Source organism: Dermochelys coriacea, chromosome 7 (genome assembly GCF_009764565.3).
Source record: "Dermochelys coriacea isolate rDerCor1 chromosome 7, rDerCor1.pri.v4, whole genome shotgun sequence".
In the NCBI taxonomy this organism is placed as follows: Eukaryota; Metazoa; Chordata; order Testudines; family Dermochelyidae; genus Dermochelys; species Dermochelys coriacea.
Window position 1 is genome coordinate 1,856,900 of NC_050074.1, and position 127,389 is coordinate 1,984,288.

At 47.6% G+C, this 127,389-nt stretch overlaps 2 protein-coding genes across 4 annotated transcripts; both read right to left on the reverse strand.

The window, feature by feature from the left end:
- Positions 1-808: 808 nt before the first annotated feature.
- On the reverse strand, positions 809-66,252 carry FAM107A (family with sequence similarity 107 member A). 2 transcript variants are annotated; one of them, XM_038409615.2, is made up of 5 exons: positions 65,331-66,252; positions 33,785-33,848; positions 11,768-11,942; positions 5,822-5,978; positions 809-4,763 (listed from the first exon to the last, which is right to left on the reverse strand). In XM_038409615.2, exons 1-5 carry the CDS (start codon positions 65,352-65,354, stop codon positions 4,656-4,658), a joined length of 528 nt encoding a protein of 175 aa, XP_038265543.1. In that variant the 5' UTR covers positions 65,355-66,252; the 3' UTR covers positions 809-4,655. The 2 variants fall into 2 exon arrangements, with proteins under 2 accessions (XP_038265543.1, XP_038265546.1); XM_038409618.2 differs by lacking the exons at positions 33,785-33,848; positions 65,331-66,252 and adding an exon at positions 31,286-31,807.
- A 5,661-nt stretch (positions 66,253-71,913) lies between these two features.
- Positions 71,914-103,165, reverse strand: FAM3D (FAM3 metabolism regulating signaling molecule D). Of its 2 annotated transcripts, none has more exons than XM_038410212.2 (11): positions 102,118-103,165; positions 101,256-101,396; positions 87,823-87,892; positions 86,376-86,483; positions 85,608-85,628; positions 84,454-84,577; positions 83,896-83,954; positions 79,282-79,332; positions 77,028-77,112; positions 76,224-76,350; positions 71,914-75,310 (listed from the first exon to the last, which is right to left on the reverse strand). In XM_038410212.2, the coding sequence occupies exons 3-11, from the start codon at positions 87,833-87,835 to the stop codon at positions 75,221-75,223; spliced, it is 678 nt and encodes a 225-aa protein (XP_038266140.1). In that variant the 5' UTR covers positions 87,836-87,892; positions 101,256-101,396; positions 102,118-103,165; the 3' UTR covers positions 71,914-75,220. The 2 variants fall into 2 exon arrangements, with proteins under 2 accessions (XP_038266140.1, XP_043373878.1); XM_043517943.1 differs by having other exon boundaries at positions 73,607-75,310; positions 87,823-87,889.
- Between the last annotated feature and the right edge of the window lie 24,224 nt (positions 103,166-127,389).

Sequence of the window (127,389 nt, forward strand, 5' to 3'; positions counted from 1 at the left end):
AGATGGGTTCATGACATTAGGTTTTAGTCTTTCTTAGAAGAGTATTTTAATTTTGTTTGTTTGTAGCCATTTATATCCCAATTCCTTCCACCTGGTGTTTCTTAAATCTCTGGTCTGTGTTAATAAACCTCATCTTGTTTTATTACGCAGCCAGCTCAGTGCAGCGTTTCAAACTGGAAAGTGCAATCCCCAGCCAAGCTCAGAGGTTGGTGCTGGCTCTTTAAAGGAGCAGCCAACTTGACAATGTTTGTGAATGCTACAGCCCTGCAGAGGAGACAGCTTTGGGGAGACTCAGGGCTAGAGGGGCTGTTGGGATCACCCTTCAAGTCGTGCACAGGCTGGTGGAAGTTACGGGGAGGGCACTGTGCTGTAAGCAAGCTGCTGGCATCAGGGCTCTGAACCAAAGCTGCACAACTTAGAAGCACCCAGGGTTACAGAGCAGGAGGGGACACCACCCCTTCCTGGTCTGGGTGAACTCCAAAGCATCACAGTTGCTCAAGACCCTTACCAGAGGGATGTGTTCAGTAGAGTCGCTTTGCTACGGTTCCTCACCTGGTTGTTTTAAAGCATTTGGGCCTCGACGTTTCAGTTTGGAAATTAAAAAAATAAAGGTTTCCGATTTTAAGAGGGTGGGTAAGCAAGGCCTTACAGATATGGGGCCTGCTCCTGCATAGTTACTTTCAGTAAATTCAGTGTGAGTTTTGGGTTATCAAGAAATACAAGACTGGGCCCATGGAGAGGAAAACATTTTCTTGTTGAGCCTGATACTGCAGGACTAATGGACCAATCAACTGCCAGACTTCAGTGATGTAATTTGAAATCATTTTATTTGGCTCTTGTCTGCCTTCATCCAGGAGCTTTTTCAGTTCCTTGTGGAAAAGAGCAAAATATACAATCATCACTTGATCTATTTGCTGATCATCTTTCTTCAGAAATGTGTGCATTAAATAATGTGAGCAACAACAGTTAATTTGAATAAAATTGCATAATATATAAGTGCATATACGTGCACACATACAGTGTGTATACTATGTGGAGCATCATATCGCATAAACAATGCAAAAGGTTGTCTTTTCAGTAATATTGGGAATATGCTTGTTTGGGTAAATCACATTTATTTGCGGAAGCATTTGAAAGGGATACTAGCAGGAAATCTAGGCCCATCATTTAGGTTTTTATTTAAAAGGCAAAAAAAAAAAGTTTTACAAAACCTAGTAATGTAATAATGATAGTACTGTTGTCACGGATCAGTTTCTTTAAAATTCCGTGACAACTGTTTTTATTTTCTTTGGATTTAAATATTCCCCGCAGTGTTTACAACCTGAACAGTCTGGCCAGACTCCAGGGTCAGGACCAGAACCTGACTAGAAACTTGTCTCCCGCATTTTTCTAGGCCGAGCAGAGTGGTGGGTGAAATACAAATGGTATCTGCAGTGAAAGGACTTTTCAAACTCTTTCAGTTTTAACACCTTCACCGGTTGCCGGGTAACACAGATGAGGATATGTGTGTTTGAAAATGATGCAGTTTTAAACTTCCTAGTAAACCCTTAAATACTCACAGCATCATTTCAAATATGCAACCCCTTAGAGCCAGAGCCTGTAGTCCTTGCTCAGGGTGAACCCTCTCTCCGACCCTGTGTTGAGGGCTGAATGCCAGGACTAGAGAGGAGGGAACCCTCTTCTACCATGTGGAACAGAGAGCAGGGAACTAGGCAACTGATTTGCGAGTATTACTCTAGTGGTTGGGCTGATTGATTATGGCAAGATTGGTGGCTTTGGGCAGCGTGTGGCCCTGCTGGCCTCCCTCCGCATGGCTCAATCTCCACCACAGAGTGTGATGCTGTGGAGCCTGGCTGTGCAGTGCCCAGGGGCACGTGGCGTCTCCCTTGTGTGGCTCTGCCCTCTGTGACTTTCGGTTCAGCTGTAGTTTGGGCCTTGTCTCTCCACGGGCAGGCACACGTCTTCTGGCGTCACTGAGGAACTTACCCTGAATCAGAATAGCATGATTTTCCCCCTCCCGTCCTTTAGAATACACCTAACCTTTTCCTGCCCTGCAGCCTCAATGAATCCCAAGCTGCATTCATGCTTTACCATCACCCATAACCTAGACACTTGGTCAAAATGTGACACAACACATGTCTCCGCCAACATGAGCCTACTCAGCCAGTCCACTGACAGGGATTTACAGACTCGCCCATATTGATCTTGGCCCTTAGCTTAATCAGGCCCTGCTGGGTAATTTTCATGCTGTGGATTAAAAAGACATGGTTGCTACCAGTACTGCAGGTTTTCCTTTATGCAAGCGCTTAGCTCTTTTTGCAGTGCAGGGAGCGGATGTACGGTCCTGTGCTCTGCTTACGGTGAGCGATTAGCCTGGAGCTTCACTGGTGCAGGCTGTCTGCACTGGGGCGAGTTTCACTTTTAGAGAAGTGATGTTCGTTTGTTTCATTTCTTGGCCATGTTTAATTAAGACACCTTAACCAGTGCTGTAACCCCTGGGAGGAAAGCCACCAGAAACCTGGCTCAGTTAGGTTTGGCTAATAACAATGTTATTTAAGTTGATGCTACTTAGTGGGTGTAACACAGTTTTCTTCACAGCCATATGTACAATGTTCCCAATTGCTCCCCTTTTGTGTCAGTGAGAAATTTCTCTTTAAAAAAAACCACAACACTGCTTTTTCCACACTGATTGCCCAACAAGCTAAGCGAAAAGCTGCATTTAGCGGAAAGGATGGAGTAGCTGATTTCAGACTGAATTGGCTCTATGCTGACCAGAGGCACTAACTTTTGGAAAGAAACACTTGTTTAGAATAAACACGTTGGGTGAGGTGGTGCTAATCTCCACAGAGACAGAACTGGGACCTGGAGCTCTCATTAACTGGATTCAGCTAAGGGCTTCCAGAGTCTGGTAAGACTGCCACAGTACCTGGAGATACCTGGGTCACTGCTCATGACTTGCTGCTGGGTTCAGATATTTCCTCAAGCTGCCAGAATAAGCAAGTCTCTTGAACTTGCAGAGCTTGGGGAGACCAGAAAATGTGTTTGTGGGGGTTGCTTTAACTTTTTAAGAAAGATGTGATGCATCCCCAGTGCTCATTGACTTTGCATGTGAATCCGCTGGGGCTCACACAGTGGATATTGTTTAATCACCTGATGCCTTTGTCACAGGCCAGGTCCACTGATGGCTGTGATCAGACAGTCAGTATCCAAAGGCAGCCAATAGCTTATTTTGCTCTCACATTTTATCGGGGACACAGTGAGTGATAAGAAGCCTAGAGCCAGAGAATTTTTCTCCAGATTGGAACTTCCCCAAAGTTCAGCCATGGGGGAGCTGAAGTTTGGGTTAGGAGTGAGGGAGTTCTGACTGCAAAGGTGCCACCTTCCAATGCAACACACACTGGGCGCTGCCACCATGAACACTAGAAGATACTCTGCATTCGTGGCAAATGAGCGTGGCCGCTCTCCCCTTAACAGGCCTCCAGGGGAGGAGGATAATAATGGAACATGACCATGTATTTTGCCGTGGTCCACATCTGCTCCTCAGTCACAAAAACTGGTGCATGTCCCAGCTATGCTGTAGCACGAAGTCGAGCCTCTGCTAGTCTGAGGGGCTTTATACTGACCCCTTCACTCCAGCTATGCGAGCTCTCAAGCAATGCACCAGGAACACGCTTTTCAGAGCTGTTAAAATAACAGGTGTCTAGCGGGTGGGAGGGGACCCAAAGCCCAACAATCTGGAGAGAAGAGTCAACGAGTCTGCTACTCTGACTCTCGGTATGAGCTGCTCTGGTCCAAGGGGACCAGCTGGCTGCGCAGGGTGCAGTTTGGTTAACACTAATGCTCAGAACTCCCAGTCTTTGCTTTAAGTGTCTAACATTAGCCTTAACCCGAGGTGGCCTCTGTGGTGCAGCCCAATGCGCTACCTGCTATGTAGCTACGTCCTAGTTTGTTAACAGATTTTCAGTGTAATTTCAGGACCAATACCAGCATCCTGTTTGGCAAGGCTGACTCAGTAACACGGAGATATGGGACTTGAGGTTCTCAAAGCAGCTAAACAGGGGAGTACTGCAAGGACACATAGCTTCTCTAAGGCTTAAATCTTACAGCCACCCTAAAGCTCTCCCATCTGGCCCCTGCGCATCACTGAGGCCATTCCCAGCAATATGCAGGATCATCCCTTTAAGGTGCCACCTGTAGGTTTCCAGGAAGCCCTCCCAAGCTACAGCTGCTGTCCTGTAGATTTCAGTACCAGCAGCCACACTGTCGGAGATCATCTGGGATGATTACTTAGGAGGGTCTCCCAAACCTGTCACTCCATAAATGCCTCTGTCTTGTGCATATGCTGTATCTCAAGGGGTTAACCAAGAGTTAATAGGGATAGATGTTAGCATGGACCCACAAACTGAGGGGAAAATGACATCATTTGCCTCCACATCTTCTCATGTGAGTACTTCTACTGGTAAATACCGCACCTTTACCATTTAAATACCCTGTCCTGGATGGGAAAGCCCTTTTATGCATTTCTACTGGAGCAAGCATTAGTAACAGTAAGTAGCCCCAAGGACATGGCTGTAAATGTCCACCACATACAAAGATGTCAGTGTGTAGGTATTAGCGCCAGCTTGATATGATCCTCCATTTAGATTTGGCAGATGCTACACTACTTTCTCTTCCCCAGTTAACGTTGATGTTCTTCTCAAGTTCTCTTTTACTTTAATAAATTCTGGTGCACGTTCTTCATGCTTCTCTTGTCCTCTCTCCAGCTAGATGAAAGAACAGTGAATGTTATTAGTATGCTAGAGAACAGAAGTGCAATCCATTCACTACATTGTTGCATGTTTCATACTTAATTACTATTGGCCGGATTCTGTTGCTCTTACTCACACTGAGTAGCATCTTGTTCTGCTATTAGTCCTGTTGGTTTCAGTGGAGCTATTTATAGAGTAAGGTACTACTTAATGTGAGTAAGGGTAGCAAATCTGTCCCTACATAAACAAACAATGGATAATTATTAAGTATTATGTTAATTTAGTTATTACATCTGGAACAGCTAAAGATTTCAATTGTATGTAGTTAGAGAAACTAGACAGTAAAATCAGAATGAATTTCATGCAGTCGCCTGGACTGGCAGCAGGTCTGAAGGGAGGACCCGGTTCCTGCCAGGCATGAGTGTAAGGAACGGTGTAGAGTAGGGCTGACTGTTTTGTGACAAATGTCAAGGTGTTGCCATTAGGTTTCGTTCTGCAGCAGAACAGACTGAGACCTTTTGAAATTTTACACCCAGAAATTGAGAGCGAGAGAGAGAGAGAGACTAGCCAATAACACAGTGGTTAGGGCGTGCACGTGGGATATGAGAGGCTGCATCAGGCAGAACAAGGACCGGAACCTGGCTTCGTATGGCCTAGGTAACAACCCTAACTGCTGGATTACTGACTATTCCCGGGTGGGTCTCCCTCTCTCTGGGTTTGACCAGAAATTCCATCCTGGACCCGAGAAACCTTCCCATCAAAAGCTTTGCCCATCCCAATACTTTCCCGGGGAAGGTTTTGGTTTGAGCGATTGGCATTTTCTGGTGAAAAAATGTTATGTCAACAATTTCCGGCAGTCTCTGGGAGAGGTTGTGCCAGAGGCTGCCCGCTGGGGGAAGAATGGCTTTGCGTGCCGCTACTCAGCCACTGTAGTTCCACAGCACCACCTCGCACTTGGGGTAGGGATAAGGCCATGGCTTATTTCTGATGGAGAGCAAACCCTTTCTTTGGACTTGGCCCTTGTGCAGGGCACTTAATATACCATTGGGAGTGAATTAAAATTCAGTTTCTACCTGATCCATCCTCTGCTGTCGCTTTAGGAGCTCTTGTTCAAATGGAGATTGCAATTTCTTTGCCTCTTCTTCTTCCTTTTTCTGCCTGAGCAGCTGATTTCGCCGTCGGTGCTCAAGCACTCGCTGGAGCTCAGGCTTGCTCTCCACACCCAAGCCTCTGTGAAGACAGCACAGAGTATCTCTGAGCTGGAGCCCTTTCTACCTTCAGCCCTGAATCTCATTGCCTTTAGAGGTGTGCGGAGCCTGGTGGTTCAGAGAGCTGGGCGCAGTCTTCAGATCCAAACAGGAACATGAAAGACCTGAGCCAAAGCCCACTGAAGTCAACAGAGAGATTCCTGACAGTATCAGTGGGCACGGAATGGGGTTCTAAATGGCCCTTCCTCACCCACTGAATAATGATGCACGGCCTGGTGCAAAAATCTAAATAAATCACAGTAAATGAGATGGAAACTCACTTATTCCTGGGGTGGAGCTTATCCACTCCCCAAAACTACATGCAAAACCCAAGCAACATTAAAATAACATAATGAAGGTTTTACATTTTAACTATAGGTTAATGAAGTTTGTTGACTGGGAACATGTAGCGATATGTATCTGCTGTTAACCCATTAATGCATTAATAGGGGATGTGTAACATGCAGCCGTACATACTGGAGTGCAGGGCATCCTGGGAAATGTGTGATGTTTACAGTGAGTGGCTGGGAATCATGGGCATAGAAAGCTAGCCAGATCTGGTGCCCCATGTCCATTGGTCCTGTGAGCTGGGGCAAGTGGGACAGTCTGGAGTGGCCTTTCTTATTGATTTGTAGCTAATTCTAAAAAGGAATCATTGGGCCATGAGTCTGTCATTTCCAGGACCTCCGTGATTTCTGCAGTGGCCAGTGCAGCTGGCTCCGGGGCATCTTGGGCAGCCCCTGGGCCAGCTGCACAGCTGCTGCTGGGGCAGTCTCAGACCACCACCCCCTCCATCACCCAGCAGCAGAAGAAGAGGTCTTGACCACTGCGCCCCCTGGCCCCAGCAGCAGCAGGGGTCCCTGGCTGTCGCTGCCTGTCCCCCCTCTCCCCAACACCTGCAGGGGTCCTAGGCCGCGCACTGCTGCCGATTCCCCCCAGCACCCACGGGGGGCTTGGGCCAAGCACTATCCCCACAGAGCACCACGGGCCACCCACTGCCTTAGTGCACCCAAGATTTAGTCAGAGGACTTGTATAGAGTACAAGTCATGGATAGATCACGGGCCATGAATTTTTGTTTACTGCCCATGACCTGTCCATGACTTTTACTAACAGTCCCTGTGACTAAAATGTAACCTTAATCGTGTGTAACTTTATGAGGCTGTTTAAGTGCCTGAGTTTTTTCTTTTTTACCAGCAGGGAGAGTGGGTGACAGCAATTAGCCCTGCAGTTTACCTCTAAACCTCAAGCAGTTTATTTCCCCACTAAAAGAAAAGGAGGACTTGTGGCACCTTAGAGACTAACAAATTTATTTGAGCATAAGCTTTCGTGAGCTACAGCTCACTTCATCAGATGCATGCAGTGGAAAATACAGTGGGGAGATTTATATACACACACACAGAGAACATGAAACAATGGGTTTTATCATACACACTGTAAGGAGAGTGATCACTTAAGATGAGCTATTACCAGCGGGGGGCGGGGGCAGGGGGAGGAGGAAAACCTTTTATGGTGATAATCAAGGTGGGCCATTTCTAGCAGTTAAGAAGAATGTCTGAGGAACAGTGGGGGGTGGGGTGGGGGGGAGAAATAACATGGGGAAATAGTTTTACTTTGTGTAATGACCCATCCACTCCCAGTCTCTATTCAAGCCTAAGTTAATTGTATCCAGTTTGCAAATTAATTCCAATTCAGCAGTCACTCGCTGGAGTCTGTTTTTGAAGTTTTTTTGTTGAAGAATAGCCACTCTTAGGTCTGTAATCGAGCGACCAGAGAGATTGAAGTGTTCTCTGACTGGTTTTTGAATGTTATAATTCTTGACGTCTGATTTGTGTCCATTTAGTCTTTTACGTAGAGACTGTCCAGTTTGACCAATGTACAATGTACCTATTACTACCTACATGCCTCCAGCTTTCACCCTGATCACACCACACTATCCATTGTCTACAGCCAAGCTCTACGACACAACCGCATTTGCTCCAATCCCTCAGACAGAGACAAACACATACAAGATCTCTATCATGCATTCTTACAACTACAATACCCACCTGCTGAAGTGAAGAAACAGATTGACAGAGCCAGAAGAGTACCCAGAAGTCACCTACTACAGGACAGGCCCAACAAAGAAAATAACAGAACGCAACTAGCCATCACCTTCAGCCCCCAACTAAAACCTCTCCAGCGCATCATCAAGGATCTACAAACTATCCTGAAGGACGACCCATCACTCTCACAGATCTTGGGAGACAGGCCAGTCCTTGCTTACAGACAGCCCCCCAACCTGAAGCAAATACTTACCAGCAACCACACACCACACATCAGAACCACTAACCCAGGAACCTGTCCTTGCAACAAAGCCCGTTGCCAGCTGTGTCCACATATCTATTCAGGGGACACCATCATAGGGCCTAATCACATCAGCCACACTATCAGAGGCTCGTTCACCTGCGCATCTACCAATGTGATATATGCCATCAGGTGCCAGCAATACCCCTCTGCCATATACATTGGTCAAACTGGACAGTCTCTACATAAAAGAATAAATGGACACAAATCAGACATTCAAAAATCAGTCGGAGAACACTTCAATCTCTCTGGTCACTCGATTACAGACCTAAGGGTGGCTATTTTTCAACAAAAAAACTTCAGAAACAGACTCCAACGAGAGACTGCTGAATTGGAATTAATTTGCAAACTAGATACAATTAATTTAGGCTTGAATAGAGACTGGGAGTGGATGGGTCATTACACAATGTAAAACTATTTCTCCATGTTATTCCCCTCCCCACTATTCCTCAGATGTTTTTGTCAACTGCTGAAAATGGCCCACCTTGATCATCACCACAAAAGGTTTTCTTCCTTTCCCCCCCCTTCCTGCTGGTAACAGCTCATCTTAAGTGATCACTCTCCTTACAGTGTGTATGGTAACACCCATTGTTTCATGTTCTCTGTGTATATAAATCATCTCCCCACTGTATTTTCCACTGAATGCATCCGATGAAGTGAGCTGTAGCTCATGAAAGCTTATGCTCAAATAAATTTGTTAGTCTCTAAGTACTCACAAGTACTCCTTTTCTTTTTTGAATACAGACTAACACGGCTGCTACTCTGAAACCTATTTCCTCACTGTATCTAGTCTAGGTCCACCTCCACTCGCTTTATGGGTCTGCTGATTTTAGAGATGGAGCTAACAGAGTGATGCTCCTGCCTGACGTAGAGAGTTTGGGCCTTTTGGCCAAAATAAAAAGTCCCTTCTTCTGAATGCACAAGTGTCTGTCAATAACTGAGGCAGTTTCACCCCTAAGATGTGTATTAATACACACTTACTTTGCCAGTGGGTTTCACTTCTGCCTGCTCCCCCACAAGCTTGACCACTTTGGTTGAAACTTTTTAAAAAACAATTCAGCCTGAACAGACACCTGCATGGACAGTTTCAACCCAAATAGTCATCAGTACCTGAAACCAGGGTTTTAGAATGGGAAGTGTTGGGCAACCTGCCCTGGCTATATAACAGAATGAGCGAGAGGTTCAGGGCTTGCCCAGGGCTGCATAGGGAATTGGTGACAGAGAACCCAGTGTCCTCATGAGTCTAATGCCCCAAACACAAGATCACCTTTCTTCCTCTCTTTACACTACAGTGTGAGGGTCCCTACTCTTCTTCTAGGATTGGGGGAGGGTCTAAAATCTTCCCTATCACAGAGAAGCTGAACCTGTCCCTTGTCAATATTAAAAATCCCTTTGATATAAATCACTAAAATCTCCTATAATCACTTCTGCCTCATGGTGACTCCATACTTGACAACATTTGCAACGCTTGCTCAGCTATAAATTCATATGAACTTATACACTTATAGGGACACATCTACATTTGCTGAACTTTGAGAAGCAAAGACTTTGTTTAACTTGAGTCTGACTGTGCTAAATTATAAGAAACTAACAGATGAGCTGATTAAGAAGCGATCTCAGTGATATTGACACAGAGTGGCCTCTACCAAGGCCCCTTGTCCAGGGCAATTGGAAAGTCAGTGTCCTTGGAGGACAATTTGGAGTAGTTTAAAAATTGTACATTTTACTGAACTTCTAGAAGTAGTTGGGGAAGTTTTATTTTTTTGAGGGAGAGGAATCAAAAGTTTTACAGCTGTCCACTGTGGGGAAAGACTGATTATACTGTGATCAGCCACATTTCTGTAGGCTTGATCCAAATTCCATGTAAATCAGTGTGCTTTGGATCAGCCCCTAAAGCCCTTTAAAGCTGGATGAAATATTCTGAACGCAGTTATATTTAACTGCAGATATGAGGCACATTTTGTACGATACAGGGCATCATGCATTCTTCTAGAAAAAGGATTTTCTTGGTCACTTTTCACAAGGCCTTGGGCGAGGGAGGGGAAGGGGGACAACTGAAGTTTTGAGAAACCTAAGTGGAGTTTAAAGAAAAGATGTCTGAGGTTCTCAGAAGAGAGAGCGAGCTTGTGGTAGCATAGGCTGCATTCTGATGACATCTAGTGGGCTAAGGGGAAGTAACATAAGGCAGCATGCCCAGCGCTCTAACATCAAATTGCACCTCACTTTTGTATTGATCAATGAAAAGTTTAGCTAAACGAAGTGCATTCTCTGCTCTGCTCCCAGAGTGCTGTGCACAGGTGACCTGTCCAAGTCCACATTATCACCCGTAATGTCAGGGTCAAGTCCAAGTCCAGGCTGTGTCAATATCAATGACCCCAATTTGCTTTTGGAGGGCTTGATTGTTAGCCAATTAAATACCTTGATTTGTCTCTTATGATTACTTATGTCACTTTCAATCAGTCTCGCTGGTGTTTATAATTAGCCGAGCAAATGGATATTAATATTATTTGATGATGTCAGATTTGCAAACAGTTCAGACTGTTAGGAAACATACCACTGAGAGTCAGTAGAATTTGCTCCTTGCTCAAAGGGCTCTGTACCAAATCTGCTTTTACCCAGCTGCTTTCGAAAACATCACTTTCCACATTAATGCGGGAGTGCTGATACACCTGTTGGGCCTGATTCCCTATTGCCATATTCCAGCTTTACACCGCTGTAACTCCATTGATTACAACATGGTTAAACTGGAGGAACACACTGGAGAATCAGGCCCATGAATGCTAGCTCAAGCTTTAACCTAGCACCAGTCTGCTTGTAGGGAAATGGGTGTCAGCATTTTCCCAGTATGCAGGAGCCTGCATTGATATGATCTGCGCTGTCAATAAACAGAGCAGTCCACCTTTCCCAAGCAAAAAATTCACACCAAACACTCCAAGAGGCAGAGACGGGCTGTAAATTATGGCATTGCCTGATGGGCGGGGGAGTAAGACAGGAGGGAGGGATGTTTGTGGGACACAAGACAAGACTTGAAGGGTTCAGCAGGCTGAGCGATCTGATTCTTGGAGGTGCTTAGCACCTGCAGCTCCCACTGCCTTCCGTTGGAATGGCTGGTGAGCGCTCTGCAGCTCTGAAAAGCAGGCCCCTAGCTTTTAGGAACTTCCTAGCTTTTCCGAATGATGGAGCGATTCTTTTACAATCTGGGTCACAGCATGGCAGAGAAAAGCCGCCTCCCACTGTAGCCTGTTTCACGCCTTTTGCTATTTGCCCGTAACAGTAAAGAGATTTACCACAATCGTTGAAAACCCAGCCTGCGGCTTTCTGACGAGTCACTGCTGCCTGAGCTGATGTGACACCAGAAACCACATCCAGTCTCTCTCATCCAGCCCAATGCAAAGGCCGCTGAAGAGGTGTTTGCGTCTTTGCCTCACCTTTTGTGGTTCATAAGCAGCTCTCTGTGGAGCTCCTGGTGGCTTTTCGAGGCTTTTACAGGATTTAGGAGCTTCTTAGGTTTGATGAGATCTGGGTTTCCATCTATGTAGTCTGGGTGAGACATGAAATTCCTAACCTCAGGCCGCTCCCTCTGTATTTCTGAGTACATAGATGCTGGAAGAGAAAAGAGAAGGCTCAGTAGAGACAGGAACAAATTGAATTTGAGGTCAAAAATCCAACAGGTAAATCTTCCTTTCACCCCGGCCCCCGGGTGGTGTGTATATGTGTGTGCCTGTATATGTGTGTGTTTGTGGTTTTTAGTAGCACCAGGTAGCCCCAGCGAAGAGCCAGGTTCCTTCCCCAAAGAGCTTACAATCTAAGTGTGTGTGTGTGTGTGGGGCTTGGTGTGTGTGGGTGTGCATGTACCCATGCAAAAAATCTTGCTGTTCAGAAAATCCCCATGCCATGATAGTGTGAATTTTAAACAAATGAATTAGTCCACTTGTTAAACAGTGCCAGCTGCTCAGTTCACTGGCTACAGTATTTAATGACAATGATTGTTTAATGCTAGTCGCTATGCTGCAATTGTTTATGACAACGAAATAGGTCATAATAACATAAAAGACAAACATTGGCCCAGATACTCCCATGTGGTGCTGCTACTTTGCACCTTACTGCTAGTGCATTCAGACCCTAACATGCTCAGATCCAGGTGGACTCATGATGACAGGATGTGACCCCATAAACAGCTCCAAAGAAATTGTCATAAATTGTATGAAATGTATGAAATCTTAAACTACCAGTGATACCCTATTGGTCTACTGCTTTGTACCCAACCCTGTGCCCCAGAGCATCAATATTACAGTTCACACATATCATACTTAATATGTTAATATGTCAAAACAAGTGCTTGTGATGTTGTAATTGACAATATTTTGGATGTCAAACAAGCCTGCTGATGTTGTGCAAGGTTCAATAACTTTAAAAAAGATATATTTATACAAAATGACCAAAACCACAGACTGAGAGATAAAGTATGCGAACTTTCAAGGGTCTTTTAGCGCAATGCACAGCCAGGCTGACGAGGTTTGTGCCAGGATGCATAAAGGACGCAGGCATGCAGAAACTGAAGTGGCCTGAAAAGAGGAATTCATTCTTAACCACTCACTCACAACCACCTGCGTGTACAGTTTGGAAATTTACAAATCAGTGCAGCGTAACCTCAGAAGCAAGTGCATGCAGGCAACGCTACATTAGGAACTCTCTCTCTTTTACACTGGTTTGGAGAGCATCCTGTGGGGGCATTTGGGTCCGGGGAGCAGCAGGGCAAACTGTTGTTTTGCAACATCTTTCTCTTCTCAGCTATAAAATCCATTTGAAAAAGCAATCAATGGAACAAGGCCGGCTAGGGTGATTCTTCCAGAATCAGTAAGTGTTCACCAAACTTACGGTGGGTTGCTAGCAAATAAACTTGTGTAAGAACGAATACTGCTGAAGAAAATGACTCAGTTCTGAACAGCTTCCCATTGCATGTTAATGGGGCTAGAGCCCCAGCACTCTGGGAATGAAGAAAAACAAATCACATCCCATTACATCAGCGTAATTGGGGTGAAAAGTTCAGTACACATTTCAAAGTTGCTGGGATCCTGGGCCAATGATTTCTTATACCAAATTATTTTCCATTAGAATCATACATTACTATTGGCAGACGTGAAAGACGGCTGGGGGCAGCCATTCAGTGACAGCTGCCCGGCTGATTCATATACTTCTAGGGCAGAGGTGGGCAAACTACAGCCCGTGGGCCACATCCGGCCCGCGGGACTGTCTTGCCCGGCCCCTGAGCTCCCAGTCAGGGAGGCTAGTCCCTGGCCCCTCCCCCGCTGTTCCCCCTCCCCCGCAGCCTGAGCGCGCCGCGCCGCCAGCGCTCTGACCCGCCGCTCTTGCTGGGCAGCATGGCTGGCTCCGGCATGGTGCGGGGAGCGGGGGGTCCTGGGGCGGCAGTCAGGGGACAGGGAGCAGGGGGCGGCTGGATGGGTCGGGAGTTCTGGGGGGGCAGTCAGGGAGTGGGGGGGTTGGATGGGTCGGGGCTTCGGGGTGGCAGTCAGGGAGCAGGGGGGTTGGATGGGTTGGGGATTCTGGGGGGGCAGTCAGGGGACAGGGAGCAGTTGGATTGGGCAGAGGTTTTGGGGGGTGGTCAGGGGATAGGGAACGGGGGGGTTGGGTAGGGCATGGGAGTCCCAGGGGACCTGTCAGGGGTTGGGGGTGTAGATAGGAGTTGGGGCAGTCAGGGGACAGGGAGAAGGGGGGGTTGGATAAGGGCTGGGGTCCCAGGGGGAAGTTAGGGGTGGGGGTCCCAGGAGGGGGCGGTCAGGGTACAGGGAGCGGGGGGGTTGGATGAGTCAGGGATTCTGAGGGGGGCAGCCGGGGGCGGGAAGTGGGAGTGGGTAGATGGGGGGGTAGGGGCCAGGCTGTTTGGGGAGGCACTGCGTTCCCTACTTGGCCCCGCACATAGTTTTGCAACCCTGATGTGGCCCTCGTGCCAAAAAGTTTGCTCACCCCTGTTCTAGGGCCAGATCCTTAGCTGGTGAAAATCAGGCTTCAATGGAGCCCACTGATTTGCAGCAGCGGAGGGGGAGAATTGGTCAGGAAAATTTTGGGTTTAATTTGTTTTGTTTCTTCCCTTTTCCAGAGGGAAAAAAGGGGAAGGATGAGAAAGATAGGGGAGAAAATACCAAAAACCCAAAGATTGTTTGTTTTGATTTGAATCAACTTGAAATGGAATTTTCATCCCAAATTGTGACGAAATGTTTAGTTTCATTTAATCAAAAAACTGAAATGTTTGAAGAAAAATTTGGAAAAAAACAAACTTGTTTCTTTTCTTGCAAAGTTTTGCTTGGCAAATACTTATGGTACCTTTGAACAACCAGCCCTAGTAAGGGTCTGGCCCTTAATGTCGCTGTTACCTGCATTTCAAATCTCAAATCAATACATTAGGGGTAAGATTCTTCCAAAGAAAATTAGGCTCCTGAATTCATATTTAGGTACCTGAATACGTGGTTTGATTTTCAAAAGTACTGAGCCCCAATTGTAGGTGCTGGAACTAGAGATGGTGGGGGTGTGGTGACACCCCCCTGGCTTGAAGTGGGTTCCATCATAGATAGGGTTTGCAGTTTGGTTCAATGGCTCTCAGGACCTTCTCTGTACAAATTGTTCTCGCATCCCGGCACCCAAACAGCTTCCACTGATGTCAAGATCAGATGCTGGGTGTTCAGCACTTTTGACTACGAGGCCATTGAAAGCCAAAGAGGGTGCCAGATCTCAGATGGGGCAGGACTCATCTGTCTGCTTAGGTATGTCACTATCTTCATTCTGCTCACTGTGCGCTAGCTATTGGTGTCTGGCCCAGCCAGTGGGTAACAGAACTGAAATCAAGTAGCGAGTTCAAAAGTAAAATCAAGCAGTAAGCATGTAAAAGCCCAGATCCCCAGTTGGTGTAAATCCCTGCAGCTCCAGGGACTTCAGCGAAGTAATGCCAATGTACAGCAGATAGGAATCGGGCTCCATTGACTTCAAGTAAGGTTTCAGACCACCCCTAGTGTAGGCCAATGGCTAAATACTATTATCTGGCCCTTCAATTTTCCAGCGTCGGGGTCTTCTCCAATAGTGGAGCCCAAGCGCGTAGCCCTGGGTGAGTCTGGGGTGAGCCACAGCCCACCCACTTAGCATCCAGGCCCACTCCAATCTGTGCAGGTGAGTAGTCACTCGGGTGCCTGAAACCCAGGATGGAGCTACATGCCCGCCCTTCAGAAAGCCGCACTCTGGCAGCTCTGTCTGGCCATGTCCTAAGCCGCCCCGTGCATGTGCCCAGCTCAGCAGGTGAAGCTCGGTGCCTGGGGGCACCAGAGCTAGGAACAGAGCGTGGTGGTGGGGGAGAAGCAGAGCGAGCATCGTCTGTCATTGCCCGTCCACCTGAAAGTCGGGGCCCACCCAAATCTCCACTCCTAGCTACGCCGCTGGTGGAGCCTCACGGACGACAGGATACTGGGCTAGATGGGTCTTTAGTCTGTCTCAGGCTGGCTGTTCTTATGTAAAGCTTCATGGCTCCTTTGCCTCGTGCAGTTCAGGGTGTAATTTACAATGGGTGGAGTATAAAAACAAAAGCGAGAACGTGAAAAGTGCCTGTGTTCCCTGAAACAGGACTCAGGGCTTACCTGTGGGTTAAGGACCCAGGCATCTCTTCCATTGACTCTACCAGACGGGCACCCTATGGCAAAATGACCTCTAGTGGAACTGAGCCAAAGTTTTCAGGCCTGGCTGTCACTAATATCAAAGCCATAAGGCTATCGGCTGGCTTAGTATCGTCATTCAGAGGTTTTGTGTTGTCACCCAAGCTCCCTCTCTGCAACACCGGGCCCGTTTTTGCAAGGTTCAGTCATATGTCAGTGGGATCTGGCCCCTTGCAATGGCCCAATGGGAGCTGGGGGGGCGGGGTGTGAGAGCAGTGCGTGGAGCCTCCTGGCCCTCTCGCCTAGGAGCCGGACCTGCTTGCCGCTTCAGGGGTACAGTGCAGAGTCAGGACAGGCAGGAAGCCTGCCTTAGCCCCACCGCACCGCTGACTGGGATCCACCTGAGGTAAGCCTGCCCAACCCCGAGCCCCAATCCCCTGCCCCAGCCCTGAGCCCCCACAAACCCAGAGTACCCCAAACTCCTCATCTTCAGCCCCACCCCAGAGCCTGCACCCCCACAGATGCAGCCCTCATCCCCCGCACCTCAACCCCCTGCATCAACCTGCAGCCCCCTCCCACACTCCAAATCCCTCAGCCCCACCTCCCAGCCTGGAGCCCCCTCCTGCATCCCAAACCCCTCATCCCCAGCCCCACCCCAGAGCCAGCACCCCCAGCCAGCACCCTCATCCTTTCCTGCACCCCAACTCCCTGCCCCAGCCCTGAGCCCCCTCCTGCACCCTGAACCCCTCATTTCTAGCCCCACCTGGAGCCCACACCCCCAGTTAGAGTCCTCACCCCCTCCCACACCCCAAGCCCCTGCCCCAGCCCAGCAAAAGTGAGTGAGGGTGCGGGAGAGCGAGTCACTGAAGGAGGGGGAAAGTAGTGAGTGGGGGCGGGGCCTCGGGTCAGGGGCGGGGCTAGAGTGTTTGGTTTTGTACGATTAGAAAGTTGGCAGCCCTACCAGCCCCTATAAAAGCCACTGACTTGCTGTTCACATAGGTTCCCTTTCCTCATCGCTAGACGTTTCAGGCTTTCTAGGGAAGGCACTTTTCAGGGTGGAAAAGGCCAGAGTGTGTAGATCTGAGAAAGGCCATGGACGTTGGTGGGCGTTTGGTTTGGGCTCACCATGCGGCAGTTTCCTCCCCACCCATGCAGAGCTGTGCAAGGCGTGGAGGCCTCAGTCCATTTCCTAGCAGGCAGGAGGAGACTCAGAGAAGCCGCTGCACCACTTGGCGCCCTGGAGGGCAGCTTCAGGAGAGAGGAGGAGAAAGGATGCCCTGGAGCCTGAACGGCCTCTCCCATGTACGGGGGGTCAGGCTGAAGCCCGCTGATGGAGCAGCAGGGGGAGCTTTGGGTGCTTGTCCATTCCTCAGACTAAAGCTACTCGTCTCTGTGCCAGACAAGCAGAGAACTGACCCATCTCAAAATCGTTTACATTCACGGACAAACAGAACTGGAAGGCCACCAGAGAACGTGCTCCTCCTTTTTAGCTTGGAAGGAACGTGAGAGAGAAGACCAAAGCAAAAGGCTTGGAACCCAAATGACAACTTGACACCCGCATTTCCTGGCCTTGTCGTAATTCTCTCGCCTTTCTGCCTTAGTGGTCCTTCCCTTTTGTATTCTGGGGTGAAACTGGAGGCACAGAGACACCTGGCGTTCATGCGGCTCTGAGGGAGAAGGGCACGGCCTTTGTTATTAGTCCGAGAAGCCTCACGTAACATTTCAGTCCTTGAGAGGAGCTGCCTTCGCTTTGTTTTTCCAGAGAAAGGAACAAGTATTGTGGCTGAAAAGCCTCTGGGGTGGATTGGCCGCCTGCCTGGAGAGTTACCAGAGACGGTCAAGTGGCCGGTGCATCTACCTGAGCCAGACAGAGCAGACTGTGGAGTGGGGCTCTTGGGGCTGTCGCTATGATACGTACAGAGAGAGAGGCTGCATGGCAGATACTTGGCCCTACTCCTGCTTGCCTCGATGGCTAAATGACCATTGACCATTTAAGTTAGAAATGGGCCAAACCCAAACCCTTCCAGCCATGCCCTAGCTGGTAGAGTGCGGTTTGGGTTGCAGGGGGCCAGGATCCAAATCACCACTGGTTTTGGTTTTGCAGAATGTAAACCAAGCCTGGTTTAGCCCCAAATCATCAACTGGTTTAATCTGCAAAGCCCCGTCAGACATGGAGCTGTGCTGACTTACACCAGTGGGGGACTGGGCCCTGAATGTTTACATTCATAACAATGCAGAGTCCAGCTGGGTGTAATCAAGATCTAGAGTCAGGAATCAATTTATTTTAATAAAAACATGAGATTTCTAAAGCACTGGATGCCAGGAAATGTTTAGGCCAGATTTCTCTGCAGCAGATATTCATGTGCTCACCGCCTGCTGTTTGACTGTGTATACCTAGGCAGCATGCAAGTCAAAGAGGGGAGAAATTGGGGTAAAATAGGAACCAAGACCTCAAACTGAAGAGGAAGTATGGAATAAGAGGGGGAAAGCCATTTCCTTTTAAGGGAACAAGATTACCCCAGCTAGGGATATGAGTGGTGAAAGGAGAGTTCCCTTTGTTAAATGTTTACCAAGGCAATGCCTAGGCCCAAAGAATAAGGGAGAAATTCTCCTCTCAGAGGCACACAGTGCATATTCTGCAGCCTGACTGGTGCAGGTCTCACTGCTGAGCAGATCTTAAAGGAGAATCTTGCCCTAAATTTTGCATTTCAGACCACAGTCAAAGTCACTGCAGAGCTGCAGTACTTGAAACAGGCATGTCAACAAGTTAGGTAAGTGTTAAGCAAACATTTACTCTGGTATCAATATAAAGGAAGTTTCTATAACAACTTCTTGCTTCACTTAGGTTTTGTGCTGTCTCTAGCATGCAGGACACCTCATTCAAAAAAAAAAATACAGTGAGCCTTTGTCATATCACCTGTTTCAAAAGTAACGGGGAAGTTCTGCTTCATAAGCAATACACAGATCTCCAGTATATGCACCATCATGTGTGACCCTGAATACCCAGTCTGGCCAGACGTTACAGGACACAGACTTTTCTTCTAAACCATACGGCTCACTTAGGGGAGGAGCTTTTTTCAGCAAGGGCTTCCAGCCACACTTCAAAAGCCAAGCCATTCCCAGTTTAGGCTGTTTTCAGTCCCAACCTGATGTATGTTATGGAACACACTGTCAATCAGTTTTTGCTGGGGGCACTGAATGTGCTTTCAAACACTAGATTTAGAAAAGAAGAAACCTACACTTGGATGGAATGATCCTCATTACAACTCCCAAATAGCAGCGCTGCTTGGAATGCAGGTAATTTTGTGCAGACCTTCCCAATCTTCCGTTTTCATCCTCTCCTCCTGCCGGGCCCCATACAAACCTGGCCCTCCCTCTGATTAAGGAGGGATCTAAGCGTCTGCTGAACTCTAACAGTCCCATTCTGGGATTTAAATTCTGAGTTCTGAATTAGCTGTTACCACTCAAGGAAGTGATCTTGAAGTCATCATGGATGGTTCTCTGGAAACATCCACTCAATGTGCAGCGGCAGTCAAAAAAGCGAACCAAATGTTGGGAACCATTAAGAAAGAGATAGAAAATAAGACAGAAAATATCATTATCTCTATATAAATCCATGGTGCGCCAAACTTTGAATTTTGTGTCCTGTTCTGGTTGCCTCATCTCAAAAAGGATATAATGGAACCGGAAAAGGTTCAGAGAAGGGCAACAAAGATGATCCAGGGTATGGAATGGCTTCTGTACGAGCAGAAACTAAAACAATTAGGGCAGTTTAGCTTAGAAAAGTGATGGCTAAGGGAGGATACGATAGCGGACTATAAAATCGTGAATGGAGTGGAAAAGTGAATAGAGACGTGTTATTTAACCTTTCCCACAATACAAAAACCAGGGGTCACCCAATGAAATTAATAGGGAGCAGGTTTAATACAAACAAGAGGAATTAGTTTTTGACATAGCCCACAGTCAACCTGTGGAACTCATTGCCAGGGGATGTTGTGGTGGCCGAAGTATTACTGGATTAAAAAAAGAATTAGATAAATTCATGGGGGATAGGTCCATCAATGGCTATTAGCTAAGCTGGTCAGGGATGCAACCCCATGCTCGGTCTGACCCTAAATCTCTGACTGCCAGCAGGGGAAGACAGGGTGAATCATTCCAACTGCCCTGTTCTGTACACTTCCCCTGAAGCACCTGGCATTGGCCACTGTCGGAAGACAGAACATAAGAACATAACGTAAGAATGAATCAGACCAAAGGTCCATCTAGCCCAGTATCCTGTCCTCCAACAGTGGCCAATGCCAAGTGCCCCAGAGGGAATGAACAGAACAGGTAATCACCAAGTTATCCAGCCCATCGCCTGTTCCCAGCTTCTAGCAAACAGAGTCTAAGGACACCATCCCTGCCCATCCTGGCTAATAGCTATTGATGGACCTATCCTGTATGAATTTATCTAATTCTTTTTTGAACCCTGTTATAGTTTTGGCCTTCACAACATCCTCTGGCAAGGAGTTCCACAGGTTGACTGTGAATTGTGTGAAAAAACACTTCCTTTTGTTTGTTTGTTTTAAACCTGCTGCCTATAAGAACATAAAACAGGATTCTTGGCTAGATGGACCATTGATCTGACCCAGTATGGCCGTTCATATGTTCTTATTCTGAGTACTATCCAGGCTGGGGTGATGGATTCTGGAGCGGCATGATGCTCTCTCTTCCCCTGGGAGCCGGTCTCGCCGACACTAGCATCACCCTCTTTCAGAGTAAGTTATATTTTCTGGACTTGGGTGGAAACCCAAACTCAGAGGGTGAATCGAGCTATAAACCCCATCCCTGTATCTCATTTGCTTCTGCTCTTTGGGTCACAATGACATCATTTCCCTATGAGACAGGAGATACACTTCACAGAGAATGTATTTGGGGTCCTTCTACTTATCTCTAACTAGGAAGGATTCACTCTGGAAATGCCCCGTCTTGGAAAAATGTATTGTAATGTTATGCTGGTGCCACAGGTGCTGTTATTAAAGGGCTCTAGCTGCCTTGTCTACCAGTCTGGGTGCATGAGAAAAATCTCAAGGAATTTGAGTGGATTAGCTCCCCTCTAAAGGGAAGTGAAAGCAAAATCACTCAGTGGACAGGTGCAATGGCTGGTTACAGCTTGAGACTGGGTCCAGCAGGTTTCTAAAAGACAAAAGGGATTGAAGGGGGGAAATGACTAAAAACAAAAGCAAAGAAAGAAAAAAACCTCAGGCTATTAGGCTTCAGAAGCTTTATTTCTGGGCTGAGGCTCTGCCCCAGCACTCCTGGACCAGAGCTGTTCAGGGGAGATCTGACGACTTTTTACAGATTTTACTCTGAAATTCTTTCCCTTTTGCTGATTGGCTGTCCGCTCCCTCCCTGACAGTCTCTCCTTTCCAGCATCACTCTGCATGCCTTGTGCCTCCCTTCTCAATTCCCCTTTAACTTTGCCCCCTCCTCGTAGCTATAATCCCCTTCCCTCTGAACAACCCCCACAAAAAGGAAAACAGGAAATCAACCCATCCACAACCTTCCCCCACTCCACACGGCATTTACAAGCTGTCCCATTGTTCACGCTACTTGTATGGTATGTCCGTTCCCTTCACTCTTTCTCTGGCTTCTCTATTTTGATTGCTGCTCTCCAGGGAAGGGACTGCCTCTCGCTCTGTGTTTGACAAATAGAACAATAGCCCCCACCCCATCTTCTTTATTATAATACAAATAATAGGCTAACGGGTCCCTGGCAGTGTTAATGAGCTCCCCAGACTCTGGGCTTTGTGGCTGAAGCAGCACTATCTTTCACTGAGGCCTTCCTAAGTCAGCAGCCCTTTAGAAATCCTTTCTTGGCCAGCCTTGCAATATTCTTGATATAGAACTCTCAACCAGTGGTGCGCTCACAAGCTCTGCTGGCTTGGCTAACGAGGGGATTCCATTAACTGGGTGTCTGCTATTCTGCTGTTTTTATTCCAGGGTAGAAAATTTAAAAAGGGCTGAAGCTAGAAATGTCAAAGTTAGCTGGTTTGGTTGATCTCATTGACACTTCAAAATCAATCTCTATTTGAACAAAATAATTTCACAGATGTTTCAGTGATTAATGTTGCCAACTGAGGCATCCTTGACTAATGCAACCTTACCTGGGATGACCTTAACAAATGCCCCCTTAACCTGGAAATATACCAATATAAATTATTTATATGTTTTCATAAAAATGCGTGGAAAAATTCTAATGCACACATGCAAAAAGTGCTGACTTTCAAAAGCTATAACTTTAACGCTATTGAGCTTTTCCTCTTCAGAGCCCTTTGATTTTTAAGCTTCAGCGAGATCTACAAAACAAGCCAAGTTTGCAATTCCTAGTTTCTGATGGTTGAGTTATTTGAGTACTAATTTTCTGGCTAGAACATCTGGGGAAAAGGTTTTTGTTCATGACTGAATGATTGCAAAATGATTTCACTCAATCTTTCCACAAAAGTTCACCTTTGGGCAGAGACCAAGCATGGAACATTTCAGCCCCCAAAGGAGTTTTTAAAATAAACTAGGAACAACTGAAAAAGGGGGCTTAGATGAAAGTTAGAAAATATCTACAACAGGTGGTATCTGTTAAATACAATAGTCCTACCTTAACTACTGTGGGTGCTGCAGTATTCAAGGGCAGCAAACAAACTCCTATTATCCCTCTTACAGGTTCTTGAAATACTGTTGCTGGATTTTCAGGAAGGACTGAATGTGCATTGTATTTTATATTTCTATATGTTTGTGATTGCTTCAGGCCAAATGATATCATTAAAATGCTTTTCCTCCTCCTCTTTCTCTCTGTTTATAGGTGATTGGCACATAGGGCACCAGTGTAAAACTAGAGGCCTGAAGCATGATTCTGGTGGTGGGATCAGAATGCACATGGAAGGAGCATTAATGTTCATAATTCTAGGACCCTGTTCCTGCTGGAGATTGGCCAGAAAGTCAAAACTTGACAAAGATTCCAGAAGCTTGGGTATAAATGTGGCTGTTCAGGGCTCTTAAAATCACTGGCTGAATGGAGTGTTCTAACAATCCACCTCTCCTGAATAGTGACTTACGAATACAACTCTAGGAAGTAACCCATTGCTCATTTGCATATCCTGTCTGTATTTTATTGTAATAAAAAAAGAACAAATCTCAGTACAATAATGGCAAAATAGTAAATTAGTGATGGTGGCTACTGAACTGGGTTGGTGTAGTATCAACACTTTTATCCTGTAGTGGGAGAAGATGCATTGCATAAGTCATCTAAAAGCCACAACTCAATATACTGTATTGCAATGTGGCTTATCACAGCTAGTTGAAATGGTTCTGTTGCTGCTCTGACACCATGAAATAACCTACATTATGCACTCAACATGCTCAGCTGCAACTCTGACGAGTCTTGTAGTCATTTCCAAGAATTTGCCATCCCAGTGGTGTTCTAAACTCAAGCAGCGTTTTATCTGCCAAAGTACAAATATTAAACACAACAGGTCTCCATGGCGACTCAAACTTTCACCAAGGTTCCAGTGCCCAAGCCAACTCCTTTTATAACTCTGGATCTGCTAAACAAAAAAAACCCAACAAACCCCAAAATGCTGCATTCTGCAGAAATTATATTAAAAAACCATCTGTACAGAGCAAGTTTTGATGGGATCTGGGAAAGATGTTTAAAAAAATAGGAACAGCTTTAATATCTTTTGAATAACAGATAGGGTAAGGCAGGGAGGAAACTAAGTATCAAGCAGATATTTATGGCTATATTCAAAGACACACAAAGATCTTGCTGTTAGCTTTAAAAAACCCACCTCCATTACAATTAGGAATAGCCGACTTGGCCTTTTCTTGCCATGAAGGGTCGGCACTGCAGCACCATTGCACTTGCTAATTCACTTAGAAGTTCAATCTCCTTTGTTGCATAGAGGCAAAAAAGGGATCTGGCAAAGGCCATTTCAAACTCGCTGGGTGGATGGAAAATTCTGCAGCATTCTGAATGCCTTCTGCTCCCAAAGATGTTTGAAGTGTGATGCTTTGCCAAACAGCTACAGATGTATAGTTCGCCTACCCACAACAATCTGGTTCACACATGGCCAGAGGGTGGGATGAGTTTGAGAAATCTCAGCTAAGCCTGTATTCATACACAAAAGGGCTGACTTTGGGTAACCTGACGAGCTGCTCAAATGAAGCTCTTTCTTTCAAGCTAGTACCACAGTTTGCAGTGGTGCTGGCAGGCCTTGACTGTGCACTTCCAGCAAATGTCTGTGTCGCAGAAATGACATTGGGCATTCAGGTGAAATAGAATAATGCCATCAGTCACAGTGCCACAGTTAGGGCTGCGTCAGGTGTGTCAGCAGTGCTCCCTGATTTTAAGGAGTCTATAACGTGGCCGCCAAAATTCACCCCGGCTTAAACAAGAAGCAGAACTTAGTGATATATCTCTATCTGTACAGTTTGTGCTGTAGGCTGGAATTTTACAGAGGTGCACCCCCTGAGGTGCCAATTTAGCAAAGCACACTCCTGACTTGAACACTGAAGTCAAAGGTCCACTACAACGCGTGGAAATGCTGGAAGAGGGTCAAGTTTCAGGAGGGACCTGGTTTGGTATGTCATCAGGGGCTCAGGAGTGCGAGCTGGGCAAGGTGGCTACCAGACAAACACAGGGCTCTCTGAATATAAAACTGGCCTCTGTGCATGCTGAATACAGAGCTCTTTCCTGCCACTTGCCTGCCGCATCACTCATCGCTAATGAAACAAATGGGAGTTAAGCACTTGCTTAAAGTTAAGCACTTTAAGGAAGGCTGGAGCGCGCGTGCCCATGTCTTCATGCCCCACATGACTCTTTGTTGCATGAGCAAGTCAAGGGTTTGTGTGTGCGCCTACGGCGGCACACGCAGAAGTGCAGGCACCTCTTGGGGCCTTCACGTCTTTAAACATGGATGTGACTGTTCAAAACCGTAGCTAACAGTCTGCAGTTTGTTTGTTTAGAAGAGACAGCTGCAAATGCTCACTTGCAGCTGGTCAGTCCGAACTCCACAAGGAAATTTAAGGCATGAACCTAGAGCACCTTCAGTCTTACGTAAAAATAAATGGCATCCACATTGACAATACCATGGAACACAAGGGACCTGTTACTGGCGAGTATTTCAGTATCCACATATTAAAAATCCCTAAACTTAATGGAAAGAGTCCCTGTTGACTGAAGGAGCCGCCTGATATCTCGGAATCCATACACTAAGTACTAGAAGTTCCACTTTATCACCGTACAACATAAAGGTTCCCAGGGAGATGCCAGGACAAAGCATAAGACTATAGTTTTAAGGGAGCCTTTGTGGTGAATTAGGAACTTTAAAAACCCTGCACATTTTCTGAAGAAAAGATGCATTTCCAGAAGTTTTAATGTGTGCATTTCAAACAGCAAGACCCAGAAATTCTGCTTCCTGCAGGCCTTTGACAACACAACTGACACTAGTCCGCTAAGCCAACTGGCAGGGGGTCTCAGATGAGTGCGGAAAGGCAATCTCTGGATCTGTTCCGAAGGTGATTCTAATCAATGGGGGAATTTCCACTGACTTCAGTGGACTTTGAATCTGGCTCTATATACGGTGCTAGATGCACAGTGATGATACTGTATGTTATGCCATATGCATGTCCTAAAGAATGAATTAAGGCAAAGGGATTGTAAGCAAGACACGAGAAGTAATTCTTCCACTCTACTCCGCACTGATTAGGCCTCAATTGGAGTATTGTGTCCAGTTCTGGGCACCACATTTCAGGGAAGATGTGGACAAATTGAAGAAAGTCCAGAGAAGAGCAACAAAAATGATTCAAGGTCTAGAAAACATGGCCTATGAGGGAAGTTTCAAAAAACTGGGTTTGTTTAGTCTGCAAAATATAAGACAGAGGGGACATGATAACAGTTTTCAAGTACATAAAAGGTTGTTACAAGGAAGAGGGAGAAAAATTGTTCTCGTTAACCCCTGAGGACAGGACAAGAAGCAACGGGCTTAAATTGCAGCAAGGGAGGTTTAGGTTGGACATTAGGAAAAAATTCCTGTCAGGGTGGTTAAGCACTGGAATAAATTGCCTAGGGAGGTTGTGGAATCTCCATCACTGGATATTTTTAAGAGCAGGTGAGACAAACACTTGTCAGGAATGGTCTAGATAATACTTAGTCCTGCCATGAGTGCAAGGGACTGAACTAGATGACCTCTCGAGGTCCCTTCCAGTCCTATGATTCTACAATTCTATGATTATCCTTCAGTTTGAATGTCTTGCCTCTTGGCAATTTACATCATAACCCTGCAGTTATTTAGATGATTTTTTTGCTACTTTATTAAAAAGAGATAAGATTGGAAATATTTAGGTGTAGGCTGTTCTGTATCCCAACATCCTGTACCCAAAGTCATACAAAGACATACAAGATACAGTAACAAATCAACAGGAGGCTCTTTGTTATGCTTTTAACCTGAGGTTACACTGGAGAAGTCATGCGAGTTTTGAATCCTTCTACAGTCCCTTTGCACAAGTAATGGTAACATGTCCCAGATCTCTGGAGGAGCCTTAGGTAACATTTCCAACCACATCAAGGGGATCCAGAGATTGGTTGTTCTGTTTCCCAACATTGCTGACATGCACAATGACTTTGGTGTAATCTGATGCTTTGGGAAAAGGGACAGATATTTGTTTTGACTTTTGTTCCACAAACACAAAGGAAACAAAAAGAAAATGAATACTTGTGGCACCTTAGAGACTAACAAATTTATTTGAGCTGTAGCTCACGAAAGCTTATGCTCAAATAAATTTGTTAGTCTCTAAGGTACCACAAGTACTCCTTTTCTTTTTGCGAATACAGACTAACACGGCTGCTACTCTGAAACAAAAGAAACTTAATCTGTGATGAGTTTCTGTTTGGTAGAGTTCTCCTTGCTTTATAATTTCCATAGTAAGGTCTTTGGGGGAGATCTACAGAGTAAATTGTCATAGCTCCTCTGTAGTAAGTGATGCTGTGCCAGGATCTGCCTCTACATGTTTACAGATCAGAATTAGATTTGCAAAAGGATCCTGACCAGAGAGACACAAGCTACTTGCTCCAGACACAGTTCCTCCTGGACATTACTCTGAAGACACAGACCAATAAAGTAGCCACATACTGGTCCCTATTTTGTCACAGTTATGAGCAACACAGCTAGTATTCTTTAGCCAGTGGGAATATGTGTCTTGCATGAAATTAATAAGAACCTCGCTTCCAAATAAAAAGCATTTTGAATGCTGACCTGGCCTGATCCTCTTGAATTCTCCAAACCCCAGGAAAATGAACTGATTTGGAAAGTTTTGTTCTATCCCAGAGGTGGGCAAACTATGGCCCGCAGGCCGCATCTGGCAGCATGGCTGGCTCCGGCACGGTAAGGGGGCGGGGAGTGGGGGGTTCCAGGGCAGCAGTCAGGGGACGGTTGGATGGGACAGGGGTTCTGGGGGGGCAGTCAGGGAGCAGTGGGGGTTGGATGGGTTGGGGATTTGGGGGGGGCAGTCAGGGAGCAGTTGGATGGGGCGGAGGTTTTTGGGGTGGTGGTCAGGGGATGGGAAGCAGGGGAGGTTGGGGGTATGGATAGGGGTCAGAGGAGTCAGGGGACAGGGAGGGGTTAGATAGGGGGTGGGGTCCCAGAGGGCAGTTAGGGGCAAGGGTCCCGGGAGGGGGCGATCAGTGGACAAGGAGCGGGGGGGGGTTTGGATGGGTCAGGGGCCAGGCTGTTTGGGGAGTCACAGCCTTCCCTACCCGGCCCTCCATATTGTTTTGCAACCCCGATGTGGCCCTCGGGCCTAAAAGTTTGCCCACTTGTGAATGCGTCCTAGAATCTACCAGAGATTTAGTGGTGTTTAGAAATCTCTCAGACAGATGCTTTATAAGGATCAAAATCTACAGTACGTGATTCAGAGCAGTAACCATTTTGAATCTCATTATTAACAAAGATCATTTTGGGGAGAAAACAACAACTTGATTCCCTTACATTAGCTTAGTGTCTGCAGTGGTGATGGACATTGCAGTTAGCATTACAGAAAGCCCTACGATTGGCAGATGCTAATTATCATAATGGTCAGAGCATCATTGGCATCATCATTATGATTTTCTTAACTGTCTGGGGTCTTAGTCTCTGCCACGTAGGCAGCTTCTGGAATTTGCTGTGCACAGCGTTTGCTCTGTTCCATCTTCATGACATCCATGGGAAATGGGGTCTAACTAGAGACCTGGCAGACATTCCCCTCCTCATCACTCACCCTTGGGTTAGGCAGTCACACCTCTGAGGAGCAACAGGGCATGCTCCAAAAGGAAGACAGAAATCCTTTGTCCCCGTTTAATCCATAGTTTTAAATAATTAACCAAGCCTAATTCTGGTAATTATAATGCAATAGGGCAAATGTAACCTGATGTGATCACCCTGGGAAATGATTCCTAACCCTCTGAATGAGAGCAGCAAACGCACACATTGCAGGTTCTCTAAGCTTTGACCAAGACTAAAATTCAGGGACAAAACAAAGAACAGAGGGTGCAACATCAGGAAGAGAAAGAAAACATGAATTGCATTTGTAATGCCATAAGTTGTTTTTTATGGGACGGAAAGGGCTGCAGATACTTGTGGGAAGTCGCCGGGACATGAACCCTGTGCGACACTGACTTCACTGGGGTTGCATGTGCTGTAGCATCACTCGCCTAGTTTTATATAATGCTAACTGGTTTTTTTTTTTTTTTTTTTTTTTAACAGTTAAGATCCATGTGATTTCAGACCAGGTGCAGTGTGTGAATCTCTGTGCTATATGTCACTCTGGGTGTGGAAAGAAACTGTTCTCCACTAATTTATTAAGCTCATCTCATAGCAAAGGCAATCTCTCTAGGGACTGCTCGCGGAATAAGGCACATCTCACCATGAATAAGTGCAGAAGAAAATGGCCTTTTGTGGTACAAACTGTTGCTGGGGGAAAGTAAAGAAATCTTGACAGTAGTATCTGCTCACGTTTTTAATACAGCGGCCACACTACCTACTGTCACCTGGATTTTTAACTGTGTTCCTGAAGCCAGGTTCAGGGATAAAGAACATACAAGGAACATTTCAGAGTGTCCCGCTCAGCACAGGGCTGGTGGCTGCCCTGTCGTACTTATTAGCTCTGAAATGGTGGCCCCACGGAGGTGTATTCATAAATTAGAGACTTAAAAGATGGCTGAGTTGCCTAGTCCTTCCCTAGTGCCACTGCAGGCCTGTTCCCTACAATGTATTTCAAACTTCACTCTGTCAAATCTCTCTAACCTGATATATTGTTCTATTCATTTTGTGCTGGTGAAAGGTACCAGGCTGAAAGCCCTGGGGAATGGAGATTTCTGTTCATCCTTAGAGCAAGTTCAGCATAACCAGCAGTAGTGTGAGCTTTCCTGAGGATCGTTGGAAGTGTCAGCTTTGGGAGGTGGGTGCCCATCCACTGGGTGGAGACCACACCCTTTACTTCCATGTAGGTCAACAACTCTCAGTTGGTACCATTTTTGGATTACCACTGATCTAAGCTAGATCGATCCAGCAACCTGCTGTGAAAGGCAAAGACTCCACAGCACGTTACCAAACTCCTGAGCCATCCAGCTGCACCTACAGCCTGCCATTTTTGATCTGTAAATAGTCAATGGCATTACTCTGGATTTACACCAGTGTTACTGAGAGACTCGCCCTGCTACATCCCCAAACAGCTGTTCAAGGAGTAACACACACTTTCATGGCATCTAGGTGCTAGTAACTCACTAATAATCCCATGTACCCATCCATCACAACTCTTAGTGCCATTCTTGAAAATATGGGGACAAATTCTGCTGTCATCTATACTGTTGCAAATTAAGTTCAAAGAAACTCAAATGTAATAGAGTCCCTCTAGCTTTACACTGGTGTAACTTAGCATAGTCCAGTGCCTACTGAGAACCAGCTGCTAGTATTGTCTACTGAGAACATAAGCTGCCAGTATTGATACCTTCAAAAGGTGTTCAAATCCAAAAGGGTTGTACGTGACACCTGGGACTGCTCCAATCCTGCTCACTAGCTAATTTCTCAAGAACATAAGAATGGCCATACTGGGTTAGACCAAAGGTCCATCTAGCCCAGTATCCTGTTTCTGATAGTGGTCAATGAGCTTCAGAGGGAATGAACAGAACAGGTTCACCAAATGTTCACCAAATCACCAAATGTTCCAAGTGAAACAAACACTGGCTTATTTTTCAACAAACTGAGTTATAAGGTGTTTACAATTCATGCAAATTTGACTGTGTTTCAGCTAAGCTTGAAACTGCTTATAAAGTTATCCCTACAGCCAAATCCCTGCTCTGGTGGCAGCAGGTGAAATTTGGTAAATCAGTTAACAATTGAGTTTAAAATTTCTCCGATTGTGACAGTTAAATACACGACAGTCCTTGGATTCCTGCCTCGATTAACAATTAACAAGCTGTCTCAGTGAAATGCCTTTCAGAAATGCCAAGCACTCTACACTTATAAAAACATGCCATGGTATTCTATAGGAGTGGTCAAAACCATAATGTGACAGCAGGGTTTTGGGTCATTACTGTTGAAGTTTCTCATGGGCATAGAAGAATTCTCTCTAACATACGTATTGCTAATTACTACTAATGCACCAGCCTAGTTATTTTTGTTAAGAAGTGACAGATGCCTAGAAATCCTACATTCACTACTAATATATCATCACATATTTGCTCGCTGCTTTTGGCATACTCATGATAAAAAGATCCCATTGTCCCAATCACCAGCAAATGTTTTTAGTTAGTCCAAAGATATCTGAAAGATCACAGAGAAAAATCTCCAAAGTTTAACCTCAGGGATTTCATTAGCATGTATCTTCTTCCAGCATAATTCCCTTCCAAACAGAGCATTTGAATTACAGCACAGGATTGCTTACAGTATACATAGAGGCCTATGGGTCCGTCTGGAGAGGCAGAAGAAGCCTGTGAACTGTAGAAGGCTTAAAGGAAAGAGATCTCAGAAGAGTTACATGACTTAAAACTAGCTGTAAAATAGTCCCTTGAACAAACACATATGTGCTGCAGAATTTTCCTATGAGGGAAACTCAGAGACAGCACAGACCCAGGAGGGTTCATAAAATACTTCACCTTTGCTACTGTCAAAGCCAACGCGGGGGAAGAGCAGGCGGAAGGTCGAATGGAAATTTCAAGTTGATCAAATTTCTGGTTCTGCCTGAGAGGGCACCTGGGAGACTTTTGCCAGAGACACCTGTGCTTACCTGATTTGACCAGCATTGCTCTGTACAGTCCAGTAGCTCCAGGTGGTACCCTCACCTGGTCCTCCACCCTCTGAGACATGAGATCCAGGTCTCTGAGCTTCTCAGTATTGTGTAGTCTGAGTTAGCTTCTTCTCAGTGCTGTGCAGGTCTAAGTGTGCATGACTTTTTGGCTCTGTACTGCTAAGCTCTCTCACTTCTGTAAGATCTTTTCAGAGGGAGTGAGAATAAACAGTCACATGATCTGAGCTTGCTGCATAGCTGCTGCCCTCCCCTGCTGACAAGCACATTCTGCACTAACAAAACCATTCCGCTCGGCTCCTGTAATATTACGTTACTATTGTGTGAGGGGAGCTGCCCACACCTTAGGGGAGCATTATTAACTCCTCTGCACTAGTTGGGCAACTCCACCCAGCAATGGCTTATTTGCTGTTAATTGCTCAGCTTGGGGACATTTTTCCCAAAGCAAGTGGCTAGCTCAATGCTCAGGAACGAGTTGATTCTTTTCATGGGAGGAAAAACAGCTTCCTATGTGACAAGTGATTGGAACAACAATTTAGGCAAGAACATTCACAGCAACCCACAGAGCTGACAGAGGTGTCAGAATCACCGCCCAGGTTCTAGCACTGAGCTCTGCCCTGAAAGCTGCATGGCACATGCAGACAGAGACAACCAGACTGTCCAAAGATCGGCCCACACTCCCCACCGCCTGGGATAATCCACTGCAACATGAATTTGGGGCAACAGCATTACTGTTCGAGTGATGATTGCTCCTATTCTGGTGATGCCCCAAAACGTGCTAGATGCTGTGAGACTATGTAGGAAGAGGCAGTCCCTGCCCCTGCAAGTTTACAGTCTACAAGACAAAAAGGTACAAGTGTCACAAACCACAGCAACATAGAAGTACCGACGCCATGAGTCTGAGCAGGGATCGAACCTGGGACCACTGGCACCTAAAGCACAAGATCCTACAACTTGCAGTAAATAAAACCTCTCTGAACTGGGAGCAAATAGGAGGCTGAATGGTCGCTTAGCCCAGACACGCATGTTGACATGCTGCGTGTCAGTGTATTACACAGACAAAAGGCTCAGCGTCATACCAGGCACGCAGCCTGTTAACAGAGAGGGTGTGAGGGAAGGACACGAGGGGATGAGTTCACAGGAGCATGGGGGTAAAGAACAGGAAAGGAACAGGATCATGGAGGGGGAAGGGAGGAAGGGGAGAGTAACATGACGAATGGGGATAGGAGGGACTGAGGTTGCCATGGGTGGGACTGTGAGCGGGGGAAGGAGGCGGTTTGGATAAACTGCTTATCAGCAAAGAACCGCCAGTGGTGCTGGCATCTCTGGGATCTTAAGGGGGCATCCCCAACAGGGATTCACTCTCTTCAGCAAATTTGGGGGCGGGGAGGGGCAGCCATACCCCAAGCTCCATGATCTCATGGGATTTTGGGACTCAGTCTCAGCAGGGGCCACAAACACGTATGGGTGAGAGGGATGTGGGGGGTGAGAAATGTTCCACCCTGAGAAAGGTTACTTTTGGGGTTTGGGTGTAGGGGTGAGAGGGCCCCTCTGCTAGCCCACTGCAAGACAACCCACCCAGCTGTCAGAGCTCCTCTCTGGTGCCTTGTGATCGCTGCGTTTCAGTCACAGCACAGCTGTAATCTGTATGGGGTGGGGCTGAGACTTTTACCACCCAGGAAGAAATAGGGGGTCAGGGCAGAGTTACCCTGCGGGGGGCGGCCATTTTGCTGCCTGCCCTGTGTGACGCTGGCAGTGTGGGAGCCTAACGGGAAGCTGCATGTGGATCTCCCCCCGGCGGAGATATCGACTTACTAACCATCGAGCTGAAGAGTCATGTGACCGCGGCAGCCTGCTCGGGAGGGGCCATGCTGTAGCTGGGGTTCTCAGGGCAGTTCTGGCTGGCTCAACCCCAATTCCTCCAGGGATTCTGGGGGAGCTCAGCTACCCCTTTACAAGGTGTCATGCGCACGTCCCGCCTCACCCACTCAACTACACTGGCTAGTGCAGATGAGGAACCAGACCATGGGCCCTGGGTACCAGGCCACAGTCTCGCAGCACCAATGGCATTAGACTAGCATATTCCTTGGGCTCCCTACTGAGGTTGTGGCGGGTCCCTCTGCAGGGGAGAGGGTTTCCTGCACCCTCTCCCCCATTTCTGCTGCCGCACAGCGCCCCAGCACCCTCTCCTCTTCTGCCCCCACCACAGAACCAGTCAGATGTTCCTATATTAAATACTGTGTTTCAGTAACACTCCTCCGCCCTGAGTGTGGACCAGGATTGTGGCTAGCTGGAACCCACGTTCTGAGCTCCCTGCCCTGGCCCCCCAGCCTAGCAATGTTTGCTAGCAAGGGGTAGCCCCAGGAACACTGATTGTGCAGAACAATGGACATTGCCCAGTTTGCCATTTGAAGCACCCCATTGCTTGGCTGAGCAGAACGTGCGGTTCCCACCCTGCTATGGCTTGCTCCAGAAACTCACCTGAGCCGTTGACAACATGCTTCCCACTTCCGTTGGGAAATGTGGACTGAAGAGAATATTCTTTCTGTGAAAGAGAAGAGAGAAATGCGAGAGGTGACCTTTCTGTGTGCTCCAGGGGCCTGTCTCCATCTCCTCAGTCTGAGCCACCTGATCCACACGACGAGCCCCAGTGCCTCACACTCACATTCTGCTCACACTCTCTCACCTCAGGCTGCTCCCCCTAGCAGAGTCGGAGAGGGACTTGGCCGTCTTCTCAGACAACCCAGGCATTAGGAAGGAAGAGGAATAATGTAGAAAGGAGCTATCACCTCCTTTAGCCCTAGAGTCCAATTCATCACCCTTGCTGTATGCCTTAGCTTCACCGGCGTAGGCCCTTAATTCATCATCAGTGGACAGAGTCTGCCAATGGACTTATCAATGGACTTTGAAGACAGTAGGGACCCAGAGAGTAGGGGCATGAGTTCTCTCCTCGAGAAAATGCTGGATTTTAATATTACGGGGTGTAGTGGAGAAATTACCTGGTATGTATTCCAATACCTATACATGGTACCTATATGTGTGTGTGTGTGTGTGTGTGCGCGCACGCATGCACACACACATACAATCCTGAACACTCCAATGTAAAAAAAGGGCTAAGTTTGAAAAGAGCCGTTCCGACATATACAGAATGACTCTCACTCTCTCAAACAAAGCCATGCCAGAAAAGTGAGTGCCCTCCATTTAAACAGCACAGTTACACAATTCACAATTAAAGCAAACCTCTCTTGGAGTCTCTGACCTCAGGCACTTCAGGAACTCCACACCCACCGCAGCAAAGACATAGGAATACATTCAAACGGACAGTTCCAGAAGAACCTCAGGAAAACTGGTGAACCTTAACTGTATTGGATCCATGCTAACTTTCAGCACAAGCAAGAAGTTCTAGAATGAAAGCTAAGAATCAGGATGTCACAGACCTACTACAATCCAGAGATGTCTGTCTGTCCAGCCAAGTATTAGCACTTTAGCATTACTGTTCTGTTACAATTCCTTTGACATGTATTACCTTCATTGGTTCATTTGCCGGGAAGTGGAGCAAATAAGAGGAAATATTTAATTTTCTGTGTTGTTGCAAAGATGCCCCGGGATGGTTCATTATCCTGACATGGCAAACGTGCCCTGGGGGCTCTAACTTCCTCAAGATAATGACTACAACTAATAGACAGATATGAATAAGCTTGTATGAGAACAATAACCTTAAAAGCAACTGGCCAACTACAAGGATAGGGCAGTATTATTTCTTCTGAAGTGGCAACACGACTTGGTGACGATCCGTAACAAGCAATGGAAATGATCCCTTTCCAGTCTCTGTCCCAAAGTTCCACAGCAAGTCAGTTCCAACCCAAGAGCCCTCCTGGCCCTTGGTGTATTGCTCTAACCAACAGGCAACACTCTTTTCCTATTAAAATACTTGCAATACGTGGATCTAACACCAAGTATCAGGTTATTAATACAGGTTTCAGAGTAGCAGCTGTGTTAGTCTGTATTCGCAAAAAGAAAAGGAGTACTTGTGGCACCTTAGAGACTAACAAATTTATTTGAGCATAAGCTTTCGTGAGCTACAGCTCACTTCATTGAATGCATCCGATGAAATGAGCTGTAGCTCACAAAAGCTTATGCTCAAATAAATTTGTTAGTCTCTAAGGTGCCACAAGTACTCCTTTCCTTTTTGTTATTAATACAGGGTCACGGGCCTCAGGCTAGTCACCTCCATTAGACAGCAGCACTTTGCCCAGTGTTATTTACAGTCATCGCCAGCTCTCTGTTTAAACTGCATACAGAGTGACAGCCCAAATGGAATTCTTTGCCCTCAGAATGGGCCTTCAGGCTTCTCTTGGGTTCTCCCATTAGTCACATTATCCTGGCCTCACTCAAGCTCCTAACTCATATGTCTAGCTTTCTGTTCAAGAAGGGGTGGGTGCAGTCTCTCCATATTGCTGGTAAACTAGCCAGTGGCTTTTGCTCAGCTCTGGATCAGCAAGTTCACGGGGACCATATCAAGGGGAACAGAGCAGGATTTAAACTGGCCTTCAGATCCCAAGTGCCTTATTGCTAGGACAGATGGGGGCCCATGAGGAAGCCTGTATCAGTTCAGCGTCAGATAACTGGTAAAAATGAAAAGCTCAAAACTCTTGAAACGTTGCTCTGTGTCTGATACACTCTCACAGCCTCCCATGCCCTATGCATAAGGCTGCCGCTCTCAGACTCCTCTCCGCTGTGCAGCCTGTTTACTCTCTTCTTAGGGGATTCCTGTACCCGTGTAAGGGATTCCTGTACACAGTACAGGCTCTGTACTGTGATGGATGAGTCTTTCTGAGAGTAAAGAACTTCAGTGGAGCCAAAGGGGGCTATGGAGTTTCACATCAAACCTGCTTTCCTAGGAGTTACTTGAGCTATGATTCATTTTGGCATCTAAATTAGTAAACAATTTCAACCTGTGCTCTTAAGTTTTCGGGGCTAACAAAAAGCCTTTGTATTTCTCCACGGCTCCCTGAAGGTTACTGTGCCAATGCAGCTGGTTGCTAGGTGATACTTATCTGGAGCGGCTCCTTCGGACAATGCATTTCATGCCCAATATTACTGGCGAAGCTGAAATTCCTGGACTTGATACCCTGAGACAATGAAATCTGATGACAACTCATCCAGTATGTTATCAGCACGATTGGTTATTTTTCTTACTTCTTCTATCCACAGTCCTAAGCAGGCACCTAGTAGGCCATGTTCCTTATGTTGTTCTTCCTTTTGTAGCAATTCTGTACACTAATGTTGTGACCCTGAGCTGTTCGGGTCTTGTAATTTCAGAGTGACTCATGAGCTTGGGAAAATGTCTCAAAACAAGTGTCTCAAAGAGAAGATGGGCTTTTCTCAGGCTGAAAGGAGAATGAGCACTTAGTGTTTGGGGTATGGCTGTGCCTAGATGTCCCCACTGAGATCGGGCCCCCTCATTGCACTAGGTGCAGTATAGGCAATTCCTGCCCCCAGAGAGCTTACAACTAATAGACAAGACAGGCTGGGGGGGAAGCGGGGTGGAGAGAAAGGAAGGATTTTTATCTCCGTTTTTACAGCTGGAGAACTGCATCACACACAGGGATGTCTGTCGCAGAGCCAGAAACTGAATGACTGCCCCAGATCTCCTGTGTCCCAGACCCATTCCTTCAACACATGACCAGTCTTCCCTCGCAGTGAGCTGACTTCTGGGGAGCCAAGCAGACTCACTCCTCCTGAGGATCTGGCCTTAGATTTTACTTAAATATGTTCTCAGAGACTCAGTCAGTGCACTGAATACTGCGCCTGTGGAGTAGATGAGGAATTATTATAAAATAAATAATGAATATTAACCCTCAAAAGCCATTAATTTGACATGGGGGTAGGGGAAGGTATAAGGGCTGCTCCTAGGTGTGGGAGTTACAGAGGCTGTTTGCTGTGTTGATTTATTAGCTGGTGGAGTTAACTCATTATTGGATTCTTTGTTGCTGCTGGGTGGTTGTCATTTGTCTAATTAATTGCAAGGCCACCTAGAGCTTTTTGCATGGCAGTTGTTCATTGCTATTTAAAACTAGCAAACTAAACAATCAATACAGAAATTAGACAGGGCATCAGCAAGGCCAGACCCTCAGTTTTCCAAAGCTCTGTATGGCATGAAATGGTCCTTCCCCACATGCATGGCAAGGGGATTGTAATCAAGCCGGACTCACGCAGTAGCACCTCCTGCTGGTTGTCCTTGGGAATTAGCTCATCAGCCTCTGGAGCACCCCCTGCCGTCTGGTGATGGACCTTACCGCCAGCCCCAGTCCCTCCCCGGACCTGGTGCCTCCTCCCACTGGGGTGCTGCAGCCCCCTGGCAGTAAACCCCAACAATCCCTGAGGGTCTCCCCTCCCCAGGGAACCCCCACTTCACCTCAGTATTGGCTACTGCCAGTCATCGCTTAACCCCACTCCCCAGGGCAGACTGCAGTGTATCAGCCACTCATCACAGGCAAAGGGGTGGACCTGATGCCTCTGTCTACTCCTGGGCTGCCCCCTGGCAATCCCAGTACCTAATAGGCCCTAATCTAGGCCTTGGAGCTTCCAGGCCAGAGCTCCCCTGCTGCAATCTAGATATTCCCCTGGGTCCCTGCAGCCAGGCCCTTCCCTCTCTGAACGCAGAGAAAGACACTGGCTAAGCTTCAGCCTAGCAGCTCCTTTATAGGCCCAGCTGCAATCTGATTGCAGCATGGCCCAGCTGCAGCCATTTCCCCAATCAGCCTAGCTTCTCTTGCCCTCAGCCCTGGCTGTCTCCCAGGGCTGGCTTTTAAGCCTCACAGGGCAGGAGCGGGTAACCACCCCTCTACAGGGATGAACCAACTTATATTTACTATTCACCCAGGCTGTGACATTAGTGAACCATCACCATGTATGCAAGCTCCAAAATAAACCAGGAACGACTCAGGTCACTTTGAAAAGATTTCTCCTTACGTGTCTTTAATAAACCTCATTTGACTCTCAGCCCACTGAGAACCGATTGCAGGAGGGTGGAGGTAATGTTGTGCACAGTTGTGTCTTTCAGAATCCACAGGTGAAATCCTGACCCTGTTGAAGTCAATGGTGATTTTGCCTTTGACTTTAATTGAGCCTGGATTTCACTCCACTTGCTGGAAGATCGTCTTCCAAAACCTGTCAGATATTTGCTCGTCTCAACAGGAGATAGATCCTCACCAGGCATAAGTCAGTGTAGATCCGTGGAAGTCCAAGGCGTTACACTGATTTTCACCAGCTGAGGACTGGGGGCTTGGTCAGCAATATCAAAGTCAAGGGCCTAGTGAAGTGACTTGCTCAGTGTGGGGGCCCTATATCTCCCTTAGAATACTGCCTCCCCCACCAAGAAAAGAGAAAGAAAAGTGCCAACAATACCGGTGAAAAGAAAAGGAGTACTTCTGTGAGCTAAATGAAGTAAGCTGTAGCTCACAAATGCTTATGCTCAAATAAATTTGTTAGTCTCTAAGGTGTCACTTGAGTCACTGCAACGGCTACAACTCTCCTCAGCAGCTTCTTTCTAGCCCTCAGGATGCAGATAATTACCCTAGGTTGCTCTTTTTCTGCTCTAGAGGGGTCGGGAGTGGGGACTGGGTGCTCTGCCTGACCCAGCGGGGTCTATGGAGAGGTGTTGTGGGAACAGACAGGCATTTGCTTTTCAAATCAAATCATAGACCTGGAGAAAACACTGTGGCGATGGGTTGAGAAATGTGCTTGGCCATTTCCAGAAACTGGCGACACTCCTGGGTAAATCCCTGCCAGAGGCAGCTAGAGCAGAATCTTGTCAAGGTTAATAAAAGACAGGGCGGGGGGACCGTATTATTTTGTTAAAACATAATCGACCTGTAACTGCTCTCAGACTTCCCTCTGGACTGAGGGACATAGCGTGACAGAAGGAACCAGGACACCCATGACTCACCCGGTAACAATGTCTCAGTGCCATGCTGCTCCAGAGGAAATAAGCCATGACTGAACATTATACTGTTTGGAAAACATGTGAAAATATTATACCGTTTGGAAAACACAGGGTTTCCAGTCCTCCAGTGGGTCGGGGTAGGGGGATCGTGATGAATGCAAATCTCTCCTCTACCTTTGCGTGAATCAGAAGTCACTCCATTGAAGGGAATTACATTGGTGTAAAAAGGTGGTGAGTGGAGGACCAGCCCTACTGGCTTTGAAGGGTTTACACCGGGGTATACTTTCCCGTTATGTTTATGACAGATTTTGGGCGGAGAAATATGCCTGGATAGGGGTAGGGAGTTTATCCGCACCCTGAGAGTAGGGTACAGGGCAGCGCTATAGCCTCTGACTTGCTGCTATTTTGTTTTTGGGTCTGGAATGATGGTTTATTGTTCTTCCCTCTTTGTATAGCACTAAGGCCATGTGTGGCATGAATCAAGTCAGCCCCTGTGCACCCCTTCCATCACAGGGTTATAATCATGGACCCTGTGGCCTTGGCCTGGCCCCATCCCAGCTCCACGGCACCCAAGAGGAGCAGAATCTTCTTGCATGACTGTGGGGCAGACACTCACTCTCAGCAGCTGAGCACCTTCAACAGCCCGTATTCGGACGGTGAATAGCAGCACTGCTGTGGTGGGTGACGTTGCCTAAGTGGCTTGTCCTTCGCTGCAAGCTGCCTGATAGAACTGAAGGCAAACCCTGCAGGGCTGGTCTACATGGCCACGCTTTGATGGCACAGCTAAGTGGGCTAGGAGTGTGACAAAATCCTTATCCCTCCTGGGTGTATCTATGCTGGGAAAACCGCATTCTGGATACAGCTGTGCTGAGAGACAAGTGTGTCTGTCATCTTGGCTAGTGTCACTCTGGGAAGTGGCTTATGCTGCATCTGCAGGAGGGGGCTCTGCTTGTGCAGCTATTCAGGCCAAGGTCTGTGGTGTAGACAAGGCCTTAGGCAGGCAAATGTCAGCTTGGTCCAGTGTGTAACTCTGGGGAGCAGTTCCCTAAAGCCAGGCTGCAGATTTGGAGACCTGCTTCTTTTGTTTTCTTTTCTTTACAGGGAGAGACAAGGGAATGAGTTTGCCACATTAATCTATTTCCCCCATATAACTGTTACTAAACATGCACACTCAACCAGGTCAGTACTGCAACTGTGCTTAGAGAACTCGCCTCCCCACTGACTCTATTGGCATTAGGGGGTCAGGTGGGTTTCCTCCTAGTCTGTTAACGGAGACAGGTCAGGAAAAAGGCTGCAGAGTCTTTACTGGATGGGCTCTCATACTGGGTGAAATTCACCCCTCTGCAGCCAGGGCTCAAACTGCAGGTCGGGGTGACTGGGCCCTGTGCTGAGGGGTGAATTCCCCCCTAGGGCTGTCAGTTAGGACATGCATTACTCATTGTGTAGAGAGACGAAGGCCCTGACGTGCCGAGGAACAAAAATGCTCTGAAATTACCCCAGAACGTCAAACGGTGACAGGCCAGGAGTGACATGCAGGTTGGGCTCCAAACAAAGAACTGCTTTGTTCCAGTGTCAAAACGGTAAATATGCTTAGCTGGACTGATCAGCAAAAAGTCACGTACTGTGCTTAGCTGTATAACTGTGGACTCGGATCAGGGCTAAGCGGAAATACACGGCTGCTAATGACACACTCCAAAGGGAAAAAATGCAGAGGTACACGCCCAATGTCAACACGTGCGCCACAATGAGATAACAAAGACTGCTGTGCATGGTAAGGGAGATCAGGAGAGGATTTCTTCACATAACAATGGCTGAATTCTGTTGAGATTTACAATATTGCCAACCCCAAATGGTCAAAAATCATAACTCAGGCTCCAAAAAAATCATGAGATTGGCTTAAAAATCATCAGTGTTTTTTTAAAAATGTTTTTTTTTAATTTGTTTTCTGGTTTCTGAGTCTTTACCTTACACTTGATTCACATTTTTTATCTTTTCTTTACAACCATGAGGGCTAGAAACTTACTACTTGTTCAAAGGAAAGCTGGAGTCTCAGGTGTAATCACTGGTCTCCAGGAGCTGGGGCTTTACGGAGAACCCACAACTATTGTGAGACTCACGTAGGAACGGTTTAGAGATGGCAACACTAGATGTGCAGTTGCATGGGGATGGGGGTCAGTAAGTCAGAGCATAAACCTTGTGCTATCCCAGAAGCATGGCACCACAGGAGACGGGCTGAAGGTTCCCTCTGAGAATTAGGCAGTTAAATCACAGAAGTTATGCAGAGCTCGCTCAGTGCAACAAAACTAAGTCAATTCACAGCACTGCAGGCTGGGAACTTGCTGCTTTATTTCACTGCATCACTCCAGAGTTGGGGGGAAAGTCCCACTGCCTAAACAGGAAGCAAGGGATCAGGCGGAACCTGGCTCCATCCCATAATACTCTGGGTTACCCAGGTAACCTTATCATGGCCGCTTTCCTACAGGAATATGATGTCAGAGGAAAACAGCAATGTGTCAGGAGGGGAACACGAAGAGAAAGGGAAACAACCCGAAATGGAAAATCCGATGGGAAGAGTTTTCTTGCTTAGGTTCAGAACTAGCTAATCCAGAGGCAGGAAGGCCATGGTATGCTTAACGGATTAAATGAAAGGAACTGGGGGCCCCATCCTGTGAAGTTCTGAGCACCTCCTGCAAAGTGCTGAGTGCTCTTAATCCTGATTGAAGTAAATAGGATATAAAGGGCTCTAACATCTTCCAGGCAGAGCCCTATATTCTCGTCAGTTTGTAGCTGCCTGCTTGCTGTGACATTTCACGTGAAGCTCTGTCAGCATCACACATGCCTCCAGGTGTGAGATCTAACCAGTGAACCTCAAACAGCCTGAAGCCATAATGCACAGGAGCATATGGAGTCACTAGCCTTCCTAGTCTGTTCTAAGAAGCTGCTCCAAGGACGGCTGAATCCAGGAATCCAGCCAGAAAATTTCCCCATTGATGGAGAGAGGTTCGCAAACACCATGGCTGTGGAAGGGGGCACCAAGCATACACTTACGGTCTACATGGCAGGGCCGCAGATGGCATAGACTGGCATAGCTCCTGTGACCTCAGTTTACAAGCACTGAGCCCTCCATTTTAAACTCCCCTTCTTAGCTTACGTCCTGGAGTTGTTCTGTCCTTTAAAAGTTAGTTAAAATATAATGACACGTATTTATGGAAAACGCGAATGCCTTCACCTAGAACATGGATTTTTGTTTGTTACTTCCTGAAGTGGTGCACCATTATTACACCACACTAGGCCAGCTATATTCCTGGTAGTGCACAAGTCTCTCTGATAGGCTGCAGCATTGCGTGTCGCAGAGAAAACTGGGAAAATGACTTATTTTATAAAGACCATCTCAAGTGATCTCCTAGCAGGAATTTGCTCTTTTATTGATATGATTTTGTTTCAGAGTCAGCATATACAGCACCAGCTCTGCTCCTGTGTGTTGTACAGTCCCCAAATTTGGATCCTGCTCTGATATGGAGCCAGATCCTAAGGATTTCCCCACCTTTTCATCCTGAAACCGCTGTATTTCCTGACAGGTTTCAGAGTAGCAGCCGTGTTAGTCTGTATCCACAAAAAGAAAAGGAGGACGTGTGGCACCTTAGAGACTAACAAATTTATTTGAGCATAAGCTTTCGTGAGCTACATCCGATGAAGTGAGCTGTAGCTCACGAAAGCTTATGCTCAAATAAATTTGTTAATCTCTAAGGTGCCACAAGTCCTCCTTTTCTTTTTGTATTTCCTGAGATATTTCAGTTCTGAATGGCTGTGACTGGGGAACTTCACCATAAATTAGTTGAAGCCAAAGCCAGGGGACTTCCATTAAGAGGCTGGTAAGAGCAAGCATCAATTAGCTTTCCTTCTTCTTCCTCTTCCCCCTACTCGTTAATTTCCATCTCTAGCCCAGTGAGGGAGAGTCCGCTCCAGGGACCCCACGCCTCTGCCAAAGCCCCTACCCAGCCCTCCTATACAACATTTCGAACAAGTGATATTTGTCCTATACCTAGATAACATAACGCTAGCTTTCAGTAAAACTAATCCCCTCAGTAATCTCTACTTGTGTTCGTGTGTTGATTAAAGTTGCTAGATAAGCCAGCTGTCAACACGGGCACAATCCAAGTAGCAATAATGCAAATTTAATTACTCTTTTATAAGTATGGTGTCAGATGGATTTAGGTCCATATCAAAGCCCTTATCTTATAGCATTATAGTCATAGTATTATGTTGCCAGTCAAAATCTGAGTAAATGAGCTAGGAAAGGAATTGCTGCAATCAGATCATGGTAACTAGGAAATATTAAGGTGTATAAAATGCCAGCAAGTGAAAGAGCATTTACAGCCTGGTTCTAAACACACATACACAAGGTTTATACCAGTATAACTCCATTAACTTGACTGGAGTTTGCTCAAAATATTCTAGTGTAAGGGAGATTGGAAAAAAGGTAATTCATTCCCGTAAATTGACATAGAGACTGTTTACACGGATGATCAGTGAATGAACACATTGATTAATGAAAACAATGTTAATGCTTAAAAAATAACCCTTAAAGGAAGGTCTGATGCATTGAAACCACACATTAGCCATAGACACATCCAAGAGACACAGCAATTCCATCTAGTGAAACCATATCTTATGAGACTTAGAAACACATTAGCTAAATCCGAGGTGAACATTGGTTATTTTAAACCGGAGACGCCCTCCCATTGCTGGCTCCCAATGCCTTGTATGAGACCATGTGACTGGGTGCTCTTAGATACTAAGACGTTACCTGAAGCTGCTGCTCTGCTCTCACATCTTAATTCTGAATAGTTTGTCTATTACACTCCCTCACAGCAACTGGGGCCTGGTCCAAAGCCCACCGAAATCAGGCATTGGATCAGGCCTTTGCTGATGAGTGAAGTACTTCTTGGGGGGTTGCTCAGTGCACCAAACCCCCCGGGCGCCAGTAGTGTGTCAGGTGTACTGCAAGCACAGCAGGTGCTTCAGCAGCTAGGCCTTGTCATTAATTATAACTCCAGATATTCTTGACACCGACATAAATCTCCAGCTTCTTTTGGAATCTTGCTATGTTCTTGGCCTCCATGACTTCCTGTGGCAGTGAGTTCCACCGTCTAATTATGCATTGTGTGAAAAAGTATTTCCTTTTATCAGTTTTGAATTTGCCACCTTTCAATTCAATTAAATGTCTCTTAGTTCTTATAGTATGAGACCAGGAGAAAAGAAACTCCTGATCTACCTCCTCTGCATCAGTCAGTATTTTATATACTTTTCTAAGGTAAATACTTCCAATCTTTCCACTCTTTCTTCAGAGGAGTTTTTCTACTCTCTTGCTCATTCTTGTTGCCCTTCTCTGACCCCCCTCCAGTTCAGCAATGTCCTGTGGCAGATGGGCTGACCATTACTGTACATAGTATCCCAGCAAGGCTGCCCGTTGATTTATGCAAGGGCATAAACTATTTTCTGTATTAGTCTTCCTGTCATTCCTTATGTACCATAATATTGTGTAGCAGAGGCTTCCACTAAGCTGTCCCCAGTGATCACTAGGTGTCTCTCCTGGGGTGATACAGTTAATGTAGAACCCTGTGAGATGTATGAGCAGATTAATTTTTTTCCTTCCAGTGTGCATTACTTTGCATGTGTTGACAATGAGCTTCATCTACCATGATGACAGGTTTTACCCCACGAAAGCTTATGCCCAAATAAATTTGTTAGTCTCTAAGGTGCCACAAGTACTCCTAGTTGTTTTTTTTTTATCTACCATGATGTTGCCCATTCTCCTGGCTTGTTCAGGTCTCTCTGACGTTCCTGACAGTCCTCTCTGATCCTGAGTGCCCTACATTTTTTTAAAAGGAGTACTTGTGGCACTTTAGAGACTAACAAATTTATCTGAGCATAAGCTTTTGTGAGCTACAGCTCACTTCATCGGAAGTGAAGCTTATGCTCAAATAAATTTGTTAGTCTCTAAGGTGCCACAAGTACTCCTTTTCTTTTTGCGAATACAGACTAACACAGCTGCTACTCTGAAACCTACATTTCTTTGTGTCATCTGAAAATTGTGCACCCATTGAATCCCACTCTTTTGCTTTTTGTTTCTGTCGTCCCAGGGCCACCACCTGTCTCTGTTCCCCCTTCACAAGGGCCCCTTTAAGAACTCACAATGGTTCCAGTTGTCTTCTCAGCCCCAGATCCTTTAATTCACTTGTCAGCAAGATGGCAAGATAATTGTACAAAACAGAACTCAAAAAAGTCCCCAGACAAACACACAATCTTTCTGCAGCTCCAGGATCCACACAGTTTCTTCCCTGGCTTACTGGCAAGGATTCTGCCTCTGGCCATCTCAGCCACACCCGCTTCCTGCAGCTTCCAGCTGCCTTTTGTATTTGAAATACTCGATTTCCCCAGGTGGGCTCATCCTGTAATCAGGGCTGGCTTAGCCCCAGGCTCTCCAGCCCAGGGGCAAGCCACTCTGTTACTGTCTCTTAGCAGCTGAATTGACCCATGACAATACTTTGCCAGCCCATAAGGACTTAGCTTCTTTTATGGCCTCTTGTGAGGGATCTTGTAAAAGGCATCTTGGCAGTCTAAATAATGTCAGCCTGTTCTCCTTTAACCATTACTACATTGACACATTCAAAGACTTATAAGGGATTAGTGAGACATGATTTTCCTTCATAGAAACCAGCCCAGATAGACGCTATCAGATCATGATCTCCAGGTGTTTCATAATTCTATTTTTAACCATTGTTTCAACCAGCTTGTCAGGTACCAATGTAATTACTGTGGTATAATTCCCCAGACTACCCTAGAGCCTTTTTTAAAATATAGGTTCAACATTTGCTACCATCCAGTCCTGTGGAACCGTAGCTGTTTTTAACAAGAGATTTCATATCTTCGTCAGCAGCTCACCCACTAATACTTAAGTTCCTTCAGATCTCTCGGATGGACCATGTGGGCTTAGTGGTTTAATGCTTTTTTAATGATCAGTTTGCGACCACACCTCTTCATCTAACACCTCCCTCTCTGAGAGCACCTCATCTTTATTTCCAGAAAAGAGCATTTACCCACAAAGGACAGAATATTGTGTTTCTATATTAATAGGAATCCTTTAATGTACATAAGGAACAAGTTAATAGGAAACACACACACTGTCCTCTGAGAATAGAGTCAGGTTGTTTGATTTTGTCACCTTGGTTTCAGCACACCATAAGCATTGCTGTTTTATGCCAGTTCCCATTGTCTGGCACTCATATGCATTGCTGAGTTTGTACAGCATCTGATTAGTTTTTTTAAGCAAGCACAAAGATAATATTACCTCTATTCCCTGCCCATAACATAGTAGATTTCACTATCATATTGCAAAGTACTTTCCAGTATATCAAATTATTGGTGTAATATTTCATTACTGATCTTCCGACCTTTAAAAATCTGTCCTTTTCCACCGGGGCTAAAGCGAGGCTCAGGGTTATAATACTTCTGTGAAATTTAATTTCTGGCTGATCTCAGGAAAATGAACAGTGCCCTATTGACTTTTCAACGACTGTAGTGAAAAATGGCAAGCTTACACAGTGAGGCCAGTCACGAGATCTCATTACTATACTATTATCACATTACTGCGGCTCTCAGGCTGTGCTCAGAGACTATCAGACAGGTAGCCACTTTACTAGCTATTCAAGTAGAACGTTGCCAGTGCTTGAAATAGCACTTTGTGTTATTTTATTCATAAATCAAGTACCCTTTGTTTTTTTTTTCCTTGTGGCCTTTAACGCAAATGCCTATACCAAGAGGTCATGCTCATTGCTCACAGGACAGGCATGGCCATCACAACATGAATCCACCCTATTAATTCATGGCCAAAGTCTGGACTGAGTACAAGCTACTCCACAATCTATTTAACACAGGGTAGCAGAACATTGCACAGGTCCTTAATGAGTGCTGCCTGTACAGAGCTATTGGCGGGAGACTAGTCCATCAACTTTAGTAAGGAATAAGAGGCACTACACTTTCCTCCCTAAGGGTTTCTGTGGCCTCATGGCATGAGCTTTTCATTTCTGGAGGGAGGCCAGGATTCAGCTTCGGATTAGGCCTGAAATGGAAGCAGATTTGGTGACCTCATCCCATTCCCCACGGACTTTCATTCGCATCTCAGAACCAGAAACCAGTTCTGCACAGGGCAGTCAGCTGCCTCTGCACCAGAGAGGTCCAAGAAGCTGGAAGAGGGCATTGTAGGTCAGGATGGACATGCACTGGGAAAGCAAGATGCCTGCTTCTAACCAGTGTGATGCTTCGCTTTCAGGCATAATAAATGCATCAACATAAAGAAAAGAAAAGCATGTTTCCTTTACTTAGTGCGTTAGCTAATTGTCTCTGCATTAGGCAAAGGATGAGTTGTTGAACTGATTGGCTCACTGTCATATTATGATGCTGGGGTAGTGGACAGCAGGTCTGGATTTAATTCAGTTTAGCCCAGTCTAGTTACTGTGTGTGTTCTTTGCAGTACTGTGCCCACTTGTGTCTCTAGGCTGGGATCTGTTCCAGGCAGGGACTCCTGTCTTTCTGGTTCATTTGGATTTTACTCTTTGCACTGCTCAGGCTGTAAGTACTGCACGATGGAAATAACAATGGTGCAACCAACGGAGAGGGCCACAAGTGTTAAAAAGCTGATGAATGTGGAAAAATTGGAAAGAGTCCACTGGAGGGCAACAAAAATGATTAGGGGACTGGAAGACATGACTTATGAGGAGAGGCTGAGGGAACTGGGATTGTTTAGTCTGTGGAAGAGAAGAATGAGGTGGGATTTGATAGCTGCTTCCAACTACCTGAAAGGGGGTTCCAAAGAGGATGGATCTAGACTGTTCTCAGTGGTAGCAGATGACAGAACGAGGAGTAATGGTCTCAAGTTGCAGTGGGAGAGGTTTAGTTTGGATATTAGGAAAAACTTTTTCACTAGGAGGTGAAACACTGGAATGGGTTACCTAGGGAGGTGGTGGAATTTCCTTTCTTAGAAGTTTTTAAGCTTAGGCTTGACAAAGCCCTGGCTGGGATGATTTAGTTGGGGTTGGTCCTGCTTTGAGCAGGGGGTTGGCCTAGATGACCTGAGGTCCCTTCCAACCCTGATATTCTAAGATTCTATGAATCGGGCCCATTTTGCTGACTTCCCCAGAAAAGTATAACTGCAAAGACAAAGAAGGGAAGCTAATAATCTGAGGGCAAAATCCAAGTGGAAAAACCCTCTAGTGAATTCAATGGGAGTTAGACTGGGCCCCAATAAATGTCCAATCTCAGTGCTGCGTATTGAGTCTAAAAACAAAACCTACAGAGACCAGTGAGATCAAGCATAATGTATTGTTTTTAGACAGGTCTGAACAGCAGGCTTCCTGCAAATTAACCAAAGCAATGAATGGCCGGACACAGTGTAAAACACTACCCACAGCCCAGCCAATCCGTATGCAAGGACAATTTGTGAAGCATTGGCACTGACTGTCAAATCTGACACGCCAACACAAAGAACACAAGGAAAGTATTGGTTGGGTGCCACCTAACACAAAACAAAGTGAGACATTATGCCAGGCAGTACATGACGCCAAAGGACCCCCCGTTGGCTCTAGGCCTTAGCCAAATCCTCACCTGCAATGGGTCACTTTTCATCTAGTCCCTTAGGGTGCACAGAGTGTGTAACATGTGCACACGCACACAGCCAAATTCTTGCCCTGCCCTCAGTTGGCTACATTCACACCATTCAGCAGAAATTTGTTAGCAGCTCCTGAGCTATTGCTATTCCTGTCCCTTTCATACCGGCCACGGAAACGCCGGGCCATTCAAGGCTCCTTGCTCTGCCCAAGTTAGTGTCCTCTGTGCATGATACCAGAGACACCTGAATGAAGGATGCAAATGATATTCCTGGCTACGCCGAGGGGTGTCGAGAGTTTACCTTGATGGCAGATACAAAAGGGGCCCAGAGAGAGTCACGGCTGAATTGTTGTCACACGGAGGAGAACACAGTAAGGAGAACACTACGGAGCCCAATAGAATTGGGCTTTGCAAAAGTGACACTCATCGCATAGGAACTTTGCGAGTAACAATACCTAGCTCTGACATACAGCTTTTGTTCATGGTAATCTTACCCACTATCTCTGTTTTACAGATGAGGGAAGTGGGGTGCTAAAGGTTACCTGACTTGCTCATGGTCAGAGGACAGAGCTACCAACAGAACCCAGCTCTTCTGATGCCCACTACGGCCTCCTTCCCACTTGACCTCACTGCCTCAGGCCCACAGGAGATGGGTCCTAGCAGAAAAAGCCAGCCTGTGTTTGGGCCAAACCTCTCAAAGTTTGCTCTGTTCAGATTTTGGGTTCTGGTTCAGCCCATTAGACAGGGGTGGTAACCACAGAATTTGTACCCGGGCCTAGATGTCTGGCTCCCAGCCCCAGCGTTTGGGTTGTTGGGGTTTCAGCCTAGGACTTGGACACAACACCACCGGCCTGGGAATGCAAACGGGGACAGTTCTTTAAACTCTGGGACAAAGCATGCCCTGGGCAAACACCCCCCCCTTGCCCTTGCCCCCTGGGGCTGGGCATGTCACGGAGGAAGGGAGAGAGGGAGGAGTAAAGGAAGGGCAAAAATGGCAGAGGGATCCCAAGAGGGCAGCTCCCTGGAAGAGAGATTCAGACTGAAGCTGTGGGTGGGGGTGGGGTGGGGTCATGCAGCGCGGGAAGATGGAGCGGAAGGTCTGCACATGCACATGCTCAACATGCAAGGACCAGTAAGGCGCTGAGGATGGCAAAACATTGGGCCAGATCCTGAGCTGATGTAAACTGGCGTAGCTCCAGTGAAGCCCATGGAGCTGCTCTGATTTACACCAAATGGAAGATTGTCACAGGGATCCTAAGGCTCCTGGATGCTATTTCTGTGCATTGCTAGTGGCTTGAGCTGTCACTTCCTACAAGGAGCCAGGCCTGGAGCAGCAGTGGGGCACTGCTGGCCTGGCTGGGGCATACAGCTGCCCCTGAAGTATCAGTCCTTGAAAGACTTTGCTTTCCCAGCCCTCTTGCTTCTCCGCACTCTTTTTGCCACCCCTGGCCAAAGGCTGCGAGCTGGCACTCTGCTGGTGGTGGGTGCTGGGAGCCGGCCCAGGCTGCAGCAGCATGTTACAACCTCTTGTATTTTCCTGTCCCATGTCACAAATAGCCGGAGGCGGGGAATGTGGCTCGAGTGAATTGTGCGGACAGACACTTCCTGGCTGATCCTGTCTCCGCCCCCAGGTGGGCATGGCCGGGGTGGGTCCCCAGGCAGCAGGCCCCAGCTGGCTGTGCTGTGCAGATGGAGGGAGCAGGATCTCGTAGCAGTACCCTGTCTAGCTTGGAGCATGGCATGGGATAGCTGCGTGGGTTCCTCTCCCCTGTCACTCACACGTCTGCCCAGTGCCCAGCCCAGCTCCACGGGCCAGGCACTGAGGTGGCACAAACAAAAGTCTCCTCATGTTTGAAATGCCAAGACGTACGACTCCTAGAGGGGCAGCCATGTGGGCATGTCTGCAACCTGTGTCCTCCCATGCCTCTCCCCTTCCTGGTGTGTGGCACGCCCTCCCTCACCTGGTAAGCCACTGCAATAGGCCGTACGTTCTGTAGGGCAGGGACCTGCCCGCTGGATGTTTTATGTGCAGTGCCTAGCACACTTGTGGTTGCCATAAAATAATGAATCATGATCTACACTGGTGTTTAATAGGGCCAGTGGGTTTTATCGTCCCCTGTACAGAAGGAGACATTCCTAGATGTGGAGGAAGCTTTCCTCACTGAGATGTTAATGCTGAATAATTCTCTGCTGCTCTTTTACAAGGTCAATTGAAGGCTGTGGCAGACATTCAGGTCTGCCTCTGTGGCTGGCCCATCTCTCTATAACCAGCTAAATCAAAAACCTGGATCTGAACGATCTGACTTTGGGCAAGTTTAGCTACCACCGAGTGTCTGAGCTTTATGACCCAGGCCCATCTTGAGTCTCTCTCTAGTCCCATGTTCGGCTAACGCTGATTTTAGAGTGAAGTATGCTCACTGCAGCTCCTACATGACTTGGTACATGTAGAAGTAACATTGCAAAAGTGATAGATAGAAAGTCACTGTAAAACATGGAGAAGAACATAAGAACGGCCATACTAGGTCAGGCCAAAGGTCCATCTAGCCCAGTATCCTGTCTGCCGACAGTGGCCAATGCCAGAGGGAATGAACGGAACAGGGAATCTTCGAGTGAGCCATCGCATGTCGTCCGCTCCCAGCTTTTTGCAGAGGAGACGGGCTAGAGATTGTTTGTGAACGTTGTGGCAGCGTGTTTATTGCTAGCTTAGCGGTTTGCCCCAGCATCTGTGGCCAACACTTCCCCTGTCCAGACTTCCATACAGTAGAAGCTGAGCAAATTGTGCACCTGACAGCCATAGGCCCACCCCAGAGGTGGCTGCATAGCAGTAGTTGGCTATGGAGAGATCACAGCAGTAAGAGTTCAAGGATTCTGTGGGGATGACAGCCCACCACCCCCAAATTCTTCTTCTTATTTTGCTGCTTCCTGAAGTTTCCTTGAAATGTGAGTGGCTCAATCCAAATGCAAACCCCAAGGAACAAAGACATAACAGTAGCCCAGCAAAGACTCCCAAATCAAAACTGATTCAAGTCAGCGAGCTGGCACAGATCTGTCAGCTGGTGCTTTTCCTGGGCAGTGATTGCTCTGGTCACTTTCCCACTAATGACTCCACCGGCCTCTCCTACTCCGCAGACCAGGCTCTCCCCAGCTGAGCTTTTACGTGGCTTTGTCAGTCCCGTCTCTTGTTATACACTCTCCTCTGAAACTGGGGCCAGCTACAAAAGGGCTCTTGGGGACTAAGAGTGGCTGTCCTAAATCTGGAGACTATACCGAGGAAGTTCAGACTGGGCCCTGCCTAAGCATGGGAGAACTGCCTGGATTTCTGAAGGGCCCAAAGGAAACAGTTTTAGGAGAAAGAGCAAAAGAAAATACCCAGATTTCTCAGCTGCTGTTTTTTGTTGACTCCACATTGGAGAAGTAAATGGTTCCTGAGACGATGATGCTGAGCCCGCTCCACTGCACACCGGGGATACGAAATTCCCCTCTCCCACAGCTCCCATGCTATATAGTGGAATTGTAGCAGCTCTGTTTGCTTTTCAGACTCTCTTCTGGTTCCCTTACCCTACTGGGTGAATTTCACCCAGGAATAACACATTTGGGATTGTCTGCTCGAAAGAGCTAGATCAGTTAGAATGTGTGTGTGTGCGTGCACACACGAGTGTGCATAATTGTGCAAAAAAGTCCTAAAAGGAACTCTATTCTGTGGGCCAGTTATCTGTCTATAAATGCTTTCTGCAGCCTCCCAAATGCCACAGATGGCATTTGGCCAAAGTGTCAGCAGAATTCAGTCCCTTTAGTTCTATTCAAATGGTCTCTGAGGGCTGGAAGACAGCATCTCTCTTTTGCTTCCTGCCCAGTGTGTTCAGCTGTACATCAGGGCATTTTCTGTGGGTATGTCGAAGTGACATGAGTTAATTCTCCTTCCTAGACTGTGGCTGCAGCGAAAGCCCAGAGTCTGAGGCCTGTCAGCAAGCTTGGCTTTTTAATTACCCTTGGGCTTTCTTTGCTTCACAAACCACTGAGCTGTTTTCCTTTTCCTCCTGGTAACAAAGCTCAAAGATCTCGGTTCCCACAAGAAATCTGGAAAATGGTGAAGGGCCCAAGACTCATTGGTCAAGCCCAGATTTTGACACCCACCCCCAAAATTCAGGGTTGTTCAGGATAGAGTTTTGGTCTAGCTGATCTGGAGCAGCCAGAAATTTGGGTGTGGATCTGGTTTTGGAGTCTGAATGTCAACAACGTTTGCCAGGCTGTAGCTATGGGGTTTGGCTCGGGCATATCTTTAATTACAAAAGGCAGAAGGTCCCAGAGTCAGACTGTCCATCTTAGCAGGGCAGTCAATACTGCAGCTGGCACAAAAACCCCAGCATGTGGGGCTAACCCACTAGCTCCATGGCTAGCAATATGGCTCCAAACTGACCATTTTTTGCTGCCTGTCAGAGCTGAAGTGCGATAAAGAGCAGACCCATGGGCAGAGAGCCCCTCCTGTCACTCTGCATTGATCCCTTTGGCTGAGGTACTGCTGCTGAAGGGAGCCAAAGGGAGGGAGGGAGCAAGCTGCAGGTGAGGGCCTGGAGGGAAGGAAAGGCTGGGGAATCCCTTTCCACCAAATAAAGCAAAAGGGGTAGCGTTTTGGCCAATGCAAACAATGATTGCTATTTATTACTGAACAACTACCAACCTGTTAGATGTGCGAGGCCAGGGTACTGCCTATGCCTTTGAGTATTCTGTGCAAAGGCACAAATGTGGTGCCTAGCTGACTGTGACTGAAATTAGCCCATAGGGGTAAGCATAAAATGAGATGGGAAAGCCTTTGGGAATGAAATTGTCCCTCTGCCTGGCTCTAGTGCTGTAAGAAAGGCATGCTCCTCCCGAGAGAGGTTTGGCTACAACCCAGCTTGGAGAGGCTGCTGGGGTCAGAAGGAGGACACAGGAGGAAGAGGAGAAGGGAGGGGACGTGGCATCATGAAGCAGGCTGCAGGGATTCCTGTGGACAGAGTTGTGAGGACATTCAGACCACAAACGGCCACTGGATTCATCCTCCAGCTCACGCCAACCTTGCCACATGCCAAGGTGGACACACTGTCCCTAGTCTCCACAGCCCTAACAGCACTGCATGGAGAGAGAGTGCGCACGCTAATCTTTGCATCAGAGCCAACTGCTCATCAACAAGCTCGCCTGTGCTAGGAGACACAAACAAGTGTCGTTTCAGCACCGGCCAGGCCAGTCATTCTAGCGAAACTCTTCTGATTCCTGAACAGATGTGTTTATTATGGAAAATGCAAGGGAACCCCCCACTCTCTCCTCCTCCCACAGCTACAGCTGATTTTTGGATTTTTTCTCAAAACACCAGTGCCATGAAACGCCTGGCAGTGTTTAGTGACCACCAGCCCCACTTGCTCTGCCTTTTGGGCCTTACCATCGATGGTCCCATTGCCTAAAGGGGGCGTGTCATGCACAGATGCGAGGCGAAGGCTGCTGCTGGTCTAGCAGGATGGATGTGCTCCTGTGCAGCACAGGTGCGGAGAAGCTGCCGTTAGAAAGCTGAGAGGAACGCAGAGAGTCGGCAACATCCAAACTGCTCAATAGCTACACAAAAGAGCTAGGGACAATCCAAAAGTGCGTGTCCTTCCTGGGAACTCTGGCCTGGGTGTCAGTGTCCCCTGCAATGCCTGGGGGCACCCAGCCTTCACACCACAACACAAGCCATTCCCATCAGTCCTACAGCATCTCACACCTGCATGCTTTTCTGGCCATAAACGTAGAGTTCTTTAAGGTCAGTATAGCCTGTAACCACACGTAGGGCAATTGTTTCATAGACTCACAGTGTCTCTCCCCCCAACCAGCATTCCCTGCCACTACCAGTGTTAAAACAGGGAGTCACCACTGAGCAGCACCACTGCGTTTCTAATGGAGTCCGTGGGGGGGCCGTTCTTGGCCCTATTCTATTTAACATTTTTTATCAATGACCTGGAAGAAAACATCAAATCATCACCGATAAACTTTGTAGATGACACACACGTTGGGAGAGTGATAAATAATGCAGAGGACAGGTCACTGATGCAGAGTGTTCTGGATTTCTTGGCAAACTGGGCACAAGCAACAATATGCATTTTAATGTGGCTAAATGTAAATGTGTCCATCTAGGAACAAAGAATGTAGGTCACGCTTACAGGCTGGGAGACTCTCTCCTGGGAAGCAGTGACTCTGACAAAGATTTGGGAGTGATGGTGGATAGTCAGCTCAAAATGTAATGCTATGGCCAAAAGGGCTAATGCGATTCTTGGATGCATAAAGAGGGGAATCTCAAGTAGGAGTAGAGAGGTTATTTCACCCCTGTATTTGGCAGTGGCGTGCCTGCTGCTGGAATCCTGTGTCCAGTTCTGGTGCCCACAGTTCAAGAAGGATGCTGATAAAATGGAGAGGGCTCAGAGAAGAGCCATGAGAATGATTAAAGGATTAGAAAACCTAACTTACAGTAATAGATGCAAGGAGCTCAGGCTATTTAGTTTAACAAAGAGAAAGTTAAGGGGTGATGTGATCACAGCCTAGAAGGGATCACAGGGAACAAATATTTAATTAATGGGCTCTTCAGTCTAGCAGCGAAAGATCTAACTGGATCCAATGGCTGGAAGTTGAAGCTAGACAAAGTCACACTGGAAATAAGGTGCTGGTTTGTAACAGAGGTTCATTAACCACTGGAACAATTGCTCAGGGGTCATAGTGGATTCTGACCATTTTGAAATCCAGATGGGTTGTTTTTCCAGATCTGCTCTAGAGGTTACTTGTGGGGCCGGTCTCTGCCCTGGGCTATGCAGGAGGTCAGACTACGTGATTGCAATGGTCTCTTCTGCCAATGGGATCTCTGAATCTAAGCAAATGCTCTTTCCCCCTTGCTTTATCTTCCTCCCATGCAGATGCTCCTGCCTTCCCCAACATCCCTTTCTTGGAGCACAAAGGCATCAGCTTCCAGCCAGTGAGTTTTGCTCTGCCTTTCAGAATTGGCATTTCCAGTTTAATTAGGATTAACAACTAACTTGGGGATAGCTGTATGTAACATAAATACATTTTGGGGCATATCCTCAGCTGCTGTAAATTTGCATAAGCTCTATTGATTTAAATGGAACTACTGATTTATAGCAGCTGAGAACCTGGCCCATTCTGTTCCATTTTCCCGTTTGATTCCTGAGGCTGTTTTTGTTACTGGTTGTTGCTTTCCAGCTGATGCTGGAGGAGGTTAATGAGCTTTAGAAGGAAGGAAATGGGAACTAAGCTGGAGATTGAACAGAGCAGTCTTTGAGTAATCACATCTGGGACCCCGGTTCCAGTTCTTCCCTTTAAATGGAAGTTCCAGGATCTATAACTCTGGTGGAATCATGATCAGGCTCTCGGAGCGGCTGGCTGGCATTACGTGTTAATCCACCGGAAATCGGAGTTCTTTCTTCCTTGCACTTTGCCTTGCAGTCAATGAACTAGCCCGCTTCTGGCTTGCATGATAAAGCCCTTCTCTGTCCTGCCAGCCACAAACACTGCTGCTCTTGTTTGCCGTTTCTCTGCACTTCTCTTTCCAAAAGAAGGGCCCAGCATTCTAATGGCCAGGACAAGAGTTTCCAAAAGCTCCAAGGGAGAGAAGCGGCTTTTGGTCAATATGAATTTTCCATTTAGTAACATAGATTTTCCCTTTAAACTTCCTCTTAGCATTTAAGAGCTCTGCTCACTGCCAGCTTCTTGCCTTTTCACAGCAGGCAGCATTCAAGAGAAAGGGTCAAACTCTTCCCTGGTGTAAACTCCATTGGAACAAATGGAATTATATTAGGCGCTGCTTTGACCAATGTCCAGTCTGTGGCAAACAGATGCTCATTAACAATATGCCCTTCAGAAAAGGAAGCCTTCCTTTTAGGGTTGGTTGGGCTAGAGTGCTTGAGGTTGTGCTTGCATTCAGATGCTGATCCACCTGCGAGGCTTGGAAGAGAACTCACCTGTTCAGCAGTCTGGTGACACTGATAAAAATGGCATCGCTCCCTCCTGCCATACTGAGAACTGGAGGAAGAAGAACCAAAAGAAACACAACTTTTACTTAGTTCTTTACTTGCTACCTTTGCTGTGCCAGTGGCAGAATCAAGAGGTAGATGCTTATAATCTGGGACAGCCTTACAATGGACTAAGCTTTGAAAGAGACACCTCTTATGAATATATGGTCACATAGCTTTACTTTATTACCTGTACCAAAGCCAATGAAAAGTGCAAGGGACCTGTTATTTATCAATGCACAGTTCTCCTGCTGTTAGAGAAGAGGTACAGTATAAGTAATATTAGCCCATTTCCTTCTAGGGATTTTATTCCAAGATTTAGCTTGTATTTTAGAATTGAAATATTGACTCTTGTAGCATTTGTCACCTGTGCAGCATGAATTATCTGGTTTGATGAAATGATCGTACTTGCAATTAATGTATGACTAACCATATTTTATTTGCAAAAAGAAAAGGAGTACTTGTGGCACCTTAGAGACTAACAAATTTATTTGAGCATAAGCTTTTGTGAGCTACAGCTCACTTCATCAGATGCATTCAGTGTAGCTCACGAAAGCTTATGCTCAAATAAATGTGTTAGTCTCTAAGGTGCCACAAGTACTCCTTTTCTTTTTGCGAATACAGACTAACACGGCTGCTACTCTGAAACCTGTCATATTTTATTTGAAATTGCAGGAAGCAGGGTCATTTTGAAACAACAGGTCTATTTTGGACTATCCTGTGTTTGCGTCGATGGGAGCTGCGGGGACTCCGTACCTTGAACAATCAAGGCACAATTTCATTTCTTGGGGAGCTGTCTTTATACTTGGGGTGGTAGGTAAAAATCTGAAGAAATTAGTAGGAAGAGCTCACTCTTATCCAGAGCTTCTTAAGTAGAAAAGAGCTGAAGTATGCAACTTTCTTTAACTTCTGTAGTGCTGCAGTATGATCTCAGAAATAGTCTGATATACCATGTCAATTGGGTATCTGGCTGATGAATCTTGCCCATAAGCTCAGGGTTTAGCTGATCGCCATATTTGGGGGCGGGAAGGAATTTTCCTCCAGGGCAGATTGGAAGAGGCCCTGGAGGTTTTTCGCCTTCCTCTGTAGCATGGGGCATGGGTCACTTGCTGGAGGATTCTCTGCGCCTTGAAGTCTTTAAACCACGATTTGAGGACTTCAATAGCTCAGACATAGGTGAGAGGTTTTTCGCAGGAGTGGGTGGGTGAGATTCTATGGCCTGCATTGTGCAGGAGGTCAGACTAGATGATCATAATGGTCCCTTCTGACCTTAGTATCTATGAAATTATGAATCTATTAAATGGATGGAATGTAAAGTAGCACAGTAGATACAGTTATACTACAGCTGGCATAGATAATAGCATTGACTGCTGTAACAGTAGTTACTCTAAATTGGGAGCAGCACATCTCTCCAGATATTACAGGCTATCACTCAGTACTAAAAAGTTACATGCTGCTTTGCTTTCACTTCCTATGGACTTGGACCCCGGTGACAACTGGTTTCCCATACCAGTGGCTGATGTCACCGTCACTGGACTGTGTCATTGTCTGTGGATAAGTGGAACTGACAGAATGAGTTGATTACAAGAGAGGAAAGATCTTGGGTGTGTTTAAATATCTCGATGATCAGCAGCAGTTAGAAAAGTAATACAGAGATGTCGGAGTGAGGGGATACAGGACACTGGCAAAAATACAGCTGAGTACAGAGCAGTTCTAGTGATCCTGGCAACATCTGTGTGGTACATTTTATTTTTATGTAGCATCCTTAAATGTGTTGGCATGAGTCACATGGTGGCAAGGGAAGAGGCCAATGCACCTGTGATGGGTCAGCTGACCCCATTTGGGCTTAAAAGAGGGCATCGAGGCTCTAAAGAGAAGAGCTGGTCAGGAAGGGGCAGTGAGAGCTGCCTGGGAGGCCAGAGATTGGGAGATTGCAGGAGGTCCCTGAAGGAAGCTGTAGGTGGTTCCTGGTCGAAGGCAGAAGATGAGAGTAGTGGAGGCATTTGCTTGTGGAATTGCCCACACTGGAGAGCCGGGACGCGGCGGGGCTGAAGGCAGGAGAGCAGCTTAGGGAGTTGCCTCCTGGCATCGAAGCTGGAGAGCCAGAGCAAAGGACTAGAGAGGGCTGAGGGCAAGGGGAAGTGGAGGCCACTCGTCTGGTTTGATACTGGCCCGGCCTCTCTTTGGCTGGTTTGTCCCCCATCTGGTCCTAGGTGAAAACCAGAGGTGGTTTTGTCCAGTATCAGATGGGGGCACCATTCTGAAGAGGGCGCCACTCCACCCCTCTGACCTAACCTCGCCCACTGCAAGCAGGTCAGGCTGGTGGGGCCGGGGCGCTCTAGAAAATGGCATCCCCCATGTGGCGGGACCTTGCACACACCAGGCATGTGAGCTCATGCTGGCAGGGGCGGGCCCATGCTGTTCGCGGAAGTGCATGAATGTCCAATGTTCCGGGAACGTGTGAGCAGCGGAGGGACTTATCCACCGGTGGCTGGGAGCTGGAAAAGGGGACTGATATGGGTGCTCCCCTGGTGAGGCAAAACTCCCAGCAGAGAGGATGTGGGGGTTCCTGTTGGGAAGAGCAGGGTTACAGTCCAGCTGTGCAGGCTGGGGTGGCTGACTTGCTGAAAGGTCCAAAGAAAAATCTGGTGGAAGACGCGGGCATGTGGAACGTGCTAGGTCAATGGACTGGACAATATGAAGTATTAAGGACTATAAATACTGGTGACTATGGAGAAATGGACTGAGTCTGGAGCTTTTGTTATGGAGTATTTTAAGTTTCAGAGTAGCAGCCGTGTTAGTCTGTATTCGCAAAAAGAAAAGGAGTACTTGTGGCACCTTAGAGACTAACAAATTTATTTGAGCATAAGCTTTCGTGAGCTACAGCTCACTTCATCGGATGCATCCGATGAAGTGAGCTGTAGCTCACGAAAGCTTATGCTCTAATAAATTTGTTAGTCTCTAAGGTGCCACAAGTACTCCTTTTCTTTTTGGAGTATTTTAACTAAGTTTTGGTAATAAACTGTCCCAAAGGAGGCAATTACTGAGACAAGAAAGCCTGTGTGACGTTAATGGGGACTCTGAAGGAGGGAATTTGAGGCCAGCATGCCTGTTCTGCCACTGGAGGGTGCTGCAGATGGGCTCGCCCTATGACAGACTAGAAATACTGACAGGCTGAGTAGGAGAACACCGCGGCAGTTTGTAAAGAAATGAGTTACACAGGCTGACTTCACGGCTTTGGTGAAGTTTTCTGTTCCAGCTGCTGTTTCCAGTTTAACACTCTTGACCTATGGCATATCTTCAGGCTTCAGTTCCCAGAGACGCCTTGACTATAACTACACCTCTCACAAGAAGAATTTAAAACAGATGACTGGCGGGTGCAGCATGCTTCATTTGCTTAAGCAACCCCCCTGGTCATTGTCTGAAGCCTTCTTCCTAAACCATTGGACTCCTGCCTTCAATATTTCATATCCCCAAGCCGTGCTCCCGGCTGCAAGGGAAGGGGAACTGAAGATGAGCCGACACCAGGGTAATGTCTTTGCAGTGTTGTGGAAGCCTGACATTCCGGAGAATGTGTGTAGCCAGAACCGCCACTGAGAAGGTGGCTGGCTGTGCCAGCCAAAGCTTGGGGCCAGCATTGCTAATGTCTTAAATGTGCTGGTGAGCAAGAGGTGCAAGGAAACCCTGGACACAACAGCAGAGACATGAAAGAGCAATTCCACTTCCATCCCATGACGCTTCCTGCAGTCTCTCCTCAGAACTGCAAATCAGTCTCTGGAGTCACTCCCAGACAGGGCTAGTGAGCGAGATTAGCCTAGGTTGATCCGCTCTAAATCTAATAACCCCCCCATTGCCTTTACTCCCCTCTATCTTACTGGTGACTGCGGAGTCTGTGCTGTGCAAAGCACTGGGCAGAGGGCCTGGCCCTGAGACCTTTTCACCCTGATCTCCCCCTTCCTGTCCTCGGCCGTGTTCTGTGCCTCCCATTGCATCTTGTCCCTGTTTTAGCCCCAATCTCGCAGTTGATAGCGCTGGGGTTGATCCATGCGGAGCTGGTGTCCCCCCGTGAGGCAGTGATGGTGAAGCAGCTGCAGCCCTGGAAGGGGGAATTGAGTCAGATCCCTGACCTAGGGCTGGCGGCTAATGCCCTGCAGACATGCCGGCATTCTTTGCTAAACCCTATTGTTCTGCTGATGTCCTGTACATCACAATCCACTTATTTTAATCCCTCGGTGCTGCTGTTCTGTTCTAAATCTGAGAGGTATGAAGCTGGGACAGCTCCTGACTTCAGTCCTAGCTTGGGTGTGACGTGCGTGAAGCCCCATATCAGGCTCAGCCCTTGGGCACTTCCTTGTACAGGTCCTGCTCTTTACACCGGAGCTTTCCTGGGTCTGGCTGAGGGAACCCAGCCCGTTTGGGGCAGCGTATTTAATGCAGCTCTTAATGACGCCTGTGAAGGCTTGGACAAAATCACCATGCAGTCTCCGTTAGCACAACCTGGCCAGGACAGGCAGGTACAGCTAGGGAGGAGGAGCTCACACAGGAGATGTCATACATGGGCAGAGCAGAGCCAGCTGGTCCAGAGGGACCAATACTAACATGCCACTGGGCAGTAATGCTCTTCCCACACAGCACCAATGTGCCAGGATGGAAAATTCCTCCTTGACTCTCACAGGCGATCAGCTCACTCCTTGAGCAGGCCCTAGTCCCCCCTTGTGCCTGTCGTGTGTGGCGGCAGATGTCTTTCCTTAGGTTGCACAAACACTGCTAATCTCTTGGTGTGGCTCCCGCTGCAGGCCCCAGGGTACGCTTCCACGCAGCCTGTCAGTGTCGCAGATCCCCGGTTCTCATGATCTGAGACAAGGAGCACAGGCTACGGCCCGAGTCCTTGGCTGCAGTGAGGAGTACACAGTACTGTGCACAGGGCTGGTCCAGCGGTATAAATCAGAGCCGGAGAGGAGGTTAAGAGACTGGACTGGACAGAATTCCAATTCCCACCTCTGCCACAGACACCCTGTGTGTCCCTGAGCGAGTCACTTCTCCTCTCTGGCTCAAACAACGAGGAGTCCTTGTGGCAACTTAGAGACTAACAAATTTATTTGGGCATAAGCTTTTGTGGGCTACAGCTCACTTCATCGGATGGCTCACTTTCCCCAGCTATAACCTGGGACTGCTGAAGTCCCTGCCTCGCAGGACACCTGGGAGGCTGAATCCAGCAGCACAGGTGTGGAGCTCAGATACTTCAGGGATGGATGAAAGTCCTACCTACATAACCAGGGCCAAACGTCTCCACAAAGAAAATAACCTGGGCTAGCTGGCAGGACTCACAAAGGGCTGTCAGTGGGGCATAGCTATATCCTGGCCACAGCCCGGATACTGTCCGCAGAGAGGCGTGTCATACAGGGGCTGCTATGCCTGCCCAGGGCCAGTCCTCCTATGGCTGACTAGTCCCTTGTCCTTTGTTCCTGTGTTTTCTGGGGCTGAGCTACTCACTAGACATTGTGGCAGGCATGTTAAATCCAGCTCTTGCTGCTTCACTTTTATGTATCAGGCGAAACTTTGTCTGAGCACACGCAGGGAGTTTGTAAATGTCTGCGAAGGATGCCAGAGAAAGGTCAGCATTCGGGAACCCCTGATTACAGCCCATCAGCCAAGCTAGCTTCTGCTTGGTCCCATGGACTTTAACTCAGTGCTGGAGGAAAGAAAGAATTGCACCATTTATGCACAACCTAACCATACCTAGGAAACAGGAGCAAAGGGGCTTTCCCTCCCACCGCCATCAGATTCACTCTAGACCATAAAAAATGGACTCACAAGTCATTAGTCTTTAACAGCTCTTCCTGCTTAACGGCCGCTATCCAGGGCCACATTCTTTTGTCTAACCAGGCAACGTTGTGGTTGTTGCAATGCAAGTGAAATCTCTGACCTTATTTGTACCCACCCAAATCAAGTCGTCTCCAAACCCGCATCTTTCAGAAGCTTGTCAAAGTCAAGCCTGCTATACTGGAAAGGCTTGTATTTTATGGGGGCTGCCATTCACTAGTGACAGCTCAGGGGTTATGGAGAGGCCAGGCGATTGGGGGGACTGGCCCCAGGGCAGCACTTGTGAGGGGGTTTTTATCATTAAATTAAAAAATGCTGTTACCTTGTCCCCGCTCAGCTCTTAGCACAAGGCTTGGTGTAACTTAGAAGGCATCGAAGTGTGTTTCAGGGCTGCTTTGGTACAAATTCAGTCCTCCGTCCTGCAGACCTCGGGTACATCATCATTCAAGCTAGGTGCAAACTCCAGCTCCACGAGACATCCCTGATGGAGCTAGAAGTACACGCGCAGTGATTGAGCAGCAGTAGGGGCTAGCTGCTCTGAGCCTGGATGTAGGGACTCCGATGGTACTATGGTTGGGGTGGCTGTCTCCTCCTGCCACTTCCAGCACCATGGCTACTCTCAATCAGAGCTAGCACAGGTATGTCTCTTCGAGTGGGAAGTTACACTGTGCAGCTCAAATGCAGCTGTGTCAGTGTTGGAGTGTATGGGATAGGTTAGGAAAAGACTAATTTATGGATGTTTGCAGATGACACAAAAATTGAGGGAGTGGTAAATAATGCAGAGGAGAGGTCCCTGATTCAGAGTGATCTAGCTCTCTTGGTAAACTGGGTGCAAGCAAGGTTATTTTACCTCTGTATTTGGCACTGGTGCGACCACTGCTGGAGTCCTGTGTCCAGGTCTGATGCCCACAATTCAAGAGAATGGTGATAAATTGGAGAGGGGTCAGAGAAGAGCCATGAGAACGATGAAAGGATTAGAAAATTTGCCTTATAGTGAGAGACTTAACGAGCTCCATCTATCTACCTGAAGAAAGAGAAGGTTAAGGCGTGACTTGATCACAGTCTATAAGTGCCTATGCAGGGAAGAAATATTTAATAATGGGCTCTTCAGTCTAGCAGAGGAAGGTCTAGTCAGATCCAGACCTTGGAAGTTGAAGCTAGACAAATTCAGACTGAAAATAAAGCGTAATTTTTCGACAGCAAAGATCATTAACCACTGGAACAATTTCCCAAGGGTTGTGGTGGATTCTCCATCACTGACAGTTTTGAAATCAAGATGGGATGTTTTTCAAAAAGCTCTGCTGTAGGGGTTGTTTTGGTGGCAGGTCTCGGGCTGGTGTTATACAGGGAATCAGGCTAGATAATCACAATGGTCCCTCCTGGCCTTGGAATCTATGAATCTGTAATTGCTGCAGCCTCTGTTCTCTGCCAATGGGATTTGATGCTGAATGTGCCCTTATTGGGAAGGGGAGTTAATGGGAGAAGAGAAAGAGAGGAAAACTTTTAAAAGAGTACTCCTGGCGGATGAGGGGAGGGAGAGTCTCAGCTGAGTTTCACTGACAGAGGAATCCTGCGTTGCATACTTCGTGGTGAGTGAGCTGTGAACAATGTACAGGGCAAGAAATATTTCTGAGAACCAGTCATGCTTTTGCCTAATGAATACATTCAGGGAAATTCTGAGCTGCTTGCAGGTGATTCTTGAACAGAAAAGAGGCTACCTTAAAGAAATGATTTGTGATGAATATTTACACAGCAATAGCCTTTAACATGTTTTCTCAAGGTGGAGGATCATTTTTGATAAGAAGTATGTAGGCAGGCATGCCAAACAGGCCAGAGAGGAATGCTCTTTACTGCAGGGAAATACGTTCGCATTTTATTTAGACTAATCAAATGAAAAAAGAATGCAGTGAGCAGCTACTAGCGACGTCAGATGCCAGACTGCTGAGTTTAGCAAGTAGGACAATCCCAGGAGGGTCTTCTTCACTTCTGGCACTGGCTTGCTGATGCCCCCCTGGAGCCATGCTGCAGATGATCTACAGAGAATGCAATTTACAGACCTGCACACCCATTCACTTGACTCATCTCCCCAGTGCGCCAGAACCCAAATGCTGCTCTGCTTTTACACCGCTCAGAACTGTCACAAGCTAAGTTGGTAAAACTCCGCTGCCCTTCCCTGACAAGATTAAAAACATCAGATATGTGAGTGAACATTGTCATTGGCAGTGACTGCAAAAACTAAGCCCTATGTGTGTGTGTGTGTGTAACCCTCCAGCTTCCAGACATATCACTGTTCAGTCCCACCCCACGCTCCTCATTGGCTCTAGAGAGCTTCCTAAAGGAAGGACAATTTATCAATCTGATCAGATCGAATTACTTCATCCAGCTGACAGCGCTTGACACCTGTGTCCACACCAGCCGCTTCTGGTCTCTAATCCACCACTGAACTACTTAAAAGATTGGGCAGCGCACAAAGGGGTTAATCAGAGCTACATGTGAGCAGACAAGTGTCATCTCTTCAAAGCCACGAATGCTTAAGCATCAAAGAATGAAGGCATCCCATTACCTTTTTCCCGTGAGCTGCTCCCATGGTACAAGTTCAATGTCCAGGAAGCCTCCCCCAAATCTCCGGCAGTCCCTCCAAATTGTCCTCTTGGCTTGCGCTTGCAGGGAGTCGCAGGCTCCGTGTCGTTCTGTGGTGTTGTCCACACAATCTGTGGAGAGGCATGGGCTGCATTAAACACTAGGGAATGTGCAAACACACAGCTCCTGGCACCCTGACAGCTCCAGTTTATTCCACAGAGCAACGCAGGCAAAAATCAGCAGGATCTTAAAGGAGATGAGCATCGAAGTTTTCCTTTGACTTCTCCTGCCACGTAAAGAACTCACTTTTGTATACCTAATGTCCGACTTGCACACAAGGTCTGCCCAGGCACAAAGGCAGCTTTCATCCTGGAGATGCCTGGCTTCTAAGCTGGGTTCCTTATTCTGAAAGGCTGTGGAAGATTATAGTAATTGTACTTGACAGACCAAGATGTCACAGAATGCAGAGCTGATCTGTGAAAGAATTCAACCTGCTGGGCTCGGCTGGGCCCCAGCACTAGGAGGTCCTTGTTTGCTAGTGGATTTGTGCCATCCTCTCTAGCCATTTGTCTTGCACTTCACGATGGCTTGGCGGAGACGCCTTGAAAAATAAGCCCATTTCCCCATTTCCAAGAGAAAGAATGCAGGATTATTATTCAGCGGCTAGGCTGTGGCTCCTGCACTCGGCGTCTGCAATCCCAATCAGGCAGCACTTCAACTTCTGCAAGTTCTTGCGGCTGCTCACAAACAAGCATCTTAAACAAAGATGTTACATAATGTAAACTGTGTGCACGGCTTAGCCACAGTGGGTACCCACCGCCGAACCGCACCGTGTAAAGGCCTTGTCCTACATGCTTACTTTGGCTGAACTGGAGTTCTGCCCAGCTCAAACAGACCCCAGGGCCAATCCAGTGGGGTGCTGAGCACCCTGTTTCTGTTGAAGTCAGTGTGAGATGGGGAGGCTCAGTTTCACTCAGGACACTTGTCCATGGTCTTTAATAAACTCACCAGGGACGATCTCAGTCATGAAGAATCTTTTCAAACCGCTAGTGACTGGAGCCCCTGGGGCACCCACTGCCTCTTGTGGAGCTACCACAGCCAGACGGTTTTGTAGAAAAAGTGACTAGAGTCAGGCTCCTAAGGCCACGCTTAGGCACCTAAAGAAATGGGTGGATTTTACAAAGTGCTGGGTGATCACTAGAGTCCAGTACCTCCAGGGGGAGCTCTCCACCGCAGCACTGCTGAAAATCTGCCGGCTCAGCAAGCTGCTGAAATATGGATTTAGGAGCCTGACTTTAAAGTCCCCGTTTTTTGACCCGCCTTACTAATTGCTCAATCACGGAATCAAAAGTAGAGTCTCTGCACGGTGCCTGAAACCTGAGGGCCCCTCGGAAATCCTTCAGATCCAACCACAACAACCCCAGTGTTGATGGCAGGGTTGAACAGAATTTTTCTGAGAGACACCGTGGCCTTGTGGGAAATATTTACAACTTGAATTTAATCTGCCCTCGCATGGAATCCCTGCTTTCTGATGGGAATTAAACCAGCTGACATATTAACGCTGGCAAGGCATGAGGCATGTGTTATTGGAAAAGCTACTGCAGTTGTTATATGGAACTTGTTTCTCAGCACAGATATGGGGTGTGTGCATAAGCACTTGGCTTTAACAACAGTGTTTTTACAGCACAGTTGAGGACCTATTTGTGAGAAATCATGACTTCATTAAACGTATTGTAAAAGCACATAAGGCTCTTGGTACGAGGGTAAACGCCAGACAGGCTCCCGACGGTTTAAATATTTTGATAAGTCTGCCGCTTTTTGCAATAACCTTTGAAAGTTATTAAGGGGAATTTTGCTTTTATTTGTATTTAAGAAAAGAAACTGCAGCTTACTTTTCCTAATTGTTTTTAGGGTAAGGGGATCTAGGGTTTGAAGTCTAGAGGCCAAAGGTCCAGGCTCAGGAGTGCAGCCCCTGCCCTAGATTATTAAGAAGTGGATTAGGTATTTTGCATTGATCTGTGGACCTTTATTCTTTAGCTTGGCCTCGGCCTCTTTCTGAGGCAACAGAAAGGGCTTCTCTGTAATGTAACAAAATTGCCTTAATTCTGTGTGATTGAGCTCCTCATATTGCATTAACCCCAGGAATGCCACAGAGCAGCCTGCAGGAAAAGCATATTCCAGGCTGTATAAATGCTGCATGTTCTTCACCTAAAGTCTCCAAAAAGCCCACAGAGTGCCTGATTTTTTCCTCTTATTGACATCAATCAGACTTCTGAGTGGTTAGCACTCCTGACAATTAGACCTCAGCTGTCTCTCACTGGGCACCTAGGAAATGAGGAACACACAGATAATGGCCACCTGTGAAAATGCTGGTTTAAGTGACTTGTCCAATTTCTCACAGGAACATATGGCAAAGCCAGGGATAGACCCCACTTCTCATGGCTCATGCTCAACTATCTATCTCAGGATCAGCAACCTTTGGCATGCAGCCCACCAGGGTAAGCCCCCTGGCGGGCTGGGGCCAGTTTGTTTATCTGCTGCGTCTGCAAGTTCGGCTGATTGCGGCTCCCACTGGCTGTGGTTCGCCGCTCCAGGCCAATGAGGGCTGCGGGAAGTGGCGGCCAGCATGTCCCTCGGCCCGCACTGCTTTCCGCAGCCCCCATTGGCCTGGAGCAGCGAACCGCGGCCAGTGGGAGTCGCGATCGGCTGAACTTGCGAACGTGGCAGGTAAACAAACCAGGCTGGCCTGCCAGGGGGCTTACCCTAGCAAGCCGCATGCCTAATCTATCTATCTTATCTTATTTACTAGACCAGACCGTCCCTTCCTGCAATCATAAGAATGGCCATACTGGGTCAGACCAAAGGTCCATCGAGCCCGGTATGCTGTCTGCCGACTGGCCAATGCCAGGTGCCCCAGAGGGAATGAACAGAACAGGTGATCATCCAGTGATCCATCCCCTGTTGCCCATTCCCAGCTTCTGGCAAGCAGGGCTTAGGGACACTTCAGAGCATGGTTTTGCACCCTGCCCATCCTGGCTAATAGCCATTGCTGGACCTATCCTCCATGAATTTATCTAGTTCTTTTTTGAACCCTGTTATAGTCTTGGCTTTCACAACATCCTCTGGCAAAGAGTTCCACAGGTTGACTGTGTGTTGTGTGAAGAAATACTTCCTTTTGTTAGTTTTAAACCTGCTGCCTATTAATTTCATTTGGTGGCCCCTAGTTCTTGTGTTATATGAAGGAGTAAATAACATGTCCTTCTTTACTTTCTCCACACCAGTCATGATTGTATATACCTCAATCGTGTCCCCTCTTAGTCGTCTCTTTTCCAAGATGAAAAGTCCCAATCTTATTAATCTCTCCTCATACGGAAGCCGTTCCAGACCCCGAATCATGTTTGTTGCCCTTTTCTGAATCTTTTCCAATTACAATGTAATTTTTTTGAGATGGGGCAACCGCATCTGTATGTAGTATTCAAGATGTGGGTGTACCATGGATTTATATAGAGGAAATAGATTTTCTGTCTTATTATCTATCCCTTTCTTCATTATTCGCAGCATCCTGTTAGCTTTTGTGACTGCTGCTGCACATTGAGTGGATGTTTTCAGAGAACTATCCACAATGACTCCAAGTTTTCTCTCGAGTAGTAACAGCTAATTTAGACCCCATCATTTTATACGTATCGTTGGGATTATGTTTTCCAAGGTGCATTGCTTTGCATTTATCAACATTGAATTTCATTTGCTGGCCCTGGGGGCTCTTCTGCCCGCCTCAGGGATCCAGCCACCAGCCTGCATGTGGAGTCCCGTCCACTGACCCTGGGCCCGGGGGCTCCACCACCAGCCCCAGGGTTCCGCCTGACTGCCAGCCCCACAGGCATGGTCCCAGCTGCCAGCCCCACACCCGGGGCTCTGCACCCACCCCTAGCTGTGAGCCCAGCCTCTGCTGCCTTACCCCGTCTCAGTCCCCACCTCCCAGAGCCACATCCCTGCTCCTGGCCCCAGCTTTAGGGGGCGGTGAGGGGTGCAGACAGGGGTAAGAGGGGTGCAGCTCAGCACTCCCACTCCAAAAACTGTTCCTGCACCACTGCTGTGCACTGAATGAGGCAAGAACTGGTGGAAAAAATCATATGTGATCATGAAATTAAAATGAAAGAATCATGAACACAGTTTGTCATGGTCTACAATTACAGGTAACCCATGTTCTTCCTCCATCCAGCTCACCTGGTTGCTGACAACCGTTTTCACCTGCCATTAGATTTCCTAGCCCAGGCCATGCTCAAGATGCAGAAGGCAGCCTAATAGAGGCTTTAGGCCAGACATCTTCCCAGCCTTTATGCACTTGATGCACACAGGCGTTTCAGATCTGAATGTGGCTCAGCTCATGAGCTGAGCTGAGACACATCTGGGCTGGCCTGTTTTGCCGTATATATTTGTGAAATAGGGCTTTGGGGCTCTTGCTCCTCTTGAACTTGTACAGACATTGCCCTGCTCCCAAAGGGGCTCTGTCAAAGGCAGCCCTGCATTCTGAATAGCCCACGGGCTGTTACCAGATTCTGTACAACTCTGCCCTGAATAAGATCCACAGCAAACACAGGGAGTCACGTATCTACATGAAATCTTAGTAGGGACCCTGGTGAAGTTTAATCAGCATCAGATGTCTAGTGAGACTCCAATGCACAAGGTGAATCCCTACTGTACTAGGACAGCAGGCCTTGATTTTCTAGTAGAGATTTTAAACATACAGCCTGTGGTCCCAGCTCTCCTGCGGGAAGGTTTCCACCTACTGGTTTGAACCTAGAATTACAACTTGTTAAATGAAAAGGAGTACTTGTGGCACCTCAGGGACTAACAAATTTACGAGTTTTTTCATGAAGTTGACATGTTGACAAGTTGAAACTTGTTAAATGCATCCGATGAAGTGAGCTGTAGCTCATGAAAGCTTATGCTCAAATAAATTTGTTACTCTCTGAGGTGCCACAAGTACTCCTTTTCTTTTTGTGAATACAGACTAACACGGCTGCTACTCTGAAACTTGTTAAATGCGTTTATCACTCTTTCAGAACTTTCATTTCTCAATGGCCACAACTGTGTCTCTCAGTGAAGGGAATCAGTGCTGGATTCTCTCCCGACTCCTTTTGTTTTTTAACCACTGGTGTGTCCCCTGTAATTCCACTGGAGCTTTGCTTCCCTGGAGTTGCTCTGATTTCCACTGGTGAGAGGAGAATCAAACCCATGGGGTCCAGCACCTGTATCAAAGTTCTCCCCAGTCACTCACAGCCCAGGCTGCAGGCTGGCTCTTGCTTACCCATATGAGTAGGCAAGAAAATCTGTAGCCAGAAAGAGAACTGAGTGAAACAACTCTTGTGCCTCCCACAACCCAGGGAGTTCAACCCCCCATATGTTCTTGGCGGATGTCCAGTGGCTCCAGCCATAAAGAAGCATGTAAGTTCACAGGTTTGTAAAGACACAAGGGATCATTATGATCTGATCTCACATAACATGATTCCACCCACTAATTCCTGCATCAAGCTCCTAACTTCTGGTTGAGCATAGCTCAGAGAAAGATCCAATCCTGATTTCTCTCCATGGATCATGTCAGGGACATGGTCTGCTCATTTTAGTGCACGGCCCCAGTCCCTCCCCTGCTCAGATTTCTCACAGGAACGTCAATACGAGCTCAGTCCAGCGGATCATCTAGCATGGTATCCAGTCCCGGACAGCACAATGTCTTCCCCCCATTTCATGCAGACTGGGAAGATCCCTGCACAGAAATCCCCTTCTGTGCATGGATGGCCAAGGCATGCTATGCAACACAAACCTCCACAGCAGCAGCACCCACTATGCACTTCTTGATCCCAAACTGGTGCCCATATGGGGTTGCCAGCTTCTGTAAGGCAACCCTACTCTCTCTCTCTCCCCAGCGGAGTGGTGCTCTCATCCTGGGGGTCTGGCACTGCAGTGTTAGGACTAGCTCACCACACGGGGCCAAAAGTGGCTCCTTTCTCCTCCTTCCAGCCCTTTTCATCTCAGGGAGCTCCACGGGCAGTGAGTTCCAGAGGTTTGCTTGGTGCTGTGTGAAGAAAAGTTTTTGTATGGTTTTAAATGCTTAGACACATCCTTCTCAGCAGCATCCTTTTCTTCAACGAGCGAGGGAGAAGGGAAAAAGCAGCTTCCAACTGCATCTTTCCCATGCTTAGAAGTCAGATTCCACAGCATGTTAGTGGCAGAGTTGGGCAGAGTCCTGACTTTAACCACTAGTCCCCTCTGCTTCCCTCATCCATCAGCTCTCATTGCATATGCTGTAAAGGTCTCCATGACCCACACCATGCGCTCCTGCACTGAGAGGCGCATGGACCCAGCCAGGTGGTCAGCTGACCTGTTCACTGCACACGCCATAGTGACTTTTAGGGCTTTATTCTCAGGAGACTCTACGAGCTCAGATTTGGTCATTTGAAATGAGAAGACAAGGTTATTTTGTCCCAGTTACAATTCATCCACCCTTCCACTGCCCGATCTGGCCCCCCAGCTCAGTGACTCTCCCCAAAAATGAGCTGGTTAGCATCATTGGTTAGAAATTTTATTAGAGACTCAAAAAATCCCAAACTCCCCATTGTTCAGCTATTTGATATTCCCAGAACCAGAGACCCCGTATAAAGTAGATAATATATTTCTGATAAATGTCTGAAAGCAAGAAACCCACATCCCTGTGTATGTGACATAGAAGAGCAAACCCACTCCCGTCAATGATTCTGGACTCTCTGGATTCCCCACACTTGCCGGGTGAGCTGCTGGGACACTTGAGCAGGTACAACATGCAGTAAAGCCTCTCTGGCTGGCAGGAATCAAACCCAGGGAACGCCGACAAAAGACATCGCACACAACAACTTCCCCAGCCTCCCTGCTGGGCAAGGGGAGGGGAGAGAGGTGCTCCAGTGAGCCCTGGGGCCCTGGCAGTGCCCAGTACTTTGTCCCAAGGCTGATGGTCCATGTGAGACAACCAGGACAGGGCCCCCGTTGTGCTGGATGCTGTCCATAGAGTAAAAGTTGGCCCCTGCCTGTCACAAAGACCTTTCAAGCTGAGGCCCTGATTCTTGCAAAGACGTACACGTGAAGGTAACTTTGCATATAGTGCAAACTGTCCCATTGGAGTCAACAGTCCATTGACTTCATCTTTGGCCCATTGACTTCACTGGGAGTTCTGCTGTCTGGATTATGGCTCCTTCAGGTGCTAATAATCTAAAATGTTGACTTCACCTTCTGGTATGCAGGTATCCTGCAGAAACACCCTCTGGCGTGCAATCAGGTGCACTGACTGGGATCTGAATGACAGGACTGGGTACCATATATTGGAAGGCATCATCATGCCCTGAGAAAACTATTTGAACATAAACAACGAGGAGTCCTTGTGGCACCTTAGAGACTGTAGTGAAGCAAGACTCACTGCTGCAGCGCCTCCTGCTGGTCATCCTGGGAATGAGCTCTCCAGCCTCTGGAGCACCCTCTGCAGGCTGGTGTCCTGCTTGCTTGCGGGTCCCGTGTCCCTCACAGACCCTGGTGCCCCTCTACATCAGGGTTCTGCCCCCTGAAGTACCCCTACAGTCTGGGTCTCCCCTCCCCAGGGAATCCCCACCTTCTATCCCCACCTTGCCTCAGTGGCTACTGCCAGTCCCCATCTAGCCCCCGATCACTGGGGCGGACTGCAGTCTGTAAACCACTCATCATCGGCAAGGGGAGTTTGGACCTGCTGCTTTTGCCTACCCCTGGGCTGCCCCTCTGCAACCCCAGTACCTGCTTTAGGCCTTCAGCAAGGCCTGTAGGCTGGGGGTTTTCCAGCCTGGAGCGCCCCAGCTCCTTTTGCCTTTCCCCAGCCCTGCTCCACTCTAGGTACTCTGCTGAACTCCCAAGCAGCCAGGCCCGTCTCTCTCCACCACTAGAGAGAGACTGCCTGAGCGCCTGGCCCACAGCCTTTTATAGCTCCAGCTACGGCCTGATTGGGGCAAGGCCCCAGCTGTGGCTGCTTCCCCATCAGCCTAATCTTTGGCTCCCAGCCCCAGCCCTCTCCCAGGTCTGGCTGTAACCTTTTCAGGCCCAGAGTGGGTGACCATCCCGCTACAGAGACTAACAAATTTATTTGGCCATAAGCTTTCGTGGACTAAAACCCACTTCATCAGATGCATGGAGTGAAAAATACAGTAAGCAGTATATATATTACAGCACCTACTGTAATTTTCACTCCATGTATCTGATGAAGTGGGTTTTAGCCCATGAAAGCTTATGGCCAAATAAATTTGGTAGTCTCTAAATTGCCACAAGGACTCCTCGGTGTTTTCACTGATACAGACTAGCATGGCTACCCCTCTGAAACCTATTTGAAGATAGAATGTTAAAATGTTACATAGTTTCATAGAATTTAAGACCAGAAGGCACCATTGGGCCATCTCCTCTGACCTCCTGCACATCATAGGCCAGAGAATTTCACTCACTGACCCCTGTATTGAGCCCGGTGACTTTAGTTAGGCTAAAGGAGTAAATTCGTCAGGAGACTAAACTGTTGGGTGCCACAGGCAGGGTAAAGGAGGGACCATGGTGTCACCAATGCCTGAGGCTACTGCAATGGTGGGGAATTGATTAGGTGACGCATGCCCAGATGATCCAAGCAGGTGTTCCAGCCCCATGCTTCAGAGGAAGGCGAAACCCACTGGTCCCTTCCAAACTGAGCTGGGGGGAAATTCCTTCCTGACCACAGATCTGGGGATCAGTCTGACCCTGTACATGTGAGCCAGATTCACCAGCCAGGCAGCCAAGAAAGAGGATTTGCTGGACCACCTGAGCACTGATGCACCCTGCCCTGAGTCCTGACTCTGGCTGTGCCCAATCCCTGATGCTTCAGAGGAAGGTGAGAAAAAAAATCTTAGAACACATCAGTCCAACAGTTCACTGGGCAGAAAGATCCCTTCCTAACCACTGTAGGTGAACAGCTATAGTCCTGGAGCATGAAATTTGATTATAGTTATTCTCCTAATGCAGAACTGCAGGTGTTACGAGCATGTTGAGGGCAGTGCAGGGCTTTCTGGCCTCCCCGTGGCCCATGAAGGAAGGGAACGAACAGGGGGAGTCATAGATTCCCACATTCCAAGGCCACCATGACCTCCACCCCTCCCATGCCCCCTAAAGGCTTTAGAATTTCTCCTAGAAGCTGGGTTAAAGTGTATACTTAAAAAAGATATAAAAACTTGTCTCAAAGACTCCAAGTGACAGCGAGCGCACCACCTCCCCAGCAAGGTGTTCCGATGTTTAATCCCTCTTCTTGCTAGGAAATGGCATCTTATTTCAAGGTTGAATTGATCTAACCTCAACTTCCAGCCACTGGATTTTGTTCTGCCTTTGTCAGCCAGGCTGAAAAGCCCCCTGCTTGCCGATCTCTTTTCTTGGAAACAACGTGGGAGGATTTAACTGTTAAAATCACTTTTAACAACTCAAGAAGCAGAAGCTGAAGCAATTTCTTCCCAAGTAGTGTTGTGCACTTATTGTTTTGAGACAGACAGAAAAATTAAATGCTTGATATTGACACTACTGCCTTCACCTCAACATGTGCCTTATTAATATAATAAAGCAGCATGCTGAAAGATTAGACATTTGCTATGACTTCATAGCCGATGTAATACAACATAGCCTACACGTTTTTAAAGCAGCATTCAGACACCATTATAAGTTGGCTGGTGATTTGAAAACAGCCAGTTGGCTTGTGCTGTCCTGGAGCTGGGATCAGTTCATATGCTGGATTCAGCTGGAAATGCCGTCTTCCAGCCAAACAGGAATGTATTGTTAAATAAGGCTTGATGCAGGCGTTGTTCTGACTTCAGCACACTGTTAATCCATCTTCTTTGGGAGACAGCCTTCCATTTCCAGAACTTCCGGCCAGCCGTCATATTTGTTTTTTGCCGCTTCATTTTTTAAGTGCTTTGGAGGGGGAAAAATGAAATAAAGCAGAGGATTTGGCAAGGGCAGAAGGGAATATCAGATTTACAAGACGACAGATAATCAGTATAATGTGGGTATAATGTCATCTCCCCTGCATGCATTGTCAGCATGGCTTGGAACATGGATGTTCAGCCCTGCAGCACAGAGCTCTACCACTTGAACTAAAAGAGAAGCTCCATTAGCTGGTAGTGGTAGTAGGCTGTTGTCCTTTAGTGGACCTGCCATTTAGTTAGTGAATTGTATATGCAAGATGAAGGGTACATTTTCAGCAGACAGTGCAGAAAGTTCAGGTGCTTACCACTTAGAGTATAAAGATTATGCCATCACAGAATTATCAACCCAGTTCTGACTCTATACATTTTTGACCACACATGCGAAAGCAGCACCAGTGTGGGCTGGAAGGAGCAGCAGTGGCTCCAGGCTCCCATCTGCCTGTGCAGACTGCCTGTGCGGGAGCAGCACAAGGCTGCGTGGAGAGGAGAATACCTCGGAGACAGTCATGCCTTGGGGCACACGGGACATATCCCTGCTGCTGCTGCACAGTTCCAGTCACTGGGAGGCCTGCACAGTGTCTCTGTGTGGGACACGGGAACTGGGCTGCTGAAGGGGACGTTCGATTTGTCGGTTTGCATGCGAGGCCCGGCAGGTCCCTCCCGTTCCGTGTGGCTGTACAGCAGTGCAAAGGAACAGAGGGCAAGCTGTGGATTTGCCCGTGTGTGCCACATGGTCTCACCAAACTACAGCCAGAGCCAGGCACTTGCCAGGCTTTAAAAAAAACAAACAAAAAAGAATTTGTCTGAGTCAAACGAATACCTGCAGGAGACAGGACAGCCTGAATGGCTGACTACTAACCAAGGCCACAGGCTTCCTCTTGGGGGAGAGGGGAAAATACCTGTTCATAGGGGCTTTTATCCTTGAGCCCTTTTGTACCCACGAAAGTCCAGTTGTCTCGGAAGGCCAGCTTGCTCGCGTGGCTACTTCCCAGGTTGGTGAATAACTTCCGTGCTTCATCGTTCAGCCTAGGAGAAAAAGGGAAAACAGGTGAGCTGGGTAGCAGCTCCCTCATCCTCTCAAGGGAAGCCTGCATTGCCATTCCAGCCAGGTTCCGGATCAGTGCGATGCGCTCACCAGCGTAGTGCTGAGTCTTCCCATTGGGCATTATGCAACATGACAAACAGCTGTCACCTATTTGTTCTTTCATCTTCTGCTCTGGGGGAGAAGTGTGTGCAGGGGAGTGCTGGGTTTGGAGTTTTTAAAACCATATCATTATAATTTTTATAATAATTGGGTAATGTACCTGTTGTGATATGTTTGTTATAGACGGCAGGTCAAAGAAATGTGCCTTGCATTTGGGGAAGAAGGTGGGGAGGTTCGTGATGGTCCATAGCTCCTGGGGGACATTCAGTGCAGCTTCCTGAGCACTGGTGTGATGCATAATGTGTTCTCCGCCTGACACATGGTGACTGGCAAGCAGACAGCTGCATTCTGCATCGTCTGAGGTTTCTGAATGGTCTCAAGGGTAGCTCCCTGTAGAGCACATTATCTTAATCCAGTTTTGATTGCAATGCAAGGACTGTCTGTATGGACTTGGGTCTGATCCTGCTCCCCCAGAACCGAATGAGAGATTTGCCATTGACTTTGTGAGTGAAGAACTGGCCCTTGGAAATCAAACATCAGCTCCTTGGATTGTACTTACTTTGTTGCTGGATCATCGTAGGAGGCAACTATCACTATAGTGCCACTTTGGATTGCTTTCAGGAAGTCCAGTAACAGATTGCTATCTGGTAAAGAAAAGAAAATCAACGGAAACATTCTGCTAAAAGACCTGGTACCCAGCCACAACCAGTTTCCCAACAGATGTTGCACAGGGATAGTGGCCCAGCATAAGCACTATGTCCTACGGTCCTGGGAGAGTCCTCAGCCTGAATTGCAGAGGAGAATTTCACCCATAGAGTACAACAGCATTTTCCACGCAGCACATTGACGTTAAGAGAACAGACCTGTTTCAGACAATAAAGAGCAATGCAACTTTTACACAATTACACTTGCCTGGCATAATATGCATACTGGTTTCATTTAATCATGCTTTATGTTAGAAAAAAATTGCACAGAGATCTTACTGCAATGAACCTTAAGTTATTTGACTAGCTACTTGGATACTGAGGTCCTGACCATATGGAAAGGCTATGGTTTTTGAAAGATGGTGTCTGTCTTCCACTAATAATTTCCTTTTCAATTATTCTCTTTTGGGTTTCCCTGGTGAGCCAAATTAGCCCATTTCCATAAAGTATTATTTATAGCTTTCCTATCCAACATGGTTTAAATCTAAGTTCATCACACAGCATCATTTAGGCTAATTAATAAAATACCTCCTTGCTGATCAATCAGCTAAAAGCAACTGGGCTAAACTCATTAGGATCAAAGACAACTGCCACCTCACATACCCACTGGGCTGTTCCATGGAGTGGGTTGATGACCGGGCCTCAGATACACAACAACTGTGCTCAGAATGTTCTGCCTTGGGGAAAACCAGCTGAAAATTAATTTCTCCACATTTTGGGGTGGGATCAGAGCAGGTGCCGAATGCCCCCTCAGCACCTTTTATCTTCAATGGGTTCGAAGACACTCTGCAATTTGCAGAAGGTCCCTTGCACTTTGCACCATGTGCAGAGCTATTTTCTCCCACGGCCATGGTATGGAAAGCCATCTTTGCCAGCAAAACCAATGGAAGCAGGCATCTATTATTAATGTTTGCTCAGTAACTATGGAATTCCATTTCGCTAGCATGAGTCTGGTGGGAGCAATGGAAATGAAGATTAATGGCACATGGAACTAAACGCATATCTCAGGATCCTGATCCTGCAATTGGATACACCTAGGTGCAACAGTCTGATCCAATTGTATGTTTGCAGCCCTAGTTAGCTACATAAAATTGCATCCAGATTAGCTAGCACTTTGAGACTCCATTGCAACCATTAGATTGCAGAATTTGGCCTCTCGGATACTGACAGGTGGAATAATCATACTGGAAAGCAAAAAGTGCAATGGCAGTTAGGGAATTTCCCCCCATCAGACTGCAGGTTGGGTTCTCTGGCTGGAAGACACTGAGCAATGACATTCCTAATGGAGAACAGCTCCATGGAGATCCTTGGGGAGTTCAGCATACAACCTATGGATGAGCTTTCTTACAGAGCTAACAACACGTACTCTGCGCTTTGTGATCAACCAACTGTTAGATACATGTTTCAGAAGGGCTGGCATCTGGGCACTGTAGTATCTACATGACACAAAACGTGGGCCCAGTACTGTCCCGTTCACTCACAAGAGGCATCCCATTAAAACCAGCAGAATAATTCACGTGAGCAGAGAGAGGGGGATTTCTATAGGAAGATAAAGACTGTTTTTTAAAAACATGCTTTTAGATGGATGTGATTAATGCAGAAAGCTACTTAGCATCCATACATTGAATCTGTAATTTACTCTGTGATAGGAGGGGAAGAAAACAAGCTACATAAAACAAGATTGCCAAACCCCAGTGTTCAAAAATCATGAGTCAGGTCTCATTGGTTTAATAATCAGAAGACTTTAAAAATAATAAATATAGATCTTTTTATGCACCTTGTTTATTGAGACATTAGGGGGCACGTTTTCAATCTTTTCTCCATAGCCATGAGGGCCAGAAATGTCCTTTTTTTAAAAAAAAATATAAAACCCAAGAGTCTCATTTAATAACGTGATTCCAGGAGTAGGGGCTTTAAGGAAAACACCAAACAGAAATAGCAAGAGTTGGCAGCACTGCTTAGGTCCATTTCATTTTACTAGTGAGTAAACAGATGAGAAGGTAGAATGAGCTAGTTATCAATTCTGCTTGCAATTCTCTGGATCTTGCTACAAAAGATCTCAGCATCTTGCTGGTAGATGCTGACTGTTTAGGGAAAGCAAAGCCCTACCTCCAGAATACATGTCGAAGACGCCAGTTTTCATGAGCTGGCCATTTGTTCCTAAAGTGGGAAATGAAATAGAGCAATTACTTTCGAAACTGTAAGCTTTGTGACAGAAATGCATTGTTTAGTCCTTCTGTTCAGCTCATGTATCCAGTGGAATATGTGCAGAATTGCTCCTTGATGGAATCCTGCGCTTTGTAGAGGACGGTGCCTATGACTGGAACTATGGGATTTGCACAACGATCTGGTAGTGGGGAAAGGATCTAGCGCCATTGAATGAGCGGAGCTGCTACAATAAGTGACACCATGCTGAATGTTCATCAGTTCATTTTAGGTCCCAGTCCAGCAAAAGGGACCAACTAGAACAGATCCTTGTGCCACCAGCAGAGGAGGCTCAATGGAGATCCAGAATGGTCTGAGCTGGTGGATCCGATTGCAGGATTGGGACCATAATGTGGAATGAAAACATTAAATCAGGCAATGGCAGCACCCCCCGATCTGAGGGAGAGGGGCCCAAGCTGCCAAGGAGAGAAATGACAGCAGCAGAAGGAAAGCAGGGAGCGCTTTCACACAATTCTGTAATGAAAAGCTCAATGTGGATTGTCCCAGGCCTGCGTGAGCTATTCCTAGGAATTCCTAAGTGCTAAATTCACACCCCACAGAGTCCGTCAATCTGCAGCGATGCTGCTGATAAATGACAGTGAAGGTTTTCATTTTAAAAAGAGCAGAGTACGTTGGAGAAATGCAAGGTTCCCTAAGACCAACTTCCTACGTTAAACCCTTGGCCTCCTCAGTGGACCCACTTCTGCTCTGACACCTATGCGGCCCCCTGACATCTGTGGGGCTAGGTGGATGTGTGGGCAGACTTTGACCATCTGTGGTGTCTGTAGCCAGGCTCAGGAGCAGTGGGGGTGTCTCCATCTCCGTCTTTATCACACCACTGCCCACTCTCCCAGTCGGGCAGGAGCAAACTAGGATCGGCAGGAACTGAACGCTCTTGGACAGTCTCATGCCATGCCCCTCGGAGACTCCTAGAGGCTACCTGCTAACCCGCCCGGTGCATTGGAGTGCTGAGGTGTGACATGCAGGCGGCAGGCTGTGCTATCACTGATAATACCATCCCATGCTGATGGGGATGTCCATTCACTGCTAGATCACGCCCCTACAGATCTCTCTGCCTGGGTCTGCGGGATGCAGGGGAAGGGCCCGGGAGTCTCCTCGCTCCACTTCTGATGCAGCAGGGGGTTGGGCTCAGTCTATCTGGGGACAGGAGACTCTGGAGCAGCTGTGTGTCAACAGCACTCCCAGCCTCCCCAGCAGGGGAGGAAAGGGGACGGCCACGAGCTCACATCTCCATCCACATGGCCCAGGGGCAGGAGGAGAGGAAGAAGGGCAGGCTGTGGGCAGTCAAAGGCGGGTGCAACTGTCCTTCTCCCGGGCACTCCCCTGGCATCCCAGGCCAGCCAATCAGACGTGTTAGCCAGGATCCCGTGTGGGGTCCCCATGGCAGGTCAGCCCTGCTGCTCCCTCAAGCACCGGCTGCATTAGTTTCCAGAGAATGCTACTCAGTGCTCCGAACCTCACAGTGTAACGTAACTCTGGTCCTACTGACCTGTGCTGGGGCTGGGAAAACAGACCAGCTCTTCCCAAGTTGTAGTCTCCTGCCATTGGCCGTGCCTTGCCCTGCTTGCCACGGGCCACCCTGTCCCCATTAAACTCCCAGCCTAGCCACCAGAACAAGGGGAGTGGTTGTGAGCCACACAGCGGCCGTACTGGAAATGGTCTTTCCTTAAGAACATAAGAACAGCCATATTGGATCAGACCAAAGGTCCATCTAGCCCAGTAACCTGTCTTCCGATAGTGGCTAATGCCAGGTGCCCCAGAGGGAATGAACAGAACAGGGAATCATCAAGTGATCCATCCTATGTTGCCCATTCCCAGCTTCTGGCAAACAGAGGCTAGGGACACCGTCCCTGCCCATCCTGGCTAGTAGCCATTGATGGACCTATCCTCCATGAACTTACCTAGTTCTTTTTTTGAACGCTGTTATAGTCTTGGCCTTCACAACATCCTCTGGCAAGGAGTTCCACAGGTTGTGTGAAGACATTCTTCCTTTTTTTTGTTTTAAACGTGCTGCCTATTAATTTCATTGGGTGACCCCTAGCTCTTGTGTTATCAGAAGGAGTAAATAACACTTCCTTATTTACTTTCTCCACACCAGTCATGATTTTATAGATCTCTGTCATATCCCCCCTTAGCTGTCTCTTTTCCAAGCTGAAAAGTCCCAATTTTATTAATCTCTCCTCATATGGCAGATGCTCCATACCCCTAGTCTTTTTTGTTGCCCTTTTCTGAACCTTTTCTAGTTCCAATATATCTTTTGAGATGGGGCAACCACATCTGCAAGCAGTATTGAAGATGTGGGTATATCATGGATTTCGATAGAGGCAATATGATATTTTCTGTCTTATTATCTATCCCTTTCTTAATGATTCCCAACACTCTGTTAGCTTTTTTGATGGCCTCTGCAAATTAAGTGTATGTTTCCAGAGAACTATCCACAATGACTCCAAGATCTCTCTTGAGTGGTAACAGCTAATTTAGACCCCATCATTTTATATGTATAGTTGGGATTCTGTTTTCTGTTGTGCACTACTTTGCATTTATCAACATAGAATTTCATCTGCCATTTTGTTGCCATCACCTAGTTTTGTGAGATTCCTTTGTAGCTCTTCACAGTCTGCTTTGGACTTAACTATCTTGAGTAGTTTTGTATCATCTGTAAATTTTGCCCCCTCACTGTTTACCCTTTTTCCAGATCATTTATGAATATGTTGAATAGGACTGGTCCCAGTACAGACTCCTGGGGAACACCGGTATTTAAATCTCTCCATTCTGAAAACTGACCATTTAGTCCTACCCTTCTTTTCCCATCTTTTAACCAGTTACCAATCCATGAGAGAACCTTCCCTCTTATCCCATGACAGCTGACTTTGCTTAAGAGCCTTTGGTGAGGGACTTTGTCAAAGGCTTTCTGAAAATCTAAGTACACTATATCCACTGGATCCCTCTTATCCACATGCTTGTTGACCCCCTCAAAGAATTCTAGTAGATTGGTGAGGCATGATTTCCCTTTACAGAAACCATATTGATTCTTTCCCAACAAATTATTTTCATTATGTTCACTGCCATAGTATGGAAAGCTGTCTTTACCAGCAAAACCAATGGAAGCAGGCATCTATTATTAATGTTTGCTCAGTAACTATGGAATTCTATTTCACTAGCATGAGTTTTGTGGGAGCAATGGAAATGAAGATTAATGGCACATGGAACTAAACGCATAGCTCAGGATCCTGATCCTGCAATTGGATACACCTAGGTGCACCCTGGGCCCCTTTCACTGCTGCATTACCCTCATCTCCTGCCTGCACAACTCCACTGATTGCAATAGAACCACCTGGGCAGAGTAACAGTGGTGCTCCTGGGGTCTCTCTTTCTACCGGAGACGTTCTCTGATAATTGGCCTTTTGTCAGATTAACTTCAAGATGCCAAGCTGAGCTCCCATTGCGGGGGCATGGCAGCTCCTTCATGCTGGAGCTGGGCCCTTTCCCTGAAATGCTGACCAGAGAATTCAGTTCTCGGGTTAAGGATGCCAGTGAGCGGAGAGACAAAGTTACAGTGTCTTTTATTGTCTGTCCCAGTGGCTTATGCCCCAGCTCCTGCTAAATGGGTTCCTAAGGGGTGCCATGTTATGTCCAGCCGTAGGAGAGACTCAGGGCAAACCTACTGATACCTGACCACCTTCCATTAACTCTGCTAGGGTGGCTTGCTTAGCCTGCTTTCCTCCCCGTGGGGGAGCCACCTGGTTAAAGCTCTGTGCTTTTTGTGGGGACTGCTACTTAAACCCTGAGGTGTGTTGACACCCATTGATCCCTGAACCTCCCAGCCATTTTCTTAATGCCACTGTATCTTTCTGGAGACTGGCAGGATGAGGGAATTGGCTCTGTTCAGTGCCCAGCCAGCAGTGTTGGTCTGTGTTTCTGGGGCCAGTGCCAAATTCGGCATCGGGCCAGTGATTTTGCCCACTCTGGGAAACTCAGCAGGGGGTACTGGGACTAACAGGGAGAGTACAAAGAAAAGTTAAATGACCAGGGAGGTTTACTCCAGGAATCAATATGTTTTTGGTCAGCAGCCAATAAGGGGCCAAAGCCTGAAGTCCCTGCTCCAGCAAGACTAGAAGAAAACGGAGTGAATGCTGTTCAACAGGAGTTTGCCCGACTAAGGACTTCTGGAGTGGGCCCAATAATGCTACTTAATGCTCTGCAATGCAAAAGTCAGATCTTCAGCTGGTGTGAGCTGAAGTCATTGGAACTGGGCTGACCTCCACTAACTGGGATCTGGCCCTGTATTGGCTGGGCAAGCATTAGTTAATTGAGAGACAGCAGACTCATAATTAAATAGGTAACTAGTTATATACCTAGAACCAAGGAGTCATTACTGATCAGTTACTCATGGAGGTGAGCAGCTGCCCAAATGCATCGAAATGGCTGGGGCTGCAGTCGGTGCGGGACAGGGCACCCTGTGTAAAAAGGAGAATGATTCCCACTCAGAGAACTCACCATTTACTAGTGCGATGTTTAACCCTCTGCCAACGTTGTTCTTCACGCCACTCATGATACTGGAAATTAAGCGCAGAGCATAAAATGGCAAGTAGCATCATCCTAGCAATGTCCGTGCAAAGGAAAGAGCCCAGCACGGCCATTCGAAAAGGGTGTCCGCAGGGTATGGTTTAGGCCAGCTGCAATATCCATGAACACAGCAGCAGGGAGACCTGTTTTCAAAGGGGTTTCAACCCCATTTATGCCTATGCCCATCACCATTGTTACCCAGCAGGCTTTCTTCTCCTGTTCTGTGAGCAGGTGCTTTTCCCAGATTCCCCCCACGCACAGCCCACATACTGTGTAGGGTCCAAACTTGTCTCTTGCCTGAGTCTGCTTTTGTCAAGCAAAGAAATTAACAACATGACAAAGAGCGGCTGAATCCCTCTCCCTAGGCTTGGCTGCTGCTAAGGTTCCTCCCTCAAGGCTGGTTAGCCAACCCCTCCAAGTCCTCTCCCAAGAGAGTCCTTCCTACCTCCAGTGTAACATGGTGTTTTGGTGTGCTATGTCAGTACTTACATCGTATTTTCAAAGCACATCGAAGGCCCAACAACATTGGCTGCTCCACTCATGACTTTAAAGGCAAAAGAGCTTTCGGGACAACTTTTTTGATTACCACACTTGTTTCGTGGGGGTTGGGTCACTGAAGGGAATGAAGAGCAGACTGTAAATTGCACTGCATTGCACAGGCAGCCTTTGGACATTTCGTAATCTAGGTAATCTGGTGAGAGTTTTCAATACATGGGCCAAATCCTGAGGGGACTGACTCAGTTTCTCTAGACATCAGAGGGAGTTTTCATCTAACCTGAGCAGAGATTTCAGTGTTTGGGGCACTGGGTGAAATTCATCCCTGCACAGTTGTGAGGGGTGGGGGCATCACCTTGGCAGAGCACCACACAGGTTTATTGTTCCGATATTGGCACACAACTATTTCGGGCAGAAAAGGGAGTCTGAAATAACTGCTGCATCTCTCAGGAAAGAGATGGGCTGAGGTAAGCTCCAGTAGCCAGTGAAATGGAGGTTGCTGAGCAAAAAGGCTCATTTAGCTGAGTCCCTTTGAAAGTTTAACGAGGGATCAGTGTATCTGGAGGGGGTGAATCAGGCAGGGCCTGGTGCAAGCTTGTGTGTTGCTGGTGCAGAGTGAATCGTTTGCCATCACTAGCAGAGTGCAGCGTCCAGAAGGGGTTTGTCCCGCCCCAGTCAGCGACTTTCTCAGCAGACAGGTGAGTCCCAGATACAGCATGTCCATCGAGTGGAGACTGCTGCTCTCACTGTGTGCAGTAGCACCTGGGACCCTCGTCTAACTTCCGGCATTGCATGGGCTGGAGAACCTCGCCCAGGGATTCCTGCGTCCAGCCCAGCACCTCGCTGTGAGCTAGAGCGCATCTTTTGGAAAGACACGAGCCTCGAGTTGGCGTGCTTGGGAAGGCTCGCCTTGGAGGGGGCCGCTTGATATGAATATGGGGGGGGCAGAACTGGGGCCTTGGTGTGACTCTCTGGCAACAAGTCAGGCCCCAGGGATGAACTCCTGGGCCCACTGGAGTCACCAGTAAAACTCCCAGGCACTTCAGTGGGGCAGGATTTCACCCCTTGCCTCCCTCGTTCTGCCAGCACTTCTGAGAGCTCCGGGCGGCTCCGACATGGTACAAATGACATGAGAATGGTAAACTCACTGGGCAGGTCGGGGCTGAAACCTGGAGAGACACAAACAACAGCATTACACTTCTGATTCATCCTGCCCTTTTGCCGAGCTGAAAGAGAGACTGGGCAGCAAAGGAAGTGATTGGAGGAGGAAGGCAGGTGTCTGGCTAAACAAGCCCAACCCACTGTTCTGGATTAACGGGGCCAGCTGGGGAGACCCACCGCTTCATAGAAATACATACATGAGCCTAAATGAGAAAAGATGATTTATCATGGACTAACTGGACGCAGAGCCAGTAAGTGCAGGGGCAAACATCTATGCCCCAAGCCAGAACATCTACACTGCTCTTTATAGCCCTGCAGTGCCAGCCCCGCAAACCCCAGTCAGTTGACCCAGGCTCTGAGACTTGCTGTCACCGGTCTTTTTCTGCTGTGTGGACATACCCTATGTGCCTAGCCCATGGCCCATGTCCCCACTGTGGGCATTAAATGGCGCAGAGTTGGAGGACTCGGTGCAGGTGATCTAGGTGGGCAAGCAGGATGGAGAGTATGCTTCCCATGCAGACTCACTGCAGAGATGGATGCGAGATCTTACTGTGCAATTCCTGTGCCCTGAGTAAATGGGTTCTGTGGAGGGAATATTGGGCAGAATACCCTATCCAGCCAGAGGCAGGACCATGAGAGCTGATAGGATCAATATTGCTACAAATGACACATCCCATGGAGACACCTATTTCCTCCAAGGGGAAGCCTCGGACGTATTCCAGGCTGGCCCCAGCTGTCCTGGTAAATCACCGTACCCAGCCAGCTCCGCAATCTGACGACCTTCCAGCCAGTGTTGAAGTACGTCTGTACAAAAAGCCAGGTGGTGCCCAGTGAGAACAGCACAGCCGCTATCCGGATCAGCCCTGCAAAGGGAGAGAGAGACAAGCGCGGTAAGTTGCAGCGCTCTGGAGAGTGGAGCAGCTCGGCCACCTTGCCAGGAGCTGAGAGGAGCTCATTTCCTGCCACTTGCCGGGGACCATGGGTCACTCTTAGAGAAGGACGCGAGTTCCTGGCAGAATTCTCCTCCGACCTTTGGAGAAGTAAAACGTGACTCTCTTTCTTTAGCTGCCCGAGAGCCTCCCCTGCAGTCAGAGCCAAGGGAGCAGACCCCTGCCCCCACACAGAACCCCTGTGGCCCTGCACTGGTGCAGACATCCACCCCCGTGGAGCCGGGGCCCAAGTAAGGTAGGCCATCAGCGCCAACTCTGTGCCTGTTATTTGGCTGTGCCTGCATTCTAGTGGGTTTGCTAATGGGTCCTGCATGTACCAAGAGATCGAGTGGTAAGAGCACGAGACTGGGAGTCACGTTCCACCACTGGCCCACTGTGCGACTCTGGGCGAGCCGCTTGGCCTCCCTGTGCCTCAGTTTCCCCATTCTGACATACAAATAATATGGGCCTCATGGGGCTTAGCCCGAGTTACTGGGGCTGGGTTTGATGCACTGGGTGGAGCTGCTGGTTTGTGCTATGCAGGAGGTCAGTCTAGAGCAGTGCTTCTTAAGCTATCTGGTGTGGGGGACCGGCAATTTTTTCCCCAATGTGTGCACAGACCAGCAGCTGATGGCTTGCGGACCGGTGCCGGTCCGCGGACCACCATTTTGAGTAGCACTGTTCTAGATCATCATAATGTTTCTTCTGGCCTTAAAAATCTTTGGCTCTATTAATGAATGTTTCTATAGTGCTTTGAGGTCTGTGGGCAAAAGATGCTACATAATTGCAAAGCATCTCTGAGATGTTCAAAAGCCATGTAAATCCAAGTCCTTCTTGAGTTCCCAGAGCTGGGAGCCTCCTGACTTCCCCACCTAGTGACTAGCTCCCATTGAACAGCTGTTAATATAAATCTGATTAGTGTTTGGTTTTAAAGCAACGGTTAGTGGAGCAGAATGCTCTGTCCCTGCCTTGGAAATATGATTGGAGAAAACATTTATATTGCATGTGAATGGCTGTTATGGAACCAAGAACCTCTTCACAGTCATCCCCAGTCTGGAGGGATTTCACTGGAAAAAAGACAATAGGCTGAACTGTATAAAAGTTATTAAAAAAAAAGGCTGCACACTTATTGACATGTAGATCCTTTTCTACCACTCTGGCTGAGCACAGTAATTTAGAGGTCTTCATGCAAATGAAAAACAGGCCCAAAGAATAAGAACAAAGAGCATTTTTTATAATCATTATAAAAGACAAATATCCTCTCGCCTCTTACCTGTCAACCTCATTGTAGCGTTCAGGTACAGTAGAATTTGGACTGTAATAAAAGATCACAGGTCAACCTGCTGAAACAGAAAAAAATTTTAAAATGTAACTGTCCTCCAGAAAAAACAGATAAGCAGTAGATTAAAGAGTTTACTTGCTGCAGTAACACTACTAGAGCATTTTTGCAATAAGATGTCACACCACAGAAGCATCCCATTTTATATATTTCTCCCCAGACTGGATTCAGCTGCCATGGCTCTTGTAGAGCTATTACAAGTCATTTTTATAATCTTCAGAATTTTTATAATTTTGGGCTCAATTATATGAGACCAGCATACATTGTTTTAAACTTACTTCATTTTTAAGGTTTCAGAGTAGCAGCCGTGTTAGTCTGTATTCGCAAAAAGAAAAGGAGTACTTGTGGCACCTTAGAGACTAACAAATTTATTAGAGCATAAGCTTTCGTGAGCTACAGCTCACTTCATCGGATGCATTTGGTGGAAAAAACAGAGGAGAGATTTATATACACACACAGAGAACATGAAACAATGGGTTTATCATACACACTGTAAGGAGAGTGATCTCTTAAGATGAGCCATCACTAGCAGCAGGGGGGGAAAGGAGGAAAACCTTTCATGGTGACAAGCAAGGTAGGCTAATTCCAGCAGTTAACAAGAATATCAGAGGAACAGTGGGGGGTGGGGTGGGGGGGGGAGAAATACCATGGGGAAATAGTTTTACTTTGTGTAATGACTCATCCATTCCCAGTCTCTATTCAAGCCTAAGTTAATTGTATCCAGTTTGCAAATTAATTCCAATTCAGCAGTCTCTCGTTGGAGTCTGTTTTTGAAGCTTTTTTGTTGAAGGATAGCCACTCTTAGGTCTGTGATCGAGTGACCAGAGAGATTGAAGTGTTCTCCAACTGGTTTTTGAATGTTATAATTCTTGACGTCTGATTTGTGTCCATTCATTCTTTTACGTAGAGACTGTCCAGTTTGGCCAATGTACATGGCAGAGGGGCATTGCTGGCACATGATGGCATATATCACATTGGTAGATGCGCAGGTGAACGAGCCTCTGATAGTGTGGCTGATGTGATTAGGCCCTATGATGGTGTCCCCTGAATAGATATGTGGACAGAGTTGGCAACGGGCTTTGTTGCAAGGATAGGTTCCTGGGCTAGTGGTTCTGTTGTGTGGTGTGTGGTTGCTGGTGAGTATTTGCTTCAGGTTGGGGGGCTGTCTGTAAGCAAGGACTGGCCTGTCTCCCAAGATCTGTGAGAGTGATGGGTCGTCCTTCAGGATAGGTTGTAGATCCTTGATGATGCGTTGGAGAGGTTTTAGTTGGGGGCTGAAGGTGATGGCTAGTGGTGTTCTGTTGTTTTCTTTGTTGGGCCTGTCCTGTAGTAGGTGACTTCTGGGTACTCTTCTGGCTCTGTCAATCTGTTTCTTCATTTCAGCAGGTGGATATTGTAGTTGTAGGAATGCATGATAGAGATCTTGTAGGTGTTTGTCTCTGTCTGAGGGGTTGGAGCAAATGCGGTTATATCGTAGCGCTTGGCTGTAGACAATGGATCGAGTGGTATGATCTGGATGAAAGCTAGAGGCATGTAGGTAGGAATAGCGGTCAGTAGGTTTCTGATATAGGGTGGTGTTTATGTGACCATCGCTTATTAGCACCGTAGTGTCCAGGAAGTGGATCTCTTGTGTGGACTGGTCCAGGCTGAGGTTGATGGTGGGATGGAAATTGTTGAAATCATGGTGGAATTCCTCAAGAGCTTCTTTTCCATGGGTCCAGATGATGAAGATGTCATCCATGTAGCGCAAGTAGAGTAGGGGCATTAGGGGACGAGAGCTGAGGAAGCGTTGTTCTAAGTCAGCCATAAAAATGTTGGCATAGTGTGGGGCCATGCGGGTACCCATCGCAGTGCCGCTGATTAAAAGTAAAACTATTTCCCATGGTATTTCTCCCCCCCCACCCCACCCCCACTGTTCCTCTGATATTCTTGTTAACTGCTGGAATTAGCCTACCTTGCTTGTCACCATGAAAGGTTTTCCTCCTTTCCCCCCCCTGCTGCTAGTGATGGCTCATCTTAAGTGATCACTCTCCTTACAGTGTGTATGATAAACCCATTGTTTCATGTTCTCTGTGTGTGTATATAAATCTCTCCTCTGTTTTTTCCACCAAATGCATCCGATGAAGTGAGCTGTAGCTCACGAAAGCTTATGCTCTAATAAATTTGTTAGTCTCTAAGGTGCCACAAGTACTCCTTTTCTTTTTTCATTTTTAAGACCACCCTTGGCTACTCGCCACTTATTCTTTGGACCCACCAGTAATGTTTTACGTTCTACTTCAAAATGCATCAATTTTTTTTTCTATCTGTTGCCAATTATAATAAGAATAATGAGTTTTAAAATTACTTGAAAATTGGATAGCACATTCTTTATTACAGAATATTTCAAATCATAGTTTTGTTGCATTTCATAGCTGGATAAGCACATTTCTAATCCTAAGGAGTGCTAAGCACCAGGTGGGGACATGGCAAGGCTTGACCTTGACAGGTTAGGGAAAGTTTATTGTCACAAACAGCGCCATCCAGCCTCAGAGCATGTATGACATGATTTTGCTTGCATCCCAAAGTGCTTTTTTAAGAGCTGGTGGTGCCTCCCAGAAACCAGCCTGTCCAGGACTCCACTCCATGGGCCTTTGCTGCATTCCTGCAGGAGATCAGTGTGGGGCTGGAGTGCCCCACCAATGCACAGATCCCAGAGAAGGAACTTACGTCTGGCTCAGGGAGAGTGGAAATGAGCTGGAGGGAAAGATATGCCCTGCCTTATTGGCCCAGCAGGTCTGCCAAAGCCAGCAATGGTCTACCAAAGCCAGCCCAGCCAGCCGAGTGCCTTACCCATACGACCCTGCATTTAGAATGGGCAAGTTCTTATATTCTTAGCAAATTATTGCCCCTTCTCCCCAAGTCTCTGCTAAGACAAAGGGTTTCAACCAGGTTACAAGGCTGTATTGGTTTTACTTTTACTTGATGCGAATATTGAAGTATGCCAAGGAAGAGTTAATGACCCTGGGCTTACCAGCCCAAGCCATGATGTGGGACAAAAGATTGGCCTTCTTTTCCTTAGGTGCATTTTAAAGGAGCTCCAAAGCTTGCTCTCTGGGTGGTTGCTTCACATCTAGGTTTATTATTAACGTGATAAATATTTTCTAAGCAATGTATTGCCAGTTAGCAGCACCGTGGGGTTTGCAGACCCCAGAAGCCCTTATTTACAGGAGATAATATTCTGGCAGTTAATTTACTCCAGTGAAATATTGTTCATGCCCCAGTCACTGGCCTTGACTGTATGAATCAAGGAAAAGAGGGGCCAAAGTCAATTTTTTTTTCTTTTCAGCCAGTATTGAGGTTGTAGGTATTTCTCTGGGCTGGCGTGAACATAAGAGACACATTCCTCTCTACAGCTTCAACGTCCAAGGAAAGAAAAAGTAGGAAATTCCATCCTGACTGGTTTTACTGGAGTCCTGTTATAATGTGAGAAACTAAGAAACTGGAGAACTGCTCCTGTAGATCCGTCTCTGATTCCCAGTAAAGGCTAGACAGTGGAGACTGAAGGGACTTTGCCAGATTTTAGCTGGCTGAGTATTCTTAGCATGTCCATAAAAAATAATCCTTTAACTGTGGTCCAGCCATTTAGGACCATTTACAATCAGGGGTTCTCAAACTTCATTGCACTGCAACCCTCTTCGGACAACAAAAATACTACACAATCCCAGGAGGGGGACCGAAGCCTGAGCCTGCCCGAGCCTCACCATTTCACTGATTTCAAACGCACCGAGGAGCCGGCTGAGTCAAGCCCTTTGGGCGAAGCGTCGGAGACTTGCAAATGGACAGCTCTAAGGAGATCAATGGCAACCACCATATGTGCTGGGGAGTTACCAGCCCAGCCCTCTCCAAAAAGGCTCTGTTTGTGGGAGCCTGCCTGCTCTGTCTGCCAGCGGCTATAAACTCGCGCCCACGAGAGCAGAACCAGGCCAGCACTGCGGCCGCCAGCCACAGCCAGGCCAGGAAGAAGAAGAGGGGGTTCTGGGGCAGGAGCGTCAGCCCGAGCTGCCCAGCTCCTCTTCTGGCTTGGAGACTCAATCCATTGCTCTGGCACTGGGCCCAGCTTTCTGCAGTTCACCGGGCAGGTGGCTCTTTGCTGAGCGGACACAGAGTACTCTCCTGCACTGCAGTCTCAGGACAGCACGGCAAAGGCTATTTATCAGCCAGCCGAACGAGGTCCCTGACAAGCGCATCCTCAGGCTGTAGCTGCTGCGACTCCCTCCTGCTCTGCCTGGGGCAAAGGCATGAGAAAGGAGGAGACCTGCAGCCTCCACCTTCTTGTGGCACCAACGTGTCCAGCAGAGGTCCCAGGCTCGCCGGAGAATGAGACTGGCCGAGAGTCACAGGAATAGCACCTAGGCCCGGAGACTGCCACGGGCACCATGAACGGCCAGACCTGCTCTGCAGGGCCTACGCCTCCTTCAGCCTCTGCTTGCAGCGCCTTACTCTCCCCCGACTCCAATTCAGAGGAGTCTGGGAACACAGCGTGTGCTTCTTCCACCTTCAGCCTTTCTGAGCTCTGGGCTCCCAGCCTGCCCGGCCCTGAGTGCAACACCCAGGACTGAGTCACCAGAACTCCCTGCTCTGCCAGGAGGAGCATGAAGCCAGGGAGTCAGATGGGGGCGGGAGGCTCCTCCCTCCCAGGGCACTGCCAGATTTCGGGCCATGCAGCCTTTTCTGGGATGACGTGGGGGAGGGGGATCTCTGTGAGCAGATCCTGTGGCGATTTCCTCTCCCTGCTGTGAGTATTGCCAAAAGCCAGGAGACTGCTGGCACCACTAACATAAAACGGGATGGAGCCTTGAAAATCCATGTGCTTGTTTTCACACCAATATCCCAAGCAATGAAAGAAACCAGGAAAGGGAGATACAGAAAATATAAGGATGTAGGACGGAAGGGACCTCCTGGGCCATCAAGTTCAATTCCCTGCTGTCACAGGCAACCCAATCCCATCATCCTCTTCATAAAATTAGCAAGCTCCATCTTCAAATGAATTAGGAGTTCAGTCAGGGGAAGGAGTGTGTCCAAGAAGGCTTTTTTCCCCTTGTTTCCCCTTTGCACTGGCAGCGGCTTCACCCCCAACACAACCCCATTCTAACTGGCCCCAAATCCCACTTTAACAGGAAGAGAACCACTCCCAGGAAGGCTCTTGCAAAATAATCTACAGAACCAATTGCTTCCTCCTCTTGCCCAGCTTTTTTCCATCACACAATGTGTATTCATCTATACTCTTGTAGATTTTGCTGCAGGGTATGCAGAGAGATAAATGGCATATACGCCAATATACAATACATCTTTCAGCAAGTCATTTACTTGTTTGTGCTGTTTGTCTCTGATGTAACCCCAAATGAAACTCATTGGATCAAATCTGCCCCTGGTGAAATCCCCAGCACTTCACTGCAGTATCCCAGGGATCATTTCATCCCACTATTTCTACGATGTTCCGACTGATTTTGGAAAATCCACTGAAATGCAATGGAAGAGGAAGCAACTAGCCAGAGAGAGAATAGAAAGGAAGAAGTTGTGGAAGATGGTGGGGGTGGCGGGGTGGTGAAATGTACAGATTGTTTGGCTAAACAATTAAAACCCTTTCCAAGAACAAATCGATTTCTTAATAAACATTATCCAGACAACACTTTTCCTCCTTTACAGGACCCCTGTCAAACACTGACATTAAAGGAAACTCTCTACCCGTTAGATCTTGGATCTTTCCAAGATATTGTTTGCAGCAGTCAGTCCTTAGGAGAGAAATTTCATGAAATGCGCATATTCTTAGAGAGGGCTTCAGAGATTCAGTACTTCCCAGTTTATGAATGTTCACATTCTCCTCTCAATAGTGGAGGAAAACTCAGGTTAGCTTCCCAAAGAAAACACAGCTCTCTCTTTTTTCCTTTTCATTTCACAGCTGCACTTTTCTCTGTCTCCTGGCAGGCTGATGACCTCAGCTCAGCCACCCGGTTTCAGATACATGCTCACATACACACTCGTGGCAATAGACATTTCTAGCTACTGAGCTGACCGAAACATGGAAGTCGAGGATTTTCCCTTCAAAGAGATCAAAAGAAAAGTAGAACAGAAAAAAGACAGACCTACATCCTGAATTGTCTCTCACATTCGCTATGCAGCTTTGGAAAAAAATTAGGCCAGCCCCTCAATTGATGTAAATCAGCACTGCTCCATTGATTTTAATGCAGCCATGCCAATTCCCCCCTGCTGAGGATCCGACACCGTGCCTTCTAGCTGAATAGATAGATGCAATTTGCTTTGAAACGATCATTGTTATGTTCAGAGCATTTGCAAAATATATTTGTTTTGACTTCAAACATACGGGGCAGTTCAGAGAAGCAGGCAGATGAGTGAGCCTGAGTTCATGCCTTAACTGTGTATTTAAGAGGAGGCAGCATCTTCCCCAGCAGTCTCCCCTCCAGCATCAGCATTACTGTTTGCTGTGAGGATGTTCAGGGTGGTCAGTTTAAACCTTTTTCCTTCTTGCAAGTCAAGAAGGGGGGATGCAATCCTGCTTGGTAGAAGTGTGGAAAACCCCAGCTGACAAATGGGTCTCTAAGGAGACTTCCTGGCCCAATCAATCCTAGGCTTTTTTGAGTTGTAGAACGCCGAGGAGGTGAAATACTGACATTTGTATGGCAAAACTTAACCAAATGCACCAAAACTAATTTGATAAGAGGGCTGGGGCTGGATTGTTTTATAATGACAGGGAATAAATGTACTTTTACCTGTGATAAGGGTGGGGGTGAATGTGATTAGCTGGGCTAGTCCATAGGCAAATGCTACCTGCCAGATGGCTCTTTTTTTTTTTAACTGTTCAACTCATACAAATATTCGGCCAAAGGCTTACTGTTGTGAGTCATTTGAAGAATTTAAAGCTGTTGTAGGTAAATAGTTGCTCAGCGATAAGTTGTCAGGGTTAAAGGCTGGTCCCTGGATCTTTAGTTCAGAGCCAAACAGCTAGATCCACAGCGGGTGTAAATCAGCACAGCTCTAGCTGAAGTCAATGGAGCTGTGCCTACCTACTCCTGCTGAGCATCTGGCCCAGAGCTGGGAAAGGGTCTGGAAGCCCACTGCACTCTCTGTGGCTTTCCCGGAGTAAGGGGCAGGCAGTGTGAAGGCTCCTGGAGGTGGCAAGGGTGAAGGCTCAGAGGCCACCAGGGTCAACACCACACAGATGACGGCCTGGCTTCGTCCCTGCACACTGCACAGTGAAGTTTTAGGTTGGCCCTGCCCTTCTCTCCTCTCTTAGTTGTTGTGGGCTGGTCCTGAAGGGTGAGGCTGATGAGTGAGGGAATTCCTGCCCCTCTAGAGCAGGGCACGGGTACTAATGTGCCCCAAGAGGTGCAGGTGCCTCTGGTGCATTTGGGGCCCGAACGTGGCAGGAACCCTTCCTGCTGTGGGGCAGCCCTGTTTACCAGAGCTATTCTAAATACGCCTCTTCCCAGGAACTCGCCTGGATGGGCTAGGTCCCAGCCCCGCCTCCCCTGGCTTAGAACCCTGCTCACCCTGGTGGCCGCTGTGCTGGAGAACTGCTCACAGGGAGACTCGTGTTGGACAATGCATCTGGGACCCACTATTCCCTGTGGTGGTGACAGGGCCATTGAGGGAATGGGGCACCGGCCATGGCTTCCAATACCACCAGCTGTGCTGGGTTCTCTCTGTGCTGGGTCCAGTTCCTCCATCCTGCTGTTCCTCTCCGACCCTGATGTGGCTGGTCAGCTGGTTCAGGGAAGAAGGGGTCGGCAGGCAGGGCCTAGTGGGATCGCCTACAAGTGACAGGACTCAACAGAAGGTCTGCCAGGCCCCACTAGACAACTATCCCCAGCTCCACGCACTGGGCTAGATCTTGAATTCCACTGACTGCAGCTGAAGCTATGCGATTCCCAGCGGCTGAGAATCTGGCCTATTGTCTTATTATCCTCGATTTTCAGGATACCCTCCTTTTGTCCAGTTTCAGTGCACATCACAGAGCCAATATCCAAACCACCATGAACTCAGCCTCACAGTGAGTTTCATCAAGCCCTGCAGCAGGGCCTGGAGGTAAATTAAAACTACGTCAGTCCCTCCGGCACTGTCCCAGAGCTCAGCGGGATTCACAAAAGGACTGGACATTTCTATGGATAGCAAGAATACCCAGAATTAGAATGGTTTCAGAGTAGCAGCCGTGTTAGTCTGTATTCGCAAAAAGAAAAAGAGTACTTGTGGCACCTTAGAGACTAAGGTGCCACAAGTACTCCTTTTCTTTTTCCAGAATTAGAATGGTATGTGCTAAAAAACCCTCCCGCATCAGGGATCAGACATGAAATCTGATGCTCCAAGCATAAGCCAGCCACTAATTACTGGGGCTTGGGAGAGAATTTTCCCTGGCAGCAGGTTTCTCCCAGAGCTGCCTGCTGCAGGTTTCTCGCACCTTCCTGTGAAGCAGCTAGGCCTGGCCACCATCAGAGACCATCTACCAGCCTAGGTGATCCTGGGCTCTGACCCATTCTGGCAGCTGCTGTGTTCCTATGGCACCCTGCACCCACCCTCCAGGATCTGCCCTAAGTTTATCAGGCTTGGGGATAAAGCAAGAGGCAGGTCAATCAGAAGAACCTGTTCTACTGCAATCCCCAGCACAGCCACCACAGCTGGCTAAGAAAACAAATATCAAAGAGCAATGAACTCTGAGAGCACAATAAAAAGGAGGAAATGAAGAGGTGGGAAACCAAGGCAAATAGAGAGATAAAGGAACCTGACACACAGTGTCAGCAAACTGCAGCTGGCTTTCATACCTTATAGCTCCATGTTTAATAACGTTGCCCTTTGTCTGGGCCATGAGTTACACTGTGATGGCACTGAGTACTTGGGTCCAGGGCACTCTAGATAGCTGCATATTCTGGAAGGGCCATGAAGATTGTGAGTAAAGAGCAGCAGACAGCAGGGTGGTGGTTACAAAGATGCAGCGCCAGACTGCTGGGGGTTGTGCGGGGACCTTCCCCTCCCTGGCATCAGTTAGAGCAGTCTCAGAGGTCCTCTCATTCATGCCCAGCTGCCTGTGGCCTCCAGGCTCAGATTAGCCAGAGAGCATCGGCTTTGCCACCTGCCCCCCACCCCTATAGTGTAAGGGGCATGGCGGGGGTAAACATGCGTGGGGAGTGGCATGGCAGAGGACAACTGTGCTACATTTACGTTCCACTGTGATGAGTCCAGAGATTCATCAATTCCCAGGCCAGGAGGGACCATTGTGATCATCTCATCAGACCTCCTGCATCGCACAGGCCAGAGACCGGTCCCCCCGTAAGCCCTAGAGTCAACCTGTTCAAAACATTCCCAATCCTGATTGCAACTTTGCCAGTGATGGAGAATCCACCATGACCCTTGGGAAATAGTTCCAGTGGTTAACTGTCGTCACTGTTAATAATGTACACCTTATTTCCAGTCTGAATTTGTCTAGTTTCAAATTCCAGTCATTGGATCACGCGAGACCTTTCTCTGCAAGACTGAAGAGCCCATTGCAGATACTTATAGACTGGGACCAAGTCACTTCTTAACTGTCTTTTTGCTAAATAGATTGAGCTCCTGGAGTCTATCATTATAAGGCAGGTATTCTAATCCTTTAATCATTCTCATGGCTCTTCTTTGGACTCTGTCCAATTTATCTGCATCCTTTGTGAATTGTGGACACCAGAACTGGACACAGTATTCCAACAGCGGCTGCAGCAGTGCCAAATACCCAGGTACAATAACCTCTCTACTCCTATTGAAGAGTCTTGTGTTTCTGCATCCAGGGATCCCACAGTCCTTTGGCCCCTGCATTGCAAATGGAGCTTATGTTCAGCTGATTATCCCTAAATCTTTTTCACAGTCACTGCTTCCCCGGGTAGAATCCCCCACTGTGTAAGTACGGCCGCATTCTTTGTTCCACTAAGGACCCAGAGTCCATGGCACAAGTAGCCCAGACTCTCAGCAGGGCCAAACCTGGCTCTCGGAAGGAAGAAGCTGGACTGGGCTCCCTGATGTTCTTGCAAACCTGGCTGAGCTGTGCACTGGTGCAGAGGAGAACCAAACCCAACAGGTCTGTGAGGGGAGGGCTCCTGCCTCATACTGGGAATGAGGGGCGATCAACAGGTTATCTCAAGTGCTTATATACAAATGCACAAAGCCTTGGAAACAAGCAGGGAGAACTGGAGGTCCTGGTGATGTCAAGGAATTATGACGTGATTGGAATAACAGAGACTTGGTGGGATAACTCACATGACTGGAGTACAGTCATGGATGGTTATAAACTGTTCAGGAAGGACAGGCAGGGCAGAAAAGGTGGGGGAGTAGCACTGTATGTAAGGGAGCAGTATGACTGCTCAGAGCTCCGGTACGAAACTGTGGAAAAACCTGAGTGTCTCTGGATTAAGTTTAGAAGTGTGTGCAACAAGAGTGATGTCATGGTGGGAGTCTGCTATAGACCACCGGACCAGGGGGATGAGGTGGATGAGGCTTTCTTCCGGCAACTCACGGAAGCTACTAGATCGCATGCCCTGATTCTCATGGGTGACTTTAATTTTCCTGATATCTGCTGGGAGAGCAATACAGCGGTGCATAGACAATCCAGGAAGTTTTTGGAAAGCGTAGGGGACAATTTCCTGGTGCAAGTGCTAGGGGAGCCAACTAGGGGGAGCGCTTTTCTTGACCTGCTGCTCACAAACCGGGTAGAATTAGTGGGGGAAGCAAAAGTGGATGGGAATCTGGGAGGCAGTGACCATGAGTTGGTTGAGTTCAGGATCCTGACGCAGGGAAGAAAGGTAAGCAGCAGGATACGGACCCTGGACTTCAGGAAAGCAGACTTTGACTCCCTCAGGGAACAGATGGCCAGGATCCCCTGGGGGACTAACATGAAAGGGAAGGGAGTCCAGGAGAGCTGGCTGTATTTCAAGGAATCCCTGTTGAGGTTACAGGGACAAACCATCCCGATGAGTCGAAAGAATAGTAAATATGGCAGGCGACCAGCTTGGCTTAATGGTGAAATCCTAGCGGATCTTAAACATAAAAAAGAAGCTTACAAGAAGTGGAAGCTTGGACATATGACCAAGGAAGAGTATAAAAATATTGCTCGGGCATGTAGGAAAGATATCAGGAGGGCCAAATCGCACCTGGAGCTGCAGCTAGCAAGAGATGTCAAGAGTAACAAGAAGGGTTTCTTCAGGTATGTTGGCAACAAGAAGAAAGCCAAGGAAAGTGTGGGCCCCTTACTGAATGAGGGAGGCAAGCTAGTGACAGAGGATGTGGAAAAAGCTAATGTACTCAATGCTTTTTTTGCCTCTGTTTTCACTAACAAGGTCAGCTCCCAGACTGCTGTGCTGGGCAACACAAAATGGGGAAGAGATGGCCAGCCCTCTGTAGAGATAGAGGTGGTTAGGGACTATTTAGAAAAGCTGGACGTGCACAAGTCCATGGGGCCGGACGAATTGCATCCGAGAGTGCTGAAGGAATTGGCGGCTGTGATTGCAGAGCCCTTAGCCATTATCTTTGAAAACTCGTGGCGAACGGGGGAAGTCCCGGATGACTGGAAAAAGGCTAATGTAGTGCCCATCTTTAAAAAAGGGAAGAAGGAGGATCCTGGGAACTACAGGCCGGTCAGCCTCACCTCAGTCCCTGGAAAAATCATGGAGCAGGTCCTCAAAGAATCAATCCTGAAGCACTTAGAGGAGAGGAAAGTGATCAGGAACAGTCAGCATGGATTCACCAAGGGAAGGTCATGCCTGACTAATCTAATCGCCTTTTATGATGAGATTACTGGTTCTGTGGATGAAGGGAAAGCAGTGGATGTATTGTTTCTTGACTTTAGCAAAGCTTTTGACACGGTCTCCCACAGCATTCTTGTCAGCAAGTTAAGGAAGTATGGGCTGGATGAATGCACTATAAGGTGGGTAGAAAGCTGGCTAGATTGTCGGGCTCAACGGGTAGTGATCAATGGCTCCATGTCTAGTTGGCAGCCGGTGTCAAGTGGAGTGCCCCAGGGGTCGGTCCTGGGGCCCGTTTTGTTCAATATCTTCATAAATGATCTGGAGGATGGTGTGGATTGCACTCTCAGCAAATTTGCGGATGATACTAAACTGGGAGGAGTGGTAGATACGCTGGAGGGGAGGGATAGGATACAGAAGGACCTAGACAAATTGGAGGATTGGGCCAAAAGAAATCTAATGAGGTTCAATAAGGATAAATGCAGGGTCCTGCACTTAGGATGGAAGAATCCAATGCACCGCTACAGACTAGGGACCGAATGGCTCGGCAGCAGTTCTGCGGAAAAGGACCTAGGGGTGACAGTGGACGAGAAGCTGGATATGAGTCAGCAGTGTGCCCTTGTTGCCAAGAAGGCCAATGGCATTTTGGGTTGTATAAGTAGGGGCATAGCGAGCAGATCGAGGGACGTGATCGTTCCCCTCTATTCGACACTGGTGAGGCCTCATCTGGAGTACTGTGTCCAGTTTTGGGCCCCACACTACAGGAAGGATGTGGATAAATTGGAAAGAGTACAACGAAGGGCAACGAAAATGATTAGGGGTCTAGAGCACATGACTTATGAGGAAAGGCTGAGGGAGCTGGGATTGTTTAGTCTGGAGAAGAGAAGAATGAGGGGGGATTTGATAGCTGCTTTCAACTACCTGAAAGGGGGTTTCAAAGAGGATGGCTCTAGACTGTTCTCAATGGTAGCAGATGACAGAACGAGGAGTAATGGTCTCAAGTTGCAATGGGGGAGGTTTAGATTGGATATTAGGAAAAACTTTTTCACTAAGAGGGTGGTGAAACACTGGAATGCGTTACCTAGGGAGGTGGTAGAATCTCCTTCCTTAGAGGTTTTTAAGGTCAGGCTTGACAAAGCCCTAGCTGGGATGATTTAACTGGGACTTGGTCCTGCTTTGAGCAGGGGGTTGGACTAGATGACCTTCTGGGGTCCCTTCCAACCCTGATATTCTATGATTCTATGAGCCGATGTTGGCAGTCCTCGTTTTTAATAACATTCCTGGTGAGAACTGCTTACCCTGGGGATGAATTTAAAATCAGCTAAAGAAGATAATAAAACATGTGGATGCATTGGACCCAAAGCCTCCCCCTACAGCACATTGGAGTCATATCAGCATTAAAGAGTCTGCGGTGAAGCCTTGCACAGATCTACAGTTTACAGACCTATTTGCTTTATTTACAGCTCGGGTCAGCTCAGCTCTGGGTTTTCTGAACAAGAATATTAAAAGATTTCTCTTGTAAGACAGTGAAGAGTTCATTATTATCCAGCCTGTGAGTGCTAAACATGATCTGCACTAAACCTGCACTAAACCTGATCATTACATGGGTACCTTGTCTTCTTCGACTCCTCCAATTGGTTGTTTCTCTTTGCCTGTTTCCTTGTCATGTGCTGAAATTGTAAGCTGTCTGTTCCATGTGTGTACAGGGCGTAGTTCTGTGGGGGCCTGATCCGAGAACGATCTCTGCAGGCGCTATCAAAAAACAACCAATCAATACTCAACTTAGAGTAGACTAGCCATAAACATTACATTTTAATTAGCCACAGCATTTGTCACTGATACTAAAAAAAAATCCTGTTTCTTTCAGAAATACTTCTAGTGATATTCTGATATTAGTAAACAATAAAGACGTTTGGCACAGAACACACATCAGACAACAGGTTCTATCTCTAGTTAGTCAATGGACATGCAGAAACTGAAACGGCTCAGGGCTTTAAAACTAACTTTTGCCATAAACAGTGTTGTACAAATAACCCTGGCTGGAAAATTTTCCTTTGGAAAACCAGATACATAGAAATAAAGAAGGGTAAGAACAGAGAGAGGAGTGGAAAGAAGGAAACCTGTCCCCAGGTTATAGATTGTAAAAGTACACTAGCTAATCTGATTTCTCTCTCAGCTTCCCCATGTTATAAGAAGGGATAATAAATAAGGGATGATAAATAAGGGAAAATAAATAAATATGTTGACCCAAATGGTTGCTGCTAGCTGTATTTTATTTTACATCCAGCTACTGAAATCACCCTTGCTTGAGCCAGATTTAATTGTAAAAAACATCTACAATGGTCACCAAAATAAAGGACAAAAATCTATTATTTTAATTATACTGTACTTAAAACCTCCCTCTTTCCGGTCATTTTTCCAGCAACACAAAGGTATCAGAGCTCTTTTGTGGACTTAATTCAAATGTACATACCAGGGAAATCGTCCGACAGGTCTCTTTACTCTCTGAAGGCTGCGTTCCAAATGGGGTATTGTCAGAGAGAGGACAGGTCACCTTCTGACTAATGCTTGTAAGTCCAGTGATCCGCTGGGTTGAGTCCATGGTACAGCCCAGCCCCTCTGTGAATCACCACAAACACCTTCCGTGTGCATTGTGCTGCCGGTCTAGTAAATGTTAAATCAACTACACACAGCTCAGCGGATCAGAACAAACCACAAGAACAAGGAAGTCTGTGTGGTTATTCACACGGAAGCTCAGGTTTGCACTGACAAAAATATCTGTGTGCACACAAAGGGATCAGTCATAATTATCTTGCTCAAACGTTACTAATTCATTTGTTTCATTCGTTTCCTCCTTTTGGCCTTTTATTCATACTTAACTGTTCTCCACCCCATTTCTTTTTCAACATATAAACCCAGGAAGATGTATGACCTATCCCAGAATCTCATGTGCCTCTTTACTGCTCAGTTTTAAAGTAGTTCACATAGCAATTGCAACAGATGATAAATATGATCACATATTTGCTGTTATGTAAATATTACTACTGAAGTCATTAGGCTACTTGCCTAAGTAAAACTTTGCAGGGTCAGGCCCCAAATTACAGCAGAGAAATAAAGAAATATTTTCTCTGTGAGATGCTCAGTGACTTTATAATATGGTTGAACCACTGTTCAAGTTGGGGCTAAGTTAGTGTGAGGGGCTGGTCTAATTTACACCATTGTTCACCCTCTGAGCTTGGCGCCCCCGTGCAGAGAGCACTTGTGGAGTTTGTTACATAGGAAATGAGAGGTGCCAGGGGAGCAAACAATGTCAAAGGGACAGCTGACACAGTATTCAAGTCTGATGCAGCTATTGGGGAAAAAACTGAATATCAAGGCCACAAAATAAAAAGCGCCTCAAAATACAACAGGCAAACCAACCAGCTTTTTTTTACTGATTTATAAGCATGATATTAGACTTTGAGCAAAATAGTCCCCCTGAATTAAGTGCTGGAATAAATTGCCTAGGGAGGTTGTGGACTCTCCAACACTGGAGATTTTTAAGAGCAGGTTAGACAAACACCAGTCAGGGATTGTCTAGATAATACTTAGTACTGCCTTGAGTGCAGCAGGCTGCACTAGATGACCTCTCGAGTCCCTTCCCAGTCCTATGATTCCATGAAGACGCTCTTTGGAAAAGATAATAAAATGCTGGCATTAAGCTCAGGCCATATTGTGCCCGTAACTCTCCGATTCTGATTTAATAGCAATTAAAGGTTCTGATAAAAAGAAAAGGAGTACTTGTGGCACCTTAGAGACTAACAAATTTCAAGGTTCTGATGATCCACATACACTGAACGATGACATCAAAACATAAAGGAAATTTCTAAATGGCCGAAAATAAGGGCTATGTTTAATGCTGATGTAATGCTAATGATTTATAATAACATAGCCTGGAGCATGAAAAACAAATTATGAAAGTTTGAGGTGAATGTAAAACTGGTTATGCGTCATGCTACATAAGGTTGATTGGAGGAAATCTAGTGACTGTGTAATATGGAAAGAAATAAGAAACCAAGGGAGCAAGGCCCAAGTCAGGGAAATAGCAGATCAGAGACTGCAGGAGAACACCAGCTCGGAGGTCAGAGACCATCATGAAGTTCAGGAGAACTTCCCAGTCCCCCAGAACTCGGTTACTTGAGCTCCTACCTGTTCCGTCTTATTTGTTTGTTGTCTATTATATTATGTCATCAGAAACTATAAGGGACAATAATTCTGTCTGAACATTTATGAATAAAGGTGTAAATTGACCAAGCCTAAATTGGGTGGCCTCATGCTGCAGTTTCCAACCTTACACAGTTGTGTAAAAAGATACTGTGGGCATCACGGACAGTGTGTCAGCCTTACTTTGGACTTTGTTACCGTTTCTTCTTTTGTGCCACTTTTCATCTTTGTCGAACATCATTTGGTGTCTTTATTTACAGAAATCTGTAAGAAAAGAAGGAAAGTGTCCTTGGATGGTTATAAAATAGATAAGCTGGATTCTGCTCTCATTGAGAGTGGTGTAAATCTGGAGTAATGCCATTTGCTGGCCTGAGTGACTCTGAATGTACACAGGTGTAACTGAGAGCAGAATCTAGCCTGCTATCTTCACATGAAACTGTACGGTTTGTCTTGGGCAAGCACCTATTTCTCCAGAAGACATAATGCTTCCAATGGAGCCCACAGTTAACAGCAAATATGTATTTAGGCAGGTTTCTTTTAAGCATCTGTTACTTTTATGTGCCTGATGCCAGGAACAGCTCTTTTGAGGGACTTGTTCTCCATGCTGCGCTGTATGCAATATACATCTTTCAGGATCCAGGGCCCATTCACCTGGCACACGGTGAATGGACCCTTTTCCTTTTTCATTCCCACCACTTAGAGCCAAATGGATTATCTTAGAGGTTCAAAAGTGATTTTCAGCATGACGACTTAGATCCCACATATCACCCCAGAGCAAAGCTTTACAGCCGAAAAGCAGGGTTGGTAATTGAAATATTGCTGACATAACCCTACCTAGAGCGGCACTTCCAGGCTATAATGGGAAATGTGAACCGCGAGGCCCCACACTTGTCTGAGGTCAGAAGCAGCACCTGGTCTGTGGCAGCTATTATTCAGCTCTAATTAGCATTTTAAAGGTTCTCTGCTTTGCGCAGAAAGATTTTTGTCCCCTCCCCTTTTCTTTGCATTCCCTGTTGATCCAGGGCCTTTGCGTACAGTTGTCTTGCACTCCTTCCCCTGACCAAAGGCAGGCGTGGATACTTTATCAATACAGTTAACCGCCAGGGTCCTGATTCAACCTACATTAAAGTCAACGGGCCTGATTCTTATGAACACTATGGCTCCTTAACCACCGTTGGGGCAGTGCAAACAGCCTTAAGATGCATGTAAATAGAAGAGTGGTGTCAAGGGGCTTCAGTGTAAGTAAGACTCCGGCCCAAGGAGTTCAGTGAGAATGGGTCCACAGCAGCAAAGGGGCAGAAAGCGGGTTGCTCCTGTTCTAGGGAGAGAACTGCAGGGAGCATGGGAGCTGCTCCGGAGAGCACAAGTTCAGGGTCCGTGCCGCTAGTACCTCAGTGCCACTCGTTTTGCTAAAGCAGCTTGTTAGCTGCTGAGCAGTTTGGTTTTCCTGACCTCTTATTCCCCATAAACTGATTTCCCTTCTGTGCGATGAAACCACAGTAAGAGGGACATACTCCTGACATTTATTTTAGCTCTGTGATTTGTTCTCTTTGGTTTTGTTGAGTTGCTTAGTAGGGTCTGATCCTGAGCCCACTGCAGCCTGCAGAAGAACTTGCACTGACTTCAGTGGGCTTTGGACTAGCTCTTAATGCTAATGGACCTTTCATCCTCCAGGATCCCAAAGCACTTTACAAACCTCACCTGATATACAGGGACCACAGCAGCCAGGCCTGAAACGCAGCTGCCCCTAATGTGAAATACAGCAACTCTTCAATCACCATGCAAGAGCTCGGGCTATTGGGTGACCAGATAGTAAGTGCGAAAAATCGGGACAGGGCTGGGGGGTAATAGGAGCCCATACAAAAAAAAGCCCCAAATATCGGGACTGTTCCTATAAAATTGGGACATCTGGTCACCCTATCGGGATAGGAAGTTAAAAAGAACACAGCATTGAGTTGCAACTGCATGGGGATTTTAAGTAGGCAGAATTTAGCCAGGAAATTGAAGTTAACACCTTTGTTCTTAACAAAAAGAGCCGGAGGATCTTTAATGATCACAAGTGGTCAGAGGCCTGCTTTTATGTTTCAGCAGAAAGACACAACTATTACAGACTTTACATGGATATCAGCAGACAAAAACACAGCAGCAGGCAAGTGATTTCTTGTTTACTTGAGAGTTCTAGACAGCAAAGGGTTTAGTTGATCGCTGTTTTAAAAATCAGGCCTGCTCCCTGTGTCAGGCAGAAACAGCATAAAGTGACACTTAAGAAACAGTCTGCTGCTCAGACGAACAGATTTGCCATGCACTGGATTAAGGCAAGAGTGACCATTTCATCTGCTCCTGTGACCTCGTCACACCTGATTTCTTGTCTAGCGGGGAAAGCAGCACAAGAATATTGAATGTTCGGTGACCTCACTCCCAGACATGGATCTCGCTCTATTCAAGGCACCTGCGGCTCTGAATGTCCCTCAGGACTCTGTGAACGGTGTTTTGGGGTCTTCCCAGCTAGAGAGAAGGGAAAGGGTATGGACTGACTTTTCTGCGCATTGTGGACCAGATGCGGAGGCCCGTCCAATTGATTTCAGTGGAACTACTCATGAATGGAGGTGCTGCTCAATGTGAGCAAAGGTGGCAGACCCCCTCCCTTCTGTCTCTGGGGCTGCCTTCCACTTGCAGCCTCGTGCTGAAGCCTGGCAAACCGTGACCGGGCTCATGGCACTCACGGCATTGCCCTCCCAGTTAGAGGCTCACAGCAGTGTGGCAGAAGGTGGTGCCATCTTGGCTGGCTATCCCTTGTTCAACAGAGGCAATGAGAGTGATTGGACTGAGGAGAAAGAAGGAGAGGAAGGAAGGTGACGCATGAGGGAGTGGGGACCCAAGCCTCACATCCTTAGTGGGGTTCAGAATTTGCTAAGCCAGGGGCAGTCTCATTGATTCCCACTCTCTGGCCCGGTCTCGTCAGGATGCCTTTCAGACTCAGGCCAGTCAAGGCCCAATCGTGTCATGGTGGATCCCAGAGTCTCAGGAGAGGATGGGGTGGCAGCCATGATGCAACAAAGCTCAATTTTCCTAATCTGTGGTTCCCACTGCTCCCATGTAGTGACCCTCATAGTACAGAGGAATCAGGTATTAACCCTCTAAATAGCTTGTGAGCCCTCTAGCCGAGCTGTCTGTGGTCTGAGCCTAGACACCCGGCAGCGCAGCAATGTGTGTATGTAGCTAGGCCTGGCATGTTGTGAACAGCCAGGCTTGCTCTACACTACCCATCGGTGTAACTACTTTGTTCGGGGGTGTGGAAAATCCACATCCCGGTGTGACACAATTATACTGACCTAACGCCCTGCGTAGACAGCACTATGTCAACAGGACAGCTTCTCCCGTCCACATAGCTACTGCCTCCCGGTAAGGTGGATTCACTGCGCCAATGGGAGAAGCGCTCCCGGTGACGTAGCCTGTGTCTTCACTAAGTGCTACAGAGGTGGAGCCGTACTGGTGCAGCACTGCAAATGTAGACAAGCCCTTAGTTATCTGAACACAGTGCCGGTGTGGTTCCTTCAAGCTACGTTCGCTGCGTAACCAGCAGAGAGCCAGTGCCCCAGACACATGGAGGGCAAGGAGGGGGCCTGGTCTCATCCGCTAGCATGAACCAATCGAACACATTGTGATGACTTGACTATAAACATGGCTTCCCATTCTGGACTCTGCAGGTCATTGCTAGGCCAACCTGTGACTTTAGCAGGCCCCATCAGCCCCCTTAGCATGGTTAAGCAGCCCAGTTTGTGCCAGCGTTTGTCTCCACCTCTTTTTCATAAGCTGTTTTCTGTGAGGGGCTGGCTGGGCTCCCGTGACCCTGAACGCCTTCAAGTAGAGGCCTCTGCACATCAGGGGACCAGACTTCAAATCAAAGATTTGGAGCCGGTCGCCATTTCCGTCTGCACCGCCTGCCCCTTTAACAACTGGCTGTGCATCTCTCGCCCTTCATCTCTCCCTTCTTCCCGTGTCCTTGTCCCCCTTTCCTTCCAGCAGTTCTCCTTGCCCACCTCCTGCGGCCGGTCTCCCTTTGCTGTGCTAGGGCTGGGGCTCGATCTACATCCCGGAGTTTCCTCAGGACTGCTGAGGGGGCCAGAATGTCCCTAATACTCACTGATTGCCGGGGGCTGCTGGGCTCAGGCAGGCAGGCGGGCGAGAGGCTGCGGGAGGGCGACTGCACACCTGTTGCTGGGTGAGTCAGTTGGACATTGCTGGGCAGGAGCGCACGGTGGATCTGATTGCAGGATCAGGGCCCAGGGTGCAGTGCTGTAGCTGGGCAGGGCTGACCGATGTCATAATCTGATGGGCCCAGCCACAGCCATCTAGATATCAAACTGCACCTGTTCGAGACACTCCAGGACTGGGGTGATGAGGCCCTCCCCTGTCCGTAATGGCAGGGCTGTAAAATCACATTACAGCTCTTTTCATACTGATCGCTTTAACTAACAGAAATCTAGGCCTGAGCTTTGCATTTTGACGCTTGTTGGCCTCAGACAGAAATTTTAGCTGCAGTGAGAATCTGGGCTTAAACAGTACATTCTCCATCAGCAGCCTCTTCCCTCCCCAGGGAAATATCCTTCCTATTAGTGTGTTTAGCTGCTGGTAATAACCGGCACTGCTCAATAACAAACAGCCTCAGAGACCCCAGCATGCTGTAACCCTACGGGCCTCCCTGGCTCTCTGCGGCGTCTGAGACGCGGCCTAATTTGGGAAGCTGTAATGATAAAAGCCTGGCTTTGGCTGGAGGAGGCCTGCTGGGCTCCCCAAGCTGCTCTTCGTACCTGGGGAAGTCATGCTTGAGAGCGAGAGCGTGAGACGGTTCACTGTGCATGCTCGAGACGTCCTTGCAACAGCTCCTCTCCTTTGTCTGCCTGTAGGAGGGAAAAGGGACCCAATGGGGCTGAACAAGATGAGCAAAGAAAGTGAGGCCAAGGAGTCTCTACAAAAGGTTGGGGGCACTTCCCCTGCTAGAGGCCGCATCGTGTTGGTGTGAGAAGATGGGGTGCGGGGGGAGGGAGGGGGACATTGAAGTGACAGCAGAAAGTGCTTAAACACTGAAAGCATCTGATTGAATGGGCAGGAAATGTACATCCGTGATCGACAACGTCACAGGGCAAAATATCTCCAGCTGAAAGGTGACCTGCAAAGTTAAAGGAAATGGGGCCCAGACCCTGTTTTTCTTCTTTATGGTGGAGAATGAAGATCTGAAAGGGGTTTCCAAAAACAGCCTTTGTTTTTCCCCTCTGCTTCTTATGGTAGAGATTCAGTTTTCAACTACCCAGGGAGACTCTATGTTCAACTGGAGAACTCTTGAGACATCACAAGCTCCAAGGAAGTGAAAGCAGTTTAGTCAATGGACTGGTTTCAGTGGGGTTTGGATCAAGTCCTAAGTGTATGTAGACTGCATGGCTCTAATTTTGGTTGCCCCCTGTTTAATGGACACACTTGGGAGAGGAGTTTGTTTTCTGAGGGACTCCCTCTCCCTCCCCCACCCCCTTACCTTCCACCAAGGACTCAGACAGCTCCAAAATACATTTCTGGGTCATCCAAAAAGCCCTCCAACAAAAAAAAGGGAAAGGATTAGACTGAATTCACCAGACGCTTCTGGAAAGAACAAGAGGAAAAAACTTAAAATGCAAAGGCCCTCTTAGCAGACCTACTGTAGCCATCATAAGGAAGCAAAAGAAGGCACAACTCTCCCCTATTTTAAGAACACAAGAACGGCCATACTGAGTCAGACCAAAGGTCCATCTAGTCCAGTATCCTGGCTTCTGACAGTGGCCAATGCCGCCCCAGAGGTACTGAACAGAACAGGTAAACATCAAGTGATTACATTGCATTAACTGGTTTCAGAGTAGCAGCCGTGTTAGTCTGTATTCGCAAAAAGAAAAGGAGTACTTGTGGCACCTTAGAGACTAACAAATTTATTTGAGCATAAGCTTTCGTGAGCTACAGCTCACTTCATCGGATGCATCTCTAAGGTGCCACAAGTCTCTAGTCTCTAAGGTGCCACAAGTACTCCTTTTCTTTTTGCATTAACTCTGTCCAATTTCTTCTCAAGTCCCACTGGGAAGGGCTGGACACTAAATCCCCAGCATCAAAACTTGTGGAGGAAGTTTATGTCCAGGATTGCCTCTGGGGAGCTCAGGCACCATCTTGTATTGCAGTGACCCACAGCAAGGTGCAATTAAAATGAAGCACACCATTATTCAGGACATCAATACATCAAACTGCGGGAGCAGATCATTAACTTAATTGCAACATAGCAAATAATAAACCAGAGCCGTGGAATGGAATGGCATCGAGCTCAGTCTGCAATCTTCCCATTGGGAGAATCCTTCACGGTTCTTAAGGACAAGGAGGAATTAAAAAAAAAATACATGTGATATTGAAAAGCTGCCAGGCAGGGGAATGAATAATGTGCCATGCAAACAACAACGTACTGTCTTAATAGCAGCATTATCCTGAAGCCATTAAAGATAATAGTCAAACTTCCATGTGTAATTCTTTTGCCAGGTGTGATTGGCAGCAGCAAGGGCTGGCCTGCTGATAGCTGGGGGCCCACTTTAGCAATGCTGGCCCAAGGTCCCACCCAGAGTCTCACTAGTATTCCTGCTCTGGGAAACACAATAAAACAAAGCCCTTTCTGGTCAGTCTTGTTAGGCAGTTCTTCTCCTCTAGCAAGCTCTCTTGCCTGGGCTGGAGCAGAGAACTGTACTGAAGAGAAAGGGAACACAAATAAGAGACTATGGGAAACCCAAGATTATTAGATACGCAGGTAAAGTGAAGAAAAGCACACTTACTTGCATGGGGTCTTTTTGTTTGGACTATTTCAGCTTTTCTGTTTTCCCTTTGCACCTTTTCCCATCAACACAGGGCACTCCGGCACTGTAGGAACTTTGACCCACTTCTCACAATTTGGGTAAATTTGTAGGCCCAGTGATTACAAGAGGCCCCCCATCCCCACACAGCTATCCCAATCCCATTATGGGCTAAAGGAGGAAAATAAATAAAGGCAAATGCTCCATAAAAATATATGATAGTAGACAAATAAAGTGTAAGTATTATTCTGCACCGCACTCAGCAGTCTTAACTTGTGCAGCCAAGAGATAACATCTGAGTGTCTTCTCCGTAACGCTGTGATATTGACTATTGGTGGTGCTATTGCACAACTGATCAGCTGCTGCACGCTAGAGGAACTCTGAATGCATGTATGTAACAGCTATGTAAGCAAAGCCAAATAATAACTGTTTTACCCTTAAAAGAGAAATATAAGTAAAGCCAAATTATAATGGTTTTACCCTTAAAAGAGAAATTAGCCCATACAGCACCAATCACACAGTATGCCGGGCTAGCCAAATACAGAGCAATCTGTTTTTATTGTTTCTTATGAGTCCTCTTCAACCAAAAGATGATAAATACCTAGAATTAGAGGAATGTAATTACTCCATATTAGTTGGATTTACAGAGTATAGACACAGATCATAAACAGCCACTGATTATTACTAATTTTGCATTTTTAACATTTTGAATTGCTGCAATTATGCACGTCCTAGGAAATTAGCTTCCATTTCACTTTATCAAACCCTCATTCATCACCCTGTATTTATGTTGCTTACTCTCAAAAGGTTATTTTCAGTGTAGCCCCCTCCCCATCCCTACTATGTACCTGGCCAAGTTCTGCTCAGTTTGCTGAGGACTAGCCTCAGGTGGAGGATAGAGACCAGGTGTTATCCAAACAGTAGGCCACAGCTTTATCCTACCCAGTTTAATTATGGAGACAATCAGTCCCTGAGGCCCAGGATTTGCCCATAGAGGCACTTATCAGTAATGTCAGACTGAAGCACCTAGAGACACAGGGACTCACACTTGTGCAAATCAGATCACTAATACTTAGGTGCCTACCCAACTTCATGAAGTTAAACTTGACAGTTGTGGCCTGGATAACTGAATGGTTCTTCCAGGCAGCCTCACAGCACAGCACAGCACAGCAGAGCACAGCACAGCAGAGCACAGCACTCCCCCACCTGTCGCTGTTTACAACACACAAGTGCTGCTGAACTATTGAGCTGCTCCCCCATAGTGCCATTTATACCTGTGCAAAGTGGGGGCAAAGTACTACCATGTGACCGTGCACAAGTGTAGGTGACTATGTCAGGTGCAAAGCAGTGGAGAATCAGGGGCACTAGTTTTTATTTGCAGTGTGCAATTAAACTGTCATTGTAACAGCCATGTCCCATTACACAGAACACATGCTAACACCAGGATACCAAATGACTTCTTATGGAAAATAATAATGCCTAGTCCTTAGGTCACCTTTTGAAACAGATCTCAAAGTGCTCCACAAGCTTTAATGTGTTTAGCCTCATGCCCGCCTGTGGGTAGAGGAGTGGTATTGACCTCATTTTGGAGACCTCCAGTAAGTTTGTTTTAAGTGCCTTTTCCCCTCCTCAGGCACAAACAGTTGAATAGCATAGAAAATACATTGCTAGTTCCCTGACATCCTTGCGAGAGCCTGGGGAGTGTAGTCCAGTAGTAGTTTATGAGTTCGCCTCCGCAGAACAAAATGAAGAGAGCCAGAAATGTTGTGTTAGCTTCTCATGTAAAAGTTTTCCCAAGAAAAGATGCTGTAGTTCTTTTGTTGAGATGATTTCTCACTTTCTAGGAAATATTGGGTTGAGCACAGACATCGGACGTCAATAGTTCAGCGTCATTTCTTTGTTCTGATGGAAAGTGTGCACATTATAAGACTGAGATTGCAGTGTTCCCACTATGGCACAGACAATGGGTCTGTTTCCAGACTCACACAACAGAACAACAGTTGGGAATCATCCTATGCAATTCTGGAGAGTTGATCGTGGTTTGAGGGGAAATTAGGTGCCATCCCATATGCATCCAAATCTTCATTATACATTGGCACTTACACAAGGTTTTTAATATGGCATTCGTAACATTCAGATTTGCCTTGCTGTACAGGAGCAATTTCACCCCGAGTACAAAAGATCCACAGACTTGTAAGATTTACTCAACCGTGTGAAGTCTAGCTGTTCTTAACTGGCCTGAATCCAAGAACTGGCCAAACCAGCCTTAGTCAGACACCTTGGCTCTGGGGATTATTAGAGGTCGGTTACCTCTGCAGCTGCCCCTTTCTGAGTTGTGCTGAAAACCCCTAGGTTCAGCTGAGGTTCTGGGCCCTGCATCTTCTGAATGCCTGTAGGTTTTCTTCTCGGTCACCTAATTTGACATTAAATTTGTCAATTTGTGTTTCAGCCTCTAGAGCTATTGTTAGCTCATTGCAAGAGGGGCTTGCCTGGCATTTTCCAAGAGCAGGATGGATGTCTCACTCTCCTTGCCACTGGTGTGTAAAATTGATGTGAATGGCATCTTGGCTGCTGGCGACAAGTTAGAAGCAAGGCTGTTGTCTCCTCTCATACGAAGTGGCACCGAGGGGGAGGTGGGCATAGAAGGAAGGGAACCGGCAACGCCACACCCTGTTTACCCAGTTTTCTGCAGTTAGTCTAAGAAGGCGTCTGGTGAAGTTTTGCCAAGGGCAGAATCTCCAGCCAGATCCGGTTGAAAGATACTGGAAAAAAATACGCAGTGGCCACTGAGCGCTCTGCACAGCAAAAAGCCTCTGCAGCTCGGTTTAATGCTTGCTATCTATTTCCTGTCATCAGTGATCATCCCTGGCCCCAGAGTATTGCTGGCGACGGCAGAGTGGGGCTTGACTCAACACCCTAAATGCAATCGTCCCTGGGGGTGTTCACAGTTCAGACCCAGATCTGGATGAGGGCTGGGCAAATGGCCCCAATAAAATAATAATACTAATAATGGGCACTTCGGAGTGTTAGAACCTGGATCCCGGTTTTATGGCTTGGAAGCACATGTGGTGCAGCTGCTGGTCGTTTCACTGTCCTGCTCTTCTGGACACTGGGGAGAGGAGGGCGGGAGAGAGATCCGAAGAACAAAGCACACAATGGATTCAGAGATTTTAAGGCCAGACGGGTCTATTGCCTTCCTCCAGTCTGACCTCCTGCAAAGCACAGGGCACGAAGCCATCCTATGGTTTCTGCATCACGCCCATAACCATGGCCTGAGCTAGATTTACCCTTTACAAAGACTTCCAGCCTTGCTTTAAAGGCTTCATATCACCGAGAATCCAACAGAGTAGACTAGAATGGGCCCGTCTCTGGCTGTGAGCCACGTAGCAGTTTGCCATCCTTTTCTTCTATGCTTTGCTACCTGAGAATCCTGTGACACTTCCTTTGCAAATCAGCTGATTGCTGTTTCCTGGCCTTCTGCTCCCTTCAGATTGGGGGGAGAGCCTGGAGGTGCCCAGATCCAGCCTGGTCACTGGGGAGCAGATGGATGGAAAGGAGAGGTAACATGCTGCAAAGCTGCTGCTTTGCCTTGACTCTGCAACAGAAGGGAGCAGCCCGGCAAAGGCCTTCTTCACCTCAGTGAGAGGTTATTTGTGATGATGATAATTCATCTCTCAGTGGGGCCTGGTGCCCCCATCAGGGGTCAGGGCCCCACTGCCCCAGACAGGCACTAACAAGACAGTACCTGCCTTGAAGCCCTCACAAGCTAATTAAGCCTGAGTCCAGGCTGAGCCCCATTCTGGTGGGGAAAGTGGTGCACTGACAAGCCAGCCCTTCGGCCGTGCACCAAGCAGCAGCATTCTGATGATGATTTTTGCACTAATGAATGCAGCCACTAATATACAAACCCCAAATGATCCCAGCCACTCCTGGGTGAAGGCAGACCTGATGAATATCCAGCATTTAAAGTAGCTAGAGTGAGGCCAATAAAGGGAATGTTCACATTTTAAGCACAGTCTCTCCTTTAAACTATGGACAAGGCAATTCACATTATTTCCAAATGGCGAATTTGCACCTCTAGTGCCATCATTCTGGGGACCTTTCTCTCTGGTGCGTTGGCAACTGTTCTTCCCCGGACGAGAAACGAAACGGGGGATTGATAGACTAGCGTTGCAGCATTTCCTTGTTACAGAAGCACAAACAGCATTAAAAAATGAATATCGCTATAAATTATTAATGCTGGCACAGATCATTTCTAACCCTATTAGTATCATATCATTACATTTGTTTCTTATGCACAGGCTGTGTTTTTATTGCAAAGCGTAACAGAGCATAATGCTAACACTGCAACACTGGAGTTGGTCAATTAATGAGGAAGGGGAAAGAAATGGGAAATGGCCAGCCACTTACCGAGGGCAGCATTTGGCAGGGCAGCTCCTTCCGCACGTTGCCTTTGCTGGGTGTAGTAACGATGGGACGTCTGGCTGGGCGAGTCCTGCCAACTGAATGCCAAGCAAAACAACAAATGCTTGGAGTTCAGGCTGGGAAGAGAGCTCATGGCTGGTGCTAAGCAATGTGAGTATCAGAGGAGCAGCACCAAGGGCAGGCCCGTGCCACTGCACCAAAACCATGGTGTAATAGCACTAGTACACTGCGGCTCGGGATCCAAGCCCACCCCCCCCTCGAGGCTTCGGATCCTGAGCTCCAGCCCGCTCAGTTATTTTCATTGGAGTCTCTAGGCTGGACGAGTGCTGCCGTGGGCTGTGGAGCTGCACCCCAAGAGACCAGGGCCCCGTTGCTCAGCGCCGGACAAAGACATGGCAAGAGACCACCCCTGCCCTGCCCTGCCCTGCCTGGGTGGGAGGGTGGGAAGAGTAGGAACCCCATTTTACGTACGGGGAAGCAAGCCCAGGGCAGTTAGGTGTCTTGCCCAGGGGTCTGGGCAGGAGCTGGGAACTGAACGCAGCGCTACAGGCACAAGGGCGAGACCCACCACCCTTCGTCCTGTCCGTGTGCCGCTGGCTTCAGGAGTGCCAGGGAACATGTGACGTGATGGAATAACAGAGACTTGGTGGGATAACTCACATGACTGGAGTACAGTCATGGATGGTTATAAACTGTTCAGGAAGGACAGGCAGGGCAGAAAAGGTGGGGGAGTAGCACTGTATGTAAGGGAGCAGTATGACTGCTCAGAGCTCCGGTACGAAACTGTGGAAAAACCTGAGTGTCTCTGGATTAAGTTTAGAAGTGTGTGCAACAAGAGTGATGTCATGGTGGGAGTCTGCTATAGACCACCGGACCAGGGGGATGAGGTGGATGAGGCTTTCTTCCGGCAACTCACGGAAGCTACTAGATCGCATGCCCTGATTCTCATGGGTGACTTTAATTTTCCTGATATCTGCTGGGAGAGCAATACAGCGGTGCATAGACAATCCAGGAAGTTTTTGGAAAGCGTAGGGGACAATTTCCTGGTGCAAGTGCTAGGGGAGCCAACTAGGGGGAGCGCTTTTCTTCGACCTGCTGCTCACAAACCGGGTAGAATTAGTGGGGGAAGCAAAAGTGGATGGGAATCTGGGAGGCAGTGACCATGAGTTGGTTGAGTTCAGGATCCTGACGCAGGGAAGAAAGGTAAGCAGCAGGATACGGACCATGGACTTCAGGAAAGCAGACTTTGACTCCCTCAGGGAACAGATGGCCAGGATCCCCTGGGGGACTAACATGAAAGGGAAGGGAGTCCAGGAGAGCTGGCTGTATTTCAAGGAATCCCTGTTGAGGTTACAGGGACAAACCATCCCGATGAGTCGAAAGAATAGTAAATATGGCAGGCGACCAGCTTGGCTTAATGGTGAAATCCTAGCGGATCTTAAACATAAAAAAGAAGCTTACAAGAAGTGGAAGGTTGGACATATGACCAGGGAAGAGTATAAAAATATTGCTCGGGCATGTAGGAAAGATATCAGGAGGGCCAAATCGCACCTGGAGCTGCAGCTAGCAAGAGATGTCAAGAGTAACAAGAAGGGTTTCTTCAGGTATGTTGGCAACAAGAAGAAAGCCAAGGAAAGTGTGGGCCCCTTACTGAATGAGGGAGGCAAGCTAGTGACAGAGGATGTGGAAAAAGCTAATGTACTCAATGCTTTTTTTGCCTCTGTTTTCACTAACAAGGTCAGCTCCCAGACTGCTGTGCTGGGCAACACAAAATGGGGAAGAGATGGCCAGCCCTCTGTAGAGATAGAGGTGGTTAGGGACTATTTAGAAAAGCTGGACGTGCACAAGTCCATGGGGCCGGACGAATTGCATCCGAGAGTGCTGAAGGAATTGGCGGCTGTGATTGCAGAGCCCTTGGCCATTATCTTTGAAAACTCGTGGCGAACGGGGGAAGTCCCGGATGACTGGAAAAAGGCTAATGTAGTGCCCATCTTTAAAAAAGGGAAGAAGGAGGATCCTGGGAACTACAGGCCGGTCAGCCTCACCTCAGTCCCTGGAAAAATCATGGAGCAGGTCCTCAAAGAATCAATCCTGAAGCACTTAGAGGAGAGGAAAGTGATCAGGAACAGTCAGCATGGATTCACCAAGGGAAGGTCATGCCTGACTAATCTAATCGCCTTTTATGATGAGATTACTGGTTCTGTGGATGAAGGGAAAGCAGTGGATGTATTGTTTCTTGACTTTAGCAAAGCTTTTGACACGGTCTCCCACAGCATTCTTGTCAGCAAGTTAAGGAAGTATGGGCTGGATGAATGCACTATAAGGTGGGTAGAAAGCTGGCTAGATTGTCGGGCTCAACGGGTAGTGATCAATGGCTCCATGTCTAGTTGGCAGCCGGTGTCAAGTGGAGTGCCCCAGGGGTCGGTCCTGGGGCCCGTTTTGTTCAATATCTTCATAAATGATCTGGAGGATGGTGTGGATTGCACTCTCAGCAAATTTGCGGATGATACTAAACTGGGAGGAGTGGTAGATACGCTGGAGGGGAGGGATAGGATACAGAAGGACCTAGACAAATTGGAGGATTGGGCCAAAAGAAATCTAATGAGGTTCAATAAGGATAAGTGCAGGGTCCTGCACTTAGGATGGAAGAATCCAATGCACCGCTACAGACTAGGGACTGAATGGCTCGGCAGCAGTTCTGCGGAAAAGGACCTAGGGGTGACAGTGGACGAGAAGCTGGATATGAGTCAGCAGTGTGCCCTTGTTGCCAAGAAGGCCAATGGCATTTTGGGATGTATAAGTAGGGGCATAGCGAGCAGATCGAGGGACGTGATCGTTCCCCTCTATTCGACACTGGTGAGGCCTCATCTGGAGTACTGTGTCCAGTTTTGGGCCCCACACTACAGGAAGGATGTGGATAAATTGGAAAGAGTACAACGAAGGGCAACGAAAATGATTAGGGGTCTAGAGCACATGACTTATGAGGAGAGGCTGAGGGAGCTGGGATTGTTTAGTCTGCAGAAGAGAAGAATGAGGGGGGATTTGATAGCTGCTTTCAACTACCTGAAAGGGGGTTTCAAAGAGGATGGCTCTAGACTGTTCTCAATGGTAGCAGATGACAGAACGAGGAGTAATGGTCTCAAGTTGCAATGGGGGAGGTTTAGATTGGATATTAGGAAAAACTTTTTCACTAAGAGGGTGGTGAAACACTGGAATGCGTTACCTAGGGAGGTGGTAGAATCTCCTTCCTTAGAGGTTTTTAAGGTCAGGCTTGACAAAGCCCTGGCTGGGATGATTTAACTGGGACTTGGTCCTGCTTTGAGCAGGGGGTTGGACTAGATGACCTTCTGGGGTCCCTTCCAACCCTGATATTCTATGATTCTATGATTCTATGATTCTATGTCGCAGCCTTTGGGAGGGAAATCTAGCAGCTCAGTCGGGGGGCGGAGCAGAGCCTGTGGCTGAGGTACTGGGACGGGGTGGGCCTGCCCGCGACGCTGTTCCAGAGCAGGCCTGGTTCCTACGCACCTCGCTGCGGTACCGGAGCGCCTGCCCTTCCCTAGCCGGCAGCAACACGTGGGAGTTCTCCCCAGGCCAGGGAAGCCCATCAGCCCTTGCAGGGAGATTCTCAGGGTAGCACCATCGGCGGACAGGACAGCACAGCTCCTTCCAGCAAGGGCGGGCAGGTGGACTCGGTGTAGATGCCCTTTGCCAAGCTGGGCAGGTCTGGGGGCTGAACCCCCTTACTCCTCAGGATGCATCCGATGAAGTGAGCTGTAGCTCACGAAAGCTTATGCTCTAATAAATTTGTTAGTCTCTAAGGTGCCACAAGTACTCCTTTTCTTTTTGCGAATACAGACTAACACGGCTGCTACTCTGACTCCTCAGGAGAGGAATTAGGTGGCAGCTGCATGAGTTGGAGTTCATGGCGTGTCCACTCCTCCACGTGGGGGCTTGTCCCAGTGCAGGGTGAGCAGGGCTTTCTGAGAAGTCTCCTGTTGCGAGCACTTCTCACTGTCTGCCTCAGGTGTCAGGCAGGGTCCTATTTACTTCAGCCCAGAGTTCTGGCCACGTAGCAACGGCAGCAGTTTTTTACTGTGCACATTCCCTAAGACATCGCAGAAAGATTATGCAGGCTTCCCCCATGCAAGCTTTTTTTAGATTGCAGACGGGGTTAACCTGATCCTTGTCAGCACAAATATAATGCCCAGGGTGAAGGAAATAGCATAAACTGAGGAAAAGAGGTGACCACTTTTACCACCGCTCTCAAGACTTCTCTGGCATTTTTGCAAGTTGTACACTTTTTAATTGGGAGATTTTCCCTTTGCCAGAGGATTTCTCGCCTTCTTTACCAATGAGGCTGATGTGCATAAATAAAGCTGTGGAAAGACAGTGTAGGACAGAGAATAATTTGGCAGTGAGACAAAAAATACTGGCATCGCGGTGCCAATGGGACCATTTCAAACCCTCGTTTGGTTGCCAAGTGTAACAATTTCTGCACAAACCTCTTGCTAATAGGAAACAATGAAAATTACAGCTCAGCCCATAACTCACCATGGAAATGGCCACAACAAAAATGTAACCCAATTCTAAAGACTTCTATTGTGCCATCCGCGTGACTTAGCAGCTCCCACTGAGAATCACCAGTGAGGTCCCTTCTTCTGCTGGAGAGGCAGAGACACCCTGCAGGAACTGCAAGTTTCTCTCTAACTTACTCATTGGCTTCATAAAAGGGCCTGCATAATGTCCTTGTCCGTTTCTTCTTGCGGACCATTATGGTGCCTACCATTTTACGCACACGACTGAATTTAAGTGCCATCATTGTTACATTAGCATAAATCACACAGAAGCTTTTCTTTATTCTGCAACCACAGCCCTGTAAATGTTAATAACAGGCTGTTGTCCTTGGAGGCTTTTAAACAGTGCAAGTTGAATTGTGAATGGTTTGGGATTTTTTTTCTTTTTGTGTTGAAAAGAGATATTTAAATGAAAGTACAGTAATGCTGTACTTTGTGCTGGCCAGATTTCCTTAGCGTTTCAGACAGAGGGGGATGGTGGGGATGGATCAATTGAATGTCAGGAAATTGCCTGCTATTTGGTGCAATTAGGGAGCGTGAGGCATTACCAATTGCCACTCGCTTCTCCAGAATGAAACCAATATGAGATTCCAAGGTCAGGAGACACATTCGGCTGGGTCAGTGGGGCCAATGGAAGAACCAGATGAATGGCAGGAGGCTGAACAATGGAAACTTCCTCCCCTCCCCTTCCAATTCTGAGCTGCAGTACCAACCTGCCCCCGGAAGTGTCCTCTATGCCTCGCCATAGGGTATGGCCAGGGCATTTTGGGTCAGAGCTGTGCACAGATACACCCCCACAACCCACCCTGCATGATCTGGCAGAGACACCCGCAGTACAGCTTGGCCCTGCACCTAGCAGGGAGGTACAAAGCCCCCCGCCCTGCACAATGGCCACACGACATGTCCACTGCATTTTGGCCCTTACACAGCTGTTTTGGCACAAAGCATAAGGCAGGATACGTCCCTGTATGAAGATCACAGCTGGGCCAATCACCCTTTAAATCCAGTAGTTAGCTTAGAGCCTTGGCAAAAGGCCGACTGGCCCTACATTGAGAGAGGATTGGAAACTTGCTGAGATCTTGATGGACAATGATGGTGATATGAACTGCTCAAGTCCTGGGAGTTTATTCTCCTTAAAAACTTTGCATAATGCTAGGGCTGAATAGCAGGTCAGGTTTGTAGGTGCTGGCCCACTGAGCTCAGGTGGAAGACAGGTTAGGGCCTTGAAACGTTCTGTGGATTGTTTATTTTGCTCTATGTACCACACACAGGCAGAGTTTTGTCTCCATGATCAGCGGTGTCCAGCTTGCGGCAGGGACAGTCCCAGACAGGGAGCTGAATGTGGAGCGGTGGGGAATGGAGAAAAGATTTGGGGAGAAGTGTCCAAATTACTGTTCAACTTTTCACATTAATTCTGTAACTCATTACTATATTTATTAATAAAAAATCCCTTCTTCAACCCCAGTGCAGTTGCCCCAATTCCAGCCATCGATGGAGCGGAGCAGGTGAATACTCCAGTTACTCTGGGTCTGTCTACATAGCTGACCCGTGCCAGCTGACTCAGGCTCACGGGGCTTGGGGTGCAGGGCTGATTCATTGCTGTGTAGACTTCCAGGCTCAGGCTGGCACTGGGCTCTATCACCTGCGGGGTGGGCCAGGTGCAGGTTTTTTTTGCTGTATAGACAGATCCTCTCTGCATTCTCTGAACTGGTACAGGTTTCAGAGTGGTAGCCGTATCAGCAAAAATAATGAGAGTCCTTGTGGCACCTTAGAGACTAACAAATTTATTTGGGCATAAGTCACGAAAGCTTATGCCCAAATACATTTATTAGTCTCTAAGGTGCCACAAGGACTCCTCGTTATTTTTGAATTGGTACAGCATATCCTGGTTTCAAGCAGGGTAAGCTCATTTGATGTAAATAGCATCTTGGCCTGTCTACACCAGGACTTTGCTGAGGAGGCCAGGCCTTTGAGGGTGTGGATTGGGGCAAATCCCCACTGGAGAAAGGACTGGGAAAATATGGGAAAAGATACATACAATAAATTGCCCATGGAGGCTGTGGGATCTCCATCATTGGAGGTTTTTAAGAACAGGTTAGACAAGCTCCTGTCAGGGATGGTCTAGTTATTACATAGTCCTGCCAGGGTGCCAGGGATTGGAGTAGATGAACTAGTGAGGTCCCTCCAGTCCTACACTTCTAAAGTTCTGCGCTACCCTCCTGAATTAAATACAGGTAGCCCTCCTGATGTCAGCTGAATCCAGAGACCTATTAACCTCACTAGTTGGTCCCTGATGTGAATGAGAGCATAATCCAGAGCATGTTTTCCCATCATCCTAACCCTTGTGCATCCCAAATTCTGCAAGGATTGGAAGAGACAATAATATAACTGGCTTCAGAAGGCATTATAAGTGTCTACAGATCCCTTAAGAGACGGCAGAACTAACAGCCTTGGGCAAATTGCTCTGGCATGTGTCATTAGTGGATCTAACACCAACAAGGTTAGAACTTGAGAGTTGATTCAGGTAAAGCAATGTAGCATACTCAATTTAGGCAGAATTAGAGGAAAAAGAGGGTGAGATTTCATTATCTATTACATGATCTTCAATGAGCTGTGAGGCAGGTTAAATTAAATGCTTTCAGCCACCCTTGGGTGGTCGGCAGCTAGTGAAACAACCAACGTTTGCAATAAGACCCCATAGTGTTCAGTATGAATAACTTTGGGTTCATTTAAATATCTTGTAATGATTTAAAAGCTGGCAGACTAGGGTGTTTTGTATTCCTGCCTATTCAGAAAGGCTTTGATCTCCCCATGCTTCGTATTTCTTTTAACATCCTAAAATTCATTTCACGTGCAAGGGACACCTCCGGTATTATGAGCGTGAGGATTAGGCAGCAAATGTTGTAGCAAATCATTATCTACTGGGGACACCAAATACCGGGCTTGCCCTGTTCTGCTGAAATGAAACAATTGGTGGGAAGCCAGTGGAAAGTTTGGTTTAACCGTTCATTGGTGAGTGCCTTCCGCTGTGGTAGAGTTAGGGCTGGGCAAAGGTTTCCTCTCCCCCCCCACTCTTTGTGAGGCATAAGGTGGAAAGGAACAGACAGTGACTATTTTATAAAATTCACTGTTTTTTCCTTCTTCTTCTGGTATTTGTGTAAAGGCCCTGCTGGCCCCTCACTGAAACGTAGTGGGTCCTGTCCTCCATGTGAGCTGGTTCTGCCCGAGCCCCTGCCCTAAGTGACCATGACAAGATGGGGGTTGAGCCCCCCAGGAATCCTGGGCCCAGCCTTGTCGGGGTTACGAGGACTCTGCCACCCAGGTGAACGGAAGGGGAGCCCTCCAGGTGAGGCAGGCCTCTGGGTAAAGGGAGTGGGAGCAAGGACTCAGATCCCTTTGCTAGCCCATGCCACCGGGGTCGGGTGTAAGCCAGGAAAGTTCCCCACAATAGTGGGACCCCTCCCCTGCTGATATTAGGACTAAGGAATCTCTTCCCTGTTGGTAAGGAGGTGGCAGCAGAACCTGCTGCTGGTTCGGAAGCGCTTGGTTTGCTCCCAGCAGCAGTTTGGACATGGCTGTCGGCTCCAGAGGGAGGGAGTGGCCCGGGCCCATGGCCTGCAAACACTCAACCCCGGCCTCCACTTAGGAGATGGAAATGGGCACTTGATCCATCTGCGACCTAGGCAGCTCGCCCCGCTCGTCTCCATTCAGAACGCCCCGCCTCCAATTGGCCCCATGGCCGTCTCCATCGCCAGCTTGGTACATTTTCATACCAGCCGCTTGGTGCTTTCTCTCCCGCTGACCCTTGCGGTTGGGAGGAACTCCCGGGAAACACCAGCAGAGCCAGCTCATTATCCTCCCTGCTCAGAATTCTTCTTTGCCATGATGCTGACAAAGAGCAGTGAGGCCGCAGGTGTGCAGAGACCACAGCCCATCATGCTGGCTCCGGGGCATGATGGCAATACAAATAATAAATAAAAATAATGATGATTGGGAGGTGTTGGAACGCAGGACTAGGAATCAGGGCTCTGGTATGGGCACTGCCCCACACTCCCTGGGTGCTGAGGGACCTGCATACCACAGCACCAATGCAGCTCTGCTCTGCGGGAGGGAGAGGGCAGGATTTTGGAAGGCTGGGCAGGATGGGGCACTCTCTGCACAGCACAGAGACCAGCTACACGGGGGCCCCTAAGAACCCATTACAGCGAGGCTGCAGAGGGATGGCCTGTTGCTCCAATAGCCCTTCAATCCTCTTCCTGTATTGGGTGCAGAGAGAGGTGCTCGAGCCATGGGATCTACTCCAGCTTTCAGGCCCGAGGAGCTGATACAAAGAAGTGCCACACCTGTTCTATAGCCCACGGCAGGGTGGCTTCCTCATCTGATCCTGTGCAGCTCAATGGCACCCAGCCAGCTTTCAGGAAAAATTGGTGCTTAACCTCTTTGCCCCTCAGTTACTAATCTGCAGAATGGGTGTAATCTCTGCCTCCCTTGAGGGGTATGATTAATCATAGAATCATAGAATATCAGGGTTGGAAGGGACCCCAGAAGGTCATCTAGTCCAACCCCCTGCTCAAAGCAGGACCAAGTCCCAGTTAAATCATCCCAGCCAGGGCTTTGTCAAGCCTGACCTTAAAAACCTCTAAGGAAGGAGATTCTACCACCTCCCTAGGTAACGCATTCCAGTGTTTCACCACCCTCTTAGTGAAAAAGTTTTTCCTAATATCCAATCTAAACCTCCCCCATTGCAACTTGAGACCATTACTCCTCGTTCTGTCATCTGCTACCATTGAGAACAGTCTAGAGCCATCCTCTTTGAAACCCCCTTTCAGGTAGTTGAAAGCAGCTATCAAATCCCCCCTCATTCTTCTCTTCTGCAGACTAAACAATCCCAGCTCCCTCAGCCTCTCCTCATAAGTCATGTGCTCTAGACCCCTAATCATTTTTGTTGCCCTTCGTTGTACTCTTTCCAATTTATCCACATCCTTCCTGTAGTGTGGGGCCCAAAACTGGACACAGTACTCCAGATGAGGCCTCACCAGTGTCGAATAGAGGGGAACGATCACGTCCCTCGATCTGCTCGCTATGCCCCTACTTATACAACCCAAAATGCCATTGGCCTTCTTGGCAACAAGGGCACACTGCTGACTCATATCCAGCTTCTCGTCCACTGTCACCCCTAGGTCCTTTTCCGCAGAACTGCTGCCGAGCCATTCGGTCCCTAGTCTGTAGCGGTGCATTGGATTCTTCCATCCTAAGTGCAGGACCCTGCATTTATCCTTATTGAACCTCATTAGATTTCTTTTGGCCCAATCCTCCAATTTGTCTAGGTCCTTCTGTATCCTATCCCTCCCCTCCAGCGTATCTACCACTCCTCCCAGTTTAGTATCATCCGCAAATTTGCTGAGAGTGCAATCCACACCATCCTCCAGATCATTTATGAAGATATTGAACAAAACGGGCCCCAGGACCGACCCCTGGGGCACTCCACTTGACACCGGCTGCCAACTAGACATGGAGCCATTGATCACTACCCGTTGAGCCCGACAATCTAGCCAGCTTTCTACCCACCTTATAGTGCATTCATCCAGCCCATACTTCCTTAACTTGCTGACAAGAATGCTGTGGGAGACCGTGTCAAAAGCTTTGCTAAAGTCAAGAAACAATACATCCACTGCTTTCCCTTCATCCACAGAACCAGTAATCTCATCATAAAAGGCGATTAGATTAGTCAGGCATGACCTTCCCTTGGTGAATCCATGCTGACTGTTCCTGATCACTTTCCTCTCCTCTAAGTGCTTCAGGATTGATTCTTTGAGGACCTGCTCCATGATTTTTCCAGGGACTGAGGTGAGGCTGACCGGCCTGTAGTTCCCAGGATCCTCCTTCTTCCCTTTTTTAAAGATGGGCACTACATTAGCCTTTTTCCAGTCATCCGGGACTTCCCCCGTTCGCCACGAGTTTTCAAAGATAATGGCCAAGGGCTCTGCAATCACAGCCGCCAATTCCCTCAGCACTCTCGGATGCAATTCGTCCGGCCCCATGGACTTGTGCACGTCCAGCTTTTCTAAATAGTCCCTAACCACCTCTATCTCTACAGAGGGCTGGCCATCTCTTCCCCATTTTGTGTTGCCCAGCACAGCAGTCTGGGAGCTGACCTTGTTAGTGAAAACAGAGGCAAAAAAAGCATTGAGTACATTAGCTTTTTCCACATCCTCTGTCACTAGCTTGCCTCCCTCATTCAGTAAGGGGCCCACACTTTCCTTGGCTTTCTTCTTGTTGCCAACATACCTGAAGAAACCCTTCTTGTTACTCTTGACATCTCTTGCTAGCTGCAGCTCCAGGTGCGATTTGGCCCTCCTGATATCTTTCCTACATGCCCGAGCAATATTTTTATACTCTTCCCTGGTCATATGTCCAACCTTCCACTTCTTGTAAGCTTCTTTTTTATATTTAAGATCCGCTAGGATTTCACCATTAAGCCAAGCCGGTCGCCTGCCATATTTACTATTCTTTCGACTCATCGGGATGGTTTGTCCCTGTAACCTCAACAGGGATTCCTTGAAATACAGCCAGCTCTCCTGGACTCCCTTCCCTTTCATGTTAGTCCCCCAGGGGATCCTGGCCATCTGTTCCCTGAGGGAGTCAAAGTCTGCTTTCCTGAAGTCCAGGGTCCGTATCCTGCTGCTTACCTTTCTTCCCTGCGTCAGGATCCTGAACTCAACCAACTCATGGTCACTGCCTCCCAGATTCCCATCCACTTTTGCTTCCCCCACTAATTCTACCCGGTTTGTGAGCAGCAGGTCAAGAAAAGCGCTCCCCCTAGTTGGCTCCCCTAGCACTTGCACCAGGAAATTGTCCCCTACGCTTTCCAAAAACTTCCTGGATTGTCTATGCACCGCTGTATTGCTCTCCCAGCAGATATCAGGAAAATTAAAGTCACCCATGAGAATCAGGGCATGCGATCTAGAATCTGGTCTCCCTGCCGTGAAATCTGGTCTTTTTAGTGCTTTTACCCTGTATTATACAGATTTCACGGGGGAGACCAGCTTTTCTCAAACTGGGGGTCCTGACCTTAAAGAGAATTGCAGGGGGGTTGCAAGGTTATTTGGGGGAGTTGTGGTTTTGCCACCCTCCCTTCTGCGCTGCCTTCAGAGGTGGTCAGACGGAGAGTGGCAGCTGTTCGCCGGGTGCCCAGCTCTGAAGGCAGTGCCCTGCCAGCAGCAGTGCAGAAGTAAGGGTGGCTATACCACACCATGCCACCCTTTCTTCTGTGCTGCTGCCTTCAGAGCTGAGCGGCCGGAGAATGGTGGCTGCTGACTGAGGGCCCAGCTCTGCAAGCAGCAGTACAGAAGTAAGGGTGGCAATCCCACACTGTGCCATCCTTACTTCTGCCCTGTTGCTGGCGGCAGCGCTGCCTTCAGAGCTGGACTCCCAGCCAGTGGCCACCGCTCTCCAGCTGCCCAGCTCTGAAGGCAGCACCGGTGCCAGCAGCAGCCCAGAAGTAAGGGTAGCTGTACCACAGCCCTCTAGAATAAACTTCTGCCACCCCACAACTCCTGTTTGGGTCAGGACCCCTAAATTCCAACACTGTGACATTTCAGATTTAAATCACTGAAATCATGACATTTATGATTTCTGAAATCCTATGACTGTGAATTTCACCAAAATGTATGATGAATTTGGTAGGGT

Excerpts from the sequence above, each read along its gene's own strand:
- FAM107A (XM_038409615.2), bottom strand. The coding sequence starts at position 65,354 with ATGGGAGCAGCTCACGGGAAAAAG. Across the intron at positions 33,849-65,330 it reads GAGCAGCTCACGGGAAAAAG|AAAGAATATTCTCTTCAGTC; the intron begins GTAATGGGATGC and ends TCTCTTTCACAG. Across the intron at positions 11,943-33,784 it reads GCATGTTGTCAACGGCTCAG|CATCTATGTACTCAGAAATA; the intron begins GTGAGTTTCTGG and ends TTTCTCTTCCAG.
- FAM3D (XM_038410212.2), bottom strand. Across the intron at positions 85,629-86,375 it reads CAGATTGCGGAGCTGGCTGG|GTTTCAGCCCCGACCTGCCC; the intron begins GTACGGTGATTT and ends GTGTCTCTCCAG. Across the intron at positions 83,955-84,453 it reads ATGTGCTTTGAAAATACGAT|TATCATGAGTGGCGTGAAGA; the intron begins GTAAGTACTGAC and ends CTTAATTTCCAG.